Below are 103,868 nucleotides of genomic sequence, written 5' to 3' on the forward strand. Positions count from 1 at the left end.
ACTTACTTTTGTGATACACTGTATATTTTTGCCAAGCTGACAATTATGGTGCCATTATAACTCCCTTGATTTAAATTTTTAGAAGTAAAAAAACAAAAGCCATTGATCGAACAACTTGCACTGTTCTATTACTCACACACATGATGTGAGAAATAACATATTTATTAGAGAGCACATCAAAAACAAAGGCCCTGCGTCACGTCATAAACCACAAAGATTTATTCTCTTCTGCCTTTATTTCAATGCATCCCTTTTTGCTTGACCATCATTTTCAGTAAAGATGGGCTCTCTTATGTGGAAGCTTCAGAACGTTATGAGTGAAGTAATCCACACAAGCCCAGGCTGCCTCCTGGATCAGCTTCTGAAAGGCAGCGGACAGAACTTCTCTTGTTTCAGGTGTCAGTTGGCAGATGTCGCTTAGTTGCTCAGGACTCCGGCTCAGGACCCCTGCCATCAGACCCCCAGCAACAGCACCTGACAATTTACACCCAGAGTTCAGAGCTCAGAGTTTAAATACAGTGATTTAAACATACAGTGTTCAAATCTGAGCTACACACCTCCACTAAAACCTCCAGAGCCCCCAAAATACCAGCCAACCGTGCCCCCGATGGCTGCCCCCTTTAGAGCGTCCATCGCTGATTCCTTCAGTTCTTCTCTTTCTGCAAGACATAGAACATCTGCATGATTTCATTTGTGGATGATGTGACTGTCCTGCCTGTAAAACAGGCTGCTGTAAAACGTGTTGATCCTCAACAGAAATTAAAGCTGCACTATGGAAGTTTTGCTGCCTCTGGAATTGCAACGTGTGGAAGAGTGTTCTACGTGGTTGGTGCATTTTGTTGATATGTAAATCCTCATATTTAATAAAAAGTAGAAGTAGGACCTGCACATTTTACAGGCTAATAAAGAAATCTGAGGAGGAGGAGGAGGATGATGATGATGATCTCCTACAACAGTCCTACAGTGAACTGGGCTGAGCTCTATCTGCGGGGCTGTAAGTACTATGTGTGAAGACGTTTCGGTGCCAATGTTAAGGCTGTGCGGGTGAAGCAGCGGAGTGCCAAGTGCAGCACTGAAGGGCAGCACAGTGTTTAGAGAATAGACATGCAGCAAAATACACTAAATAAGCCATGAAAATCGATGCAAATTAAACAGAAAACTGAATACAAACAGAAAAATTGATGAAAGGCTATTTAAACACAGATTTCCCGGTTGGTCCAGCAGGCTTGACAGTTTTTCCTCATCACAAGTCAGAATACCATCCAGGACAAACAAACATACCATGTAAATTCATAAATCATAGTGTTGTCTAACAGACCGACTGATGTGACCATTTATCCGTCTGGAGACAGGCAGTGGTGGACAGTAACTGAGTAAATGTAATTACTTTCTGTACTTAAGTAATTTTTTTCGTGTATCTGTACTGAAGTTTCTCCATTCTGGACTTTTTCCTTTCACTCCACTACATTTCAGAGTCTAATATCCGACTTTTTCCTCCTACATTTTGAGAAATCTGTCGTTCCTTTTGGTTTCTGTGTGTATAAAAACGTAACATGTCCAAACGAAAGAAGCGCAAAGCCAGAGCACCAATCAGGGCCCAGCGGTCACTTTGCTGAATTTCTAGGAATGTCTCTCTATCTTTCTCAAACACTGCACATTAAATGTTGCTTAACAATCTACATAATTTAATGAAATAGCACGAACACGATTAAATGTAGTTAAAATTACGCGAGGAAATTAAAAATATGTATAATTAAGCTGACAGAACTTGAGTAAATGTCATCAGGAAGGCTTCAAATTCTGTTTAAACTCAACAGAAGAAAGAACATGTTTGATTTGAGTTCAGATTACCCTCGAAGTAAATCCTGCAAAATATAGTCAAGACGACGTGGCTTATAGATTATAGATCATTAAAGAGTAAATGTTATTCAAATCATATCTCTGAATGTAGAAAATTTGATTTCATGCAACTCTGACGTAAAAATATTAAGTAAATTCAGTCATCAAGATTTTGCAGAAATGTGAGCTACATGTCAAAGTGAGTACAGTAACTGTTAATATGAGTGTTACACAAACTGGAAGCTCCTTCTGGTTTTGTTTTTAAGGGTAACAGTGATGCTCCTTTTCTCCATTCGTCCCACCTCCTAAAACTTTAGGCTTATTTAAATAATAATTAAACTATTTATTTATGTCTTTATTTTCAGCTGATAAAAACCGTTGAAAGCTAATTTAACTAAAGCACGCTCATTTAGCAGCAACATTGGGAGTGCTCCAAATAAAAATGAATCATTCATTTTTCCATTTCACAAGCATGATATGTAATTATGCTCATAAACTACATGTTCACCATAGGGAGGCTGTGTTAGCCTATAGCGTGTATGCTGCTCCCTGAACATCGCAAGAAGCGAAAGTTGCTCTGGTAACAAACAGAAAAGAGTAAAACGCACACTGGTGCACCTGTTTCTGCAAGAGACAAGTGAAAAAGTCAGTAGCTTCTTCCCAAACCATGTCAGTAGGCGTGGTTTGGGAAGAAGCTCTAAGCTGGCTCTATATGTCATATTCAAAATCTACTGACCTCTAAAAAGGCAACTCGACCATCGCTGTAAACAGTTCTGCAGGTTCTAACCTTTAACCCCCGGGTTGAGCTGAAACGCTGAATTCAGCGAACTTTAAAATGATGAGTGACCAAACCACAAACTCTTCTTCTGTTGATGTAATGATGCCAGGTAACCCGCTCACTTACTTCTTTAAAGATTAAAAGCTGCATATTTAGTGGTCACTTTTTCCTGAATGGTGAAAGGAGAGAAACTTGGACCTCCCGCTGTCCAGACCCTCCTTTCACTCCTTTCTCTCTTATTTTAGTCTTTCTCTGGTTTTAACTGCGCTCTTGTGTTTTACTGCTAACACAGTAAGTAATAAAGCCTCCACCTGGTTAGAGCAGCAGCGACTACACCGAGCATTATGTTCTACAGTAAAGTGGATAAAGGTTGTCTCACCTCGCGGAGCTCCGATGTGTCTCAATGTGTTTAACAGCATTGCCGAGCTCTTGTTGAGTACTGAGCGACGAATTCAAACTGCAAGACTTCGGCTCCACGTCACTGAGGCAAAAAAAAAGCCTAAATGTGGTAAACCACAAGTGTTGGACCAGATCTGAATAAAAACTTCCTATACGGCTGATTTCCGGCCTCAGGGCGCAGAAAAGTGTGCTTTTATGGGTGGATTTTGTCTGTATGCGAATCATCAGACCACACAGACAGCATCTGAGCTTTCCCCCAACCACAAGTTTCGCACGCATGTTTTAACTGGTAAATTCATTTATTATTGAAATGACACGTTGAAAGCTACTAAATGAAGCGATAGCTTTACACTGATTTTATTTCTTTTAGATTAGATTAGATTAGATTAGATTCAACTTTATTGTCATTGTGCAGAGTACAAGTACAGGGCCAATGAAATTTAGTTAGCATCTAACCAGAAGTGCAATATATAACATTATTTACATAAAGTGCGGTGGTAACAGTGACCAGTGCATAAATATAACTGTTATATACATGTGTGTACAAGTGAAATGTGAAATATGTAATATGTAATATAAAATATGAAACATACAATATAAAATATACAGTGTTATATATGTAGTGTTATATGTATCTATATATCTGTGTATTAAGTTTATATACAGGAATGTACATATTGAATATATAGTATATAATATACATATATACATAAAGTGAGATATGCAGTAATATGATTGTAGGTTATTATATACACATACATATACAAATATAGACATGTAGATGTAATAGATACTGTACAGATAGTGCATTATGTATGCATTGGGAGCAGCAATACAAATGAGAGTTGTATGAATGAAGTATATTATCAGTGCAGAAGGTGTAGGAAGTGTTTGTGCAGTTTTTTAAAGTGACTGTGTAGCGTTCGTCAGGATAACCGCCTCAGGAAAAAAGCTTTTCCTAAGCCTGCTGGTGCGGGAGTGGAGGCTCCTGTAACGCCTGCCAGATGGTAAGAGGCTGAAAAGTCTATGATTTGGGTGGGTAACATCTTTGATGATGTTTCTTGCCCTGCCCATGCAGCGTTTGTGGTATATGTCCTCGATGGTGGGTAAATCGGTGCCTGTGATGCGCTGCGCTGTTCTTACTACCCACTGGAGTGCTTTGCGGTCAGCAGCGCAGCAACTGCCGTACCATACAGAGATGCAGTTGGTGAGTATGCTCTCAATGGTACAGCGGTAAAAGTTCACCAGGATCCTGGGAGACAGGTGAGCTTTCTTGAGGCTCCGCAGAAAATAAAGGCGCTGCTGCGCCTTTTTGATAAGGACGGAGGAGTTCAAGGACCAGGTGAGATCATTGGAGATGTGGAGACCAAGGAACTTGAAGCTGGACACCTGGTCCACTGCAACTCCACTGATGGAGATGGGGGTGTGAGCCTGGTTCCTGGTCCGTCTGAACTCCATGATGATCTCCTTTGTTTTGTGCATGTTGAGTGCCAGGTTGTTGTCATGGCACCATGAGGAGAGATGCTGTACTTCGTCCCTGTAGGCCGTCTCATCATTATCTGTGATCAGGCCTATCACCGTGGTGTCATCTGCGAACTTGACTATGGTGTTTGAGCCATAAACAGGTACACAGTCATGGGTGAAGAGGGAGTACAGTATCGGACTCAAAACACAGCCTTGTGGAACGCCAGTGTTCAGGGTGATGTGTGATGAATGGAGATTGCCTAATTTAACAGACTGGGGTCTGTTAGTCAGGAAATCCAAAATCCAGTTGCAAAGTGATGTGCTGATGCCCAGATGGTTGAGCTTGGATATCAGCATGGACGGGATCACTGTGTTAAATGCTGAACTGAAATCAATGAAGAGCATTCTCACATATGAGTTCTGACAGTCCAGGTGGGTCAGTGCAGTGTGTAGTGCTGTGGAGATGGCGTCTTCAGTGGATCTATTGCTCCGATATGCGAACTGGTGTGGATCCAGCGTAGCAGGTAGGCAGAACTTCAGGTGGGAAAAAACTAGTCTTTCAAAGCACTTGGAGATGATTGGGGTGAGTGCAACAGGTCGGAAGTCATTCAGGGCTGAAGCAGTTGAGTGCTTTGGCACAATGGTGGCAGACTTGAAGATGGATGGGACAGCTGCCTGGGCCAGCGAGACATTGAAGATGTGTGTGAAGACACCCGAGAGTTCCTCAGCACAGGCTCTTAGCACACGGCCAGGTACACCATCAGGGCCGGCTGCTTTCCGTGCATTCACCCTGCTCAGCATGCGACTGACATCCGAATTGGAAAGTTCAAGTGGATTATCGTCTGGTGGAGGATCGTTTTTTAAACATGTCACCTTATTACCCGGTCAAAGTGAGCGTAGAAGTGGTTCAGCTCATCAGGGAGTGAAGCACTGTTGGTGGATTGCGCAGTGCTCGGTGGCTTGTAGTCTGTCAGGGTGTGTATGCCCTGCCACATACGCCGAGGGTCAGAGGAGGTAAAGTGCTCCTCGATCCACTGTTTGTAGCAGTGCTTGGCTATGGATATTCCTCTCCTCAGATTGGCTCTGGCCAAGCTGTAAGCCTCCCGGTCTCCTGACCTGAAGGCAGCATCTCTGGCTTTGATCAGAGAGCGAACCTCTCTGTTCATCCAGGGCTTCTGATTTGGGAATATTATTATTGTCTTTTGTGTTGTCACTCTGTCCACACAGTTGTTGATGTGTTCCAGGACAGAGTTAGTGTAGGTGCCCAGGTGGATGTGTGAGGCCGTGGTGGCCCGGGCAAAATACTCGCTCCAGTCAGTGTGCTGGAACTGGTGCTGAAGGAAGGAATCAGCCCCATCCATCCAGATCTTTACAGTTCTGGTTGTAGGCTTGATCCTCCGAATGACTGGAGTGTATTTGGGGAGTAGAAACAGAGAAAGATGATCTGAAGGTCCGAGGTGGGGGAGGGGTGTGGCTTTGTATGCATCAGCCACGTTTGTGTAAACTTTATCCAAAGTTTTTTGTCCCCTTGTGGTGCAGTAGACATTCTGATAAAATTTTGGTAATCCAGATTTTAGATCAGTGTGATTGAAGTCCCCTGCTACAATAAAGGCTCCGTCCGGGTATGTAGTTTGAAGTTTGTTGATGGTAGCACAGAGAGCCTCCATAGCCGAGTTAGCATTAGCATCAGGAGGCACATAGACTACAGTAGCGACGATGCAGGCTAAACTCACGAGCCGCATAAAAGGGCCTGCATTTTACCCCCCCCCTCTCTTTCTCTCTCTTTCTCTGCCTCTGTCTCTGCCTCTCTCTCGCTCGCCCACACATGGGATGTGGTAACAAAGTGTTCAAGTCTCTCTCTCTCTCTCTCTCTGTGTCTCTCTCCCTCTCTCTCTCTGTCCCCCTCTCTCTCTGTGTCTCTCTATGTCTCTCCCTCTTTCATTCTGGGTACTTCAACAAGACAACGACCCTAAACACTGCTCATAATCTACTAAGGCGTTCATGCAGAGGAACAAGTACAACGTTCTGGAATGGCCATCTCAATCCCCGGACCTGAATATTATTGAAAATCTGTGGTGTGATTTAAACGGGCTGTCCATGCTCGGACACCATCAAACCCGACTGAACTGGAGATGTTTTGTAAAGAAGAATGGTCCAAAATACCTTCAACCAGAATCCAGACTCTCATTGGAAGCTATAGGAAGCATTTAGAGGCTGTTATTTCTGCAAAAGGAGGTACTCCTACAATACTAAATATTGAAGTAATTTTTCTGTTGGGGTGCTCAAACATATGCGCCTGCCTAATTTTGTTAAAATAATTATTGCACACTTTCTGTAAATCCTATAAACTTCATTTCCCTTCTCAAATATCACTGTATTCGTCTGCTATATGATATATTTAACTGAAATTGCTGATCCGAACAACCAACGATTTATAAAGACAAATCATGAAAATGATCAGGGGTGCCCAAACTTTTGCATACCACTGTACATCTAAAGTGTCCTCATGTTTCCTCTTGTTTATCGTGATTCTTGCTGTTTAGTGTGATCCTCATCCTCCTCCTGTAGGCCTATAGATGCAAGAATGTAGACTTGACCAAGCTTAATCAGAGCTGTTGCTTGCCACCAACATGGCACTAAATCTTTAATGACAGTCAAACGCTATGAATACAACAGATTTTACTAGCTGTATGTGCAGAGTTGAACCACAATGGGTAGCTAAATTAATTTATTGCAAATATTTGGAAATATAGTGTATGTAGAGAAACCGTAATTTTAAGTTTTAGTAATTTAACACAATTTTTCTGATCTCTCTAGGTCATTTTTAATAACTTATGGTGAACTGAGGACACCACTGCTGGTGCTACAGGCGGTTTAAGTACCACAGTTCATTTCTGTTTTCCCTGAGACGTTTTTGGACAATGCTGCTGCGTGTTATAATATCTCCAGCAAACATAAGGAAAGTCAGCATATCTGAGCCACTTGCATCTTTGGATTGCCTTAAAGAAATTCTCCAGAGTAGACTTCAGCTGAAGGCAGGTTTAAGCCTCCAGTATTAAGGGGGGGCACTAGTTGGTTTTATAGTTCAGTTGTTGTTTTGGAAGCGAGTTGTAAGTTTCGTTTTTGTCTCGAAGCATTAAAGTTTTCCCTCCGGGGGATTCTCCACTAACTTGAGCCTCCTTACTTCACGACCCGCTTCAGTGGTGACCCCGACCACTCAAATTCAATCTAGCATGACTGATTATACACTGAGTTTCATTTCCTGTCTGTTGTCTCCCTCTGTTTCTCTCTCTCTCTCTCGCTGTAGATATGCAGTGAGTTTGAGGGAATAACCACTTCCAGTTTCTTGGTGCAATGGACCAAAACTCCTTAAACTGTACAGGGGTAGAAGGGCAAGCTATGGAGAAAATATGCAGGCGCTTCTTGAGGAGCTTGATGAACAGGTGTGTTGTTTAAACCAGCTGTTTTGCTTGATATAACCAAGTTGTTTTATGGGCTTTGACATTTTTACTGCACGTATTTTATGCATTTTAAGGAAATGTTAATATCGTTATTAAAGGTGCTGAAAAATATTTTTTTAAACAGACCTCGTGCAGAAGAACAGCGTAGAGAGCTTCATGGAATGGGTATCCAAGGCTGAGCAGCTGCATCCAAGCCTTGCATCACCAAGCGCAGTGCAAAGGGTCGAATGCATGTGGGATTATGGTGTGGGGTTGTTTTTCCGGAGTTGGGCTCGGCCCCTTGTGATGAGGCAGATGCGTTGCCCATCACCAGAGATTGTGTGTGTGCAATACTTACCTGAACACCTACCTGTGATACTCACCTGTTGACAGTTACCTTGCAGAGGCAGCAAAAGGGAGGCTAAGCAGATAGAGCTCACTCATGAGTGTGCCGAAGGGCCCACGGCTAGCTCATGAGAGGGGTGATGTCTGTAGCCTATGTCACAGAAAGTGGAGTAAGACAGCGTAGCAAATGTGTATATTGCAGCTTGACACTTTTATCGGTAATGGGATCTTGAGACCTTGTAATATCGGTTGTGCTTTTATTTATCCTTGTTTTTAATCCACTCTTGTGGGACAGCAACATCCCTGCTGCGGAGAATGGAAGAGCTCAGGTAATGCAGGGGCGGGGCTAACCCTATAAGAAGTGAGGGAAAGGTTCTGGGAGGAGGCTAGCTCAGATACTCACCTCAGATTGTGAGGAGATTGAGGAGTAGAGCAAAGCTAGACAATTTAGTCTTATGGCCTTGTGGCCTAAGACTACTTATGCTTACCTGTGCTGCTATTGAGTCAGGTCAACATTTTAACCATCGTTTATTTTGTGTTTGTACAGTTTTCTTTTGTGTTTTCACTTTTGTAAATAAATCACGCCAGTGTTTGCAAAGAATCATTCCGAGTCGGTCCATCTTCAGCCTGCATCTCCATTCCTCAAACCCATTCAGCTACAACCTTCCCGGTGACTTCGTGTCTCCTCACTGAGTTCGGCGAAGCATCGTCACACCCCTTAGTTCCAGTGAAAGGAAATCTTAATGCTTGAGCACCAAGAGATTTTGGAACAATTTGTAATATGTATATTAAAATGTCACCAATTTTAAATGCTGTAGGTCCAAAAGAAACATGGTTTTCTTCCACACGGTTAAATAAGTGGTGCACTTGAATTCTGAATTTAGCTTGAGTTCATGCAACTTGGAACAAGAAGTCATGGCATCTTAAATTTCCAAGTACTGAGGATTCTTAATGTTGTTTACTAATACACAAATAAATAAGTTTGGTGCACTTGATTTTCTAAATTGGTTTGAATTTATACAACTTGCAACAGTGAGTCATATCAACATAAATTACCAAGTACTGAGGATTCTAAATATTATTTGATGAAACACATTTAAATAAGTTTGGTGCACTTGAGTTAAAACTTGCTTTTTTGAGTTTATTTAACTCTGTGCAACAAAGTTCTGCTTACTAGAAAAACTTGTGGTCTCTGAATGAGTTTTCATGCAGTCAAACACTGTATGCTCAGTATGCAGTTTCCTGTCACGAGCTGAGTTTCACAGGCAGTTTGCACTCATTGCCGTTATCAGAGAGACAAACTCAACCAAAAGTTTCAGCGAGCAAACAAAAACCATCCTACTGAGCATTTACATTGTAGTGATTTACACATTAGTCAAATACTCAGTGGTTTCATGAGATACTTAAGCAACAGAACCTGAGAGGGAGTGTGTCACGGCTGTGGTTTGGTCGCCGATGCTAATGTGATGGCGATTTATAGTTATAACACACTCCGGTGTTCTACTGCTTAAGTATCTCATAAACTTCTGAACATTTAACAAACAGCTCGTTGCTATGTCAGAGTAACGAGCTCCGCCCAGAACCTGTAGTTTGTTCTCCACCTCCTTACACTAAATTCCCCAACTGTCATCACCACTGAGCAGCTTTTCTGTTTTGTGTTTTTGCGTGAGATTTATGGTTCAGTCAGATTCGGTCAGACTCTGAAGATCAGACGACACGTTTGGCGAATGGTACTGGGTTCTTTTGTCACAGCTGCCGAACGAAAGGCTCCTCAGTTATGATGACATAACGGCGAGGTGAGAACGCTTCTCAACCAATCAGCTTGCTGGATCAGCTTCTGAAAGGCTGCAGAGAGAGCCTCTCTTGTTTCAGGTGTTGGTTCGCAGATGTTGGTTCTCCAGATCTCCAGCAACAGCCCCTGACAATTTACATCCAGAGTTCAGAGCTCAGAGTTTAAAATACAGTGATTTAAACATAGTGTCCAAATCTGAGCTACACACCTCCACTAAAACCTCCAGAGCCCCCAAAATACCAGCCAACTGCTTGTGATTAAGCAGAAATTTATAACAAGTAGGAGCTGATAAAGAACAAGATTTGATTCAATGCAGCAAGTAACACCGTTAGTCCCAGAAACTGCCGCAGTCACTGAGGGAGTCTCCCTCCCGTAGCACCTCTTCATTTACTGATGCACCTGAAGAGGGCCGTTTCAAGGAATTTGGGGGCCCCAACCTCCACACCAGAAATCCCATCCCCAAACCCCCCTCTGGCCAAAACAAACCACATCCCGCCTACAAGAACCACAGCATAGACACACTGTTTAAGTCCAACACACTTTATATCAAAAATATTTTTGGAGAGTGTCATGTATAAAGTAGTTCTCATAGTACTTTAAGGCACTATATTTTACTGTGCATAGCGCTACATTTTGTATCCCTCCGCCGGGCGGCTGATCATCGTTGTTACAAAAGTAAACAGTGTTGAACTGAACCTCCCGCGTCTCCGTCTCCGTGTATAATTAGTTGTCTCAGTATAAATTGTTTTAATACTAAAGACACAACAACTTGGCGACGATGATAATGGAACTGTGTTTCGCGCTGTGGAAGTGCAAAAATGCGCTAAACTTGTGAGAAATAAACTTCTCTCAGTGACGGAGAATCGCCTCAGCAAAGCGACAGTTAGCAAAACAGCGGTGTCGGCGCGAGCGGGAAGCTACAGCCGTGAGTAAAATAACGGCACAGACTGAAACGTTTTCATTCAGCTCGCCGTGTAACTGCTACAATTAACACAGAAGGAAGTTAAAATGGCAGGAATTGTTGGCATTATTGGCCCATTTGCTAGCGTGGAGCAGTGGAGCTCGTATGCAGAGCGGTTTGACTATTTTGTCCTGGCAAACGGAATTGAAGGAGACAAAATTGTGCCCACATTTTTGAGTGTAATGGGTCCAAAGACATTCAACGTACTGCGCTCTTTAGTTCAGCCAGCCAAGCCAGGTAGCAAAACCTATGAAACACTTGTTGAAATTCTGTCTGGTCATTTCTCACCGAAGCCCCTGGTCATTGCGGAACGCTTCAGATTCCATAAAAGGAGCCAGGAGGAAGGAGAGTCGATAGCAAACTTTGTAGCTGCATTAAAAGGCCTAGCAGAGCACTGTGCATTCGACACTGTACTAAATGACACTATTCGAGAGAGGCTAGTGTGTGGCCTGAGAAGCGAAGCTATTCAGAAGCGCCTACTAACAGAACATACACTCATTTTAGAAAAGGCCATTGAAATAAGCACGTCTATGGAATTAGCCGCTAAAGAGGCACATCAGCTCAGTACCAATGTGAAACTGCACAAGGTGGCTGCTGAAAGGAACAAGGCAGTGAGCAAATGCTACAGGTGTGATAAACCGGGTCACCTATAGCTGCTGAGTGCTGGAGCAAGGATTTGGAGTGTAGAAGATGTGGAAACAAGGGTCACATCGAACGTGCATGTAAAACAAAAAAAGAAACAAGCAAAAAGCATAATCATAAAAAGTCAATTGCTCGCCCACAAAGAAAAAGTGTGAATAAGGTGGAGCAGAGTCAAAGCTTTGTGTGTGACGGTTCAGAAGAGGAGATTTCGCTGAACATACTGACTGTCGCTGGTGAGTCACGAGGTTACTGGGCCTCACCATTAATTGAAGGACAGACAGTACGCATGGAAATTGATACTGGTGCTGCTGTTTCCATTGTTTCTGAGAATGTGTACAAGAATACACTTAAGAACCTGTCTTTGAAACCAGCTAACATTAAGTTAAAAACATACACTGGTGAACAGGTTCCTGTGTGAGGAGTGGTGGATGTCACAGTTCAGCTGAACAAGCAAACAGCCAAGCTGCCATTGTATGTGGTAAAAGGAGATTACCCATCTCTGCTAGGTCATGCATGGCTGGATAAAATCACACTGGACTGGCCTGCAATTCGCATGATGGTAAAGGAAGAAACTGGACTGATCGACATTCTAAACAAACATGCTGACGTGTTTAAGGATGAACTTGGTAACATGAAAAACATTAGCGTCAAATTGGACATTAAGCCAGATGCCAAGCCAAAGTTCCTAAAGGCACGTCCAGTCCCCTATGCAATTAGACCTAAAGTGGAATCACATCTGAAATCCCTAGTTCAGAGCGGGGTTCTAGAGCCAGTCAGCGTGAGCAGTTGGGCTACACCCATTGTCCCAGTCATAAGAAAGATGGGTCCATCAGGATATGTGGGGATTTTAAAGTCACACTTAACCCCGTGTTGGAGGTGGAACAGTACGCTCTGCCCCACATTGACGACTTGTTTGCTGAGCTGGACAAAAATTCAGCAAAATTGACCTTAGTCAAGCTTATCTCCAGATGAACGTGGACGAAAGCTCAAGGGAACTGCTTACTATAATCACACACAAGGGCCTATATCGCTACCGTCGTTTGCCGTATGGGGTCACGTCAGCCCCATCTCTTTTTCAAAGAGCAATGGATCAAATTCTAAATGGTCTAGCTGAAGTTCAGTGCTATTTAGATGATATCTTGATCACGGGAAAGACTGAAGAAGAGCACTTGAGAAACTTGGATGCTACCTTACAGAGGCTGAAAGAGCATGGACTCAGAGTTCGCAAATCCAAATGTGAGTTCTTCCAGCCATCTGTTGAATTCCTAGGACATGTGATCGACTCACAAGGCTTACACAAAGCCCATCCAAGGTTAAGGCAATAATGGAGGCACCAGCGCCTCAGAACGTGAGCCAACTTCGTTCCTATCTTGGCCTTCTAAATTACCACGGCAGGTTTGTCTTGAACCTAGCCTCATTGCTAAAACCATTGCATCAATTGCTCTGTCAAGACAAAGCCTGGAAGTGGACAGATAAGTGTGCACAAGCTTTTGCCAAAACAAAGAGGGCTCTGCTGAAGTCAGAAGTCTTGACACATTTTGACCCAGCCCTGCCGTTACAGTTAGCGTGTGATGCTTCTTCCTATGGGGTTGGCGCTGTCATATCACATATCATGCCAGACGGAAAAGAAAAACCCATAGCATTTGCATCACGCACGCTGAACAAAGCAGAAAGTAACTATGCCCAAATTGAGCGTGAAGCCCTTGGCATTGTCTTTGGTGTTCGCAAATTTCATCAGTACTTGTTTGGACGGAAATTCACCCTTCTGACAGATCACCGTCCTCTCACCACTATTTTTGATCCACATGTGGGCATTCCGTCGTTAGCAGCTAGTCGGATGCAAAGGTGGGCATTGCTGCTCTCTGCCCATTCATACGACATAAAGTACAGGAAATCTGAGTTGCATGCAAACGCAGATGGTCTCTCCAGGTTGCCACTTCCGGTGACGCATGCTGAGCCACAAATTTACTACTTCTTAACCTGTTGTTGTCTGGGGCCCCCAGGCCAGCTTGGGGCCCCAAGCAATTGTTTGGTTTGCTTGCCCCATTGCAATGGACCTGCTGAAGACTTGAAATAAAGTGAGCTCACCAAAGTAACTTCCACTTAATCACCCATATGTTGAACAGTTTCACTGAAAATCACAGAAGTTTATAAATATATATATTTTGTTTTTCTCTTTTACACCTCCCTTTAATTACATAGGCTGCTTTAAACAGACTTAAATCTAATGTTTTAAAGGTGGTCTAATCCTTATTGAATTACGTGCAATACAGTGTTTCAATATGTTGTATGTAGTTCTTTGCTGCTGCGCCCATGTTCCCAGTCTTGACCCGTTACTCTGTAGATTTCTATGCTTCGTCTCAGTGAGCTCACCTGATTCACCTTATCATTAAGAAGCGGCTGATGTTCTGGCTCAGATGTGCAAAGTAGAGAAACACAGCAATGTGGAGGGCATGTGGTGTCCATTCTATGAGGTTTCATATACATCATTCCCATTCTAAATCTATCAGCATTAATATGGAGTTGGTCCCCAGGGACCAGATTACAGAAAATTCCTAATAATTTAAGTTCTGACAAGTCAAGATTAGATTTTTTTCCACAAAGTCATAGTACAGAAGCAAATCATATCTTCATTTAAGAATTTTATCATATCTCAGCATCTTGTCTTATCTCACTTTGGGAAATCTTAACTTACTTGATTCAAGTCAACAGTCAACTGTCCTGTCTGTTACCTAGGAACCGACCACACACACAGCTGAAAAGTAAATCAAGTAATCAAATTAGCTAGCCAGGCAGCTAACATTAGCTACCTTTACTGGTGTAAAGAAAGTCAAATTAAACTAAAGCGCGATAAACTGAAAGAATGTTATAGTGCTTCATGTTATGCGGATCTTTGCCTCAGTTTCAGTCTCCATTTCCCAAAGGCTTTAGCTGAGCGCACTAAGGTTACTCCTAATAATCAGCTCTGTCTACTCATTATTCACCACCATCACCCCAACAAGCACAAGAAGCTAAAAAAAGTGGCGGTGAAAATCATGTCTGCAGCGTCTGGGACTTTTAAGTGCTGTTAAAAAAATACTCAGTCAAAGCAAAGTGTAGATAAATGTGACATGATTAAGCTACTTATAGTAAACTGTGCCTCCTGTCACTTCATAAAACAGTAGTAACAGACGGTAAACAGAAGTTAAGATGCTCTGGGGTTTAACTTAAAGTTAAGAAAACATTTAGGATATGTTGGCAACTTAGGATGTTTCTGTGATACCGTTTTCTTATCTGGAAATAATTATAGACTTAAGAACTGTTGTTCTGTAATGGCTTCTTTCCTGAATTCAGTGTTAACTGAAGTTGCTATGACAACAAAGCAGCTCTCCGACTTATTAGATTCTGACATTTTGTGTTGTGGTCCGAATTATATAGCGCAGAATATCCAGCGCACAAAGAGTCCCACAGGGCACCGTAATAAATAGTATACAATTGGTGTTCTCTAGTGGACAGGGGACACTTAGAATGGACTGTGTGACTGCAAGAAACAAGCATATATTAAAATGTAGGATTTACTGATTAGGGGACGTTTCAGACATGGCACAGCTCCGCAACTACTCCAGTGGCAGCAGTCTGGAAAAACCCAGAGTAGGGCTACAAGTTGCACACTGGCGCCCTCATGTGTATGTTTCAAGAACGGTTCTCAAATTGAAGGAAACGTTTACCCCTTGCACTCAGTTGGTGAAAAAACCTGGTCCAACATCACATTTAAATGTTGTATTTATGAGTTACATTCTATGAGACAATATTTCAGAATTATGAGGAATTTCCTCATTATTATTGGTTATTGGTTTTTGGAATTTTATCATTTTTATAAATGCTATTTTTAATGACATTGGTAAAAACAGGCTTCCATACTTTTGCCTATGTTGTCAGGGCTGGTTCTCAATAATGCACAGTATAATGTACTGTATATGTTTAACAATTTTACACAGTGTGCCATCATGCTGACGTCTGGGAAACATTAACAACAATTATTGTATGGCTTCTGTAATATCAGTGTAACAGTATTATAATAATACATCAAAACATACAGTATCATCAGCTATACGTACCTTTAAACCTGGAACTCCAAAATGATCTGAAATCATGCTGGACGAATCATGCTTCTCTATCTGGCAGTCTGATGGATGAGGCTGAGTTTGGCGAATGCCAGGAGAACATTATCTGCCCAACTGTATTGTGCCAACTGTAAAGTTTGGTGGAGGGGGGATAATGCTGTGGGGTTTGTTTTTCAGGTTGAACTAGGCCCCTTAGTTCCATTGAAAGAGAAATTTGAATGCTTCAGCAAACCAAGATATTTTGGACAATTGTACGCTTCCAACTTTGTGGGAACAGTTTGGGGAAGAGCCTTTTCTGTTCCAGCATGACTAAGCCCCAACGCACAAAGCAAGGTCCATAAAGTCCTGACCTCAGCCCCATCAAACACCTTTGGGATAAACTAGAATGGAGATTGTGAGCCAGGCCCTCTTGTCCAACAATTTATTTTCCAAGTGTTTTTTGGGTCAGATTTACCACCATTGTACCATCACCAACATTACATTTAAAGACTCAGAAGACAAGTGGCGGTTCCCTGGTGGTTTTGGATTTGTGCTGTGGCTTTCAGGACCCCTGGTTCCTATCACCACCACTGTAAAGACATCAGTAGGCTTCTCAACAAAATAACCATTTCACATTAAGCTACTCTGAATTACGTTATATAGCATATTTCAATGTAGAACCTTTGTAAGTATCATTTGAGCATTCTGTGAGTGTGTGATTAGCACTGCTACAATAATGCAAAGCTATGGGATTCAGTCTCTATGGGATTTGTAAACCATGTTAGCACCAAACATACAGGACAGCAGCTCATAAATAAGCATTACAGTAGGAACACTGTACATCTGATTACAGTAACTGGCTGGTAACTCGGTCTAATCTGGTGTTTATATCTGTGGACCGATTTTCTCGCTCCTGCCACTTGATTCTCTGTCTCATCAATGGACCAAATGAAATCATGCTGAGCCTGAAATGAAGCAGATTTTTCAGCTTGATTACAACAGCAGTGCACTGCTGCTCTCTGCTGGACCAAGCAGGTAGTACAAGCTCCACAAAGAGGTTTTGACCAGCTCATCTCTTTATGAGTGTTTTAGTAGAGTTTTACACAGGTTTTTATATTTTTATATTTATACATACATATATAAATTGTTTAATACACTCTTTAACCTCCTCCCAGACTCAGGTCCAGCTTCTTACCCTCGGTCATCACCCTGCTGAACTCCACACCACTCCACTAACACTCATACCTGTATGTTGCACAACACATAACTGCTTACTCCATCGATACGTAACATACCTTATATTTACTGTTTTTATAGGATTATGTGTATATACACATGTATATATCATTCATGGATATACTGTATTTATAATTTTGTATGTACCGTTCATAAAGTCATATATGTTTCATAGTGTCTGTCTGTCTCTCTCTCTGTCTGTCTGTCTGTCTGTCTGTCTGTATCTAGCATGTCTTGCTCATGTCTGCTGTGTTGCAGTACCACACTTTCACCAGCAGATGGTGGCATTGAAAAACAAACTACGGAATGAATCTCTGTTTGAAAGGAAATGTTGAAACTTGAAAAGTAAAGTCTGTAAACTCGCCTAAAGGTCATTTCTTATAACAGAGATTTTCCCAACACTACTCTGGTTGTTGTCCTACTTGGTTGAAGTGGTCTTTGACTTCTGGATATTTGCAAAAGAATGTGATTCAAGCACTCAGCTTGGTTATGAACATCTTTATAATTCTCAGGAACATGAAGTTTATCGATGACATTATGCCCATTATGTTCTAACACAAATCTAGAACCTAACACACGATCCCATCATACCCAACACACTGTCTCCTATGACCCAACACACTGTCTCATAATGCTTAATACACAGTCTGATATGACCCAACACATTTTATCAATGATAACCTTCACAACATCGATATGTGGAATGAAATTGTTTCTTTTTTCCATTTTGCATGCTTGATAGTTCTTAGATAAGATAAGACATGACCTCTCGTGACCTAACACACACACACACACACACACATCTTCTAAGCCGCTTCTCCTTATGGGTCACGGTGGGTACTGGAGCCTATCCCAGCTGTCATCGGGCCAAAGGTTGTATCATAATACAGAAAAAAAAGATATTTTCATATTTAACACCATTTCGCCATCAGCAGAATTACATATAAACCTCAGAAGACACGTCGAGGTTCGCTGTTGGTTTTGTAAAGTAATAAAATGTCTATATTTGTGTTGTAGTCATGGTAACCCCTGGTTCCTATCACTACCACTGTCGAGAAGTTTCTAATTCTAATGAACTATTTCACAGTAAACCACTCTGAATGACACTGTTTGCATCTCTACGATTGAATTAAGCTGAAATTTTGAAAAATCGGTGGAATTCCCCTTTCACCTGCAGCCGATGGGCCCTTTAACACTGACCCAGCATATGAGGACAGTGCTGGTTACTTCACGCGTTAATCAGGTGGGAAATCACAAAAAGGCGCACAGTGTAGGGGTCCCAGGACGCTCCCAAGCCACGCCCCCTGCGAGCGCGCGAACATGGAAAGAGCCAATAGGGAGGGAGCGTTCACGGCCGTCTCCGTATAAAAGCTCCACAGAGCCGCCAAGGTGGTTGTTCGCGATGGAGTTTAAAGAGTTTCTCTCGGACGAGGGGGAGCCGGAGGACCTGGACAGCGTGAAGGCGCTGACCGCCAAGCTGAACCTGGAGACCCGGCGGCCCTCGTATGTGGAGTGGCGGGAGAGGCTGCGGAGCCGAGCGGAGGGGGGAGGCGGTGTGGAGGCGGCGGACGGAGCCAGCAACGTGTGCGGCTTTGACACCATAGACGAGGCGCTGGAGTGGCTGAGGAGCGAGCTGGTGAGGGAACTGCTCGGCTCTCCTGACGACTTTTAGAAATTAGACGCTTTACCTTTTCTTTCAGTCAGAACTGGTCGTTTCCCTTCAGGTAAACACTGGAGGCAGCTTCTTATTCTTAGTCCATAGCTGCTTGTTCGAATTGGCCCGTTCCACCTTAAATGGTGCAGCAGTTACATTGTGGCTTCATTTAAGGTGGAACGGGGAAATTCGAATAGGAGGCTAATTTGAGCTCCGTCGGTTAAACCGTGAGGAGCACAAGCTCAGGGAGGTAGAGGCGCCTCAACTGGCCTGACATACAGGTGCTGCTTCAGTTAAACAGCAGTGCTGTGTAGAGTAAAGACAGCCTGCCTGAGAACCTCCTCCACTGAGCTCCACTGCAGCGTCCAGCATCTCCCAGCAACTCCCAGCACAGGCACTGAAGTCTGAGAGGCCGTTCTCCACTTTTTGGGATTATTTTGGTTTATTACATTGCTCTGACTTTAGATGCTCTACAGAAGAATGTGAGATTGTCTGTGAATGTGAGAAAGTGCTTTGTCTATCTAGAGAAAGTATCTTTGCCAGTTACCAAGAGGTTAGAGAGAAAGACAGTCCTGAGCTCAGATACTGCTAGAAACAAGTTGAACACAGAACTCTGTGCCATTCAGTGCAACTACAATATTCAGTGCAATACAATAAAATATAATATATAAGTGCAGCTTATATCAGAAGCACCTGTATCTCGCTTTTCAGTTTTTGACATAATTTGACAAGGCCTGTTGCCCTTCATATTGTGTGTAAGTTTCATGATGATTGGACCAAAAGAAACGTTCCAAAACGACATGGAAAAAATTCTGGTTCCATTGACTTACATGAGAAGTAAAGCAATTTTTAAAGCAATTCCTGTAAAGTCGCCATCCTGGAGATACAAGGTTTTCTTCCGAACAACAGCGGCATGTGCCATCGCAACTAACTGGCAGTCTGGCAGACTTGGGGTTCAAGCTTCATCCCAGGAAAAGTGTATGTTTTGGCCAAGAAAGGCCTGGAACTTGATTTCTAGGAAAAAATAGCATTTAAATTGTGATTTGTCAGAAAAATCGCAATTTGACATTTTCATCAAATCATTCAGATCCATAATCTACTCTCTGGCTACAGGTTAGAAAGTTTGCTTGTGTATCAAAAAAAAGTGATATTAGATGTCTAAAATACACAGACACATGACTATCACTTCCCTCTTTTTAAAAAGGATTTATGGTGTTTTTTGGGAAAAAAGTAAGTGGAATTCCACTGATTTCCAGAATATATAATAATAAACTTAATAATTCTGCAGCTACGGTCATTCAGAGTGGGTTGAGGTGAAATGCTTCACTCTAGAGAAACTTACAGACTCTGATTCCTTTACATTGGTGGTGATAGGAACCAGGGGTCTCAGTGTCCACATCCCAAAAGGCTATTTTTGTATGTAATTTGATAATATTTAAAGGCCTATTTGCATTACAGTGCCCTGCATGACCCTCTCTGCCATGAATGCGATTTGAAAATATGTTCAATGCCGTTCTCAGGCGTCAGGCAGCGTAATTGTAGACACTTTGTTTAATAACTTTGTGAGGGAGCTTTCAGAGGCATTAAACACTTTGGACGTCTGGTTCCTATCACCACCACTGAACAGTTCTGACTCTACGTTTCTCTAGAACAGAGCTATTTACATCAAACCCAACTCCCAGTGAGCTGGTTTTACATACTAACCATTTAATTCCGCAGATATTGTGAAACATCGATGTAATCCCCCTTTAATTAATTAACCACTTCATCTACATCCAGGGAGAAGCTGTACTGTGGCTTGTCTGTGGGCGAGGTTGCTCTGTGCGCCATTATAAACGGTGGGAAACAACCATTTTAATAACATCTGGAATAAAAACCAGTTAGCCTAGCCTTTAATAATATCCCAAGGCCTACGCCCATTTCACCACTTGTGATTTTGCTTTTGGAAGACACTTTTAGGTCTTGTATACGTCATCAGATTGTTTACTTCATTTCTGGGATGAGTTATTGCTCGAGATCTCCCCTGAAAAGGGGCTGATTACTCATGTCTGTCGGATACAAATGCTGAGCAATCATAGATCAGCGGACATAAAAGCCAGTGTTTGAGATTACAGCACTGGGCGTGACTGACAATATTTACTCAGTTTGCTCACCTTTAAATCTCATCCAGGTGCACCAGCATGTAGCCATCTCACAGGTGCGTGTGTATACCCGCGGCGCAGGTGTGCGAGTGCGTTCCCGTGCAGAAAGGTCGGCCTCGCCTGAGTAAGAGTGCCTGAGCCAATCACGACTGTAATTTAGCCGTTTTAAGTGGCTGAAATGTATAAGCTCTCAGGGACACAAGTCGAGGCAGTGACACCTGAGGTCATATGACCGTATCAGCTCACACAAAGGCCAGCTGAGGTTTGTGGAACACGTTCCAGCAAGGCAAGAACCACAGGTCAAGTTTTCTAGCATCATGTGTTTCAGTGGTGTGATTGGAATAATCCTGGTATTTGTTTACATGACAACAACGCTAACAAGTAAGGCAAATTAGTCTCGAAAGAAGACTTATTTTTTCAGCTTTACCATCAAAATTACAAATAAACACACTTAATAACGTATAGGTTCACTGGTGGTTTTGGATAGTAAATAAAATGCCTATATTTTGTGTTGTACATGGTGACCCTAGGTTCCCATCACCACCACTATAAAGAAATGAGTCAGTAAGTTTCTCTACAGCGAACCGTTTCCACTTGTTTGTTTACATCTCATTCTGAATTCTCTCTGAATTATGCTCACATTTTCTCCTTATATGGTCCAACAAATGTAAATAATTTTGGTCAAAGTAACATAAACTAGTCTTTAACCGTGTCACATATAAGGTTCATTATTGTTTATATCATATGACATATTTCAGTTTTGAGAAATATCAACAGAATTACAAGTTGTAAGCTTGTGAAAACACTAAAGGTCTTTCTCATCCCCGTCTTTCACATTTCTGTTTCTGTTCAGGAGCCAAATAAATGACCTCAAGTACAAAGAGCTGTTGTCTCAATAGCTTTGGTTACATCTGTTGCAAAGAGCATGTTACTAAGCATCATTAATATATAAGTATACAGTTAATGTCCTTTATTGTTTGAATGCAGTGTGTCTAACTTTCTGTTGCAGATGAATTGTAAATCAGAGTTTTTGCCACTCAGTGAAGTGGCATTTTCATTTTATTATCAGGGTAGTGGCTTTAATCCCTGTGCGAAAAGATTTTGGGGAAGATCATCATTAATACATTAATGTTCTTAAGCCCTACTGTACATTAATATGTTCATGTTTCCTCTCCCTGTCTAATAGAGGAACCATCTAAGCATTGGCCCTGTGGTCAGGACATTGCAAGCTTGATTACTGGCAGTGCCACAGCTATCTGTGGCCAGGAACTCAAGAGAGTGTGACTGGCCTTGCTCACTCTGAGTGGGTTGCATGGCATTTCTTCCCTCTCACTAGCCAAAGCAGGCTGTTAGTTGATATAACAGAAAATTTAAGTGATACTTTTTTAATCCCAGATCCGGGGAAATTCCACCTCCACGTTTAACCCATCCGTGAAGTGAAACACCACATACACACTAGTGAATACACACACACACTAGGGGGCAGTGAGCACACTTGCCCAGAGCGATGGGCAGCCCAATCCACAGCACCCAGGGAGCAATTGGGGGTTAGGTGTCTTACTCAAGGACACCTCAGTCATGGACTGTCGGTGCTGGGGATTGAACCAGCAACCTTCTGGTCACAGGGCCAGTTCCCTAACCTCCAGCCCACGACTGCCCAAAAGTGGTTAGTGTTCTCCTCGTAATGTGTTGAGCTGTCCAATGACTTTGTGTCTTTGAGAAAGCATGCACCTGTCTTCACCCTCCTAGCACTGTGTGATGGAGGGAGACCATTAAACAAAACTCTGTGCATTATAGTGTTCGAAGCTGATGCTCCAGCCACAAGCTAATAATCTAGCCCTAAGATAACACACAAGCCCAGGCTAACAGTCACAATAGTGATATGATGCTATACAATACGCTGCAGCACAATTTAATACATGTTGTTTATATTAGCTAGCATTAACTTACACAGTGTTTTCCTGTTTTATGCATCGGAGAACAACATTGTCCAGAAAAGACCCAGATAGCAGACAATTCCAGGCCAGTTTTGACTTTTCTACGTCAGCGTTGGTTGACTTAGATGTGCAGGACAAATGTACAGTTTTATCTTGTCTAAATTTGTGGGCCAATTCTGATGTAAATATTGTGAACCAGTAACCTGTTGGGCCAGATTTGAGCCACATCCATTAGTTCTACCCACTTTACAGGGTGTGGGCCAGATCTGGGCCACTGTGTACTGGGCCCAAAGTGTGTTGCCAGAATTTTGCTAACTGGGTATGGTGCCATCATCTCCAGATCATCCAGATATTACTCAGTACTCCTCATGTCTGCCTTTGCTAACTTGCCTGATGAGGGTGTGCTGTAGCTCTGACTTTCTTCACTGCCCTCTGTGAAGAAGAGACTGACCGTCGCACTCTTTCTGATGACAGTCACTGATGTAATAGTTGGGTTTTGTTTTGCAAAGAATCTGCCTGTCTGTCTTTTCACTCTTATTGAAAAATATTCATGTGGGAATCTTTACTAGCTCCCATGGCTGGCTTGTTTATTACCATTTTATGAGATGCAGTAAATCGTATTGGACTTGGTCAGTGTTTAAATTAAAATGGGAACTAGTAGAAAATGACTGGAATGATTTTGGGAAAGCTCTCAGATGAAATGGTTCAGCTAAGGAAGCAGTAATATTCAATCACTGGCAGATAGCCGTTTAAAATAATGACCTGTCTGATTATTTCATTTGACCAGTATTTCAAATCAACATTTGATTATGGATTTACTTTATTTTGGGAGAGCAGACTGTTTTGGCGACGCTGAACTGTTATGATAAAAAGTCTATTTAATTTACTTCATTTAAATTATTTACAAACAAGTGTGAGCAAAAAAGTCAAAAATATATTATCAAAATATTTAGACATTCATGTTACGCATCACAATATTTAGTTTTCCTGAGGTTTGATAAGCTGGAACAGTACTGCCTTAAAAACTGCATTTGTATGCAAAAGTTTGAGCACCCCTGAACAAATTTTATAAGAGAAAATAAGTCACATCCTTTACAGGGAACACACTTTCACACGTTTTAATGCTGTTTATTCGCTGAATTTCATGTATTGGTGAACAAAAAACAAAACGCAAAATAAGCAAGTGTTTTGGCTCAAAGGGCCCTATCAGCCAGGGCCCCTTGTGGCCTATACCTGGTTCTATACCTTCTCTGTGTAATTCTCTCATTCTCATCCCTGCTCCTGTCTTATCTTTCTCATTCTCCCCCACAACCCGACACCTTCCCCTGCTCTAATCTTTCCTCTCTTTCTCCTCCGCAGAGGGAGATGCAGTTGCAGGATAACCGGCTGGCCCGGCAGCTGATCCGCTTGCGCGGGGAGATCCACCAGCTGAAGGTAGAGCAGACGTGTCATCGACACAAAGAGATGCTGGATGACGCCACGCTGGAGCTGGAGGAGTGCGGCGAGGAGTCCGATCTGCTCTGTGACATCCCGCTGAAGGCCGCCTTCACTCTGTCCACTCCACTCAAACACCTGGGCCTCACCAAGATGAACCTCAACGCCCGCCGCTTCTCCCTCTGCTAGAAAGGGAGGAAACTGACTTCTCCCCTTCAGCTACAAGCACAAAAAGTCGCCTGTTCTCAAAGAACAAGCCATGACACTTGTAAAAAAGATGCCAAGTTTTAGATCACGGATATTCTGTTCAGTCCTTGAAGTTCAAGGAACTGTAACTTCTCTACCTTTCCTTTAACCAAGAAAGGTAACAATGGCCAATCAGCTGCATTATTAACTAGCAGTGATTTGCTATAAACAGGGCCTGATCTATATAAAGGGGCTCCTGAACTTCATAATGTGTGGTGTACAAGTTTCTTGACTTTTACCACATTGCTGAAAGGGGGAAAAGGGCTGAAGCTCATGCATAATCTCTATTCCTGATCTATTTCTTTCTTCTAGGGCAGGATTGTCAATGGTAAGGGCTGCTTGTTGGCTTATTGCCCCATTGGATAAAATCCCAATTCCAGTGTAGATTCTGAGAGTCATATAGAGTAGTGCCCTCAAAGCCTTGGGCACCCTTAGCTTTTGTATTTCAACAGCAATGTGAGCCCTCTCTCTTTCAAAGGAGTTTGAGATCGTATCGTCACATTTTGCATGCCATCACCAGAAGGCCTTATCTGCAGATCAGCTTTGTGTATGCAAAACATTTCAGGAGATATATGTTCTTTATCCAGCACCATCTGCCTGAAGCTGGAATTGAATACTTGTTTGATTCAGCTGAAAGGTGAAGATACAAAATACACACACCAGCCACTTTATTAGGTACACCTTGCTAGTAAAAGGTTGGACCCCTTTTGCCTTCAGAACTGCCTTAATTCTTCATGACACACTTTCAACAAGGTGTTGGAAACGTTCCTCAGAGATTTTGGTTGGTTATTTGAGTTCCTGTTGCCTTTCTATCATCTGGAACCAGTCTGCCCATTCTCCTCTGACCTCTCACATCAACAAGGCATTTTCATCCACACAACTGACCGCTCACTGGATATTTCCTCTTTTTCGGACCGTTCTCTGTAAACCCTAGAGATGGTTGTGTGTGAAAATCCCAGTAGATCAGCAGTTTCTGAAATACTCAGACCAGCCCGTCTGGCACCAACAACCACGCCACGTTCAAAGCCCCTTAAATCCCCTTTCTTCCCCGTTCTGATGCTCGGTCTGCACTTCAGCTAGTTGTCTTGACCACCTCTACATGCCTAAATGCATTGCTGATTAGCTATTTGTGTTAACAAGCAATTGTACCTAATAAAGTGGCCAGTGGGTGTACACAATCTTTATCACTATTAAAATAATAGGAGTTGCAATTAGAGCGGAAATAGGTGTGGCGACGGGCTGGTCATAGGAGAAAAGGCTTTCTCTCTGTCCGCCCCCCGCTTTCTCATTCCATTCTCGACTTGGCTACTGCTCCAAACAGCAGTCTCACAGGAAGCATGAGGTCCTGGTCAGGATTTCGGACGCTCCATCACTCGAGGCCAAAAATAACTGCACTGGCGAGAAGGCAGATATGAGCTGAGAAATTGGAGCCTGTGGATTGATCCGAGAACAGTTTTGTCTCGACATTGAAGACTCAAAATGCTCATGTTGCTGAAAACTAAAGATCATAGAGGCCAGAAATGTTAATGTTGCTAATAGTGAGTGAACGATAATGAGGTCCAGGAAGCACTGCGGTGGTCATCAGTGGGAGTGTTGCTACAAGTGCTCTAGCAAAGGCTAACATTGGAAGTCTAACCAGCAACACTAGTCCGTGTAATATTACATGATTATTCACAAAGTTCAGCTAGAAGATAGAAGATAACAGTGCGGATGTTTCCATGCAGCTGTCTAGCGTTGATGATATAATCCAGTAACCAAAACGTACATTTTTGAGACAAAACAGCTCCAACTGAGAGGTAGTTCAGTTGTTACTGAAACTGGGGTGGCACAGAATCTGTAGGCCTGCTGGTGGACATCACAGCACAGTTTTCGATGGTGTGAAATAGGGGGCGAACTGAATGTTCTTCCATATGCTTATTTCTGTACCTTATTTCTGAAGCTTTGTTTCAGGACAGTACCAAAACATTTATTTTTATTGTAGTCTGTAATATTGATGGCATTGACTTGCTATAATATTCAGTGTGTTATAGTGGTTTTTGAAATGTGTGGCTGTTTGAGGGCATTTTGGGGGCAACACGTGTTTTGCAAAATGATTATATTTTAAACAAGCAGCTTAAAGAATGTGAAATCTAAGCCGCTTTGAGTGAGTGAGATAAGCTGCAGAAAGCCACTCCGTTTTCACTGCTTTCTCACAAGTAAAAAGCTCAAGGTCTTCGGTCAGAGGAGTGTAAAATACCACACCTTCTGTATTTACGCCCAAGTACTTAAATGTCACAGAGCTGAGCAGAATAGTGTTGCAGTGTTGAACTTCAGCCTGCTGGAGGCTGGGGTTCTCAAACAGTTTGAAAGCAGAGGTTCATTGATTTTATGTTTGTATATAATTTCTGCATAATTCCATCACTGAGATGTAAACAAAGTCGTGCAGAGGGGTTTTATGTGAAGTGGCTCCCTGAAGAGAAACTTAGACTCTGATTTCTGTGCGGTGGTGATGGGAACCTGGGGTCATAACGTCTACAACACAAACAGCCATTTTATCTACTTTTAAAAACCACCAATGAACATAAACGTCTTTGTTTTTATAAGAGATATTGATGGTAAAATAGAGGTAAATCAGAAAAAATAAGTTTTCTTTGGACACTGTTTTGTCGCACAAGACCCCGCATGCACCTCTCCACTATAAATAGATAAAAAGAAATTTAGGCCAAAATCGTATCTACAAACTATCATAAAACCGTATATCAGGCAGCATATTCATAATTCATGTGATAACCTTCTGGAAGGGAGCTTTAAAGGGAGCATTAATCTCTTCAGATGTCTGGTTCCTATGACCACCACTGCAACTCCAAGTTTCTCCACAATAGAGCATTTCACCCCAAACCACTCTGAATGAATGTTTAGGTCTTAGTCTTTTAATTACGCAGATTTTGAAAAACAGGTGTTTTAGTTTCTTCTTTAGATTTTTCTGAACATTTTTCTGTTGAAATACATTCACTGTTTTTGAATGCCATGGTTTTTGAGCATCCCTTGCTACTGCCACTTGTAAATAAAAACGAATTATGAGTGACTTGTGCCCTCATTACTTTCTTCCGCATTGAGCGTTTAAGTCGCCGTGTGAAGTAGGGCGTGGGAAAGGACAGAGAATCTCTGTAATGCAGCCTGCAGTGTGATCTCCATGTAAGCTCTAAGGTACAAAGAGTAAAATACAGTAGCCCTGTCCAAGCTTTATGGAAACTGTTGAGCCTTCACACATCCTGCAGTGATTAACGTCAGACAGACAGGGTGGAAGACCGCTGAAGGAATCGGAGGTGCAGCCCTATGTAGGTGCCGAAATTAGGCTCGTACAACTGAAAAAGAAGAAGTCAGAAAAAAGTGACTGGTAGACAGTTTTCCTCGCTTTGTTTAAAAGCATGTATCAGCGCATCCTGTTATGAGTAATCCTAACTCTCCAGTGTCGGCTTGCAATAAAATCAGATTCATTTCACCTTCAGCTCAGCCTCCAGAGGGCAGCCTTTTATCTAAAGGCTCTGAAATGCGCCCAAATGTAGGCCGATGCTATCCTGTTACACATGAGTGGGGAAAAGTCAGAGAGGTGAGAGAGATAGTTTAAAATGTGTTATCTGTGTAACGTGTGACATTCAATCATTTAACGGGTATAACATGATGACCACCTCCTTGTTTCTACTCTCACTGTCCACTTTATCAGCTCCACTTACTGTATTGCTGCACTTTGTAGTTCTACAGTTACAGACTGTAGTCCATCTGTTTCTCTGATACTTTGTTACCCCCTTTTACCCTGTTCTTCGATGGTCAGCACCCCCACTAGACCAAGACAGAGCAGATACTATTTGGGTGGCGGATCATTCTCAGCACTGCAGTGGCACTGACGTGGTGGTGGAAGACCATTTGGAAGACCAAAGCTTTAACTTCATGGCCGATGTCTTGAGATGTTGCTTCAATATGTCCACATAATTTTCCTTCCTCATAATGCCATCTATTTTGTGCACCAGTGCCTCCTGCAGCAAAGCACCCCCACACCATGATGCTGCCACCACCATGCTTCACAGTTGGGATGGTGTTCTTTGGCTTGCAAGCCTCCCCTCTTTTCTGATACTTTGTTACCCCCTTTTACCCTGTTCTTCAGTGTTCTTCATGGACACTCCATGAGGGTCCACTCCATGGGGGTCCTGACCACTGAAGAACAGGGTAAAAGGGGGCTAACAAAGTATCAGAGAAACAGATGGACTACAACTTTATTATGATGTGCATTGTTGGTCGTTTGCTATTTTTCAATATTTAGTGATGTTCACTCTTCACCTTCATTCAACCTCCATTCTTTTCAGGAGACTCACTTTCAGTTTTCACCTCCATGGAGATTTATCCACTCCTTCAAAGTTCAGTCTTAGAAGTTGGTTGCATTTTCTGTTTCTCACGATCCAAACAATCCCAAACTCATTTAATCACGCTGAGGTCCAAACTGCTTCCTTTTCTCAGTAAGAGCTTCCTGACCGCTACACATCCTTTCAGACCCAGTTGTCTTCTCACAGTGGAAGGAGGGACAGAAACAGCTTTTTCAGATGTGAAACAAGTTTTGGGTGCGCAGGTTACTTGCACGGATATAAAACATTATTTTTATTTATAATATTTATTTTATGCAAGTGGATCATCTTACATCTAATGTTCTGAGACATCTATCTTGAAAAAGGAATAACTGGCATACACACACACACACACACACACACACACACACATACATATATATATATATAGGAAGGGAGGGAGGGAGGGAGGGAGAGAGAGATATAAAATGGCCTTTGCAGTGATGGAGCTGATAGGGTTAACCTAATTGTTCTTAGTGACAATAAATGCCACAGTGTAAGGAAGAATAGAGATGATGTGATGGTGAAGACAGAGGAATATTTCCTGAGGCTGTGTTCTTTATTGACACTGCCAAGCACTGTAGCTCAAATTGCCAGCATTTCTACTGCATGACATCAGCTGCTTTGCACATCAGCGGGTGCTCACCTGATGGCTGCATGAGGCCCAGCATTTCCTTTAATCTCCCTCCACAACAGCAAGAGATTTTTGCCATATAAAATTTGCGCTCTGACGAATGACGCCCTAGAAGCAGTAGTGAAGTGTAAATACAGGCAGGCTTTATAATGTTATAATGTACAAAAAACTAAAATAATAATAATAAAAAACAAAAACCATAATGTTCATTTCTGCAAGAGTCCCTATGGGATTTCTAGTGGTATCTTACTGTGAACATGTATTTCTGCTGGGCTGCCCAGCTCCTTCAGTAAAAAGTCCTGGCATAGAGCTGCTGTTGTTTTCCATTAATAGCAACTGACTGAGTTGCTATTGAGTAAACAAATAAGCAGACCAATCAATTCTTACTTGCTGGCCACTTTATTAGAAACCCCTCTCTTGTAGCTCAACCTTGCTGGTGTACAGTTAGAGGTACAGTTATAGACTGTATACATAGTTTGTGTTAGCCATCCTCCATCCCTTCATCAGTTGGTCAGTTTCTATTCACAGAGCCATTCTTGGCTGGATACTTTTGGATGGTGGACCAATCTCAACCTAGCAATGACCTAGCAAAGGAGGTGGAGCTCAAGAAGTGACCAATTTGCTAAAATCAGGTGGGTGTTCAAACACATGGAGATACCATCTGGCATTCATCAAAGATTCTTCAAAGGTTCTTCAAAGGTTCAAGGAGGGGTTTTTTGTGAGGTATGTGAAGAACATTAGTAAAGTTTAAAAAACCTGCTTATAATGTAAATGTTCTACGAAGAACGCCCAAACTGTGTGAACATAACTTTACACTGTGTGAACTTTTACACAAACCAGTCCTGTGGGCAGCATGCCGTGACCGCTGATGGTGGCGGTTGCACCTGTGGCGTGATAGTGTGTGTTGCGCTGGTACAAGGTCCAGCCACAGCAGTGTTGCTGGACCTCAGCGTCACTGCTGGACAACTATACATCTATAGGGTGGACCAACAGGGTAAGTGTGTCTAATAGAGTGGACAGTGAGTGGACACAGTGTTTGTAAACTCCAGCTGCACTGCTGTGTCTGATCCACTCGTACCAGTGCAACACACACTAACACACCACCACTATATCAGTGTCACTGTAGTGCTGAGAATAATCCACCACCCAAATACCTACCTGTGGTTCTCCTGACCATTGAAGAACAGGGTAACAAAGTACACAGAGAAGCAGATGGAGATTAATAGAGGAGCACCTTAATTAAGTGGCTGGTCAGAGTAAAGATATATCAGTTCAAGATTTTTCCTAGGACCTTACATCCAAACCCAGAACCCTTTAGGAACCTTCATCTGTAATGTGCATGTGTTGCTAGATCAGAAAGCACCATCTTTTGTTAAGAGGTCTTGTGGAGTGAGTTTCAGGAATCATCAGTTCAGGGCACTGAGACTGAATTATATATAGGATTATATATTATATATATATATAATTCCATAATTGGACAACCACATAACCACAACGTGACAAATGAAACAGTCATGAGCTCATATAATGAGGCCAATTGAGGAAATGTTCTTGAAGCAGAGGTTGACGTTAACCATCCAGAAGTGGAGGCATAAGTGTGTTTAGAGTCTCTCGTGTGTCTTCCTGTTGAACTATGAAGCTAATTTCCGGCGTACGTCTTGGCTGACTTCCTGCAAGCGCATGTATTATCTGCCGCCTGTTACCGCAACAAATATGACTGTGGTCGGCAGAGAGAGAGAGAGAGAGAGACAGAGAGAGAGATACAACAGAAACAAATACAAAGAAGAATAAGAGAAAGGAAAAGAAATATTGAGAGAGAGCGAGAGAGCGGAGAAGAGAGAGAGTGAGAGGGTAAGAGAGAGAGAGAGAGAGAGAGAGAGAGAGACAGAGTAATGGAGAGAGAGAGAGAGCGAGAGAGAGAGACAGAGTAATGGAGAGAGAGAGAGAGAGCGAGAGAGAGAGAGACAAAGAGAGAGAGAAAGAGAGAGACAGTGAGTGAGAGACAGAGATGGAGAGAGAGAGAGCGAGAGAGAGAGAGCCAGAGAGAGAGAAAGAGAGAGACAGTGAGTGTGAGAGAGAGAGAGAGATGGAGAGAGAGAGAGAGCAAGAGAGAGAGAGACAGAGTGAGAGAGAGAGAGAGAGAGAAAGAGAGAGAAAGAGAGAGTAAGTACAAAGAAGAATAAGATAAAGGAACAGAAATATTGTGAGGGAAAGTGAGTGAGAGAGAGAGAGAGCAAGAGAGAGAGTGAGTGAGTGAGAGAGAGTGAGAGAGAGAGATACAAGAGACAAAATGAAAGAGAAGAATAAGAGAAAGGAAAAGAAATATACTGAGAGACAGAGAGAGAGAGAGAGAGAGAGAGAGAGAGAGGGAGAGAGAGAGAGAGAGAGAGATACAAGAGGAACAAAAAAGAAGAATAAGAGAAAGGAACAGAAATATAGTGAGAGAGAGAGAGAGAGAAAGAGAGAGGGCAAGAGGAAGAAAGAGAGAGAGAGAGGGCAAGAGAAATAGAGAGGGGGGGGTCATTAACAAAAGAGAGGATTGAGAAAGAGAATGGATTAATAGGCAAAGCTGGAGAAGAAGAACGGACAGAGAGAGACCAAGAGAAATAAAAAAAGGAAAAAGAGAAAGGCAGATTGAGAGTATTTTGAGAGACAGAGAGAGACAAATAAAATAAAAAAATAAACAGAATGAGAAAAAGATTGAGAAATAAAAGGAAGAAAGTAGAGAAGAGAATGAGAAGAAGGCTTAAGAGAAAAAGAAGAAAGAAAGAAAGAAAGAAAGAAAGAGAGACAGAGGAAGAGGGAGGAAGGACAGAGAGATAGAGAAAGGACAGAGAAGGACAAAGAGAGAAAATGTGAGGGAGAAAAAGAGAAAGGAAAAAGAGAAGGAAGGGACTGAGAGACAGAAAGAACAGAGGGAAAGAAACAAAGAGAAGGCAGAAAGAAAGGAGAACGAGGTCAGAGAGAGAGAGAAAGAGAGCCATGAAGAGAGAAAAGGATGGAGAGAAAGGAAAGTGAGATGATAAAGAGAGAAGGAAAGTGAGAGTGAGACAGAGATACAGACAGCGAGAGGGGACAGTATGAGAGGAGGGAAGGATTGAGAGAGAGAGGAGGGAGACACACAGAAAGGAGAGAGAAAGGAGAGAGAGGAAAGAAGAGGAGGAGAAAGGAGAGAGAGAGAGAGAGATAGAGAGAGAACATTTACCTGCAGCTCATATATCACTTTCATACAGCTGAAGTCAAGTTTACACACACTTGGGTTGACATCATTAAAACTCATATAGTTTTAATAAGTTGGTCACAATATCAACTTTTTATCTGACACAGGCGGTTTTCCCAACAAATGTTTACAAAAATTGTTTCCCTTATAATTCCCTATATCAACATTCCAGTGTGCCAGAATTTAACACCAAGCTGACTGTGCCTTTAAAAAGCTTGGAAAATTCCAGAAAATGAGCTCATGGCTTTAGGAGCTCCTGATAGGCTACTTGACATCATTCAAGATTAATTAGAGCTGTACCTGTGGCTGTATTTTAAGGCCTACCTTCAAGGCCTGCTTGTCTCTTTGCTTGACATTATGGGCAAATCAAAAGAAATCAAGACATTAGAAAAACAACTGTGGACCTCCACAGGTCTCGTACATCCTTGGGAGCAATTTCCAAAAGCCTGAATGTACCACGTTCATCTGTTCAAACAATGATACAAATCGATTCAAAAGCAACGGCAAACAACCTTGTGAAGATGCTGGAAGAAACAGGAACAACAGTATATATAACATCAGTCATGTGTCCTACATCGACACAACCTCACGGGCCGCTCAGCGAGGAAAAAGGCACGGCTTCAGAACCGCCATAAAAAGCCAGGTTGGATATCTGCTGCATATCGGGACAAAGATCTTACTTTTTTGGAGAAATGTCTTCTGATAAAACAAAGAAGGAACTGTTTGGTGATAATGACCATCGTTATGTATGGAGGAAAAAGAGGGGAGGCTTGCAAGCCAAAGAACACCATCCCAACTGTGAAGCATGGTGGTGGCAGCATCATGGTGTGGGGGTGCTTTGCTGCAGGAGGCACTGGTGCACAAAATAGATGGCATTATGAGGAAGGAAAATTATGTGGACATATTGAAGCAACATCTCAAGACATCGGCCATGAAGTTAAAGCTTTGGTCTTCCAAATGGTCTTCCACCACCACGTCAGTGCCACTGCAGTGCTGAGAATGATCCGCCACCCAAATAGTATCTGCTCTGTCTTGGTCTAGTGGGGGTGCTGACCATCGAAGAACAGGGTAAAAGGGGGTAACAAAGTATCAGAGAAACAGATGGACTACAGTCTGTAACTGTAGAACTACAAAGTGTTCCAATTTGGTCAGTGGAGCTGATAAGAAACAAGGAGGTGGTTATATTGTTATGGCTGATTAGTGTATCACTTTACAAGCATTATTTTTTTATCCAAGTGATTGAGAAGCACTCACTTTAAATCTGTGATGCTTCCAAATCTTTGTGCTCTGTCGTTTGAATTTGAGTTATATAACAACCCGGGTTATTTGGAAACCCAGCACTGGGTAAACATCAGACACAACACACACAGTGAAATCACCAGAGGTGGACAGTAACTGAGTAAATGTAATTGGTTTCTGTACTTAAGTAGTTTTTTTTTCATGTATCTGTACTGAAGTTTTTCCATTTTGGACTTTCTTCTTTCACTCCACTACATTTCAGAGTCTAATATCCGACTTTTTCCTCCTACATTTTGAGAAATCTGTCGTTCCTTTTGGTTTCTGTGTGTATAAAATGTAACATGTCAAAAAGAAAGAAGCGCAAAGCCAGAGCACCAATCAGGGCCCAGCGGTCACTTTGTTTAGAGCTGGTTTTGACCTGTTGGTCATACCGACCCAGTGCAGCACGCGATTCAACGTCAGCGCAGCAGCGTAAAACTTTGGGAGAGTCTGTTCAACATAAATGATGAACTAACCTAACTTTGTGTAAATAGAGCACAATATAGAAATATGTCCACATATGCAGTCGAGACTGACGCGGCTTTTTTCTGAATTTCTACAAACACCATTTCATTTTATAGTAAATTAGTTTGGGCTGGTTTATGTTTATGAACAGACGCCTACAGATCAACATAGTAAAGGAGCTCATCTGTGATCCTGAGTTTAAAGCCAGTTTTTATTCAACTTAAACTTGGAACTAAGTTGTAAATAAATCTGAAACTGAAACTTTGCTTGTGTGTAAAAAGTGATTTCAGAGCCACTCGTTTCTCCCTGATGGAAACTGTTTACCTTCAGTGTTTTGTGCTTCTGATCATTTTAATAGACGTCAGCGTCACTAATTAATGACGTTCTATTAAAAGACTGGTTTACCAAGAGAGACGCTGGAGGACTTTCACCTGAAATGAGTTCATGAAGCCAGTCTGGTTATAAAAATGATAACAGGACCAGATCAGAGCCAGAATTACTCTTTTAGTACTTTTACTCAAGTGGAGGTCTAAAGGGAGGAACTTCTACTTTTACTGGAGTGATATTTTACCTTTGGTGTCTCTACTCAAGTATGGTTTGTGTACTTCGTCCACCTCTGGAAAACTCCCACGAGACTTAAACAAACATGGCAAAATTTGGAACGCCATTTCAAGTGGAACATTTCTGGTAAACTGAGAAGCACCAACATTTCCACTCATTGCTAAAAAAAGTCTTTCAAGGCTCCCTGTGGCTTTCTAACCCTGTACTTTGAGCTCACGGGAGATGTTTCAGGCTCCATCAGGCCTATCGCTGCAGCACAAGCCAGGCCGCAGCTCCCGCAGAACCGAGTGGAATCCTAACCTGGTTTGAGAAGGTATCTAACGTCTTTCTGCACAGCTGCATCAACTAAATGGCACCTGTGAGAAACTGCTCGGCACGAACACAACGACAGGAAGCCCTTTAAGCTGCTACCCTTCCAGAACTGGGGTGTGTGGACGTCTGCTTGTTTTCATGCCTTTGTAGAACAAATTATTCTGACTTTGTTGGAAAACGAAGGAAAGAAGAGAGTGTCACGATCAACACGTTGTAAAATGTGTTTACATGTTTCAGTTTTTAAAACTGAAAGTGTAAAACCACTTCCTTTGGGTTGCTGAGGTAATTGTTAAGGATGTTGTTAAATGTGTTTATATGTATATACACACAGCACATAAGATGTAAGGGTATGCACTTTGGTTTCAGCTTTGAACATGTTCACATATAGATATTTACATACATATATCTAAATTAACATTACACATTGTTACGTACATATGCAAATAAAATGTGGGACACATTACACATATGTACAACACTTATGGGATTAATGGACGTCATTATTACATATAAGCACTTGGAAATGGAATGTTATTATTACATCTAGGCATATGTATGTATGTATGTATATATATATATATATATATATATATATATATATATATATATATATATGTGTGTGTGTGTGTGTGTGTGTGTGTGTGTGTGTGTGTGTGTGTGTATATTTATATATGTACGTTTGGCCGCATGTCCTGACAAGGTATAAAAACAAACCTAAGTGTGTGTCAGTGTGATGTGATCATGGTAAAGTGGAGGATGTAGAGGATGTGTTCTCGCTCACGGGGTTGTCACATGTGTGTGAGGAGCCAAAGCAGCGCCCCACCAGCCCTGAAGTGCCATTTCTTTCTCACTTTAAGAACTTTTTTGCAAAGTCCAAAGCTGTGGATATGAGGATGCTGACCAGTCTGGCCCACCCATGAAATCTGAGCGGCCTTCATTTGAGACCATCTGTGGCTGAACTACGACAGGTAGGACCTGAATTAGCGCAGACGTTCTGAGGGGCTGCGGAGGTGACTTGTTGAGGTCAAGTAAAGTGTGAATCAGTGTAGATAAATATGGTGTAGGAACTGAATCTGAATCTAAGAAACTTTGAAAAACATTGGCAAAACATTAGACTTGGGAGGCTTTACTAAGACAGATGGTCCGGAGCTGGATATTGCTTGGGCTGGGTTGATCGTGGCCAAGAATTTTGAAAAGTAATTTTTTTATATAGGTTTGGATGTCATGAGATATTTGTTTTTTAAACAATATAATTAAAACTAAAATCTATTTTAAAAAAGTAGGTTAACACTATATAAACAAGTGGCATTTTTGGATGTCTAAGCAGTCAGTTTGTTGGCCTAATTTCCATTCTTGGGGCACCGAAGGGCTTCACTATGGGCAGTAATGTCATTTCTGAAAAAAATTAAGATGGAAAAATCCATTTAAAAATTTTTAATTTATAAATAATAAATAAATTTGGAACAACTATAAGTGGAGGCCATTGTAATCTTGTCTCTCTCAAGAAAAGTCAAAGCAGCAGCAACCACCGAAACCAATAGATTTTGCTTCAAACGACACATTCTTTATAAAGGCTTTGAGCTAAATGCATTAAAACTAGCTTTGTTTTCCTACTAACATCTGTGGCTGCTTATCATGTTTGAAAGTTTAAACAGTATAAAGCAAACCTTTTTAACCCCTTAAACATCCAGGGCCCGCCAGCAGGCCCAAAGTTTTATTATACACTTCAATAAACTAAGAATAGCTCAGCCAGTTTGCACTGAAGTCCCTGCATTTAATAAATAATAAGACTTAATATGTAATAAGCCTGGAATGAGGAACGCAACCACATTATAATCAAAATAATTGTGGTTTTGATGTGAAATGCCCTGTTCTAGAGAAACGTACCGAGTCAGAATTGTTCACACTGGTGGTGATAGGAACCAGGCGTCCACCTCTAAAGGCTAAGTTATTACATGAAATGGTTATGAATACTCAGCCTGAAATCTGAGACATTGTTTTGTGATCGCTTTAAGAAGAGCTTTTGAAATAATTGAAATGAATGGCGGAAAGGTAGACGCAGGGCGTTGTATGACTACAGCAACATAAGGTTATTTTTCAGACTGACCCTCTAATTTATTTATTATCTAATTTATTATCGGTATTAAATATTAAAAACTCAGATGTGTAGTTTCACTCGTGGTTTTGACATTAAATAAACTGGCTATATTTGTGTTATACATATCGACCCCGGGTTCCCATCACCACCACTGTTAAGAAATCTCGATCGCTACAATGAATTTCACGTCAAACCACTCTCAACGGCATTATTTACATCTCAGCCGCTAAACGTTGCAGAAGTGGTGAAAAAAATGGTGGAATTATCCTTTAAGTGGTTCCTCACGGTACGATAAAATAAACATCCACGTTAGTCTTAGTCTTTCTAATGCGACCTGAAAAACTATCAGAACAGAACCTAACTGAAAAATTCTCTTTGATCTCTATAGACCTATTTAAGTGTGATCACACTAATGTCTTGATCTAATGTCTATGATCTGTACAGATGGAGTTGAGTGTCATTACTGGATATCAAAACAAAAAACTTAAATGAAAATGATAAATGTTCGCGAATGAATCCACCTGGCTCAATGTATCCTCTATGAAGTCTTCTCTGTACTCTTCAGAAGTTGAAAGAGGAGGGTGTGGTGTATATTTTAAGCGTCGATCAGCGATATGAAAACTGTCGTGCCACCATCTGGCAATCCTTTACTGCTTTTTTTGCAGATGGGTTGCTATAACATCGTTATCTGGGTCAAGGAACAGCGCCTGAGGGCATTAGCCGCCAGGCAATCCCAGTTCCGGTCTGACACCTTTAAGCCTTGCCATGAGTCAGCCTGTAACATTCCTAGCATGTGCCAAACACTGTTTTTTTGGTTTTTGAGTGAACGACTGGCCAGGGGATTTACTTTTAGCTGCTTAAGGTCTTCGGGGTGAACCGTTCAACCACTCAATGTGGAAATAAACACACCAGGTGGAAATGAGCAACAAAGAAATGCAGTTTCTGTCCAATTTGGGGCAAATTTCTCCAAATCACAGTGCGCTTTGGCTTTGCTTTGTTTAACCATCATAAGTTTAGCACAAGCCTTTATCGCTGGTGCTAATAAAAGCATGGCGTAATTTAAAAATAACCGTTTCTCACTCTTAGCTCATCCACACAAACTTTGATGAAACTGCATTAGTATTTGGACATAAAAAAGAGGAGATATTATCGTTTATATTTGCTGAAAAGTTATTGTTGACTCCACTCTTATTTTGTCAAAAGAAAACAAATACATTTTTGCGGTGTTTTTCATTTGTCGATATTAAAAATAAGCAAAACCACAGCCATAACTCTCTGACTGATGAAGGTGATGGTCTGTATTGCTATAGCAAAACAGAGAAAACTGAGAAAACCAGCTGCGATTTGCTACTCTAGACAATATGGAGTCTGCTCTATATCCACTCTTTCTCTGTATGGCAGTGGGATAGCTCTCAGTACGCATCACCCTCTTGGTGTCTCGGTACAAACTAACACAATAAAGGTTTTAAAAAGCAGAGAGAAGAGATCCTCTGTGAGTCCCAGTAGGACCCCAAAGATTAGCTTTGCTTTGGTTTTGCAAAAACAACACGCGCTCTATCACTGATACCGTACAAACAAGAACGAAACAAAGGGCCACACACAGTTCCGGATGCAAACACAAAGAACTTCCAAAAGCAATTGCAGCACCGGGAAGAGACAATACCTGAATTACAGAATTCCTTTATGCCGTTTGTCACACACTTTGGGATCTCAAGTGATTGCTAAGCTGCTCTTGAAAACCAACCGTGCAAAAAACCCCAAAACTATCAGCGTCAGTTTATTAGCCTTATCATGTGAACACAAATAGGTGCTGAATGCAGTGGCTTTATTGACAAATGTTGCACTTAAAATAGTCAACCTCAGAGCGCTGACCTCAGAGCGCTGACCTCAGAGCGCTGACCTCTTCTCTCCCAAGATGCTGGAGTGTTTCTTTTTGTTGTTTCTGATGAAACGCAGTAAGGACTGAGCTCGGTGGAAACTTTTGACTCTGTTTAGATGTCCTGCTCTGGTCTTGGGGCTGCAATCTCACTCGTCCCCTTGCTCCTTGAGTTTGGGAGGAGGTGGTGGGGGTTGAGGGGGGGGGGTCAGGATTTTCCTGACCCATCTGTGAAGTTTCTCACGAGTTTAGTTCACAGGGGCGGACGGACAGCCAAGCTTGCCCACACTGACCTCGATTATTGATCTATACGTACAGACCAGGAGACCTGGGTGAATATGGTACGCTACATGTATATCGCTGGTGTCGGAACAAAACCTTGTATTTCCATTTTTGTCGATTTTAAGGTTTTGACATAATTTAAAAACACCTTTTGCCCTTTACATTGTGTGTAAATTTCTTGATGGACAGACCAACAGAAATGGCCATAAATGACTTGGAAAGATGTCTGGTTCCATTGACTTTCATTAAAAGTAAAGAGAGTTTTTTCCTTCTCCTGTAAAGTTATCATTTTGGACATACAAGGTTTTGATCTGAAAGCAGTGATATATTTGTGTATATGTGTGTGTGCGCATATATATATATATATATATATATATATATGGAACTAGACATCTTTCCAAGTCATTATATATATATATATATAATGTCAGAACAAAAACATCTCCATTTATGTTTTTCAGTTTTTGATAAAATTGGAAAATGCCTGTTGCCCTTTATATTGTTTGTAACTTTCATGATGAATGCACCAAGAGAAATTACCCAAAATGACTTGGAAAAATGTCTGGTTCCATTGATTCCAAAATCATATAATTTTGGATATATATATATATATATATATATATATATATATATATAAATATAGTCACTATCAGTCACCATCACTGAGGGAAAATCCACCAATTTCCTGATAATTAAGTCATAAAGTCATTCAAAGCAGTTTGGTTGTGCTCTGATGTGTTGAAATGCTTCGTTCTGTCCAACTGTCCAAATTGTTCACAGTGGTGGTGATAGGAACCAGACATCTAAAGTGTTCAAATTCTTATGAAAGCTTGCTTTCTTAAAGCTGTTAGTTACAAATACGACGCCTGTCATCCGAGACACTGTTTTATGTCTATTTGAAACAAGGTTGTGGCCTAAACCATTTTGTGGCAAAATAGTGCTCAAAGACGCCATATTTTTACCACTATTTTACATCATCAACATCGCAAAACTCAGAAGATGCGCGTAGCTTGTGCTCCTTGGTGGTTTTGGATTGTAAATCAAATGGCTGTAATGTAGACATTGCAACCCCTGGTTCCTATCACCACCACTGTAAAGAAATCAGAGTCCGTAAGTGTCTCTAGAGCGGCGCGTTTCACATCAAAGCACTGTTTACATTTCAGTGGTTGGATTATACAGAGGTTGGATTAAAATAGGTATATGAAAAATGTGGGACCTTTTAGGAGAAGGGTATAACTTTAACAATGTTTGGGAATAGTATTCAATGTATGTTAATCTCTATTAGGTCTAAAATAGATACTAAAGCTAAAGTAAGAAGTGTGAGCAACAGCAAAGCAGCTCAGGGGCTGAACCAGCAGAGCCATAAGAAAATTAAACCTTGTTCAAAGCCAGTTGGAACTAAGTGTGAAGAAATAAAACTTCTGGAACATTTCTAACGATGTTCAATATTATAAAGTCGAATAAAAAAAACATTAATTTGTCTAATAAAGGTGGGAATTATAATATAGCACTGATATTTCTTGCACAGCACCTATCCCTTAAAAGGGGCATTCCACTGATTTTTTTCAAATATCTGCGTAATAAATGGTGCAGAGTGGTTTGGTGTGAAATGCGTCATTCTAGAGAAACTCACGGAGACAGAACCGTTCACAGTGGTGGTCATAGGAACCAGACGTCGGTAGAGTTTAAAGGCTCTGAACGCTCCCTCACAGAGTGCTATTGCATGATGCCTGAGATGTTGTTTTATGATCATTTTAAGATCAGATTTGCCCTTCAACATATTTTTTAACCATCAACATATTTGACCATCAGCAACATCAACAGTTTTCAGATGTTTCAGAAAGTAAATAAAATGGCTATATTTGTCTTGTAGACATCACAACCCCTGGTTCCTGTCACCACCGCTGTAAAAATAAAGCTTCTCTACAATTAATCCCTTCACAGCAAATGACTTTACACTTTTGCGAATGAGCTACGCCGAAATTTTGTAAAATTGGTGGAGTTGCCCTTTACCTTTTTAGGGGAAATGCAACTTTAACGTACATTACTTTACGCATGGATTTGTTTACATATCAACAACTGAATATGCAGAAATTCCCCTGTAAATGCATTAGCAGCAGTATATGAGCAGCAATGCAGCCTAGAATTCCCAGGATTACCCCCAATCTGAAGTCTGACCCCGTTTTCTACACGAACGGTCACAGCCGTGATCCTGTGTAATACATCCTTACTAACAGCACCACTTAATCTCAGCACAGCGCTGTTTTATTCTGGGTTTTCTTTGGGGGGGAATGCTGGAACATTTGGACTGCAGACAAACTGTCCACAAACAAGCGTCTACAAACAATGTCCATCCCTTATAGACTAAACTGAGGAAAGCCAGAGTGGACAAAGACGTTTAGGAGCCAAACTTGCTGTTGCAAATCTAGCACTGATTTGAATCTATCAGCTGTATCCAATGTGTGGTTTAGTCATTAAATCATTTTTGCCATTTTGTTATTTTCATTGATACAACATGTAACTTGAGTTAACATCGTTTGGCACATGTGACCATATTTCTTCACTCTTTAAAGGGCCAATATCCTACATTTTTCTTGTATTTTGTTTTTTTCTGCTGAAGTCCACTTACAATGTTTGTGTGGTTTTATGTCCCAATTCATGTTTATATGACTATTTTCTCAACCTCGCTTAGAATTAAACCGGCTGTTTTTTTGCTTTTGTGACATCACAAAAGTGGTGAATTCAAAATAGCCTGTCTTTGCAGTTTGGTTTCCATTTATGGACTGGGGAGTAAACTGTGTGTTCTGAAATTTTAGTAGTGTTTACATTGTGCATTAAACCCTTTAATTTAAAAAAACTTCATGATATGAGCTCTTTAAAGACCGATTTGTAACCCATGAAACTCTCGTACCTGTATAACTTACAGTATTTACTGAATAATTTACCGAGTAGTAAGCTTTAGAGAGAAATAACTGGACAACAATATGAAGTTTGAGGGGTTAATATATTTTCTAACATATTATTAATGCTATAAGCCACTGTAAACAGTGATAACGCTGTTCACAACAAAGAAGACGTTTCATGCAAAAGACAAAGGAAAACACTTTGAACTCTGTCTTTACCTGCTAATCTTGATTAAGTGGTAAAGTTTCAGCAGGATGAATGTAAAGCCTGAGGCCTTTGATTCAGACTGCGCAGAGTTGTTTTATACAGTGCTGTGCAAAAGTCAGAGACCGCCCTTCATTCAATCGCACGTCAGTGATGTTGAGGTCTGGACTCTGTGGTGGTCAGTCCATTGTTCTGAGAACACCAGCAGCTTCAAATGATTTTTCTTTTCTTAGTCAAATCATCTTGAACAGCTCCACATCCTTTCAGGCACATAGAGCCGCGTCGTCTTCTCACAGTGGAAGGATGGCTGTGGATGTTTTCAGACCTGGAGCAGCTCGATTTTCTCCTCTCTCCCAAAGATGGAAGCTTTAAATCGCTTCTGTTGGACCAAAACCTCGCATGTCCATTTTTGACGTTTTCCAGTGTTTGACATAATTTGAAAATGCCTGTTGGCCTTTACATTGTGTGTAAACTATAAGGTGAACAGGTCAAAAGAAACGGCCCAAAATGACACGGAAAAATGTCTGGTTCCATTAACTTACATTAGCCGTACAGTACGTTTTTTCCTTCTCCCGTAAAGTTATTATTTCGGAGATTCGAGGTTTTGGTCCGACGGCAGCGAAATGCTGTTTATCTGATGGGGATAGTTTTGGTGGTCTACCAGGTCTCGTAGGTGGCTGAGGAGTCATCTCCTCAGAAAATGAGTAGTTTGTACTTAATGCGCTGTTTTGAAAAATAAACACAGGCCCTCTGACTGTCGAATGGTACTGTATATACAGTAAAATACTCAGTTCAAGTCATCTTTTTCGTGTTTTCCTCCTCTATCCATTCTCAGACACCATGGGGAACTGTGGCTCTTACGACTCTGATGGTGAATTCTCCTACCACCCTGACGATGACATCTGCGAACACTGCAACTGCCCGATTCCTCCAGGCAACCAGGTGCTCAACGCTGCATTCCATCAGATGGTGAAACGAATTCATCTAAAAGAATTGATGTAGAAAAAGTTGTGTAAAACACAAAAAAGCAATTCTATTGTTTAGTAGAATGCAGTTTCATTTTAACTAGTAGAGGGGAAAAGAACCATGTCTGTTTACTGTAAAGCAAAACCATATCTGTGAGTTTGTCATCAGAATGATGACACACAAACCCACAATTAGGGAAAATTAACTGGAACAGCTGGTTTCACAAAAAAAAAAAGATCACTTTTCAAAAATGGTGATATTAATCAAAGTACATCACTAAAAATATGATTTTTAAATGTAAATGACATCAATTTAAGTGTTAATGGTTCCACTTCCACACTTGAAATGCCATTTTTGTTCATTAGTCGATAGTTATTGTCATTATATTGATTATATTGTGATCATTACATAATTCTGTAATTCTGTAAATCCATTATTATTATTATCGTTAGAAGTGTTATTTTCACTATTATTTTAACAATAAGAGCAAATGAGTAGCGTTCAACATTGAGTTGAACGCGCTGAAGACGGAAAGCTGTTCAGCTTAGCACGTTCAACTGAAATATAGCTGATGATCACTATAGCTAGCATGTAATGCTAATGCTAACTTGTATGTGAAACGTCATTGAGAACAAATTTGTGTTTCATGCTGAAAATCAATGTATTTGAGGTGAGATATGCTAAGGGCTTTTGCCCCATGTCTGGTGTGACGTCTTCCACTTCCACTTCAAAGAAACAGTCTAAACTTACATTTTCACTTCGGAGAAGTACCCCTCAACACCCCGCCCCCCCCCCGATCAAATATGTGTGCAACATATTATAACAGCACAGATCACAACTATCTGACGAGACGACTGACCCCAAAAAATGACCACAGATCCCAGAAATGCAGCGAGCCAGACGAGATTTCTGGATTACACCATAGCCATGCAGCTGATGTGTAGGAATGAAATGTTGCATCTGGTTGGCCCTCTTCCCCCCGACCTACCATCTCGTGATGCCTACAGTGCACAGCAGTTTACCTCCGCATCCACCCACTCTGTACACATCAAAGGTGAATTTTAGTGGGTTGACAGCACCATATTTCTAGAAATCTGTTGTGATCCAGGACTCTTTGTGCTGTGAAGAGGGCCTTAGACCGCTTGCTTACACGCTGCTTCTGTGGTCTCGCTTTGGAGCAGGCGGGAAGAGAAGAAAGAGCAGGTTGCATATCTCACAGTATAGGGGAACGGAAGAGGGGCGACGCTGAAACAAACCAAAAAAAAAAAAAAAACACGCATGCAAAACCGTTGTTGGTGGGAGAAAAACGAGAGATAGAGTCGCACATACTTCACTCCATTCACACGCCACTTCGTTTGGGGATTTCTGTAAAAGACGAGGGTAAAATGGTGAAAAAAGCCACCTGCCTTCTCCTCGTTTGAAAGAATATCTAGTCAAAAATATACATATATTCCCCTTATATATAGTTGACAATATAGTTGATCAGCCAAGACATCTTTGATATCTAAAGTTGGTTTCTTTCATTTCAGCCAACAAGCTATGGAAGTTTATAACTCAGTCGTGCTAACTAACTCAAACAGTATAGAATTGTTCATCTCTACTAGATTTCCAACAGACCCAGACCAGCATGGCTGGTCACCAGCCAAAGCAACATATGTAGTGTGTTTTTGACGCTGGTATGCTGGTCAACCAGCATGACCATGCTGGGTGATCAGCTAAACTGACAACAGACCAGCACTAAACCAGCAAAATCCAGCTAAGATCAGCAGGGTTTTCTCAGCAGAGCTGCTTCTGTGGTTTCTGACACTGTATGACAAAAGTATGTGTCATAGCTACCAACAGTGGTAAGAGTAGATGCTACCCTAAAGTCAGGCCTGGACTTTGTCTGTACTCGTATCCAATAGTTGACAGGAGCACAGGAGGCACACTCAATACACAGCCTTACAGCTTCTCCCCAAAACGAATGGAATACAGGTCAGTTACATTTGTCAGAGTGAATGAATGAGATGCCCACTGACTCGGAAAGAAACAGCACTGTTTGGTTACAAACCCAAATCCAGGACTACCCAGAGGCCGGTTGAGTATCTGTGTCCATTTCCCACCTTCACCTGAGCAGTGAAAGCAGGCAGATTTCAAACCATGGAAGCAGGCGTAGGAGCTTCTTTTGACCTTCTGCGGTCACATAATTTCTCACACTTACAATTCACACCTATATAGTGAAGCTATACAGTAGGTGGAGTCTGGCCTGCACTGAAACCTGATTAGACTCTCTCTCTCTTGTTAAGAGTGCTTGCTGTAAATAAGACTAAGTAGAATTCACGTTAACGTTGTCCTTTCTTCCCTTAAAGACTCTGTCCTCCAAAATGTTCACAGGCATGGTAGATAGCACTTTATTTATTTTTTAAAGTGTCCTTTAATTTCTAGTCATGACATGGGTCAACGGCCCACTCAGACCAGCTCGAGCCCCAGTTCGGAGCGCGTTACATAATCGATCGGGACGCCGCTTTGTCTTTGCAGTCCTCCACACTTCCTCAGCTTAATCAAGGCCGCTATTTGATTGCAGCAAAAAGGAGAATGCTTCTGATAGCAGATCAGATGGTAGGAAATGGCTCACGGCCCATAAACAGACTACAAGGGTCAAGTTTGTTTTGTTCTAGTGGAAACAGGGCTATTTTTTAACTGTTTGTGTTGCTTATGTTTCATAAGAGCTGCTGGAAAGAATAGTAGCTCCACATTCTCTCAAGGGAATGAGTGCTGGGCATAGGTCAGAGCTGCTTAGCATTAAGATCCATTAGACTGATAGAGAGAGAGAGTTTAAAATGATTCATGAGGGTTTTTACACTTCTGTGCGTTTGCGAAAAACAAAAACAGGCCCTCCTCGGGGATGGCACAGCCGTGGCAAATGTTTCATGCGCTGATTAAAATGAGTGATAGAGGGTAATGCTAAGATAATCACCCCCATTAGTTCATTTCATGTCGAAACTAGGACCCAACTTGTGCTGGATTCTTCATACGGTGCTTCAAACAGTCTGCGGTTTCGATGAATAGCTTCAGTTCTTCTGGTTTTACAATAGAACGATGAGTGCGATGATTATTGCGATGGTTCAGCTGGTGCGGAAAACCTCACACATCAAAAGCCACTCACTTTGCCCTACGTGAATAATTTGCACCTTTAACGACTGTTTCTTTCCTGATTCTCTTTTTTATTTTCTCTTTGTTTTTCAGATGTTTGATACCAAAGTTCCATTCTCAAACTCCAACTACACGCCTCCACCCACCTCACCGTTACCAGGTCAGACTTGCTCGCACATTAGGATTGTCTATTGCCCCTGTATACTTACATTGTGTATTCCTAACGGCTGGATCATGCGTGCATTCCAAAGGGGCTCTGAGTTATCAATGCTCATGATCAGACTTGCCCATCACACTAAGCTGCAGCTTATTTACTCAGCTTGGAGGGCCTTAAGATGGGTTAAGATGATTCACAGGGCCCATTTTTTCTCTAATTTTATTAAGTCCTTTAAAGTTCTTAAAAGGGGAATTCCACTGATTTTTTCCTTTTTTATTTACAGTGGTGTTTTGGTATTTATAGTGGTGGTTGATGATGGTAAAATAGTGTTAAATCTGAAAAAGTAAGTTTTCTTTGGGGACTATTTTGCCTTACAATGCCCTACATGTGTCATGATATCTTAGACAGCAGGCAACATATTGTGTAACCATTTCATGTAATAACATTATATTACATAGCTTAGAGGCATTACATTCTTCAGCCGTCTGGTTCTCATCACCCCCACTGTGGACATTCAACTGAACATTTTTGCCCCATGCTGTCATGATGATGTAAACGGTGTCATTCAGAGTGGTTTGATGTGAAGCAGTTCACTGTAGAGAAACTTACAGGCTCAGATTTCTTTACAGTGGTCGTGATAGGAACCAGGGCTCACAACCACAAATATAGCCATTTTATTTACTGTCCAAAACCACCAGTGAACCCACACGAGTCTTCTTCGTATGTAATGTCGATGCTAAAATAGTATAAAATCTGAAACAAATATGTTTTCTGGGGCTATTTTGCCTCACAATACCCTGCATGTACCCTTCTACTGTGAATGAATGAATGAATGAATTAATTAATTAAAATAAATTATGGATTAAGAAGACTTTTTAGGGCAAAAATGTATCACAAAAAGGTCTCAGACATCAGGCATATCGCTGTTGTTGGAACAAAACCTCCGAATCTCCAAAATGTTCACTTTAGAGGAGAAGCAAAAAAATCTACTTTCCTTTTAATGTAAGTCAATGGAACCAGACGTCTGTTCTTCATGAAAGTTACACCCAATGTAAAGGACAACGGGTTTTTTCAAATTAGGTCAGAAACTAAGAAACCAAAATGGTGATACGAGGTTTTCTTCCGACAGCAGCGATATTTAAAGTTATTTCATGAAATAACTTTCTTGATTAAGCTTTTAGAGGCATTAAACTCTTCAGACGTCTTGTTCCTATCACCACCACAGTTCTGACTCAGTACATTTCTCTAGAAAGGAGCATTTCACACCTAACCGCTCTGAATGACTTTGTTTACAGCGTAACTACTTAACTATGTGGTAAAATTGGAGTTTGAACTCTTTTTAACTGTCTCTGGCTGCAAAGCTTTAGCTAGGAAGCATTCAATAGAGATGCAACGGTTCACAAAATGCAACATTCAGGTCAAATTTATAGTGTCCTGATCTAATGCCACAGGCTAATATGTTAGCCCCAAAGCTATCCTGGATTAACGCTGTCCCTTTGATTTCCCTCTTTCACGTGTCTCTCCAGACTGGACTAGGCCTCTTTTAGAAGCCTCTCGCAAACAATACATCTTTAACGCTTTGTTTTACTGAGTTTTGTCAGTTAATGTGGTTGCTGGTGCCCATCTGTACCGCAGATAACTTGGTGGTGGCCTTGTACAGCTATATGCCGTCCCACAGCGACGACCTGGGCTTTGAGAAAGGAGAGAAGATGAAGATCCTGAACGCGTAAGTTAGTCTCTGCAGGCAGGAAGTGGAAAGTGTTTGGTGTTTTGAAAGTGCAGCTTGAAATGCTTGGAGGAGCAAACATCTCATCATATGAACTCTTCATCACTTCATATGGATGCACAATAGATCACTTTTACAGAAAGAGATTTTTTTTTTAATCAATGAAAGCCAAGAAAAGAGCAGAACAATAGTTTTTTTTTCTGACTAGTTAATGACTCATTATTACTATAAATAACATTAATAATTAGTGCCGATGTTTCCATCCTCCACCTACAGAGTTTCTTTCCATATCAGCTGACCCAGCAACAATCGAGTGATTCATTCCATCCGGTTTGCAAGAACCTAAGCTACTAAAAACAAAGCAGTTGGGGCTCCCAAGTGGTACAAGCATCTAAGCGGTGGCCTTATCATCAGGAGGTCACAAGTTCCATCCCTGGTGATGCTACAGGCACCCAGGGGAGCTCTCTCCCCTGATCACCCAAAGCAGTGCTAGCCAGTGCAGGTGGCTGTTACCTGATGTAATAAACCAATGACAGTGGGTCTCGGAGGAAGCCTGTGCTAACTTCTGCCCTCCTAGTGTTGGTAGTATGGTGTGATGAGGGGAGTCCTAACTAGTGGGTGGAATCGGACTTGTCTAAATTGGGGAAGAAATTGGAGAGAGGGGGAGAAAACAGGCAGAAGGAAACATCGTGTGCTAATATTTGTGACAATGCTACCTTAAGAATGATGACAAAGGCCACCCATCATTTTACCCCGTTGTTGTGATGTCAGTGCTCATCAGCACTTAAACCTTCCAGCCTTAAAAAGGATTATTTTCACAGATTTTGTTTTTGAGCGTATTTGTTCATTCACTGTAAGGCCCTGTGTTCACGCACCTCCAACTACTAACTGTGCTGTGCTGTTTTGCCTCAGAGATGATCCAGAATGGTACATGGCAGAGTCTCTGTCCACGGGACAGAGGGGCTACATCCCGCGCAACTTTGTGGGCAAACTCAACAGCATGGAGACAGAACCGTGAGTGAAGCACCGCACACACACACACACACACACACACACACACACACACCTACACACACACACACTGTAAAACCTGATGCTTCAACTTCACAAATAAAGTAACCAGGCTGCATCCAAACTTTGAGTTCATTGAACATCAAATAATAGTTAAACAGAATGTTTAGCTGTGTTAACGTACTGATATAAAAGGGGTTGGTGATAAATATAATATCGCAATACTTCAAGACGTTTTCACAATAAACGATATAACACAATTTTTTTTCTGACATCTAATGAGTTCGAACAAATAAGAGTGCCACATCAAAAAAATACCATGAATACACTTATGTGCATTCAGTGTTTCAGATACTTTGCGCAGTGAATCCAATAAAACAGGACTAATTAAGCTTTCTTTGTAATCAAATCTCCATGGAAGTGTTCCTTCAGTAGTGATTTGATCATGTTATGACGTAGTTTATTACAATAACAATAAATATTGTCCTATTATCAGGCCTAATGTAATGGACATTCCACAGTCGGGGGAATGCAACACTTAAATTTAATAAATTAAAATTTTATATATATATATATATATATATATATATATATATAAAAAATTGTAAAACATGTTTTTAGTCATTTCAAAACCGTAACCCATATCTCATTTTGCAGACTTTTTTGCTGAATAACGAGCAAAAGGGCTGAGTTTTTAATACAGAGTTAGCAACTACACAAAATGCCAACTACAACCAAGATGGTTAACTGCCATCCATATTAAGGAATGATGTTAAAGATGTTCTGCTGATTTACTAAACAGTCTGATCCAAGTACCAGTGCTAAACTCACAATATCTCTGAAAATAAATGAAAAAGAACGAGAACTTCAGAAAATCAGATGCAAATCCCTGTTGAACGACTCATTAAGAAGGACGTCTTAAGCACAAGATGTTAAATGGATTCAAATGGATTTGTGTATTAATGAGAAGAATTTTTAATTTATCTCATGTTACAGTGGGCTGTTATTTACGATAGGCATGATTGTGTGACACTGTACCCATGTTTAATATGTATTTACATTCATATACCTTCATATGCAAAAGTTTGGGTGCCCCTGAACATATTCCACATTTTTGGGGAGTGAAAATAGCTTAACACATGCTCTACAGAGAGCACATTTCTGCACACTTTAATGTCTATTTGCTTAATTTAACATGAAATAATCAAATATAATGTGGCCTAAAAGCAAGTCGCATTTCATATTGTGCTTTATCTTTTGTCCAATGTGTTATGCGCAGCTAATAAATAGAAACTGTCTGCTGCAAATTGACATAGAGGATCTGTTAACACATTTTCACTTAGAAAACACATGTAGCATGTAACATACGACATGTGCTTGGAAATGTAATATCGGTGGGACTCAAATGGCTTTTGTGGATCGTCACTTTTATTGTATAAATAGAATTACTTTTTTTTTTTTTTTTACAGTGCTCACATATGCGCCACACACACATGCTCAAACACGCCCACTCACACTTAAAGACCATCTTCCTGCAATGCATACAACAGGTTTTGTCTGCAAAAAGGAACAAGTGCAACCAAAGCGAGAGCAAAAAGCCGCCACCACAACACATCTCAGCTGCGCCAAGCCTGAGCCTACCGCACTGACGCTCAGCACAGCAGCCTGGCCACGTTTCAGGCCTAAATGGTGGAAGCGAGCAATGATTTTACTTATCATTTCAGAAGCGCTGTACAACGAAGTCAAACTGGCAGCACAGCGTAACATTATTATTCTCTTCCACAGAGTGAAAAGCCTTCACGAGCTTTGTTTAAGACAGTACAGTCCTGTCAATACAGTGCAGTTTCTTCTTATGTACAGTCTCTTATATTACACCTGATTTGGTTAATCTAGACTGCAGTAGCACCACAGAGGCAAAAGTTTGGGCATACCTGCTCAAGTGAAGTTTTGTTGATTTTCTAAGTGAAAATAGTTTCACACATCCAGCACACTTCTGCACATTTTCATTCACAGTTACTGTTTACTCACCAGATTAAACTCATTGGATGGGGAAAAAATAAAACCTGAAATGAGGCTTGTGTAAATATTATGGCACATTTTCAATTTGATGCTCTAACCTTTTTCCAATATGTTAAACCTGGCTAAGAAATACAAGTTCTGCTCTAAAAAGGGCTGAAAAATGGCATTAACTCTTAAAAAAATAGTCTTCAAGGGCTCTTTAGTACTGGAATTGGTTCTGTACAGAACAATGTCATAAATGTCCAATACCCACCAGCAAGCCCATAGTTGCACTACACACTTTTATAATGTTTGCACTAAAGTCCCTGTAGTTACTGAACAATAAGCCTTAGTATGTAATAAGCCCGATATTTTAAGGGGTTAAATGATTCTTTGCATGGTGAAATGGTTCTTCAGATTGACGGAGAAGGTGCTGTATATGGTTCTTTATTTAAAATTGGTTCTCTATAGCTCCAAAAAGCGTTCTTTGTTGATGCAAGCTTGACATCTTAACAGCAGTAGAACCCTTTTTAGTGCTGTATTGAACCATTTTCAAAAAAGGTTCTTTATGGAACCAGAACACATTCTCCATCAATCTGGAGAACCATTTCGCCATGCAGAGAATAATTTAAGCATTAAATGGTTCCAGAGAACCATTCCCTTCACTAAAAACTCTTGAAAAAGCCATTTTTAAGACATTTAAGTTGCCTGTGGAGGACGTGTTGACTTATTGTCACTTAGGAAATCAACAAAATATGTAATTTGATGAGGGGCATTCAAACCTTTACATACGACTGTATTTAATGCATGTTTCGTGAGTTTCTTCAGTGCATGGTAGTAGTATAAGGGAAGACTGAGGGAGAGAACTCTGAGAATTGAGATAGTAAACTAGTAACTAGTAAAAAGACCATTTCTAAACCATTTCTAAATGGCCTGTCGACAGCCCTACATCAGCCCTAGAGCAGGACAGTAATGTGGGGGTGACTCATGGCCCCCTCACAAGGAGAACTGGGAAATACCCCGGGGGAATCTCTATTGCCGTGGGCTTCTCAAGGCCTCCCTCACTGATAGTGGAAAGAAATGAAGGTACCCCAGTGATGGAAAAAGTGTGACGTAAACATACGTTCAACCAAACAAAGGCACAGAGCTCCTCTGTGAATATGAGAGCACATATCACTTTGAACTGAAAGTGATCACTGCGGTGATGGAACAAGTGACACACTTCTATTCTTCTTTTCACTTTTTAGTGGCTTTTTTTTTTTTTTGGTTTTCACAATGGAAACGCAAACTCAAAAAGTGCTTGGCCCCTTACGTTGTATTAGCCAAATACAGTCGAATGGAATGGAAACAAAGAATGAATGAAGAGAAGTCACTGCAGCACATAGACGTTAACAACACTTTTAAGGTCCTCTAAATATGAAAGTATGCCATCAAACTTGCATTGGTCAAAGACCAATGGGCCAAAATTTATTTTTCAATATATTATTTTACTAGGTCAGGAGAATTAAATGCCTGACCAGAAGAGATGTAGATGCCAACTTTGAGAGTAGGTCCAAATTCTAGAGTTATTAGTTAAAGTTCTTCCTGAAAGCCTGACATCTTAGGCCCTATTCAACATTTGTGTTACCTTAGGAGGCATTATAATCTGAGTGATATGAAATCTGCAATATACAGTATATAGTTTTTACAAGCTTAACCATAATAAATGTAGATTGAATGGCCTTTTGTATTTGCCAAAACCCCGAGCTCCTCCAGCATTACTACCTCACACTAATGGATTAACAAAACCTGCTAATACACATGTTCTTCTGCTGTGTTGTTATTGTTATTGAATGCAGTGCTATTCATGTAATGCTGATGTGAACATCCAAGCTGGGATTCTTAAAGCTGGGTTATCACTGGGAGTTTGGAGGATATAAACACATACTTTATCCTGTATGACAGGGGTACACAGTACATCACATAACACAGTACAATGTGATTTCCCTGCTCTGGCACACCCAGTATACCTGATAATTAGCCGATGATTTGAGCAAGAAAATCATCAAACTGTGCAGGAATCTGGCCTGTCAGGGCTGAAGTTCCCCACCCCCGCTGTATACAATAAGCCCTTGTAGTTAACAGATTTAAATAATAAAATAAGAAATGAAGTATTGACAACTGGGTCTCCTTGTGGGTCACATCCAGCATTCTTTGTGGAGCTCATACCACATGCATTTATGACACAGGAGCAGGCTAGATGCTGTTGCTGGAATCAGTACATTTACAGTCCTTAAGGGGCTTCATCTTAGCCACAATAACACCACCTGTGCCTGACAAACAATTTGGGTTACATCCACCACACCCGGTCCACTCCTGTGGCATCATCCCATGTGGTTTGCTGTCACAATTCAATGTGTCCCAGGTTGGGGCTAACTCACATTGGGGATAGCAGTGAGTTTCAATCAGCCACAGGTAGCTTTCAGCCTTCAGCTAACTTATTTTCATTCGTGAAGGGGGGCGGTTACCTGTTGAGTCTGAAACCCAACGTTAATAACAAGCAAAATAACAGAATCAACAGTATCACAGTTCACAATTGTGGTACATAATAGAATACATGTATTAAAGACATTAACAGGACATGAGGAGGGAAAAAAATCCACAGACGCAAGAACTGCTCAGGGGTTTTCCACTGAGAGCTGTATTATGACAGTGTTGAACTATGCATTTCGGCAGCTGTGCCTACACCTAAGCCCAACCCTGCTGTCAACCTCAGTAACCAAAGGAAATCATTTGGTTCTTTGTTTTACGACCAGCACAATAGCAGAAATTTGGTTTTCTATCATTGTTGGGAAAGTTTTTTTCTTTAGCTTTTTTTTTTTGCCTGCCATGGGTGTTTAAACGGTAACTCTTAAAAAACTCGAAATGTTCTTTAGTGAAGGCAACAGTGCTGGACAGTAACTGAGGAAATGTAATGTTAGTGTTGTTAGTGTACTTAAGTATTTTTTTGTGTATCTGTACTGAAGTTTCTCCATTCTGGGCGACTTTTTCCTTTCACTCCACTACATTTCAGAGTCTAATATCCGACTTTTTCTCCTACATTTTGAGAAATCTGTTGTTCCTTTTGGTTTCTGTGTGTATAAAAACGTAACATGTCAAAACGAAAGAAGCGCAAAGCCAGAGCACCAATCAGGGCCCAGCGGTCACTTTGTTTAGAGCTGGTTTTGACCTGTTGGTCATACCGACCCAGTGCAGCACACGGTTCAACGTCAGCGCAGCAGCGTAAAACTTTGGGAGAGTCTGTTCAACATAAATGATGAACTAACCTAACTTTGTGTAAATAGAGCACAATATAGAAATATGTCCACATATGCAGTCGAGACTGACGTGGCTTTTTTCTGAATTTCTACAAACACCATTTCATTTTATAGTAAATGAGTTTGGGCTGGTTTATGTTTATGAACAGACGCCTACAGATCAACATAGTAAAGGAGCTCATCTGTGATCCTGAGTTTAAAGCCAGTTTTTATTCAACTTAAACTTGGAACTAAGTTGTAAATAAATCTGAAACTGAAACTTTGCTTGTGTGTAAAAAGTGATTTCAGAGCCACTCGGTTCTCCCTGATGGAAACTGTTTACCTTCAGTGTTTTGTGCTTCTGATCATTTTAATAGACGTCAGCGTCACTAATTAATGACGTTCTATTAAAAGACTGGTTTACCAAGAGAGACGCTGGAGGACTTTCACCTGAAATGAGTTCATGAAGCCAGTCTGGTTATAAAAATGATAACAGGACCAGATCAGAGCCAGAATTACTCTTTTAGTACTTTTACTTTATACTTAAGTACATTTGAAGGTAAATACTTTAGTACTTTTACTCAAGTGGAGGTCTAAAGGGAGGAACTTCTACTTTTACTGGAGGAATATTTTACCTTTGGTGTCTCTACTTTAAGTCAAGTACATGATTTGTGTACTTCGTCCAGCTCTGGAAGGCAATGCTTCTGTTCAGAACTATGACTTCTGTGTATGACCACGTAATGGTGAAATGGCTCTTCAGCTTGATGGAGAATGAGTTGTATATGATTCTAAATGGCACCAAAAAGGTTCCCCTGTTGTTGCATACTTGATATCATAAGATCAGCAGAACCCACTTTGGTGCTAAATAGAACCATCTCCAACAATCTGAAGAACCATTTTTTTAAGCAAAGAACCAATTAAATATCAAATGGTTCTATGTCGGACTCATGGTTCTAAATAGATTGCTTTTGGTTTTTTAATTAACCTTTATTTAGCCATGAAGTTAAAGATTAAAATCCCTTTTTCGAGGGAGATCTGGCCAAGATAGCACACCATTTACAGTTACAGGAAATTGAGCATAACAACCACCTTTTTTAGTTAAACTATGCACAAGACATCAAGCATGAAAAGCATAGAAGTTGCAGAATCAGTGACAGTACACATGCATGCGGTATCAGCATATTAATGAAAGCGATGTGGTTTTATGTTGCAGCTGGTTCTTTAAGAACCTCTCCAGAAACGATGCCATGAGGCACCTGCTGGCCCCGGGAAACACGCAAGGCTCCTTCCTGATCCGAGAGAGTGAGACCACACCAGGTAAGTGAGACACAAACACACCACTGTGTACCCTCTGAGCAACAATTCTGAAATCGAAAGGTCCAATCAGGAATCAGGAAAGACTCACACAGGTCATATAGGCTTTAAAACCCTGCAACCCTGACTGGCACTATTCATGTGCATGTTCACTAAAGCCAATTTACCTCCATTGTACCGAATGACACAGTGATCTAAGGTGTGGCTCTTCTGTTCCACAGGAAGTTTCTCTCTGTCTGTGCGCGATTTGGACCACACGCAGGGTGACGTCATCAAGCACTACAGAATCCGTAACCTGGACGCCGGCGGCTTCTACATCACCAGCAAAATCTCCTTCACCTCACTGTCTGAGCTGGTCAGACATTACTCCCGTACGTGGCAAGCAGCACCAAACACTCAAAGCACCAACACAAAAGCAGTCTAGACTGAAAGTGCAGATATTCTGTGACAAGATTCAGTCCTGGGCTGAATCTTATGTATCCCTTCTAAGAGTGATACTTATTTAATCCCACAAACGGGGAAATTCCACCTCCGCATTTAACCCATCTGTGAAGTGAAACACAACATACTCACACACACACTAGGGGGCAGTGTGCACACTTGCCTGGAGCGGTGGGCAGCCCTATGCACGGCGCCCGGGGAGCAATTGGGGGTTAGGCGTCTTGCTCAAGGACACCTCAGTCATGGACTGTCGGTGCTGGGGATTGAACCAGCAACCTTCCAGTGACAGGGCCAGTTCCCTAACCTCCAGCCCATGACTGCCCCCACGACTACACCGAATTTTCATAATTCTGTCATTGAAATGTAAACAAAGTCATTCAAAGTGGCTTGGTGTTAAATACTTCATTGTACAGAAACTTACTGACTTCTTTACAGTGGCAGTGATAGGAACCAGGGGTCGTGACATCTAAGGTATCTAATATATCTAATATATAATGTATTATTATAGCAAATACAGCCATTTTAGTTTCTATCCAAAATGAAAAGTAAACATCGATATTACTGTTGTAATGTTGATGATAAATGACTGATCATTATGATTAGAGACTAAAAAATGCTTTCTTTGGAGACTATTTTGCTTTGCAACTCCCTGCATGTACATCACCACAATGAACATATTTTAAAAATATATATTTTGGAACAACACCTTTTCTCAAAATGACTGTAAAACAATGCCTTACACACATATTCTTAACCCTTTCATGTAATAGCTTTCTGTGAGGGAGCTTTTAGAGGCAGAAGATGTCTGGTTCTCATCACCACTACTGGGAACGTTCCTCTAGAATAGGAGTGCAATATTGCAATGTTTTGTGTTATTGGGATAAATTATGTTACAATATGTTTTCTTTCATATAAAGTGAGCTGTTTAAGCCAGTTTAATTGGATTGAGTGCAGTGCAGTTTGGAGGATTATTAGTATTATTATTATTATGCTTGAAATTTCACCTCGGTAATCTAACCCATCCGTGAAGTGAAACACCACATACACACTAGTGAAGACACACACCAGGGGGCAGTGAGCACACTTGCCCGGAGTGGTAGGCAGCCCTATCCATGGCGCCCGGAGAGCAGTTGGGGGTTAGGTGTCTTGCTCAAGGACACCTCAGTCATATACTGTTGGCTCTGGGGATCCAACCAGCAGCCTTTTGATCAGAGGGCAGGTTCATGATGTGATATTTTTGCCATACCACCCATCTCTACTCTAGAATAGTGCCTTTCACATTAATACCACTCCGAATGACTTTGTTTACATCGCAGCGGTTTAAAAATGCAGAAATATTTTTTAAAAATGATGGAATTATTTAAAGATTTTCTTTATTGTGCCAAAATGTTACATACGGTGGTGGTATTGGTCAAATATATCACCTTTTTATGTATAATTGTGCGCTTTTCAGGGGGTTTTCAAGAAACTTAATGGGTAAGCATACGCAAACTACACCTCTGCATTGAGCTACAGTCATAAAAGAAGCGAAACACCTCTGTCAGTTTCCCGTCAGCTGAACCTTATACCTGTTCACATGACGAAGATGTCATGGGTGTGTGATGCTTCCTTTGCCACCTAAGCTCTTTTTTCCATAACTCAGTATTCTCTTATCTCTGTTTCCTCCCCCTCTCTCTTCCACTCTGAAGGAGATGCTGACGGCCTGTGCACGCGGCTGATGAAGCCATGTCAGACGCGAATGCCCCAGAAGCCGTGGTGGCAGGATGAGTGGGAGGTGCCACGAGAGTCTCTCAAGCTGGAGAGGAGGCTGGGCCAGGGCCAGTTCGGGGAGGTGTGGATGGGTGAGTACGGTTCGCTTCAAAACGTGTTGCACCACTAAACTTGGATGATAATGTCAACTCATAAAAAACGATTATCATCTGCAGAACTCTCACGGTAAACAATATCATCGTGAGCTTCTCAGAGCATTTACCTTGTCCCTGATGGTGGTAGAATTACTAGCTGGGCTCTCTTTTACTATTACCCAATCATTTATAATATATTCTGCAAGTACACTGTTAAATTCCACCAATTTCCAAATGTCTGCATAATTCAACTGGTGAGATTCTAACAAAGTCATTCAGAGGAGTCTTATCAACTTTTACCGTTGTAATGGTATAATAGGAACCAGGGGTAAAGAAGACAGGAACCATACGTCTGAAGAGTTCAACGCCTCTAAAAGCTCAAACACATAGAGTTATTACCTAAAATGCTTATGAATATCGTGACTGATGCCTGTGACATTGTTTCAGAGAAGGATTTGGCCTGAAACATTTATTTAAATCATTTAAATTAATGGCAGAGAGGTACTTGAAGAGCGAGGTGCTGCAAAATAGACCCCAAAGAATACTTATTTTTTCAGACTTATGGCTTTCAGTATTATATATGTAAACTCAGGTTCTGGGTACTAAATGAAATGGCTATATTTGTGTGGTAGACCTTGTGACCCCTGGTTCCCATCACCACCACTGTTCAAAAATCAGTAGGTTTCTCTACAGTGAAGGATTTCACATCAAACCACTCCAAATGACTTCACATCTCAACCACTGAATTAGGCAGAAATTTAGAAAAAAAATCCCCTTTGAGTAATAGATTCACTCATATGGACAAAAATGGACAAAAGCACTGATACAACTCATGCTTTAGGAAGGATGCTGCAGCAGTATGTCTGGTGGGTGGGGGCTAGGGTGCCACTGACCTCCTCAGAAATGTGGTTTGATTGGACAGTAAGTGCATACCCCCCCCTACTGAAGTTGGGAGCTGATTGGTTACTAGTTTGTCAATCCTGGATAGGGTTGGGTATCAATTGTTGTTTTTGTTTTATGAAAGTGACTCATTTTGATTCTTTTTATGCATTTATCCTCAAACCGCATGACTCTTAGCTACCAGAAGTGGCGCCACATGGCCTACAAAGCAGCAAGTTCCTGCAATGCTGTGTTTTTGCTCTGTTGTTTTGTGCATCTTTCTACTGGCATGATGCTCAAACAAGATTCCTGTCTTCAGACGAGATTCTGAACTTTATATTTTTGTCCTTAAGCGTTATAAAGTCATTTTATGCTTCATAACATCAACAGTTTAGTCATAAAATCATATTATAAACTGCTTGGGCCTAACCGTCAGGAACACCCAGCAGCTCAAAAGTGCAGACCGCTCCTTCATTCAAGCCTGGGCCACATTCAGCCCAAATCTGATGACTGAAAAGTCATGTATACAATAGAGCAGATGTACAATTCATAGTGAAATCTTTGGCCTAATCTGGCTCCTGGCAGACAGCCTGTCTGTGTGTTCATATGAACAATGCTCTTTCAATTGCGTGTGTCCATCCAAACGCCTCCATTGCGTTTGTCTGGTAGTGAATTGACTGTATGGATGTCAGCTGCGGAAACCAAACCAGTCAGAACTGAATGAATCAGCCACAGTGGTGGAGAAACATGTCTTAGCCTGAACTTCCTCTTTGACCACAAAGCCACAGTCAGCACTCGCCACACCTGGGAAGTCAGGAGGGCACTTCTGAAAAGCGGGATTTCCCAAAAAACCAGATACCTTGAACTCAAAAGTCAAAGATGATCCCTTATTCTGTGAATGTGTCTTATCTAGCAATTCAGCAGTTCATCCTTGACCTTGGGCTCACAGTGGCTGGTTAAGCAGCAGATTTACTAAGGCTGCATTCCGCCTGCAGGTAAAAATGGCCCAGATTTGATTTACTGGCCAGACCCGATTTCTTGTTTGTCGACATTATCTCTATTTTACATCAGACTGAAGAGCACTGGTCCGCCACCCTTTCACGCTTAATCAAACTTTAATGAATGCGAACTAAAATCGGAGGATAAATAGCAACAAAACTGGACAAAGTTGACAGAAAAAGAGAGATTTTTGAATTTCGGTGCTTGTTTCACTTGTTAAAGCTGACCAAGTAGAGAAAGAAAGGTCAGTTTCTTTCGTGCCCTTGTTGTGAAGAAGAATAATAGTAAAGAGTGCACAACTCAGTGTCGCAACAGCAATATATACTGGAACGTAATCTGTGTGAAGCTTTTTTTATTTAACCAGGATGTCCCTTGAGACTAAAAGCTCTTTTTTGAGGGACACCTGGCCAAGACAGCACCCAGTTTCCAGTTACAAGAATGATAAAATCAAGCAGAATAAAACAGACGTGGGACAACTGAAATAGAGCAACAGACACACAACACAAAACACAAAATCCAAGGAAGAGCAATCACACTCTTCAGTTATATGATTTTTATCAAAGCTTTAAACTCACTAAAGTAAACAAACTTATTAAGATGTGGTATTTTCTGAAAGTTACTTTATGACTAAGATGCAAAATAGGAGAAAGATCTAATCTTGGGCCTTCTAGAGGCATGAGAATCATAGCAACTGCTGATACATAATAAAAAAAATTGCTCAGATAAAGAAAGAAGTTCACGCTGCAAGGCTTCATAAATGAAAATGCACCAGTGCTGCTGCCTCCTTAAGCATAATAAAGGCCAAGAAACCAGATCATAAAGTGCACAGTGATGTGTATGGGACAATGAGTTGGATATGAAATGTGAGACACAAAGCAGTGAAGTACAGAGGAGTCAGCATGTATGTAAATAATATATATATATATATATATATATATATATATATATATCCCTGCAGCCTAAAAAACAGAGCTTGTGCAAGTGTCTTCCGAGGTGCTAAATTCAGGCAGGTCCTATTAGGATAATAATAAAATCCCAGCCTGACCTTCGATTTATTCACTAGGTTCTTATTATACACTCTAAAAGAGAGTCTATCATCCGTTCAAAGTACTTGTAGGACGACAGTCTTTCAATTTCGTCCCCTCCTAAGGCTTGAATGCCAGCAGAATCTGACGAGTTCTGGAAAAGATCATGAATTTGGCTTTCTTGGTATTAGGAAACGAAACTTTAGATCATGCAATGAGGCCTGTAGCTGCTGAAAGGCAATCTGTAGACTCATCAGATCATCATCTGTTGCATCACTTTAGCTATAAGCATGTTCTTTCCAATGGTATTTATAAAAATTGGAAATTATACAGGGGCTAACATTGAACCTTGGGGGACTCCCTTGGAGATACTTGATTCACATCTATCTATCACACTGAGTTCTAACTGCTAGGTAATTCCAAAACCATTCCATAGCTTTATCACCTAAACTGATATCACTGAATCTACCTAATAGTATATCACTGATATCGATGTAGTCCCCTGATGCGGTTCCACAGTAGAGTTAGATTTCTTGGTAAAAAAAAAAATCCTCATTTTCAGTAAAATAAAGCTCTGCTGGTTGTTCTAACACAGTTTCAACAATAAATCTTCTTAAACTTTGGAGTTAATTTAGCCTATATCTGCTAATTCGCTAACCTTTAATCCTGAAGGTTGGTGCGCAGACTGTTGGTCACTATAGCAATGCAGACAACAGTCTCTCCTAGCTAGTAGCTAATAAAAAGGCAAAGAAAAAGACTTAAGATGAACATCGATAATTTCAAAGCCATTTGGCTTATTTGCCTTCAGAATTACTCCAGCTGGATTTCTGATACGTTTAATCCGCTGTCAAACTCTATAAAGTCACGAAGCTGCAATCAGCATCTTATTCAAATTTTCCCGTCCCACCTTAAATGGTGCAGCACTTACATTCTTGCACCTCAGGCACCATTTAAGGTGGAACAGGGAAATTCTAACAAGAAGCTGGCAAATGAGAAGCGACTTCAGCCTCGTAAAAAATCAAATGTTCAGAGACATTTTACAAGCAACTGGTCCACTTTTGCGTAACAGTTTCCTGTCAGAGATGCGAGAAAAGCAGCTACAGCTAAATAAAAGCTCAGCTAAGGCTTAAAGCAGAGCAAAGTAAGTCTGCGTTTTTATTTACATTATACCTTTTTAGCCTATACTAGCACATCAGCACGTACTGAGACATATTTACAACCAAGACATAAAATGTTGTGACACCCAAGGTGGTTGAATTTTTGTTGAAAGGACTAAATGGCTCTTTTTAACACTTGGATTGCCGACCTCTGGTATGGTTGATGAAGCAATTAAACGGCTTAGGAATTTTCGTTACTAAAGAACCCTCGAAGAACCATTTTCTTTCAGTCGATCGCAGCCGCTTTTCAATGGCAACGTTTAGTCTGCGATGGTGCAAGACGTTAGTAAGCCTGCTCCTAAGTGAAGTCTAGAATACATCACCCTTGGTATAAATGCAGCTATGCTACAATACTGCACTCGCTAAATGTAACTGATTCAGAAACTTCCGGCTGTGGTCTTTATGAAAATGATTTAGGTTTAGATTAGAGCAGTGTAGTCTACATTCATCTCTGCAAGCACCAAACAGTTTAACCGAAGCATACATGTGCTAGCCTCAGCTAAAAAGTAACTTACTTTGAATCAAGCTTTGGTCTCACATACTGAGCCTTTACTCCTAGATCTTTATTCAGTTTGTTGATGTTCACGGCATTTATCGATTGTCAGACGGGGTGTAACATGACCCTGACCCTGGTCAGTAGTAGAAGGGTCATTTTGTCCTTTTTATTAGCCCTCTTGTTTTATGTAGTGCTAGACAGGAAGCTTCAATGTTGTGATAATGTCTATACAAATGCTATCACTAACCTACATAAGCATTTCTGTGTGGATGGGACTTTTCTCCTATTGTCTCTGACCAGTTCCATGGACACCACGGACAATAGAGCAGGAAAAGTAGCCTCATGTGGTGTCTGAGCTAAATATAGCTGGACATATGTCATTTTGAAGGCTGCATATCATAGAACACCTAATTTTGTCTCATTTTTTTTTGAGTTAGAGTTTCAAAACATTGTTAAAACCTATGCATGGAAGCTAAACCTGCCCGTTTTGAATGCACTGCATTTGTGATGTCATAAAACCCACAATTTAAATGATCAGTCTCCCTCCATCACTTTAGCCCTGCCCATTCATACCGAACTTAAGTGGAGTGTTTCAGCCTGGACTTGTTTTTCAATGAGGTGCAATGCAGAGCAGCCAATCAGAACAGAGCTTGTTTGCATATATCAGTCTTAAAGGCACAGTAACAAAAACAGACTGATTCTAAAGGTTGAAGATGTATTAGGATTTTGGTGCAGAGGTGTGATAAGTGAGCCTGAGGGGAACAAAGTCCAAGTAAAATGTAGGTTGTAGGCCCTTTAAAGGCTAGCAGGCTAGAGTGAAACCACATCCTTGTCATGATGGCTGCAGCAACTGATTTGGCTATCTTACTGTCTTTCAAAGCTTCGGCACCTGAATGCACCTTCATCATAGCATAGCTAGTGCTCCGTTTCACTTTCAATGAGAATTGGTCCTCAGGCAGCTGCGTAGACCTATTATATTAACTGAGTGTTTATAATAACATGTTCTCTGATCCATACATAACACCATCTATGGATAGATAGCATTCTGGTAAATAGAAGATTTTCAGAAACTTTTGTTTTTGTTGTTTGAAATATACACTAATTAGCAACTTCATTAAGTATACTTACTTAAGTAAGTACTTACACTCATTGTCCATTTTATCAGCTTCACCTATCATATAGAAGCACTTTGTCTGTACACTTTGTTGGCCCACTTTTACTTAGCTCATAAATGGTCAGGACCCCCACAGGACCACCACAGAGCAAGTATTACACTGTAAACACTCACCGTCCACTCTATTAGACACTCTTATCTTGCTGATCCACCTTATAGATGTAAAGTCAGAGACAGTATCTCATCTGTTGCTGCGCTGTTTGTGCTGATCATGTTCTAGTCCTACATCAGTGGTCACAGGACGCTGCCCACAGGACGCTGCGGGCTGGATATTTTTGGTTGGTGGACTATTCTCAGTCCAGAAGTGACACTGAGGGGTTTAAAAACTCCAGCAGTACTGCTGTCTGATCCACTCGCACCAGCACAACACACGCCACCACCACATCAGTGTCACTGCAGTGCTGAGAATGATCCGCCACCAATATAATACCTGTTCTGAGGTGGTCCTGTAGGGTCCTGACCACTGAAGAACAGGGTGAAAGTATGGACTATAGTCTGTAAGTGTAGAACTACTGCCACGATTGGCTCCTCCCAGTTCTGTCCATGTGTGCGTGTTGTATTCTGGTCTAGTCCACAGGCTTTCTTTGTTTTGAGTCTCAGTCCAGCCCCCTTGTTGTCTGACTCTGCCACTGATTGTTACCTCTGGGTTTCAACCTGTGTCTTGTTATCCCTAGTAAGCCCTTGCATATTTAAGACCTGTGTTTGTCCCTTGTTTTTGTTGGTCTTTGTTGAATATGTTGAATATGTATGTGCTGAATTTTTGTATGTTTCATGTACTGATTGGAGTGTTTTTGTTTTTCTTGCCACCGTTGTCTTTTGCCTGTGTTCTTTTGTCATGTCTGACCCTCATTATCTCCGTGTTGCTATATGAACCTGGACCGTTTCAACCATGAATGACCTGGATTTGCCCAGAATAAACCTCGCTTTTCTCAGTGCATGCGTCCACCTCATCGCTCTGCGTCACAACTACAAAGCGCATCAATGCCCTTAGGAAGCTCCTTCACCTTCCTCATGTCTGTGACTTGTTGCATGAAATCTTCCCAACCAATGGCAATGTCTATTATTATAACACAAATGGGCAGCCAAGTGGATTTGTGGTATAATCTTAAAGTTTCTCTTGAAATGAAACAATTGCTCCATAAGAGCATGGCCAAACATAGGAAGACTAACTCCTTGGCTCAAGACAACCTACAAAACAGTCTACCTACATGAGAAGAACAACATGCTGATCGCCGCTTACACTGCTATGATATCTTTCCCCAGCAGTATGGCACCACTACATTGTTGTGATGTTGAGGTTTCATGACATCATTTATATGAATGAACCACAGAGGCTAAAATACCACAGCTCCACTTTGAACCACAAGTCCAGTCACTTTAACTTACTTCTGCTGGAGTATTCACTAACCTCACTGCACGAATAACCTTCTTAGCAGCAGACTGAATGTAGTCATATTAGACCCAGTAGCGTCAACAACAGTCATCACAAAGGACAATTAATACTGAATAAAATGACAATGCCATATTCACTGTCATATTAAAGGAAGCTTCACCTTTTCTGTTCATTAGTATCATTTTTAAAAGATGTTGTATTATCATTTTTATAATACAATACAATAATAATGTTTATATAAATGTTCTATATCTATGTAAATATTTAACTTCACAACTATTCGATGCGATTTCTTAAGAACAATACAAATCAGCATGAAGTCCCACATTTCTCCATGAGTGGATTTTAACCATGATTTTTTTATGTATTTGGCAATAATGCTTAAAATTGTTTACACGATAGTGGAAAACTAAAGGCAAGTTGGCTCGACAAAGCCAGGTAATAATGCTTCATAATCAGCTGCAGAACACGGCTGATTGTAACTGGGTTTATACTCCGATCAGGCATAACATCATGACCACCTCCTTGTTTCTATGCTCATTGTAGATTTTATCAGCTCCACTTACTATATAGGTGACCTTTGTAGTTCTACAGTTACAGACTGTAGTCCATCTGTTTCTCTGATACTCTGTTAGCCCCTTTTACCCTGTTCTTCAGTGGTCAGGACCCCATGACCCCCATGAGCAACATTTTGCTTGCGTTTTCAAGCCAACTTAACAGTGCACTACCAATACATTTACATTTACGGCATTTGGCTGACGCTCTTGTCCAGAGTGACTTACAATTTGATCATTTTTACACAGGTAGGCCAAGGCGGTGTTAGGAGTCTTGCCCAAGGACTCTTATTGGTATAGTGTAGGGTGTTTGCCCAGGTGGGGATTGAAACCCAGTCTACAGTGTAGAAGGCAGAGGTGTTAATCGCTACGCTATCCCAACCACCAATACGCCATCTTCATTTAAAAACATTCCCAGAATTTTATTTTGTGAGTGCATGTTACATTGAATTTTATTATAATCAATCATAATCGATTTAGATATGCAGCAATGCGTTTTTACACCTCTAATATGGGATAAACAGTCGCATGAAGTCTCACTGACATTTATCTCTGTTAAACTGCTTCTGGGCTCTGGAATAATACACACTCCCTGTCTTCTCTCCATGTAGGCCTGTACAATAATAACCGGAGGGTGGCTATTAAGAGCCTGAAGCCAGGCACTATGTCCATCGGGGCCTTCCTGGCTGAAGCCAACCTGATGAAGACTCTTCAGCACCCGCGCCTCGTCCGCCTGTTTGCTGTGGTGACACAGGAGCCCATCTACATCATCACTGAGTACATGGAGAAAGGTGAGAGAGATTAAGTGAGACACACTGAATGAGAGTGAGGTTTAAGCGCACCACATTATTTACGCTTCAGCTAAACTCGAAGCACCCAGTACTGTATTAGTATGGAAACACTACAGAACTGTACCAAGTTAAACCAATTCCACTGCAAGCCCTGAAAAACCACACTGAAATACAGTACTGAGAAGTATTGCAAACCAGATTGTGTAGGTTCTGAGAGTTGTTGACTTTGATAGAAATGAGCCATTTAACTGACAAAGAAAACGACCAATCACAGCACATGTGTCAGGCTTCAGTGCTCGCGGCCCAAAACACTGCACACTTCAGCACACTGCCTCATTAAACACACCTGATTCAGCTCTACAGCTAATTAGTAAGGCCTTCATGAACTGAATTCAGAGCATTAAATGAGGGTAAACGTGACTGAGGCATTTCCTGAATGAGCACCATAGGTGGTGCACACAGACAGCTAGCTAGTCTCTATGCTAGGCTAACAGCTAATCCCAAGAGACTGGCTTTTCCTTCCACTCTCTTCTACCCCAGTAAACTCATTAACTCATTAAATCTGATTACGAAGGGAATCTGTGTTTTGCGCTGTTTGTATTTCACATTATCTGCACTTACCTGCATACCAATAGAACAGTAATGACAAAACTAATACCTTAAAAAGAAAGTCAACCGGTGTACCGGATGAAAAGTATATCACCCACTTCTAACCTGAACTGACGTGTTCAATCGCTGGTCCCAACGCCCATATGCAATGTAAAGGTGGGGCAGAAAGGAAACATCACTGTAAATGATTTGATAAACTCAATACAGTTATACATTCGTTGCTCATATTCATTGTGTATGAATGTGCTCACATATGTGCATATTTTCATCAGTGGTAGACAGTAAGTAAATGTAATTCGTTACTGTACTTAAGTAGTTTTTTATGAACCTGTACTGAAGTTACTGTTACTGAAGTTTTTCCATCGTGTGCTTATGATCATTTTAATAGCTATCAGCGTCAGAATCCAAAAACATATTTACTGGCTAAAAGCTAAATGTAGGTTAGCTGCTGGTTATCTAAAGCTGCCGTGGCTGGCAGGGCAGTCCCTTATGCCATGTCAATGACTCATTTAGAAACACTTAGAAATGCATGTGTAGCAATATCATACAAGACCATACACACACAAATACACTCACGCAAAAGTGCACATGCACATTGACTCAAACACGCACAAATACTTTTTGTGACATTTATCTTATGGTTTTTTTATCTTATAATATCTTTTATAATTCATTTTAAAAGCCTGTTCTCTCACTTAACATGTAAAAAATATATTTCTTAAGAACGACATGCATGAAGAAAAGCATGAAGTTATATTCCACAGTCTGTGAAGGTTTTTTTGCGTCGGAGTACTTGAGTGCATTTTGAAGGAGCTTACACTAACCTAAGAAACATTAGTAAAGGCAGTAACTTGACTACTACAGTAGTTACTGCATACCTCTACATAACTACTGCTAGATTATAACTACTACCAATCTACTACCACAGTCACTCCATCACTGTAGGGCAAGTTACTTTCTGACAATTCACTTAGGCCAGTGACCCGATGCACCCCCCCAATAGATGCCTATGCACACACAGGTTTATATGGATGGCTTCTAAAGGAAAATACGTCAGACAACAATAAGCTATGTTTCACTAGATCTAAATCACTAGGTCATGTCTAGACTGAACATATTTAGACTAAAGAGTGGGAAATTTCCACTAGTGAGGCCAGTATCAGGTCGTCCAGATCACACTCATCTGACACTTAACAGAGAGGGTGATGTTGCACATCTGTTTATGCTTCATTTCCTCTGTGTGTGTGTGTGTGGTGTGTGTCTTCTAGTCAACCTTTTCATACACACAGGCATGCTCCCCACCACTACCTTCCTCTTGAAAATGAAAACACCTCACTTGCACAAGCCCTTTGATACAGCTGTTCAGGTCCGGGCGTGCCCACTCTGCTCTTTTGGCTAAAGAAAAAAAAACATCAAAGCCAAAAATGACCTGAAATGGATCAGTCATTTCTGAAAATAGTTACACTACAACCACAACATGACTTTGACTCCCTTCGAGCCACTTGGCCTCCCTCTGCCTCTCTTTCTCTCTCTTCTCTCATTTTGTGGGCAGGACACTCAGGGCATCCTCATGTGATAATCATCTGTCATGCATTTAAGACCTTTAGAGTGTTTGTTGGTTGAAAAATGAGTGAACAGTTTTCCCCTTATTCCAGATGCGGTTAATCACCCAGGATAGGTTTGGTGAAGGTGAAGTGGGTTGCTTTAGTTATGCACAGGAGCTAAGAGGCTAATGTAGCTAACAAGTAATGGAAGCTTATATCCCATCAATTAACACTGGGCAAACTCTTATACTAGCATATTGTAGGGTCAGTGCAGAAGAAGATGGGGACAGCACTGTGCAGACAGGTTAATGCTCTTTTAACCACCCTACTTAACTTAAATACCCTAATGAAACACATTAACACACACAACTGCTACAGTAAGTGTTGTTCTTATGGAACGTGACACCTTCCGAGAGACACTTTGCATGGCCACACCACCTGAGCGCCCCATGGTCCTAATATCGTCACTATCAATAAAAAAAACACAAGTATCTCCATCTTTTTCGATTTTCATTTTCATCTGAGCACACCAGCTGCTCTTTACAGTTTGTGAAAATCTCACCAGGAGAAATGCTCCAAAATTGCTTTACTTTAGCTTACATTCAAAGTTAAGTCCTTGGGCCCACCAGTGGTTCCAAAGTGTGCTTCGTCACTGTAACTGTCTTTTTTCCAGTCAAACAAATGGTGATGTCATTTTACAACAATAAAAGAAGCTGAACCCATTTTCCCACAAATCGGAGCTATAAACCAGATCTCAGCTGGCGTCTCTTCAGTGATCTGCTCTGTAAAAATCAATTTTATAAAAAAAAATACAAAGAGCATTTAGGATCTTTTAGCAGTAAATTGTAAGCATATAGCATTTTCCGTTAATTTGAGGGGAGCTTTTACAAAAAAATAAATAAAATAAAACTTTACATTAATTTCATGCAGTTACTGAATAATTAGGCTTAGACTTTTTGCATGTAAATTCAGTGTCTTTTTTCTGAATTTCTACAAACACCATTTCATTTTATAGTAAATGAGTTTGGGCTGGTTTATGTTTATGAACAGACGCCTACAGATCAACATAGTAAAGGAGCTCATCTGTGATCCTGAGTTTAAAGCCAGTTTTTATTCAACTTAAACTTGGAACTAAGTTGTAAATAAATCTGAAACTGAAACTTTGCTTGTGTGTAAAAAGTGATTTCAGAGCCACTCGGTTCTCCCTGATGGAAACTGTTTACCTTCAGTGTTTTGTGCTTCTGATCATTTTAATAGACGTCAGCGTCACTAATTAATGACGTTCTATTAAAAGACTGGTTTACCAAGAGAGACGCTGGAGGACTTTCACCTGAAATGAGTTCATGAAGCCAGTCTTGTTATAAAAATGATAACAAGACCAGATCAGAGCCAGAATTACTCTTTTAGTACTTTTACTTTATACTTAAGTACATTTGAAGGTAAATACTTTAGTACTTTTACTCAAGTGGAGGTCTAAAGGGAGGAACTTCTACTTTTACTGGAGTGATATTTTACCTTGGGTATCTACTTTAACTCAAGAACATGTTTTGTGTACTTCGTCCAGCTCTCACATTTGACAGGTTATCCAACTGTATTGGACTGCTTACTCTTGTACTGTGCTATCATCAAAGCTAAACTGATCAAACTCTTGTATGAGTGACAACTTCAAGGTTACAGTCTTGTCACATTAACCTCTTAAATGTGCAGGTGTCCTAAGAATAGCTCAGCCAGTTTGCACTGAAGTCCCTGTAGTTACTGATTAATAAGGCTTAGGTTTGTAACATGGATAGTAGTATGGATTCTTCATAGTAGTATGGATTTTAAGGGGTTAACTTCTTCCAGGCAACTCAGTGATTTGGTTCACTGGAAACCTTCACAGCCTCAGTCTTAAAACCTATTTGGGCTGGATTAGTTCTGGTAATGTAATCTGTATGTGACTTGACTGGCTGATTTCTATGCGATAAAAGATTTGTGTAATTTCCCCAAATTACCTCAAAACGCCTGCGTGATGTTCTCAGTAAAAAGGCAACTGTGGCACCAAAAAGTACCCCAAAACATGACTGGGGAGGAACATAGTATGGAATTTTTTTTCATATATGGGTTGTACAAAGTCCAAGCTGACAACAACAAAAGCTCCTTCAGAGCAATGCTGCGACGGGTGTTAGTGTGGAATGGCCATAAAGGGGTCGGCTTTGTGCAGCACTGGCTCACTGCCACACATCTCGTGATGTGCTCGTACAGCCACCGCGTGTCTGAAAGCACAATCAGCTATGCCGTTATTGGTCTGTGCCCTTTGCCAAGGCCCTGTCCCTCTTTATTTCGAGACCCATGGACTCATTTTTGGTGGTGCCCTATCTGTAACTGTTTTTTTGCCAGCATATTAATTCGCTGTAAAAGATTTTATGTGATGTATATTTCTCGCCATCCCCCTCTCCACACTTCCCTCACACATCTTGAAGCTCTGTGTGTGTCTATTAAAGGATTAAAGTGGTATTATTGTCTAATTCAGTTAGCTTACTCCAAATGGTTCTTAAAATAGGCCTCTTGAATTAAATACATCTAATGTAGCTTAAAGTAAAGTAACTTTATTCATCATTTATTTGTTGTCTACTAAAAAACAATTTAAGCTGTGATAAACTGTACTAGTCGATAAATAAAAACATAAAAAACAGGTTATTAGGTAAACTCTTCTCATCCGTTTCTTCTAGAAAGGACTGTGCTGGCATAAAGACAATAGCAAGTTGCCAGGCAGAACAGTTTCCAAACTTGCTGCGTCAGATGCCGAGATGTAACAAGAAAGAAAGAACCCCACCTCAACAACCTAACCGTCGAGTATACCAAGCTAAAGCGTACTGCCACAGCAGGCATGAAATATGTTTATGTACAGGTTCCATGTTACCCTTGATGTCTTTTGATGATGATCATGCCTGGATTATCCTATGGGTTTGATGGGCATGTGCCCAGGGGCCCCTGCAAACAGCTGATAAAATCTAAACAGCTGTTTTGTCTCGTGGTGGGAACTTCACTAGCAGCACAGCAAAAACAAACAAAAAAAAAACCAGGTTTCAACCTTGTTGTTGTGTTATGGCCGATCATAATCTGGACTCGGAAACGTCCTCTTGTTTTTCATGGGTAAGCTTTCAGGTTATTAGCAGTCAGCTAACATTCCTTTGAATGAACTTTGGATTTGAAGTTCCATGTGTTTAATAGATGCGTCTGGGGGATCTGTAGAAGCAAGATCAGAAACAGAGTAGAGGACCATTTTCTAAAATAAATATAAAACGTCAGCCACCCGAATGAAAGAAAAAGCGTGCATCATCCTTGTTGGTAGTGATCTGTAAACTGTTTGTCTCCATGCATTAAGTCATCAGAGGTTAGATATAGCATGAAATGAAGAACAAAAAGACATGCTTTGGCATAGGATGCCTGACGGTTTGGACATTTAAGTTCACTGCTTTTTTCCATTTGTATTATGTTTCAGCCGTCTGATTTTAATTGGTCATCTTCATTGGGGTAATTAGGGTCAAGAGTGCATGCATCACAGGGAATTGCTGCATTAGTTGTTCTGTTTATGACATTGTGTTCTTGCGAATTTGTGGATAGTCTGGTCTTGACTGGAAAAAAAAACACTCTTAGCAGTGACATGGCCAACACAGCGGTTAGTATGCTAGCAATGTGGTGCTGCCTACACCTTATGTAAGATGTAAAAGGCTGTCAGGTGGGATCCCACCGGACATTTGCCTCCAGGGCCTTTAATTTGGTGATCCAGGTCTGATGACTATGTGCCTTCAAACTACATTCGCAGGAAAATTTGGCTTGCTGCTAAACAAACAAAGCTGAAAGCTTGAACGAGGTAATGGCAGATAGCAGTGAATCTAAGCAGTGATGGGAGGAGAAAATGAAACGGATGTTTGGCAATTATGTGAAAGGATTGGGATTTTCAAGTATATACGATAAGGTAGAAATAGCTGCGAAAGTTGCCACTGCAAGTCATCGCCGTTTCAGCTCTGTTAGGATTGCTCATGTGGGCCCCCTAGTGGCACAGGTCCCCAGGCATGCTCCCAGAAAACCCCTGCAATCATCCAGGCCTGTTCATATCAGCTCAAACAAATAAAAAATAGAGACACAAGCTAAACTTAACCCTACGACCTTAACTCCCATATCCTTACAACAAGACTGGCGCGGCAGTTCCCTTGAGGGCTAGTTCCTGACAGCGCGATGCGTCCTCAAGGAAGTGCAGAGGCACAACAAAAGTCTGTGGGCACTGGCTCTTTTTTCCAACACAAATAATTCCCCCCGTGCACAAGGCCATACATCACAGCCACTAATCTTCAGTGACCCAGCGGATTTCCTGAGAATGTTTTGTTCTCGTCTTTAGAATCTATTCTAAGTACTTCTATATTTATGACCTTATATGAGGTCAGATAACACCTTCGTGAAGCACATAGTCATTCACCAGCCTGCTGTCTCCCATGGCTTAGACTCAATATAGTTAAGCACCAAGCCCAAGCATGACTTGGTGACTATCAGTTTACTGTTACTTCAAGAAGCCATTAAAATAGCCCAGCTTAAACAATGTAATTCACTTGACTTGCCACACTGTTTACATGTTGATGAAGCGATTCCTTGCACCACCATCAAAGTAGTTCTTGAATGGTTCTTGGTCGTATTTATGGGTCAAACTATTGTTAGTGTTGTCTGGGAGTATTAAGGCAAATGGACTTGTGATGTGATCTTAAAGTTGTTTCGCCACTCACCCAAGTGACCTGACGAAACACAGCGAATTCAGTCACCCTTACTTGTTACCACTAGACCATTAAATGACCTGAATGACTGGAGTTCCACAGTTGGTGTTTTACCCAGTAAACAAAGAGCGCCATTATATACTCAAAATATGCCCTGTTTGAAAACAGACAGCCTGTCAGTGATGCTGTGAATGGACATCCCAAACTCATTTTAAACATTTGTTTCATTGGTGACCTATAAAGAGTGTCCACAGCCAACAAAAACCTGTCTTGAAGTCAGTTTGTCAACCTGTTTCCAGCTTGTCTAATTTTATTATGATGCATTTTTATTTTTCCCCCTGTAGTTTATAATCACTTAGAACTCTAACAATGCTACTAATAACATTAACGATAATAACAGTACCACTAGTACCACTACTAGCACCGCTACTACTAAAAATCAGTGTTCATGACCTTTTTGACCTTTATCGCCTGGCCAGGATAGCACATCTCAATGGCACACTATGGAAAAAAGAAAGATTCTATGCTGAGGAGACTCACCTATCCCTTGTTCCCCTGTTATTGCAAGAAGCCATAAGAAATAGCCTAGATTAAACAGTTTATCCTGGATCTGCTGGTAGCCTAAAAGTATGACTTAACTTACTAACGTAACTGTAACATACTGAAGAAACAACTTCCAAATGGTCATCAAACCTTTCCTAAAGTTCCTCAAGAGGTTTCGGTTGTATTTACAAGCCAAACCACTGCTAGCACTGTCCAGAAGTAATAAGTCAAGACAACTGCATTTCTGTATTTTTAATGGGATGTCACTGAGTTCACTGTGCATGCTTCAATTTCAGGCAGTCTGGTGGATTTTCTGAAGACTCCAGAAGGATCGAGATTGCAAATCAACACCCTGATCGATATGGCTTCCCAGGCAAGTCCACTTTTCCACTGAAAAGGTTTTGGATAGTAAATAAAATGGTTATATTTGCATTGTGGACATTGGGACCCCTGGTTCCCATCACCACCACTGTAAAGAAATCTGAGTTGGTATTCCCCCCATGAAAACCTTGTCTGCTCCACATTTTGAACAAGCCTTCTCAGACACAGTCTGCCCTCTCTGCTAACTGAAATTTCCCCACAATAGCATGTTAAGCAGCTCTGCACATAGTGTTCCTAATCTTACACTAACAACAGCAGGTTCTGTGCTCAAACACTTGGATTGCCTCACTGAATGTGCTACTCATCTAAAGGCTTATGCTTAAAATCTCTGAAATTAGTTAAGATAAACATAAATAGTGAAGTTGATGCCTATGTATGAAATGTGCATACAGCTTGTATAGCAGTACAGATTTACTGTCCTCTGAAAATATAAAAGCTATTAATGTCGAAATAGCTGGTAACACAAGTGAGTGCACCTCACAGTGAATGTCCAAATTGTGATCAATTGTGTCCTTGTCCCTCCCTGGTGTCATGTGACTTAGTGTTACAAGGATCAGCAGGGCTGTTAAAATTGGTGTTATGAGTACAATTCGCTCATACTGGCCACTGGATATTCAGCATGGCACCTCATGGCAAAGAACTCTCTGAGGATGTGAGAAATAGAATAGTTGCTCTCCACAAAGACGCCTAGGCTATAAGAAGATTGCTAACAGCCTGAAACTGAGCTACAGCACAGTAGCCAAGGTCATACAGTGGTTTTCCAGGACAGGTTCCACTCAGAACACGCCTTGGCCTGGGTTGACCAAATAAGTTGAGTCCACTTGTTCAGCATCATGTCCAGAAGTTGGCTTCAAAAAATAGACGCATAAGTGCTGCCAGCAATGCTGCAGAGGTTAAAGAAGTGGGAGGTCAGCCTGTTAGTGCTCAGAAAATATGCTGCACAATGCATCAACTCGGTCTGCGTGGCCATCATTCCAGAAGGAAGCCTCTTCTGAAGCTGATGCACAAGAAAGCCTGGAAACAGGTTGCTGAAGACAAGCAGTCCAAGAATATGGATTACTGGAACCATGTCCTGTGGTCTGACGAGACCAAGATAAACTTGTTTGGCTTAGATGGTGTCCAGCATGTGTGGCGGCACCCTGGTGAGGTGTACCAAGACAACTGTCTCTGGCCTACAGTCAAGCATGGTGGTGGTAACATCATGGTCTGGGGCTGCATGAGTGCTGCTGGCACTGGGGAGCTGCAGTTCACTGAGGGAAACATGAATTCCAACATGTCCCGTGACATTCTGAAGCAGAGCAAGATCCCCTCCCTTCGGAAACTGCGTCGCATGGCAGTTTTCCAACTCGATAACGACCCCAAACACACCTCCAAGATGACAACTGCCTTGCTGAAGGTAAGGGTGATGGACTGGCCAAGTATGTCTCCAGACCTAAACCCAATTGAGCACCTGTGGGGCATCCTCAAAAGCAGAAGGAGGAGGAGTGCAAGGTGTCTAACATCCACCAGCTCCGTGATGTCATCATGGAGGAGTGGAAGAGGATTCCAGTAGCAACCTGTGCAGCTCTGGTGGTCACACAAAATACTGACACTTTGAGCCAAAGTTTGACATGCTTACTGTGAGGTGGACTCACTTGTGTTGCCAACTATTTAGACATTAATGGCTGTGTGTTGAGTTCTTTTCAGAGGACAGTAAATCTGTACTGCTATACAACCAGTAGGCAATACTCCAACTAAAATCTGATGAAATTTCTTTTAGCTGACATATCAGATTTAGGAGTTAGTGTTCTCCTGCAAGCACATTGAACTATCCAATGACATTGCGTTAGTGACAGTTTGAAAAGATGTGGGGGCTCGTCACACATCTCTGAGGAACAATGTCCTAGCCTTCACCCTTCCATCTTGGTAGCATCACGCCCAGCTAGCAGGAGGAGCTGCCCACAACTAAAATGGGGAGCTGGGCAGATGTTCCATTTGCTGCATTGTTCAGGTACCTATGGTGGATCTCAGGTCATGAATTCTGGTTTCAGGTTGGTTTAGGTTAAACGAGGGAAAGAAAAGGAGAAAGAGGTGCCTTCAGGAATTTGAAAGCATTGTTGGTTTTAAGGATTAAACAGGTGAGCTTCACTAGAACGGCCTGCAGATACTGTCCTTCAGACTGAGCATTCATGTGTGTTTAAGCAGTGGGTGAAATTACAAACTCTCCTAAATGCACGCACACCTTGTGGCACCCTGCCTCTACACTCAATGCACACACATTTCTCTGTTCCTGTGCTGTGACTTCACACCTACATGGTAGATTTTTGCTCGTCAGCTTCAATTCCTCCTTCGCACATACCAAGAAGGTGTAGCATTTCCTTGAACAAGACAAAATAACATACGTACACGCCAACACACTCCAGAAAGTCTGCTACTGCTGCCAGATATGCATATCTCTCATGTTTTGTCCTTTATCACTTATCTAGTGTGCAATTATAAACACAGTGTGTTGACAAGTGTATGCACATACACACCTACTGTAAGGGCCTGGCCTTTGTTACATGCTCATACCAACCCTTTCAAACTTACCTGTACACCTCTGAAGTCATGCCATCGTTCTGTAGTCAAAACCATGCCCATAGTTGGAACTTTTCTCTGTGAGAAACATGAATGGCGTTTTTGAAAATCAGGTACTGTGGCGAACAACAATGCTGTATGTTTTTCCTCCAAGGACTTTAATTAATTAAAAACACCCTTACGGGGGAACACCCAACGGGGGAAATTTCACTTCCGCAGTCTAACCCATCTGTGCCGTGAAACACCACATACACACTAGTGAAGACACACACTACAGGGCAGTGAGCACACCTGCCCGGAGCGGTGGGCAGCCCTATCTGCAGTGATCGGGCTGCAGTTGGGTATTAGGTGCCTCGCTCAAGGGCACCTCAGTCATGTACTGTTGGCTCACGGATGTAACTGGCGACCTTCTGGTCACAGGGCTGTGTCCCTAACCTCCAGCCCGCTCTGCCTCATCCTCTTCATCCTTCATCCTGCCTCATCACTACATGCAAGCTAGACCTGATGTGCACTGAATTGACTGACTCGATTAACTTCACCAAAATACCCCACACAAGCCAACAAAATACATCACTTGTGTTAGTTAAGCTGCTTTTTGAGGAGCTCATGTTGATATATAACAAGTGTTTAACATTTAATACTAGACATACGTTCATGAAATGACATTTCGATTCACAGGAATGCTAGTTTGCTTCTGTATGTATGCATCACTTGATTATTCTCATGGACAAACCGGCTTAGACACGGATTCCCTAATCTGGGCCAAATGGCAACCACAAAATGACGCAGAAAAACGGAATGGAAACTTCTGTTAAAGATCATTGGTGTTCCTGGTGCATCATTCATAAATAAAAAAAAAAGATCATAAATTCATCATAAAGTGGAAACAATTACATATTGAATGAAGTACATCCAGCAGTCAGCTGATTTCACTTAGATAGTGATGTTGTACAGATTACGGTGAACGCACACATACGAGAGCAGGCTGCACTGAAACTGAACTCAGAACACACAACAGCAGGCCTTAGGGCTGCAAGGGCTTCTGTGGCCAGTGGCCAAATATTTTCATGGTTTTAACGCATTTTAAATGGTGCATAACCCCTTAAATGGCCAGGGTCCACAAGTGGGCCCAGAGTTTTATTACACACTTCTATAACTTAAAAAAGCTCAGGCAGTTTGCACTGAAGTCCCTGTAGTTACTGAATAATAAGCCTTAGTATGGAATAAGCCTGAGCTTTTAAAGGGTTCGAATAAATGGCCTCAGTCAAAAAAGTGGTGGAGTATCAACTAGTTGTTTGAAAAGTGCCCCATTATTCTGCTGGCCATGCGTTGACTATTACAAAAAGACACCAATTCAATTGATATTTTTTTCCTTTTTTTATCTTTTCTTCATAATGAATATACGAATTTTGTGAAAATATGTACCCCCTAAAAGGCCAGGACCCACAGGTGGGCCTAAAGTTTCAGGCACATTTCTATAACCTGAAAATACCTCAACCAGTTAGCACTGAAGTCCCTGTAGTTGCTGAATAATAAGAATTAGTTTGTAATAACCCTGAGATTTTAAGGGGTTATAGAAGCTTGAATCACCAAATCAAATCACACACATCTTCTAAGCCACTTCTGGGTCACAGAGAGAGCTGGTGCCTATCCCAGCAGTCATTGGGTGGAAGGCAGGATACACCTTGGACAGGTCACCAATCCATTGCAGTGCAGACAGACAGACAGACAGACAGACAGACATATACATTCACACTCTCACCCCTAGGGTTGCTGCCTGTCTTTGGACTGTGGGAGGAAACCAGAGGAAATCCCATGCAGACACAGGGAGAACATGTAACCTGCACACAGAAAGGACCCTGGTCACCCGGCCAGGGAACCGAACCCAGGCCCTTCTTGCTGTGAGGCGACAGCGCTACCCACTGCGCCTCCGTCACATCACCAAAAATCAAGTCATTATTAATTTGTGAAAACCATCTCTGGATCAACAGTGAATCATGAATCGAATTGATTCACTTTTAGCTCAAATAGTCGCACCCTTACTGCCTATAATCATCACTCGATACGCCCAGGCAACAACGACCTGATTCAGAATGCCAAGAAACCAAGGCTCTGCTTTGCACTCCTTAAAACAAGAAATGATTGTGCACATCCTGTTCTCTCAGACAGGAAAACAAAATCCTGTAAAAGGGCCTCGTAGGCTAGCTACTGACCTGATCACGGCCTAAATTCCAAACTAGCCTCAGGTCAGTCCGTTGACTAGAGGTAGAGCACGAAACAGAAATGCAGGGCAATAAAAGCAGAGGAGTCGAGGAGCAGGCTGCGGGTGGTAGAGCAGGAAATTAACCATCAGAGAGTAAAAGAGAGAGAATGAACGGCCTGTGTAAACTGGGCGGAGGCGAATGGTACATGTTAAAGGTCAGACGAGGGGAAGCAGGAGCCTCCCTAACTCAGGATATCTGTCCATCTCCCTTTGTGTCACACGCACCTCTCAATCCACTTTTCATAGCTGTGAGTGAGGAGTCCGGTTTCAGTGCATTAGTAAGTCAGCACAGTGCAATCATTACAGCTCAGGAAAGAAACGGCTGTTTAATGTTAGACGTACAGGACGACTCGGATATAATAACGGGAATTCTATCCGTATAACATCAAATATAATGGGTTTAATTAAATCAGTGTGACGTAAACAGAGTCATTCAGAGTGGTTTGATGTGAAGTGGTTCATTGTGGAGACACTGAACGATGGGAACCAGGGGTCACCATGTCTACAGCACAAATATAGCCATTTTATTTACAATCCAAAATGACTAGTGAACCTGCACGTGGTGCAAAAACGTTTTTGCCTTAGTAAGGCCTGTATGTACCTTTCCACCACGGACGTTTTAAGCCCCAAGCATCTGATCGTATCTCAGGCATTAGGCAGCATATTCATAACCATTTTATTTGATAACTAAAAGAAATGTTAGATGTGTACAGATGATTCTGTAATGACTGAGAAACCTTTAGAACATCAAAAATGAAGTTCTAATAAAATGAATATCCAGAATGATTTTAAGTGGTGATGAGTTGACAGAAAGTATTGAAAATATATAATTACCGTATGTCATTAAGCATTTAATGTCTTCTCGGTGTTCCCAAAATGCATGCAATACTGAATAGAACATAAAATACTGTTTTTTATCCAGCATATCACTGTTGTCGGAAGGACACCTAGTATCTCCATTTTTGTCGTTTTCCAGTTTTTCACTTAATTTCATGATGAATGGACCGAAAGAAACAGCCCAAAATGACTTGGGGGGGTGGGGGAGTCTGGTTCCATTGACTTACATTAAAAGTAAAGTAGGTTTTTTCCTTCTCCTGTAAAGTTACCATTCTCGAGATACAAGACTTTCTTCCAACAGCAGTGAAATATGGGTTATCTTTAACGTAACTAATAGTCACAACTGTACACACTGTTAGAAATAAAGATTCTCTGCAAGTACATTTTTCATTCCTCAAGGTGCAAACAATGTAAATGTTCCCTCAGAGGTACAACAGTGGTTTTAAGGTCCAATTGTGTACCTTAGATTAGAAGTTTTTCCCTGTGGAAAAGTAGATATTTGTACCTTCATAATCTATTATTTTAAAACAGAACAATGAAATAAAAGCCTGGAGGTGAGACAGGGTGTGTGGAGTCAATACAGCTTAGAAAGGATCATTTCAATGTATTATGGTTCAGTTATGTTCTCTGACTAAAGGTACTGAGATGTACCCTTGAGGGTCCCACCCCAGTGACAGTTTCATACCTTTTTGCCTATTAAAACAAGTGATTCCAAACTTTTGAACACTATTGTACGCATTCCTAAGCACTGAGCTTTATAACTGAAGAAGTGCTGCCCTCTCCAGGTGGCAGAGGGAATGGCCTACATAGAGCAAAAGAACTACATCCACCGGGACCTGAGGGCAGCTAACATTCTGGTGTCTGAGGAACTCATCTGCAAGATCGCCGACTTCGGCCTGGCCCGCCTCATAGAGAATAATGAATACACTGCCAGGGAAGGTAAGAGAACAAGGCAAAATGCTCTTATGACTCAGAAAAGTGACCCATGAACTATCAGAATTATAATACACCACCATTCATATGCTACAATCATTGCCATTGATGTACACCTACATCTACACTGGCCACTTTCTCAAAAAAACCCTACCTTTACTGCCCCCACCACACCCCACAATTGGTGTTCGCAATCTTGTGGCCTTTCATCAAGTCACTTTCTGACAGCAGAGCTGCTCTTGGCTGGACATTCTCAGCAGTGGTCCACCACCCAAATAATATCTGGTCAATAGCAGTCCTGTGGTCAGAATATCACTAGTGGTGAACAGGGTAGATGGATGCTGATACACTGTGCAGCAACAGATGGGCTACAGTCCGTAATTGTGTACCTATATAGTGAAGCCCAGTGAGTGGAAGTACAAGGTTGTGTGCTCAAATTGCACAAGGGGTGTAATGAGGAGCTTAACAGCTACAGTATGTCTAAATGTGCATGGGAGCATGTAGATAACCTTGTATCTCCAAAAATGAGAATAAAACACAAGGTTTTGTACAGTGACCGTATGCTTTATATGGAACTAACATATTGTTGCTGTTGGAACAAAACCTCATATCTCCAAAATGGCAACTTTACAAGAGATATTACTTGTAATAGACGTTAATAGGATAATGGACTAATCAAGGTTTTCTAATTCTGAACCATTTCTGTTCTTAAAACTTTAACACGGTACAAAGAACAACTGGAGATTTCAAGTAACGCAAAAAAAAAAATGTACGGTTTGTGTGTTGTTACCCCAAAGGTGCCAAATTTCCCATCAAATGGACGGCTCCTGAGGCCATAAACTACGGCACCTTCTCCATCAAATCAGACGTGTGGTCTTTCGGAATCCTGCTGACTGAGATTGTGACTTACGGGAGAATCCCTTACCCAGGTACATACCATCAGCGCTGTTCATCAACTCAAATATGAATCCGTTCTGTTTCTGCGGTCAGTAAAGGAGTGATAAGTCAATGAACCAATCCGGCTGTTGAAGAATCTTAAAAACTGGACTGTGCTGTGGCTCTCCAGTGTCCAGGATCCAGGAAGGGTCCAGGAAGATCCAGGAAGGGTCGCATTACTTTACTTACTTTTTTTACTACATTATATTTTCTCGAACAAGATCACGTCTTTCTTCTCGAATACAAGTAAAACAAGACTAGACAAGCCTAGTTTTGGTGGACTGCTCTTCACTGCATGGCATATGTGCCACACTGTAGGATGCACCTTTGCATTAGGGCTGCTCAATTATGGCAAAAATCATAATGACCATCACTTTGGTCCATCTATGAAGCCAAAGTCATAATTGGATCAAGCACCCAGCCCTACCTTGCATACCCATATGTTTTAGCATAGTGGATTGCCACTTAGATTTTCACCAGCCATTCTGGCTGAATATCAAATGGCTTCCTACTCCCTACATAGTGCACAACATAGGCCTAAAAATAAGATCTTTAAAGGTGTATAATAATGCACTATTTAGGGAATAGGGAGCACTACACCTGCTGCTACTACTTCAATATAATAATAATAATAACAACATCAAAATACTTTTCTACTTTACATTTTGGTGCATTTATTGGGCAGGTACCTCAACTTGGTGACTATCATCACCCAAAAGAGCGAAAAATTGCTCAATAATAGTGGCAATATTGCCCGAGGTCAAACATACAGTACTCACCAATCATACTGAATCCGTTTTTAGAGCTTTTAATTTTCATAAGACCCAAGACTTTTTCAATGAATGTGTTTCCAGCTTCCTTTAATTATTTGTAGTTAGTCCCACGTTACGTAGATTCCACCGTCGCTTCATTTACTTGTGTATACTGGCACCTACTATTTGTCTCGTTTGCTCAACAATTTTGACAAGAGGTGTCAGTCAGGGAAAGATCGGTCAGCAAGATAGGCTGGCCTGAGTCCATATATGTCCACTTCAAGCCCAGCCAGTCAGGTGTTGGTCATTAAATGTATGTATAACGACACATTAGGCATTATATACTAAACACAGTAGAAAGCTGTGTAAAAACACAGTACAACTCAAAAGCCTACATATAAACATCTTGAAGTACTTGCAGTGAAAGATGACCATTTTGTGTGACCACTCTGTTCTTGGCCTCTCTAAGGAATGACCAATCCAGAAGTGATCCAGAACTTAGAGAACGGATACCGAATGCCCCGTCCAGACAACTGCCCAGAGGACCTCTACGCCATCATGACCAAGTGCTGGACTGAACACCCAGAGAACCGGCCCACCTTCGAGTACCTGCGCAGCGTGCTGGAGGATTTCTTCACCGCCACAGAGCGGCAGTACCAGGAGCAGCCCTGCTGAGGCGCATCCACGGCCTTCCACTTCTTCTAGGAACTCTTAGGACACCAGAGGATGCTGAAAGAAACGATGCTATCAATTTTTCCCTTCCTGAAATTCACTTCAGTGGGACCATATGTGCCGTGTATAAACTGGAGAGTGACGGATTGTTCTGCAGAACTTGGCAGTAACCGTACGTCTGTGGGTGGGCGATATGACTATGTTATTATGGTAAATCATGCCACAGTGTGCATTCATTAACAAGTCTCTTCCAACTTGTTAAACCTTAAGAAACGAAACATTGGGATATTCAGGTATGGCAACATTCCATTTTTGTCATTATCGCCTGCCCCAAGCCAAAATTCACAATTACTTTTTAAGATATAAAATAGTTGCTATAATTCTACACCATCATTATAAGACCCAACTTTTCAAGTAGCTTTTGTAAATGACATGCAAAGGTGCATCTTCGCATTTAAATATGTTTCATTTTTGCTGTGACTGTGCTACAAAACTTCCATCATGGATTTCTTGAGAAGCTTCTTCATAACTCTGTAACTGTAAGGCCTGGAAATGTATGGATCTTCAGGTATTTTCCTTCTCTTTAAAGGATTTTCTAGTTGTTTCTTCCAGGGTATGATTTTTCTAAGCTGTATTAAATTGCCTGACCTTTTAAAGTTAAAACTAAAGGTTTTCTGTTTGGTTTAGTTCCGTGTGTTTGTGCTGTTTTTGCCTTGACCACCGCCAACTGGACCAATCCAAAGACCTGCCTCATTTTCTTAGCTCACCATTGACTGTTTAGTAACTGTTGCTAGCTACTATTCCATGGAGCAGTAGATCATGAACACAGTCCTTCTGAGCACTTGAATGTTTTGAAAAATGTGATGCGAATCATTTAAAAAAAAAAAATAAAAAAAAAAAGTAGATAAACATCATAGTGGTAAAGCCAAGACCTCGGATTTAGATGAGGTAAATGGGGCACATCTCATGGGACGTCAATCATCAATTATGACTGCATTAAAAGGTGACTGTAAATGTAAAAATGATAACAGCTGTTGACAGCTAAATGACAGTTGTACTATTATACTATTTTATATTAATTTAGCTGTAAACAGTTTCATTTTTCTACTGCCCTATTATTGTATACCTTCTCAGAAGTCAGAACAAAGCTTTTACTTTAAATTCTAACTTCACTATGCAGTTCAAATCAGGATGAATGAGCAACTTCAGCCTTTAGGTTCTGTTCAGGAGGTTCATCTCTCACTGTATTTGTGTGCATGTTCCAAAAAAAAAAAAAAAAAGAAAAACACCACGACAAAAGCTGATCTATTAAAACATGTAGTCTTATTAGATGTTAGAGCAAAATACAAGACACAAAAATGTTCAATCTTCATGTTAACAAAACATTTATAATATAAAATTGTTAGTAATAAAATGCTATTAATAACTTTCTTTGGCCTACACATGTAGACCTGTCAGAGGCAGGGTGACATTTTTGAATAAAACTGATTTGAACAGACAAACAACAAGCAGTAAATGAAACAATGAAAGTGTAAAACAAATGTCCAATAAAAATGTAAGATCACAGACAAATTAGGCAGTAAATAACCTCTTCATACCAAGAGAACATCAAGTTAAATCTACTGTAACTTTTTCTCCAATCCGTCTTTCCTCAAATACAGTGAAATAAATGTATGACCAAGATTCCCGTCCCGCAGTGCTAATGCTCAGTGTTGTGCGCCAGGGAGTATGTTTACACGTCCAAATTAATCTGATAACTGTAGAAAATCTCTAGGTTTACAAGCACGTAAGAATGCTAATAATGGGAAAACTCATAGCCTGCATTAAAGGCGCAGAAATTCACTCAATGTCTCCTCACGTTCTGCTGGCTTTCTGTTCCCTGTTCCCGTGGGCCGAGCCACACACCCCAATTCCAGCCGGGGGGGGGGGGGGGGGGGGAAGGGGAGGGGCTACGTGCAGAATTATGTGCATCGTGAAAAAGAGAAGAGGGCAGAGAAACAGCCAAAGAGGAGAAGATCTGAAGAACAAAGACTGAGAAAGCAGTTCTTAGATAAGGCAAGTGTGTTTCAGCAGTGGAGAGACTTCAGAGGGTTCATGAAGCTAAAGCTGGCTTCCGCACCAATTAAGGTAGAACTGGGGGGGATTTGAAATTGAGGCACCTGAATATAGCCTAAGGGATGCACCATTTAAGGTGGAATGGGCAAATAAGAACAAGAAGCTAAGGCACCAGCATGTAAATGGTGCAAGAGTTAAGGTGGAATGGGAAAGTTTGAACATGCTGACTTCTGCCTTACTGCAAGTTTAAAGGCATGAAAACGGATGAGGAGGTTGCTGTTTCTGCTCGACAGGTGGGTAACATCAACTCATTTCTGCTGTTTCACAAAACCAATAGGTGTTTTCTGTGTTTTATCCTGTTTGTGATAGTAACTGATTAGCCTCGCAGTAGCAATTGTAGCAACAGCTTGCTAACCCACAGCCAAGCTTGTTAACATTACATGCTAAGTGGCTGTTTGCTCTAACATTATCAGGGTATTTGTCCGTACGTTTGCCACGAAGGTCTAAAAAAAAAGCAAGTTTGCCGGCCCAGTATGTGTGTGGAGTGGAGCTTCTGAAGAAGCACTGATGGGAATTCAGCTCAAATATCAATAATCATTCTCCAGAATCATACACTGCACCTTTAATGGCCAAATGTGATTTTAACAGGCATCTTTTTAAACATGACTAAATGAAAATTATTTGCCACGGTTAAAAATGGGTTTGATTTACTAGCAATTTTTTTCTGTTGTTTTCATGACCACTTAATAACTGCTGAAATAAGATATGATTGTAATATTGTTGTGCACATAAACATACCCAGCAACACTGTTATTGAATATCACTTTAAACTGTAAAAGCTTTACTTTTTGGCTTCTGTATCCTTTTAAGTTTACACTCATTCATCAACTTTAGAGACTCCCACCCTGTAGTTCCAATATACAGGTGTACAAAACAGATCTACTAGTTATAATGTGGGTGGTGGTCCAATATCAGCACAGCAGTGACCCTGACATGGCAGTATGTGGTGTTGGTATGAATGTATCAGACACAGCAGTGTTGCTGTGGTGTCACTACTAGAATGAGAGCGATGTAGCATTAGTAATAGCTGACATTTCAAAATAACCTAAAATACTAGATAATAAAATAGTAAGTTGTCCAATCACTTGCCTGCTTTAACAACTTTAAACATTAAACTTTGAACAACATTCGTAACCTTTTCAGACTGGATAAACTTTCCATGAGCTGTTCTCCTGCACAGAGCATTACATTCAGTCTTATGCATGTTCTGTGTTCTGTTTGAAAAAAAGTTAGCACATCCTTTACAAGGACTATTTTAAATATACTTTTCTGCAAATTTTGCCATATAACTTCTATTTGTGAGCTGGACATATTGAAAACAAATCAAATGTGCCATAACTTTTGCACAGGCAGTTTGTTTTCTGTAGAGGATGTGCACTTATTTTCACTTCAATCAACAAAACGTCTCATCTGACCAGGGGTTTTTACATTTTTGCACAAGACTATATAATATACATACCATTTTTTTCAAAGTAAATTTAAAACTTTCCTGAATCAATTTCCTGTTTTATTTTCCACGGAAGACTCCAAGCCAGATTTAAACTTAAAGTTTTGAGGTAATACATGTAGAGAGGAAGAGCAAAATAAAGTGAACCCACCTGTGCCTCAGGTGAGATGAACGACTGACTCACAGTGAGTGTGAAAAACATTTGGGGGTGTCCCGTGTTGGCTGACTAGTCCAACATTGACTAACTGATAACTAACTTACTCTTGGGAAACCAGGCAAGTTTTCAAGTTACACACACACACACACACACACACACACACACACACACACACATACACATTATATATATATATATATATATATTTTTTTTTTTTTAAAAACAGTTATCCCAGGCATAGTTACAACTGCTAAGCTATGAAGGACATCTTGGAGAACCAATGTGCTACAGTGCCACCTTGAGGCAGACCAGTGCTGCATCACTAGTTATTTAAAAATACTAAAAAGACAGAAGCTCACCGTTTCAGGAGTGAAGCAAGTTAAACAATGACTTTTCCCTGAATTTATATTTGAAAGTCTATTTTTCCCTAATGGACAACATAACATAAGTTTCATAAGTTTATTTTCAGGGATCCCTAGAATTTAGATTTTGGACCAGAGATTTATTAGAGACCCTCACCCAAATCCCCTGTATTGTGCATCCAGCTCACAACCAATCACTGGTCTGCTTAGGAGACGTTGCTGCATCTAGAAGCTCATGTTCCTCCGATGGCTCCCCCTCTTCTGGTCCATCAATGTGCTGCACTGTTACGGGCGATGCTGGTACAGACTCTGGTATACGAAAGCGCACCTGAGGTAATCAAAGTTACAAGGGACAGATTTACAAACAAACACCACACATTTATAGCCACATAATGACAGCTTAAGACTTACAGAATACAGAAGGGTTCCTCATGTTGGTCAAAAATATAACCACACAATTACAAAATAGCATATACTGAGGCCACACAGCATTATGCCAGTTTAAACTGTGAGATTTACTTCATCATGTGGTCATTATTTTACAAACTCTGTCAATCAAAGTAGCTCTATGTGTGGGCACCATCACTGGGACATCACAAGCTCGATCCCCACTGATGCTACAGCTATCAGTAGTCCATAAGCCCATAAAAGTACAATTAGCCTCACTCTTTGTATGGGTGGGATGGCCCTCCCCTCCCTAATCACTAGGGAGCCAATGAGAGTGGCCGTCATCTGATGAATGCAGTTCGTGTTCTCCTCCAGATGTGTTCCTGTCCAGTGATGCTGCATTCTGGAGGTGCTTTGTACTTTGTGTATATAATAGTTTATTAGCTCCAATGAATTTCAGGCACTTAAACTGTGCTTTCTAGTTCTTGTGATTTTCTTACCAACAGCATGTTGGTGGTAAAAATCATACTGTGTGTACAATTTTATTATTATGCAGAGGTGCAAAGACAAAATTAGATTAAAGTGATATTTTACCCTTGAAGCATTAACAGCTCTCTTTCTCCAGGGGCATGGCAGCCTCAGGAAGGCCGTGCTGGCCACAAAACAACGTCCAGAAAACACCATTTCCACCATAGACATCACGATCAGCAGTACCCACAGGATCAAAGTCGTCCCCTACAGCAAGAGAGGAGAGGCAGCCCAGTCAGAGTGTAGGTATTTAAAAAAAATAGAAAAACAGTTAATGCACAAATATAAGCACTATGCTAACTAGCAGAAGCAGATTTTGTCTAATATTTCATTATTTTTATGGACTTTCTTTGTTTGACCCTTTGCACCATGTGTAGCAGTGCAGGCTGAAGCCCAGCTACAGTATACTATACTGTTTATGATAAGACAGATTCAACAAGCAGCAAACTAACAAAAGCTATAGCAAAGTGGAGCTGCAGTTCCCCTCAAGAGTCTCCACTATAACAAGAATCTATGAGCTGTGCTGTGTGAACATGAATCCCCACCACCACACACACTTACAGTTTAGTTTGTCCACTCACACAGTTATAATAAAACACACTGCTTTTTATAAAGAGGAAGAATAAAAATCTTTTTATAAAGTCATATTTGAGCAGATAAGTATAGGTAATGGTGATTAACCACATTATTTTGGCTTATATTGTACATTATAACATTACTGTAGGTCATATTCTCTTGTCAAAATCAAAGCAAACCTCAAAATACAGGTGGCAATTTTTCATGAAAACAAACACTGAACACATTGACAGCATCACTGCAGGGAGAGCAGGCCTTCACTCACGTAGATGCGTGTGGGGTCGAACGGGCACTCGTTGGTGACGCGGTACGAATTGTAGGCACTGATGTTGCCTGGCAGGTTGCACTGTGTCAGTAGACTCATCCCGCTATTACTGATGGCCGTGACCATGGAGACAGTGACACTCACTGCAGAGGCGGAGCCAAAGAAGAATGCCAGGATGCTCATCACCAGTAATGACCACTTCTGTAGGGGGGAGGACAAGAAGGGATGTGAAGAGATGCATGGACAGCGTAACAGCACAGTCATCAACAATGCCAACAACGTTATTACATGCTATTTGGAGACTTCCTCATGTCCCATCTTTACCATTAAAGCGGCATCTTTAAACTGGAAAATCTAACTCTAAAAACAACTTCAGTACCTCTGTAGTACGTGAGGAAGCATGTTTACCACAGATGTACCACAGATTAAATTTTTCATTTTGGCCAGTGTCCCTTTAAGTCCAGTGTTTTATGAAACATACCAATACTTGCACCAGTCAAATGACTGGTTGCACTTGATTGTATGTTTTAAGACGTTTTGATCTTTGACGTGTTGAGTTTTTTTGCTTAAATGCTTAAAATTTAAATTTAACACCATTTTAATGCACGCCTCTCATTTATTTACGTATTTATTTTTGAATGAACTTTGGGGAATTTTAGTGTTAGAACCACAACTTTTTATTAACCTTATTAACTTATTATTAATATTATATATGGCAAGTTAACAGCTAGTTTAGTGGAATGTCTGTCCTCGTTAATGTGTTTTCCTCTCGTCTGAAATACAACGAGTTCATATAGCATGTAAACACTGCTAACAGTCATATATGAAAGCTAAACTGCAATAACAGACAATAACAAGCAAATTTAGTTTTTTGTGATGTCACAAAAACGCAACACATTTACATATCTGCCTAGTCAGTCTACAGCAGTTAAGCTCCAACCCTTCGCACTAAACAATAAAGAGTATTTCAGGCTGCCTGAAATAGAGGCACAATACAGGGCAGCCAATCACAACAGAGGTCACTACTCAGTCTGTTTATTTCTAATGGATAAAGAGAGGCTGGAAGATGGTTAGGTGAAAATAAATTAAGACTGCTTTTGGTTTATAAAAACAACACAAGAGTAGAAGACATCCTTGTGGAATAAAAAAAAAAAAAAAAAAAAGTAGGATATTGGCCCTTTAAGATGCAGCTCTTAAGTGGTTCTCCCAGTCAGGGATAATGAGTGTGAATAGCTTTCTCATGTCAAGTCAATGCAAGCACAGACACAATGCTGTGCACACATAAATAAATCTACCAGTGTGGCTAAATGAAAGACAGCAGAGACTTTGTGATTAGAGCACAGAAGAAACTATAATTCTTTCCACAAAGAGAGAAAGAGACAGAAAGTGACTAAGTGACTATGAAGGGCACTCTTAAGTGACAGTACGAATGGTTTATGTGTACACCCTGCACCTCTGTGTGTTACACTTACCAAGGGCTGGTTTTTCATGTTTTTAGAAAGTACAATGGCTGATATTCCACCAATAATTGCCTGCAGGTCCCAGCATGATGACCACGAGCGAAGGCGATCAGATGAGGAAATAAAAAAAAAAACAAAGATTTGATGATCAGGGATATAATTTGATACATGAACAAACCTGTGTGATATAGCATACATTTACTACAGAAGGGCCCCCAACCCTGAGAATTTCACCCACTCATTTAATGTGACTCATAAACCAGCTAATCAAGCTCCTTAGGAACACCTGGATATTACTGAGGTGAGTAAGATTAGGGTTGGTGCTAAACTCCACAGATAGGGTAGTTGGGTTGATCTCTCTTAGAACAAACTCGGAGCAGTTACTGGCCATAGATTTTCAAGGTCAACAAAATAGGCCTGATTTAAGTCTAAAATGCTAAACAGTTGTACGTAAATGCCTAAACACCCCCATGAACTGACATTTTGTTGGTGACAAGATAAAACATGGGACACATTTACACCATTTCTATTCACTGAGTTTAAAGCTGTACTACATAAGATTTGGAGACGTAACTGCACGCAACATGCAGAGGAACTGCTTTGATCCCTTACCTGCGGGGATGAGTCTGATTTTCGTGAGTGAGTTGAAAGAGAATCCAAAGAGATCTCAGTCAAATATTGAAGGACCCCTCTTCTGAGGATGCGAGTGATCTACTATTGGCATCATACCTTCATCATACATTCATAATGTTGATTTTGCACATAAGACCTAAATATGAAGCCTTTTGAGCCAGTCCATGTCAGGCTACTCCTTAAAGATGTACCACATAGCCTGAAAAACTCCAGCAAAACCTGACAACACTTCTGATAGATTATTATTTCAGGCTTTACAGGGTGACTCGCAGCAGTTTTGCTCTCTCCTGTGCCAACAATGCCACTCTTATAAATTTTAACAAAAAACTTATTTAATATATTGTTAACTACATCACCTTTGTAGCTCCAGGGCAAAATTTCTGACTGGGGAATTGCATTCTGACTAATTTGTACATTTGATTATCTGAAGAAAATAACAAAGATATTTAGTAACCCAAAATCTATTTTTAAAATGTTCAATTCCGAGGTCAATGCTCAATTCAATTTTTGTTATTTTATGCTTTAATATATCTCTACTCTACTAAAGCTTCTGGGTGACTAACATTTGATACTTGTTATCAACATTTGCCTTGAAGCTCCAGTGCAAAATGAAAGATGTAAACTTCAGACACCAAACATGTCTTGGCTGACTGACTATATTTGGGGGAAACTGTGCCAGTCTGATTTTTTCACCGAATTCTCCCTGTAGATGGAGCTTTGCCACTCGCACACAGTTCTCCGGGTAGAACTGCCGTATGTCAGTATGAGTGGCCATAATGATACTGGTTACTAGAGAATGAGAAGATATTGGTCCATACCGTCAGTCCTGCCACTAGAGCGATGATGTTGGAGATGGCGTATTCTATAGTGGCAAACTGCGAGCTCACTTTCACGTCTCTTAGCACAGCCCCTTGCACGAGCGCCCCCAGCAAGAAGTTTAAATGCCCTGCCAGCACCAGGCCCAAGCCCATCTTCATAAGGATCTTTTCATCCTTGAGACTTCTACAACACAGCCCTGAAGACAAAAAGGAAAATCATCTTACTGAGGCTGTCAGGCCACTTTGAGCCAGCACAGGAACCATTTAAGGTTTGAAAGCGCCTGGGGTTCTTATTAAAACACACACTAATGCAAGTGAAATGGATGCATTGCTATCATTTTTATCAAGAGATCATTCATCATCAAATTTCATCCAGGGCAACACTGAGTAACAGACCTTCCTGCTAAAGTTCAGTAGCACTTGGACAACCACCACCACCACCACCACCAGGAGCTCTCTATTTTTGTCTATTATTTTATTTTCCGACATTATTTAAAAAGAGCTGCTTTTCTGCTGTGTGAAAATTTAATGAAGAACTAACAGAAACCTACATTAGCCCTTTACATTAAGTTAGATTTAATCTAAGAAAGGAGTTCTCTTGGAGATTAATGTTTTTTTGGACAACAATGATATTTCACATCCCTCTTGTTTAAATTCCTTAATATATCAGTATTTATTGCTGAGTTTGTCTCATTTTATCTTTTTTTTTTTTTTAATTTTATCTTTTTTAAATTTTATTTACTATTCAAAACAACCAGCAAACCTTCAAGTGTCTTCCGAGATTTTATATGGCATGTTAATAAAAAGTAACACAGTGGTAAATAAACTATGTGTGTACTATTATGCCTGTTTGTATCGCTCTATTTTGGAAGAATTTTAAAAACTACTATAAACCAACGTCTCAGGCATCAAGCAATGTATCGACAACCATGTAAAAACCTTTCTGGTGAACTAAATGCTTTGGAGGTCTGGTTCCTATCACCACCACTGTGGACAATTCTGATTTAATAAGTTTCTCTAGTAAAGATTCATTTCACTAATGCATCAAACCACTTGGAAGAATTTGGGTGCAGTCGTGGGCTGGAGGTTAGGGAACTGGCCCTGTGACCGGAAGGTTGCCGGTTCGATCCCCAGCGCTGACAGTACATGACTGAGGTGTCCTTGAGCAAGACACCTAACCCCCAAACTGCTCCCTGGGCACCGACTGCTCTGGGCAAGTGTGCTCACTGCCCCCTTGTGTGTGTTAATGTTGTGTTTCACTTCACAGATGGGTTAAATTTCCCTGTTGTGGGACTAATAAGTATCACTTAAATGAAAAATTGGTGGATTTTCTTTTTAACAGTGCAACACATGCCATTCACTGTGTACAAAAGTTTCCAGTTTGACTCGAGGACACAACATGTAGATATGCTTCTCAAGTTTGTAGAACAGTTAGTGGAAAAGACCCAACAATACAAGTATTCCTCTGAGACCCAGATCATTGTGCTCGACACCCTGAGGTGCTGCAGCAGGTAAAGGCAAGAGCACAATCAAGCACATAATTGCAGTGTCAACAAGGTAAAGATTATCCATGGGAACCCAAACTGCGGCTAAAATCTCTCACAGCGGGATACGAAAGAAAAGGGAAGAAAACATGATGAGCTGAACAAGCTACTAATATGGAAACCAGTGACTTGTCATTTCGGCTTTGCATGAAATATGTTGTCGTGCCGCAAACAAATGCGTTTAATGTTTTCCAACTGGTTTAGGATATGATAAGTGGAGCTTTGTCACTGAAAACAAGTACAGCTTATCTTCAATGCAGTTTGTCCAAATGTTACCTCCTTAATAGCTAAATAAGTGTCAATGCAACCAAACCCAGATGTTATGCACACAAAAATGAACACGTTCCTTAATTAATTTATGAACCATAACCAGAATTACATCAAGGGCTAAAAGTCCTGCCTTGCATATTTTCAAAATTTTATAATTTAGCCATGCAACAGGGAACTAGGCAACACAAGAGCTCTTAAAAGCATCCTACAAACTTCAGGTTGTGGCGGTGACTGGAACAATGGGCCTCATTCACCAACCATTCTTATGAACCATATTTTTCTTAAAACCCACTTATGCGATTTTTACAAAGATTCTGACTGATTCACCAGTGTTTTATTATTTAGGATTTGTTCTTAGTTAAGAACAGAATTTACACAAACTCAAGCAAAAGCCGCAAAACAATTATGTGCTTTAACAACACGTCGTGAATCCAACAGACTTTTTCCTGGGATCTTTCTCAAGAACAAATTCAGGAAAAAACCTTGGGAAGATATTGTTGCATAAGGTGCAATTTGTGTCTACAACACAAATACAGGCATTTTATTTACTATCCAAAACTGCCAGTGAACGTACATGCATCCTCTGAATGTTGATGGTAAAATAGCGGAAAATGAAGTTTTCTTTGTGGACTGTTTTGCCTTACAGGCTCCTGCACGTACCTTTCTACCATAAATGGATTTAAGAAAGTGTATTTTAAGCCAGGGTGGTGCGATGGGTAGCGCTGTTGCCTCACAGCGAGAAGGGCCTGGGTTTGATTCCCCGGCCGGGTGACTGGGGTCCTTTCTGTGAGGAGTTTGCATGTTCTCCCCGTGTCTGCATGGGTTTCCTCCCACAGTCCAAAGACATGCAGTCAGGTTGTGTGTGTGTCTCTGCGTCTCTGCCCTGGCGACCTGTCCAGGGTGTATCCTGCCTTCCGCCTGATGACTGCTGGGATAGGCTCCAGCACCCCCCGCAACCCTGAGGAAGAAGCGACTCAGAAAGTGTGTGTGTGTGTGTGTGTGTGTACTTTAAGCCAAAATCTTCTCAAAAAGATCAAACAACATGTCAGGAATCAGGAAGTGTATTCATTACAATTGCATGTAGTAACTGTCTGTGAGGGAACCTTGAGAAGTATTAAACTCTTCAGACGTCTGGTTCCTATCAGCACCACTGCGAACAGAGCATTTCCCATTAAACCACCTGAATGACTTCGTGTCCATTTTAGCCTTTTATTTTTGACATGTTGAAAAATTTAGTAGGATTCCCCTTTAAGGGAATGGCCTTACAGCGCTGACTGGGCGAGTAGGATGAGAACAGTGACTCTGTGTTATGAGCACAAGAAAAGCTGACAATCAGGTTCCATGACATGAAAACAGAGCAAGGAATGCTGGGAGTGAGTGGCTGGGAAATGGAGCCACGAAGAGAAACACCCAAGGACAAACGGCAACCGCAAACAAATATAGGCCAGATTATCGTAATCATATGCAGTTATCTATAAATGCCGCATCATCCTGGGAACTCTATTTGTGGGGTTTTATTAAATGCCCATAAGACTGAATCACGCTTGCTTTAAGGGCATGTTTTACTTGTCTCACTCATGAAACGGGGACAAATGTGACTGATAGAAGAAAAAAAAACTAATCACAGGCAACAAAGAGTCCTTTTAAGCTAATTTGGACTGGTGTTCGACCGCTCTTCAAAAGCATCCAGCCAAAGCAGACTAAACGTTTCCATTCAAAACAAGAAATTTGACCTAAATGCAAACTACTGACTCTCTACGAGACACAACACTAGCCAACCCAGGCTGAAGTGTCTGAAGTGCCTTCAAGTGATTTAAGGTCATTCAGTATGTTCCCAAATCTGCCCATACAGAAATCTGACCTATGGCAATATAAAGACCTGAAATATGACCCATATTAACACATTTGACCTTTGTAATGGCATCGGTTCCATTTAGATCCATGACTTCTACATGGAACCATTTCACGCTTAAATGGTTCTTTGCATGGTGAAATGGTTCTCCAGATTGATGGAGAATGTGTTGTATATGGTTCCATCTAGTACCAAAAAGGGTTCAGCTATTTCTGTTGAGCTTGTATCAGTAGAAGAACCATATCTGGTGCTGCACAGAACCATTTTCACAAAGGTTATATATACATAGACCCATAAATACACACTGTCCATCAATCTGAAGAACCATGAAATGGTTCAATATAAAGCCCACGGTTCTAAACAGAGGCCCTTTTTAAGAGAGTGGCTAACTATCACCATCTCACTGAAGTAACAGGGCTTTACCTGAGGCCGGTCTTGGGCTATTCTCCTCACCTCTGAACACCAAGAAGGCTACTCCTCAAAGTCTCAGTGGACGTTTAGGTAGAGGGTCAGCCGCTGTGCTTAAAACATGAAAAATCATCTCATACTTTCTCGACAAAGTTGAAGAACCGTCAATTCGTGCTTATTAAGCATTGGCATACCACGCCTAGGCTGCCCATTAGCGCCGTTTCCACCTCCTGCATTTTCTAAATAGAAAAACTCGTTTCATTGCAAGTGAACTCACCCATTTTCACTACCTCCAAACGTTTCCTCGAGTCACTTCAAGTCATTTTTAATCCCGGGAAATCAGTCTGGGCTGTAACCGTGCTGTTGTGGTAGAGAAAGCGCCTCATTCCTCTTCCTTTCCGCCTACCTGAGTCTAGGGAGGATTGGAGGGAGCATCGGGTTGCAGCCACGCCTCCCGCCACTCACACCTGCACGCGCAGCCAGCCCGCGTTCACACACGCAAAATAACTTCGATTTATTTGTGTTTTCATTTGGAATCGAATCGTTTCGCTGAAGTCGGAGCCAAATTATTCACACATGACATGATCTGGGGCTGTAATCTTAGCCTCTCTGCTTAATCACAACGACAACTTCAGTTAGGACTGAATTTAGGACAGAAGCTAATACACAACAACAGTTCTTAGGATACGATTATGAACTTAGCTCACTCCAAAAAAGAAAACCGAGACATCATAACTAGACGAAATTTCCTAAATAAGTTACTGGCCTACCTTTAAGAGAACCCCTGAGGTCTCTTAACTTTGGTTTTGAATTGCCTGGTTCTACCGTTTGATGCAGTGACAGACAGCATTATTCACAATAAATGGCATAACGCTACAGTCATCTACACTGAAAACGGAGCTTTGACTTAGTATTAGTAACTAGTAATAATAGCTAGGAGTCCAGTATTAGTAGTAGCAATAGCTAGGAGTCCAGTATGAGTAGTAGTAATAGCTAGGAATCCAGTATTAGTAGTAGCAATAGCTAGGAGCCCAATATTAGTAGTAGTAATAGCTAGGAGTCCAGTGTTAGCAGTAGTAATAGCTAGGAATCCAGTATTAGTAGTAGTAATAGCTAGGAATCCAGTATTAGTAGTAGCAATAGCTAGAAGTCCAGTATTAGTAGTAGTAATAGCTAGGAGTCCAGTATTAGTAGTAGTAATAGCTAGGAGTCCAGTATTAGTAGTAGTAATAGCTAGGAATCCAGTATTAGTAGTAGTAATAGCTAGGAATCCAGTATTAGTAGTAGCAATAGCTAGGAGTCCAGTATGAGTAGTAGTAATAGCTAGGAATCCAGTATTAGTAGTAGCAATAGCTAGGAGCCCAATATTAGTAGTAGTAATAGCTAGGAGTCCAGTGTTAGCAGTAGTAATAGCTAGGAATCCAGTATTAGTAGTAGCAATAGCTAGGAGTCCAGTATGAGTAGTAGTAATAGCTAGGAGTCCAGTATTAGTAGTAGTAATAGCTAGGAGTCCAGTATGAGTAGTAGTAATAGCTAGGAATCCAGTATGAGTAGTAGCAATAGCTAGGAGGCCAGTATTAGTAGTAGCGATAGCTAGGAGGCCAGTATTAGTAGTAGCGATAGCTAGGAGGCCAGTATTAGTAGTAGCGATAGCTAGGAGGCCAGTATTAGTAGTAGCGATAGCTAGGAGTCCAGTATTAGTAGTTGCAATAGCTAGGAGTCCAGTATTAGTAGTAATAATAGCCATTTTTTTTACCTCAGTAATGGTAGCTTAGCTAAATAGCACTAGCTAGCTGTCGGGCGAACTCCCTTGACTGTTATGAATGTTTATGTTTCAGCTGTATATAGGCTGCTAGGTCACAGGCATGACAGTTGATTGTCAAGATTGATCGAGTAGTTTAAGATTTCCTAAAATAAAACCCAGCGGTTAATACATTTTAAGTCAAAACTGTATCATAAAACAATGTGTCAGACATCAGAGGGCATATAGATGCATTAAGCTCTTGAACGTCTGGTTCCTGTCACCACCACTTTGAACAATTCTGTCTCAGTAAGGTTTACTAGAATTGACTATTTCACCCCAAATCACTCTTTGTTTACTCCTTAGAGAAGTATGTAGATTTTTTTTAGTCAGTGGAGTTCCCCTTCAAGACAAGACCAGATGGTGTACAATAAGTTTCCAAATTAAGATAAGATTTTGTTTTATGATAATTTGTAAAAAGACTTATCTTGATCTGTCAGATGTTGATTCTCAGTTTGTCCTCAGTAGTGTTAGGAGCAAGGTTAGGTCCAGGATTAGGGTCAAGCTAATTTTAGCTGAAGGTAACTGCATCATTGCGGCTTGCTAACTAATTAGCCTCATGTGATTTCAGGCATATTCAGTGTGTTGAAGGAATGACAGAAATGGCTTGAGGTCTTCAGGCAGGTGTAAACTAGGCCTGAAGTCATATAAGCACAGAAATGCAGTGGAGGTGTGCTGAAGCCATTTTACTTCTAATTGAGTTAATGTGAATGGCTGCCTGTCTCATCACATAATCATGCCAGATGCTAAACATGTGACCAAACACTTATTTAAACAGGCAGACAGCAACCAGTGCAGCACTTTGGTGGTACTCTTTGCTATGAGTTAGATGAGCTTAGCTTTCTAAAGATTGGAATGGCAGTGTTTTGTGTACATTTCATATTAACTGCCTGGGCATTGTCTGTCCACACTGCACTGAGTGATGGAGATGGACATTCTGGCTTTTATTCAAATGCAATTGTTCAGAATATTTGGCCAGGGTTTACTATGCCCACTGGTGGCCATGGTGGATTTTATGATGGTCAGCTGCAGCCTTCTAGCTTAAATGAGCTTGAATCTGGTTTTCCAATGCCTGTACCAACCTGGGACTTCATGAACACAGGACCTGACTTTGCTTTGTTGGTCTTGAACCGTAAGTATCCAAGCTTGCTTTTTGTTAGTATTAAATAAAACATGGCTAAACTAGGTTAACAAGTATCTAGTACCTCATTGTGTCTGTCTCTGCCTTTAACTTTGCTAGCATCTTGGAATGGTCTTGCTAGGGCTAATGTCTACCAAAGAGGAGAGCCAGTTTATCTGGAAGTAGTTGCAAGTGTACCTGGTCGAGAGCTTTATATTCATTCCTGCTATGCTACCCCATCTCCAAACCCTGCTGATAAATCCAGATATGCCCTCATCTTGAACAAAGGGTAGGTGATACTTCATTATGTACACTTCTCTCTGACTGGCCTATTTAACTACGTTGGTTTGTGTATCTGGCAGATGTGTGTCCTCCAAACAGCCCATGTTAAAGTACATCTCCAGACAGAGTGATGTGATTTACTTAATCTTGGACACTTCCGATTTGAAGTTCTCAAAGGTGAGTTCTGTTCTGTTCTGTTTTAGTATTGTACAAATGGTGTGGTCAGTAAGGCTCTTGCCTTAAAGTTTTCCTAAAGCCTTAATCTGAGGTGCCTGCCTCTAATCAAGTGTACCTGAGCTTGTCCCAGTTATGTACTACACTAACTCTGCGTATCCATGCAATGTAAATAATTGTTAAAGTTAACAGCTGTTGTCTGTCATGTATTTAAATTGCAATACTGTGCATCAGTGTGAATTGGGTATAGATTTCTTTTTTGGGTTAATTGTTCAAATTGGTTCATGTTCCAGTGTAGCATATAAAGCAGTAACCCATTTTAATACAAAACAGCCATGCAGTATTTTGTTTAGACCTTCCAGACTATTACATTAGGAGGAGTACATGTGCATCTCAGAGCTGGGGGTCCTGGGACTGGGGAGAAACACTAGTTCAGTGTTCAATTGGGAACAAGCATTTGACTGTTTGCCTTGTAATGTATGAAACCAAACATGAGGAGGGTGACAACCTGAGCATATTTTTCAAAGCAGTTCAGATTGGTTACTGTTCCAGCTATTGATAACTGGGTACATGCAGTGAAGATCCACTTGTCTGACATGGTGCTTGGATCTTTTTAGATGAAGCATGGTTACATGGTTGGTCGTCTTTAGCAAGGTGCTATTGGTGCTAGAATGGCTTTTAGAGGCTTCATAAGTGGTGACCAACTGTTGCCAATTTTAATTTCTCTTTAGTTTTATGTGCACTGTAGTGTGGTCCTCTCCAGTTTTGGGCTGACTCAGGACACCAAGTCTTGCAACTACATTAAGAGCAAATCCAGGTAAAGGCACTTAAAATGAGCTTCTCTGCTAACCTTCTAATAAAGGTGACTTTCTCACTTTTCATTTTCCTTTTCAGATGGATTGATCTAGGTGGTGAGACAGATGCATGTGACTGCTGTGCCACAAAATGCAGGGGAACTCCTTACTATGAGGGTCTGTTCAGTGGTCAGTATTCACCATCTACATGTGATGGTTATCTGTAGGTATTCTGGCTGTATAACAGACTTTGGAGGGGGGGGGGTTCAAAACGGTGTGGTATGCTACTGCTTATTAATGGGCCTCAATCATTTGTATCTTGCACCTCAAGCTTTGGTCATCCTCCTCTAGAGATCTTCCTACAAAGGTTCCAACTGTAACTGCCTCAATTGTTTTTAGGGGCCTTTACATGCTGTATGGCATGTTGGATTTGAGGCTAAACAAAAGGTAGATCTCCAGAAGGAGGACTGGTGACCTAACTTTTGCAATGCATCCATGGTCACTAATAAATGATTCTTGCTTTTTCAGAGTTTAAAGCAATGGTAAGCACTGGTCCACTGACCATCAAGGAAATGGAACATGAGAAGCAGCTGTCTCTGTCCAACAGTACCTCAATCACTGCCTCCAAGATTGTGGCCTCGGCCACTTCCCAGACAGATAACGGGATCATGTCTGGAGCATCCCCTCTTGCTGGGAAAGGATGGATTGTATCTGGAGCTACTGTGTCTGGCAGCTCTGTGCTCAACCACCCACCCTTGCTGACCCAACCTGTAACTGGGGATTTGATCATAAGCCTAGAAATAGGTGCTCCATCTTGGCTTACAGGGTTGGTAATGGATCCACCTAGCCCGGTACTGGAGATGGGAACTGGTTATCCTAAGCAGAAGGGCAGTGCCAAATTTACTATGCTCAGTCAAAGCAGTGCTCCAGCTGAATCTTTTTGGGGGAAATCAGAAGCTGACTTTGAAGCAATGATGCAGAAAGACTTCAAGATTTTTCCAGAGCTTGAATCTAGACAGCAGGAACTTGCAAGTGTGGATCATGATTATGTGGCTGATGACCCAAGTTTGACAAATGATGGAGACTTCAGAGACATACCCAAGCATGCACCAGGACACCATGCCTCTGGTGAGGAGAAACTGAGGGGTGATGTATTTACAAGCTTCAGAGAGCCCCAGATGGACACTGTCCCTGAAATGGAGAACTTGATCCCTTCTCTACAATTAACTAAAAATGTTTCTGAGAAGGTTGAAGACAAGGATGAAGTTCTCGTTCTCACACAGACGGAAATGCTCTTTAAGGTTAAAGGAGATGTAGAAACCCAGCCAGAATCTGTCAAGCGGTCCAAGCTGACCCTCACAAAAGCCTCAGATGGATCTAGTTTGCTCAGCTTTGAGGCAGAGGAGAGGTCACCCACTGCAGGTGAAGAGGCAGTCAGGAAATCCACACTAGAGCTGAAGCAGAAGATGGAGGAAGAAAAGCTTGACGGGTCAAAGAAACCAGATGAGAAGGAACTGGTGTCGTCCCTGTTGGATATAGTGAGGTGAGGGAACTGTACTGCAAAATGTCTCACTTATTTCTTGTCCCAAATACTGAGTTGGCTCCATACTCTGCATAACCTTATTCACATGGCCATTTTGCTTATGCAAGGTGTACTTGACCACTTGGAAAGTGGAGTCAAAAATGGCAAGTTCTGAAAGATTAGGAAATGTTCAACTTGGCCTGCAAATATACTTTCCTTCTGACTACCAGCAAAACTGCCATGTGAATGAATGCTGGCCTATGAGAATAATGCTGCTTTCATGTCTGTGCCTAATTTCTGACCTTGAATCCTCTCTCTTTAACTTCAGGGGATTGAATAAGATGCCGTGACCTGTCAAAGAAATTGCTGTGCATCTCTAACCTAATGTGTGCAAATAAAGATGAAGTAAACTGAACATGAATGACATTTGTCTGAGCCTGGCTTTTGTATGATCACATTGAGGCAGGTTGCTTTCCAATGGCTCCTTTTGGTTCATGAAATGAGCGTGTCTTGGAGCTGGGTACGTTCAGAGACAATCTTCTAGAGAAACATTTCACAAATTAGTCAGAATTATATTTTAAGAACATTTAATGTCAGTTAGACATGATCCCCAGGGATGTGATAATCATTGCCAAATATACCCTCCACAAATTTTATTTGCAGCAGCCATTAAAGGTATAACTGTTAATTGGCTGAAAACTACTGACCCAACATGAGTCCTGAATTCAGCGTTTAAGGAAACTACAGAATATGGATGAAATGACACCATTTGAGACCACAGAAGCAGAGACTTGTTAAAAGATGGAGTCCAGCAATGTCAGTACTGGTTTGAAGATATGCTATTAAATAGGTAGTAGGCATCAACCCTGATTCCACTACATCTCCTCCCTTCCATCCAGGTTGTGTTCTTGTACATCTTTGACAAGTATATGTGAACACCAGTGTGAATGTATGTATATGCCTGACTTGGGGCCCAATCCCATTTCTTTTTACCCTTACCACTTGTTTTCAAGGGTCACCCTAACCCCTTGGAGTTACAAGGGGTAGTGGTTGAAATCTTGCTCTATGGGCAACCCTCAAACCAAGACGACAAATTAACAGCTACTAGCGCTGCTCTGTAGGTGACACGACCTGTCTTCAGTAATAAGAATAGGGTAAAGTTCAGCTCCTCGATGCTGGGCTTTAGTTACATTTAGGGCATCATATGCCTTCAAAGAGGGGGACAATTATCATCCACTAATTCATCTGTTACGAAGCTGAAGTCAGATATTCACCAGCTTCTTCAAATTGTCCTGTTCCACCTTAAATGGAGCAGCAACAACATTCTGGCACTTCAGAACTGCCGAACTATTTAAGGTGGAACAGGAAAGTTAGCTAGCTAGCTACCAGAACATTAGCAATGTTTTATGCTTGTTATGAAGAAAATGACCGTAATACACAAACAACATTAAGATAAAACTGTGGTTATAGTACTTTAACTGAGAAAACTCTTACGTTTGTGGGTTACTTTGGTCGCTCGCGCAGCCACCTTTTCTTTGACTGTTTGGAGAGAGCCTCTGTAAACCTTCTCAACAAAAATTGGGACACCCTACCCCTGGATATGAACAGGCCAAACGGGGAGCTAAGGGCGCAGTGGTAGGGGTGAGGGGT

The 103,868-nt window shown here is 41.1% G+C and overlaps 4 protein-coding genes across 4 annotated transcripts; 3 read left to right on the forward strand and 1 right to left on the reverse strand.

Annotated features, from left to right (window-relative positions):
- The first annotated feature begins 18,342 nt into the window (after positions 1-18,342).
- On the forward strand, positions 18,343-25,159 carry fam167b (family with sequence similarity 167 member B). Its single transcript, XM_017707767.2, has 2 exons — positions 18,343-18,614; positions 24,070-25,159. The coding sequence occupies exons 1-2, from the start codon at positions 18,381-18,383 to the stop codon at positions 24,331-24,333; spliced, it is 498 nt and encodes a 165-aa protein (XP_017563256.1). The 5' UTR covers positions 18,343-18,380; the 3' UTR covers positions 24,334-25,159.
- A 10,864-nt stretch (positions 25,160-36,023) lies between these two features.
- On the forward strand, positions 36,024-84,389 carry lck (LCK proto-oncogene, Src family tyrosine kinase). The gene is made up of 13 exons (XM_017707793.2): positions 36,024-36,204; positions 43,436-43,542; positions 46,792-46,858; positions 48,491-48,581; positions 49,494-49,595; positions 56,079-56,182; positions 56,401-56,550; positions 58,309-58,461; positions 66,753-66,932; positions 74,670-74,746; positions 81,196-81,349; positions 82,141-82,272; positions 83,501-84,389. The coding sequence occupies exons 2-13, from the start codon at positions 43,441-43,443 to the stop codon at positions 83,704-83,706; spliced, it is 1,518 nt and encodes a 505-aa protein (XP_017563282.1). The 5' UTR covers positions 36,024-36,204; positions 43,436-43,440; the 3' UTR covers positions 83,707-84,389.
- A 2,837-nt stretch (positions 84,390-87,226) lies between these two features.
- Positions 87,227-96,914, reverse strand: tmem54a (transmembrane protein 54a). The gene is made up of 6 exons (XM_017707794.2): positions 96,803-96,914; positions 92,452-92,648; positions 91,013-91,072; positions 89,541-89,741; positions 88,766-88,906; positions 87,227-88,112 (listed from the first exon to the last, which is right to left on the reverse strand). The coding sequence occupies exons 1-6, from the start codon at positions 96,804-96,806 to the stop codon at positions 87,969-87,971; spliced, it is 747 nt and encodes a 248-aa protein (XP_017563283.1). The 5' UTR covers positions 96,807-96,914; the 3' UTR covers positions 87,227-87,968.
- A 2,202-nt stretch (positions 96,915-99,116) lies between these two features.
- On the forward strand, positions 99,117-102,642 carry zpcx (zona pellucida protein C). Its single transcript, XM_017707768.1, has 7 exons — positions 99,117-99,458; positions 99,567-99,735; positions 99,809-99,905; positions 100,634-100,719; positions 100,797-100,885; positions 101,225-102,239; positions 102,547-102,642. The coding sequence occupies exons 1-7, from the start codon at positions 99,182-99,184 to the stop codon at positions 102,566-102,568; spliced, it is 1,755 nt and encodes a 584-aa protein (XP_017563257.1). The 5' UTR covers positions 99,117-99,181; the 3' UTR covers positions 102,569-102,642.
- The last annotated feature ends 1,226 nt before the right edge of the window (positions 102,643-103,868 follow it).

The sequence above is a fragment of the Pygocentrus nattereri genome, chromosome 10, assembly GCF_015220715.1.
Source record: "Pygocentrus nattereri isolate fPygNat1 chromosome 10, fPygNat1.pri, whole genome shotgun sequence".
NCBI lineage: Eukaryota > Metazoa > Chordata > Actinopteri > Characiformes > Serrasalmidae > Pygocentrus > Pygocentrus nattereri.

Excerpts from the sequence above, each read along its gene's own strand:
- fam167b (XM_017707767.2), top strand. The coding sequence starts at position 18,381 with ATGGAGTTTAAAGAGTTTCTCTCGGACGAGGGGGAGCCGGAGGACCTG. Across the intron at positions 18,615-24,069 it reads AGTGGCTGAGGAGCGAGCTG|AGGGAGATGCAGTTGCAGGA; the intron begins GTGAGGGAACTG and ends TCTCCTCCGCAG.
- lck (XM_017707793.2), top strand. The coding sequence starts at position 43,441 with ATGGGGAACTGTGGCTCTTACGACTCTGATGGTGAATTCTCCTACCAC. Across the intron at positions 43,543-46,791 it reads CGATTCCTCCAGGCAACCAG|ATGTTTGATACCAAAGTTCC; the intron begins GTGCTCAACGCT and ends TTTGTTTTTCAG. Across the intron at positions 49,596-56,078 it reads AACAGCATGGAGACAGAACC|CTGGTTCTTTAAGAACCTCT; the intron begins GTGAGTGAAGCA and ends TTTATGTTGCAG.
- tmem54a (XM_017707794.2), bottom strand. Across the intron at positions 91,073-92,451 it reads CTCTAGTGGCAGGACTGACG|GCAATTATTGGTGGAATATC; the intron begins GTATGGACCAAT and ends TGGGACCTGCAG. Across the intron at positions 88,113-88,765 it reads GAGCTGTTAATGCTTCAAGG|GTGCGCTTTCGTATACCAGA; the intron begins GTAAAATATCAC and ends TGATTACCTCAG.
- zpcx (XM_017707768.1), top strand. The coding sequence starts at position 99,182 with ATGGCAGTGTTTTGTGTACATTTCATATTAACTGCCTGGGCATTGTCT. Across the intron at positions 99,459-99,566 it reads TGCTTTGTTGGTCTTGAACC|CATCTTGGAATGGTCTTGCT; the intron begins GTAAGTATCCAA and ends TAACTTTGCTAG. Across the intron at positions 100,886-101,224 it reads CTATGAGGGTCTGTTCAGTG|AGTTTAAAGCAATGGTAAGC; the intron begins GTCAGTATTCAC and ends TTGCTTTTTCAG.